At 37.5% G+C, this 144,179-nt stretch overlaps 1 protein-coding gene and 1 long non-coding RNA gene across 4 annotated transcripts; one reads left to right on the plus strand and one right to left on the minus strand.

Moving 5' to 3' along the window:
• Positions 1-17,850: 17,850 nt before the first annotated feature.
• On the plus strand, positions 17,851-18,385 carry LOC135081192 (uncharacterized). Its single transcript, XR_010259146.1, has 3 exons — positions 17,851-18,016; positions 18,100-18,284; positions 18,368-18,385. It is a non-coding gene; the product is annotated as an uncharacterized LOC135081192 (long non-coding RNA).
• Positions 18,386-30,578: 12,193 nt separating this feature from the next.
• LOC135081197 (U8-agatoxin-Ao1a-like) lies at positions 30,579-96,499 on the minus strand. Of its 3 annotated transcripts, none has more exons than XM_063975946.1 (4): positions 96,426-96,499; positions 35,218-35,327; positions 32,230-32,308; positions 30,579-31,681 (listed from the first exon to the last, which is right to left on the minus strand). In XM_063975946.1, exons 2-4 carry the CDS (start codon positions 35,309-35,311, stop codon positions 31,546-31,548), a joined length of 309 nt encoding a protein of 102 aa, XP_063832016.1. In that variant the 5' UTR covers positions 35,312-35,327; positions 96,426-96,499; the 3' UTR covers positions 30,579-31,545. The 3 variants fall into 3 exon arrangements, with proteins under 3 accessions (XP_063832016.1, XP_063832014.1, XP_063832015.1); XM_063975944.1 differs by having other exon boundaries at positions 30,579-31,708; XM_063975945.1 differs by lacking the exon at positions 96,426-96,499 and adding an exon at positions 96,343-96,415 and having other exon boundaries at positions 30,579-31,708.
• Positions 96,500-144,179: the final 47,680 nt, after the last annotated feature.

Genomic DNA, 144,179 nt, shown 5'->3' on the forward strand with positions numbered 1-144,179 from the left:
CCTTACCGCGCGGTAATGTGTGTGGCATTTGGTAGGTACAGCTGATCAAATCAAGCTTAACACTGTAGCATCGTAAGTAGTTGTAATACGAGCGATTTTCAACAAAAATGTATAACCTGATGTGCTGTTGACTGTACATTTAACTCTCCCCCGTGACAAATTAGAGGGATACATCTTTGCCTCATGAAAAGCTTTTTGCATACAATATAAGGAAATCTGTATAAAACGTGTACCTTTTTAAGGATACCACTTTTAGGGGAAAATGTATCAGGTAAATTCGGCTTAATATATCAGAATAAATCAATCTATTTTTGTGTCGTTTTTGTCGACATTTAATACATCGAATATTCGACCTTTTTAAGGGAAGCATTAATATTCCCTCGTAACTTTTGATTTAAACAAAGATACTTAGAGTAAATGAAATTTTCTTTAACGGTAAATATCTATATCAATCATAATTTTTGGAATTCATTAAATTCAATGTATCAGATAGGATTTGAACTCACGATCTAGTCGCTTGTCGGTCGACTGCCTATACCAAGAAACGTTGATATCTGCCGTAAGTGATAATGATGTCTACAACTGTTAGGCTGGGTTGCACCATCTTACTTTAACAAAATTCTGTCAAACTCCATACAAAATACACCGGTTAACGTTAAAGTTACGGTCGAAGTTAGGTGGTGAAACTCAGCCTTAGCGCTCCTGCACACGACGTCGTCAACGGGCCGCCGTCGCCGCGCCGCTACACTGAGGCAGCGAGCTTCACGCGGCGCGTATGAACAGTGTAGCGGCGCGGCGACGGCGCGGCGGCGATGCGGTGGCGGCGTCGTGTCCGGGAGCGCTTAGTGTATTTTATCTTAACGGACTGTTAGTTAGTAAGCACATTACACCAATTTGGTATCAGCCTAGATTCCTCATGGTAACTAAAAAACTACAGGTTTTTTTCGGGGACTAAAACGTCCAAGAACGTTTACTATTCATTTGAAGGAAAAATACGTGAGAAACTATAAAGTGTACAACTTCTTCATAGAACGGGACGATCAGCGCTTCTGTTAAATATTTATATGGGGATGTTACATCCGCAATAAATAAAGTGGGACAAGTGGGACACGCCACGTCACCCCAATAAAGGCGAATTATACGGCTCCTAAGGACCAGCTGAATTGGTAAGTTATAGCGGTATTTTTGGTAAAATTGTATTTTTTTGGGGCGAAAGATGACGCGTTAATCTGTATGGTTAAATAATTTCAATTAAATAAGTTAGTAATAATGTCACGTTCGAAAACCTCTTTATGTCATCATAATGTGTAATATAATAAGAGTTTTCTATGAAAGTTATAAAAGTATCATAATAAAGTGAATAAAACGACCGAATAACTTTGGGTTTTGTTATGACTCTTAGGTCGTACTAGAAAACTTATTTCTTCTTTTGTCTAATTAGAAAACTTAGGTACTTCTTTTCTTATCTTTAAGAATAAGAAGAAAGCTCTACTTTACGGAAGTCATTTTTAGAGAGTTCTCCCCAAAATCAAGGATATTTTCTTAGTTTGGCAACACTACAATCGAAAAAGTAAATCCAGCCAAGCGGGGTGACGGCACGTAACTACTTGAAATAATATCGTTACTATTGACTGTTTGCAGTGGTAATATTGGGAATATCTCAGTGATAACATCTTATCAATACTTATTCTAAGTTCTGCCAAATGTTGGTCTCGAAGCGCTGGTAGGGTAAAAAGATTATGAGACATGTAGAGGCTCCTTAAGAGCATATTTTATGACGATTTGTAAGAACTATTTATTAGTCTAAACAAATAAAGAAATTTTGACTTTGACTTTGACTTTGACTCTGGCATAGAATAATAATAAGTACTACTTTTTTATGCATTACAAGGCAGGTATTTGACCACCTGATGTTACTTAAGTGGGATGCAGTCTAAGGATGGATCTACGTTTTGGGTTTTAGGATTTTCCCTTTAAAAACTTAACCACCTAGCTGACCCGGTGAACTTCGTATCGCACATACAACATTCGTATAAACATTTGCCTTGACTCATCTGTCTATCTATAGTATGTTCATCGGGGATAATCTAGGATTGTACAGTAAAATATTTTTTAAAATCGGTCCAGTATTTTCGGAGCTTATTCAATACAAATAATCAAATCTTTCCTCTTATATTATTAGTGTAGAGAAAAGCATTTTATCGAGACAAAACACTCCTGAACTCTCAAGAAAATAGCTGAGAAAAATAAAAACCTTAGAGCTCATTAGAGGTTCATAATGATGGCATTTACAGACTTTTCTAACACCCTGTACCGAGTTCAAAAGTTAGAAGTTGAAGCTTAAATATTTTTGTTAACAGGCCACACTTTTGTTACTTTAGTTAGGCTTTCAAGGATTCTGAAACAAACTTTGCCCTAAACAAACCGCAACTTCGTAATTAATTTGATGAGCTCAGCCATTTTCTAAAATATTTGCACAACAAAATATCGCCTGTATAGAATCCTTATCACGGCTGCCTCTTAATTGATACTACGTGGCGAACTTTGACACCAAATTAATCCTGTAAGACAGCGGTTCTCAACCTTCTTTAAAGGTCACAAACTGTACAGTCTAAATAAGAATTGTTTTATATCAAAAACAAACTTTTACCAATATGTTGTTTTAAACTTTCATGGTCACTAATCTGACCCGCAAGTTTCCTCAGTTACTCCGTGACCATGGCGCTTGAAACCGTGCCGAAATATCGGAAACTCAAAATTAAGGTACATGGTAGCAATCCCGTCAGTAATAATAACTTTTACCACCTCTATGTAAAAGTTAGCATGTCCCAAACTCGTTAAAACTCCAAAATACTGTCTCATTATTCTAATGTACCTAATCATATTGGTAGATTCTAATAATAATATTTACTAGTAAAACCTAAGATTTACTAGTTTATAAGTAGGCATTAACAGTAGGTAACTTAGGCGGGTTGCACCATCTTACTTTAACTTTAAAAAACGTCAAAAATATGTCTAAGTCCCAGAACAGACGGTGAAATGCAACTGCAACGAAACTGCAACTGCTAGTTACTTTTGAGTTGCATCTAAGTTTCTGCCATAGCGTCCGTTGAGAGACCACACATGACGCGACCAGTTTGAAACTTTCAGTTTCAGTTTCATTCATCAGAATCATCAGAAAGTTGCAGTTTCGTTGCAGTTGCGTTTCACCTTCTGTTCTGGGCCTAACTCCGTAAAAAAGCACCGGTTATCGTTATACACGTAGTTACGGTCAAAGTTGTACAACTCAGCTTCAGACATTTTATTGCGAGATAGCCCTTTTAATGATACTTGGGTGGAAGGGCGCTTGGTCAGAGCAGTCCCCCGGCTTCAAGTTATTAGAAATTTAGTTTGAGATGCAACTATTAGCAATGCTAAAAATATAAATTACTCGGACCATAAAATATTCAATTTGGGAACCGCTGCTGTATGGGAAAATTAATATTGGCGTACGTTGATTGGCGGTTCTTGATACTTTGGTTCTCAATTAAGGTCATTGTTCACAGCTCTTTATAAATAGGGAATTGTTATTAAGCAACGGCTCAAGATTTTAACCGTGTTATTTGAGAAATATTGAAAATATAAAATTCATATTATTTTTGCAAGCAGGTTGTTAAAAATCACTTTAACACGTCCCAGTATTAACCCTACCGCTGCTTCGGGCCAAATAATGGGCCAGTAGTGCTGAGAAGAAGCAGCGCAAGAAACTCAGTCACTAATGTCAGCCTCTACACCTTTCAATTTTAAATAAGTATTTTAAAGAAAAGGTCGCGACGTATTTCTTGTTGCAAGTTTCTCACCTTTAATTATTTCAAGGGCAAAACCATTTCAATATACACTATGATAATATAATCCAATTATACCAGCAAACATCTTCCAATCTCCGAGCTGGTACAGACGGCAGTATATCAAGCTAAACACAGAGTTCTATTCAATTGTAATAGGAGCTATTTTGGAATGAAAAGGTATATCATATTGAGTGTGCAAACTAAACTAAATTATTTGGGAACACGGTACGAACAGCTGGGCTTTTGTGTGCGGCTGATATGACAAGCCTAGAAACGAAATGAAGTTTGCTCTGAGACTGTTAGACTGGCCTATTTCACTGTTTGGAAGACGGAGTTTCGGGAGAATTGATGTAAGGCTTTCACGTGGTTGGTTGCGAATATGTATGTATAGGCCTAGAACAAACTTTGGTAATCAGCAATCAGCTACCACCTCTGTGGTCTGTATCCATCTGCCTCAGACCTTAAAGGCTGATTTACACGTATTAAGTTTGTTAAGTAGGTAGCTGAATTATAACTTAATTTTAAGTGATCAAATTGCATGCAGCTTTAAATCTCTAATGCCCGTTTTTACAATCAATCCCTAATTTTTAAGTGACTCCTATGGTAACACATATCACGAATTTAGTTTTCATAGGGGTCACTTAAAAATTAGGGATTGATGGTGAAAACGGGCAAAAAAGGTCCCCGGTTCGAATCTCACTGGGACCAAAATCCACTATCTTGGTGTCATACAATCGACTACGGATTGACTGACTACTTGACATAAAGGCTAAAGAACAGAATTATACCTAGTTATTTTTAGTCAGTCAATCACTTTAGCCCGATGCAACTTAAAATAAGGTTACGTTTGACTATGAAATTATCGAGAAATTATTTTTCTAAATATAGCTTCGCCCACTGCCAATATAGGGGACTTTTCCTCGTCTATTTTCAAAGACGATCCAAGGTGATGCGTCCAATACCTTGTTAATTTTTTATAGGAAAATGAAGGAGCTTTTCCTAGCTGCGCTATTTTGATCCCAGCTTATTCTAGATTTTTAATTTATTTTCCGATGCTTCCACCTATCGCGGGTTACCTACGTGAGTGCGACAAACGTTACATCGAATTTTGTTTCTTCGAAAACCTTTCTGCGAAGTTACTATACTGCGACGCCTTGTTATATCGATGCCTTGTTACTGCGATGTAACGTTACATCGAAAAACTTTACTGCGAAGCCTTCTTTATTTGACTTAACAGATAGATAAAAAAATTAAATTACATACATCAAAAGAATACCTACCTAATATAATGCATTATGTATTTATTTATTTAAAACATACATGCACTATGTGCACAAGGCGAACTTAATGTGATTCAGAACTCTCCTCCAGGTAACAGAATAAAGTGAATAAAGTGGGCGGTACAAAATTAAAGATAAAATAAGATTCTAAATACATTAAATTTTATTTACTTATTACACATATTTAACAGTTGCATCATTGATTAAATAACATGAGAATAGAAACATAAATATAAATAAATTATAAAATATATGCCTACCTATTGATTTGCATTTTTATAATGATACTTACTACTCACTCGTTCATTAAAAATGACTATGTACATAATTTCGCAATAAAATCGTTCGCAGTAAAGTTTTTCGATGTAACGTAACATCGCAGTAACAAGGCATCGATATAACAAGGCGTCGCAGTATAGTAACTTCGCAGAAAGGTTTTCGAAGAAACAAAATTCGATGTAACGTTTGTCGCACTCACGTAGGTAACCCACTTATCGCAGGCTTTACATTGACATTTTTATTTTGCAAGCTCTTTCAGAACGTGGGGGGTATAACTAGTTATAGATGATAGTAAAAGACATTGAAGCCTTCAGTGTGGTATGTTTTTTAAGTGACGACCTGATTGACGCAATTTTCGGTAATTTTTAGAATTGGGCATTGATATATTTTTATAGTGTTACCAGTTTAATGCGATTTTAAGTAATGGTGATGTATGAACTGAACCAATATGTCCTAAACATAGATCCCAGTAAGTAGCCCTTACAATAATGTACCAACGTCCAACGTAGGGTACCCACTCAACAGACTTGCCTGCTAAAAATTACCAATTCCTCAAACGATTTCTTTAATCTAATGCCCGTTTTCACCATCAATCCCTAATTTAAAGTGATCCCTATGAAAACAAAATTCCTTTTACGTGTTACCATAGGGGTCACTTAAAAATTAGGGATTGATGGTGAAAACGGGCCTAAGTACACTAAAAATCTCCTGATTTGCCTGCAATGCGGAACCACGTGCACACGTGGTCACTTATCATTTTTACTTTGTAACTGGGACATTACTAAAAGGGACAGTCCCAGCAATAAATCTTGAGCAATGGCTGGCAATATCCCCAGACGGATCACTAACGTCGTTGCTCATGAGACCGGCTATTAATATTTCTGCCCAGTCGAATCCAGATTACACTAGATTCCTTCCTACACTGTCCGTTCTTAGTAGGGAAGCGATTTGGTACGATTGATTCAATTAACAATAGATTTGCACTGATTAGGTAGTCCCAAACTATCTATACTTCTATACTAATATTATAAATGCGAAAGTAACTCTGTCTGTCTGTCTCGCTTTCACACCTAAACACTGAACCGATTTTGATGAAATTTGGCATAGAGATAGTTTGAGTCCCGGTTTTTGAAACAGGGACGGGCGCGATAAAGTTTTTCTGTGACAGATAAAATTCCACGCGAGCGAAGCCGCGGGCGGAAAGCTAGTTATAAGATAAGCATGTACTGATAACTAGTGAGTAGTGAAATCTTTCTCGAAGACTTTTCAAGGCGAGAGTGACAAGGCACTTACAGGGCAGTTTAATGTTATTACACCCTGTATTCAATACATCATTAAATAAGCCCAATGAGGGCTATCGTTTTTATACTTAACAGTTGGCACCCCTGGCGATTGACAGGACCTTACTCTACAGTGGCGCCATCTTGATGAGTGCAAATGCGATAGTCCTCCTACCACTTTAGCGCTCACCAGTTGGTGCCACTGTCTTCGCGACTAGCAAGTGACAGGACCTTACTCTACAGTGGCGCTAACTGGTGAGCGCTAAAACGATAGCCCTCATTAATTCAACTTCTGGGTACCAATACAATATTAAAGTAATACAAGAAGCATTTGGCCCTATAAATGATACTTGTCGGGAAGTTTTTACACAGCTAGGGTAGACCGGGGACAATAGTACCATTTTTTGGAAATTGTTCAATATTGAGAAATCTAATGAAATGTAACTTATTCTGTTAGGATGCTGTAAAAACTAGACTCTTAAGCTACAAATTTAAGCATGCAGAGTTGAACTATTATTTCGAATACTTAATGAAAAACGAATTTGAACTGTACGATGTCTCATGTTACAATTGACCCCTACAACGGGTCAATTGTACCAATAATATATGAGGCAGTAAAAGTAGTTATGTTTATCTAATCATCACCTTTATTGGTATTCTGTTCTCTTAATCTCCTACAATCATCAGTCTTTATTAATTGAGATCGAAAATATTTAGGAACAAGTATGAAAAATCAACACTTAAGTTTAAAAACTACACAATAACTTTTCTTCCATAAAAACGAAAAAACTAACTGTTTCTACATTATATGCCATCTATTTGGCTCGGATATTGCATCTGAAACAACAATAAGCATAATAACAATGATAGAAATATCAAAACTGAAAAATCTATTTTTGTATGAGGGTACAATTGACCCCTGGTACAATTGACCCTGATTATTTATACCTACTACTGCTTCGACCTTTTAAGATTTTTTCATAAGCCTGTTCATAAAGGAATAAATCCGTTGATCCGCGATCCGTACTTTTGACTCTACGCCGAGGCATCTAAAACAAAATGTTCAAATACTTAGTTACTTACTGAATTAAGCTAAAATGTACATATTCAGAAGGGTTTTAGAAACCTATATTAAAACATTTTAAGTAGGCATTTAGGTACTTATATCACCTTTTTATCTACTTATTTAATAAAACACATTAAGTATGTATCTAATTAATGCTTAATGCATGCAACTATGAATGAGCCTAGACTATATTTTCAGTAGGTAGGTATGCCTGTAATTGTAAAAATATAATTGTAAAAATGTAAAATAACCACGTGAATGTTTTATAATAACTTATCTTATTATAAGTATAGGTACTTTAAAACCAATTTAAAATATTATGTAGTAAGTATAAAATAAGGTTCCGGGGGTTAATTGTACCACGGGGTTGATTGTACCGCTACAATTGACCCCATGGAGACTGGTACAATTGTTCCAAGTAGGTAGTCAAGAGAACTCACCTAAAATTCAGTCATTTTCACAGTGAATGCCAATAATTCGCTGTCGATACAAAGTTTAGAGCCTGGATAAACTATTGACAACAATACTTTGGTAACAAATAGCATATTAAGCAACTTATGGGCTCATATATTTGACATAAAAACTTACTGCGGCTGGGCAAAAAACAAAAATCCTTCCTGTACACCTTCGTTTCTCAGCACAAGCGCCGCCGACTGGTGAGCGGATGGAAACACAAAAAACGCATATTCTGACGCTATGCACACAATCTAACGTCGCTTGTATGAAGAAATATCGCCGATGGTACTATTGACCCGTGGTACTATTGTACCCGGTCTCCCCTACGTCAGAATAAAGGCAATAAAACAAAGAGAGAGTTCCATAAAGTTTACTGTTATCCATAATTTTTCGTATATTTCTTTTGTAACTTTTTTGTAACATCAATAAAAAGATGTTAAATAGTATCTGAAATTCCCACTTATTATGAAGAGCTTCCAAAGATAAACGTACCCAAAGTAATGTTTTATCGTATTATTATAATATTGTGTGTATGTTTTCTAAATAAACTTTTGGCCCCTTCAAGTTTTCCTTCTCAAAGATTTAATCTACCAACCAAAAAAGTTCTCTTAATAAATTTGATTCAACAAAACAGATGAAAAATCTAATTTCTGAATGCATTAGGTCTCAGTTTCAGATGAAATTATTGGTTAAAATTAAATCAACTACCACCTACTATACGTTCGTTTTAAGTTTGCCGCTGGCGATATGACGTCACTCGAAGTGAATCGTCTATAACTATATCAAACTATATTTAAAATATTTTTTAATTATTATTATTGACAAAAATTGTGTACTTGCGTAAAATAAGACACATTAATTGCGTTTAATCACTAACTAATTGCGTTTAATCGCGGTTGGAAGAGAGGACGCGCATTCCACGGACCGGCAAACTTAGCGCGAACGGGTAGTACCAAGTTGGCAAGCTGAAGATCCTGGCTACACAGGAGTTGCAGCGGTGGGAATAGACCCGTTACCACCTACCCAACTTTTCGTGTAAAGAGGAAAGACTTGTATGTTTGTAACGAATAAACTAACAGCTAATGGACCGATTTCCAAAAATCTTTTACCCTAGGATGCTGCTAAATTATCTTTGAATAACATAGGTTTCCACACCCACAAGGTGGACCGACGACCTGATAAAGGTAGCAGGAAGGCGCTGGATGTAGGCCGCTACCAACCGTGCGATGTGGAAGTCATTGGGGGAGGCCTATGTTCAGCAGTGGACGTCATGTGGCTGAAATGATGATGATGATGAACATAGCCTTTATGAGTATGCAGTTCACGTCAAAGGCTAGTTTTGTGGAATTATTAGTATTCTACAACAATACGAGTAGTTTATTCAGTATATTGTGTGACGTCACAAACCCAGTTATTAATTAACAGCAACAGAAACAAGCCTCAAATAGAGCAATTAGTGTGATGCAGCTCACGCCTCCGCGCGCCTGAATGGGCTTAATTAAAAGAATTGAGAATGTTACTAGGTATGCAAAATCACTTGAACCTATGTTACAGTTAGGCTTTTACATTTACAAATACATTAGTTTTTATTTCATTCAAAAATACCCAGTAGTTATGATTTTATAGGCATTCAAAGTTCGCTTAAATATTGAGTGCCGCCGACGGTCACGTGACCCCGCGTGACGTACATTCACAGTGTCCGCTCACTAGAAAACGGATATAAACATACTTAAATACATTTTTTTTTGTAAATACAAACTTTTATACATATTAACACCCAGACCCATCACAGAAATTAAAATTGAACCAAACCCAAACTTGATGCGATTGTGTCGTTTTATTGCGAATTACCTTCCAGCTCCATCATTAGACCCTGATTACTATATAGAATTAAAGTACTCGTCAATACAAAACGAACGAACCCAAACTCGATGGATTTAAGTCGTTTTATTATAGAGTTCCTATGGCCACCTTCCAGCTCCATCATCAGATCAGCTCCATGTCATCATAATATTGCATGGTCATCCAAATCACATGTGTTTGCGAAATTTCAGCTTAATCGGTTGCCTGGAAGTGGGTCTTAATTCAGCTTGCAAGATTCCACCCATACAAATATGAGCCAGCCACTGTAATATGACGTCACGCGCATAATATGGCGGGCCGGCCGCCGCCCGCACTTTTAAAATTCAATATCTTGGAAACTAATTGACGTATCGAAATAATTCTTTCACGTGTATTTTTTATTTTTAACAGAGAATACAGAAAGCTAAAAAACAAAATTAGTGAACATTCTTCATTAACCCCTGTTTCTGCGGGGCAGCTGCACTGGAATAATTAATGCATCCCACGCTCTCAGTTCGGGGTAACCACAAAAGATATTGGGAACAGTAAACCCATCTGTTTGCTATCCTACCTACTTCCTATTAATATTGTCTATCTATCTATCTATCTATCTATAGTAGCCTTTAGAGGGTTCGCCTTCGAACATAGGCCTCCTCTTCAAACCCTCCACCGACTTTTGTCACTGGCCACACGCATCCAGTTCACTTACACAATATTAATCCAGTGAAATGTGATAAAATATAAGTCCATGCTGGTGAATCCGCGGGCAAAAACTTGTTTTATTTTATTGCATTGACTATTACATACTGCTTAAAATAGTCAAATAATAAGTAAAAAATAAAATAAAAGACTAATTAATAAAAAAACTACTTAAAGTTTTGCTCATGGAGGCTTTATGTCTCATAATCTTTTTGCCCTATGCGCTTCGAGACCAACATACAACAAACTCAGTCATCACTGTCTGCCGGTTGAATTAAATAAAAATACGGTAGTAGGTAGGTACTCGTACATATTTGATTCAGGAGCAGTTCTCTGAATCTATTACGCATTTGAAAACAAATGGCTAACATACCTCTTCTCCTTAATGTCTGCCGGGCCCGGCGTATCTTCGAAAATATGCTGTTTTCTTGAGACTAAGGCCTTCAGCACATAATGTATTAGCACGAATTAGAAGGGTGCCCTCTCAGACGCATAACATTTTTCATCATAATTTAGTTTGGCATAACAGTATTTGCATAAAGTTTTTTCGCATAAACTTTGATATGCATAGTTTTCTAAATGCATAATGGTTTCTTAGGCATAATAATAACTTTCTCTAATTTTCAAAACCATAATTTAAGGCTATTTCTCATCGCCACGGTTCTCATCGTCACCTTCGTGGCGAATTTTATTTCTAACTTATTTCAACTTTTTGTAAACAAAAATTGTAGCGCTTGATGTGAAGATTGTATTCTCAGTAAATCAGTCAAATAGTGAGTCTCGTTTGGAAGCTTTAAAGTTTTGAATTTTTTGATGCCACGAAAGTGATTCTGTACTTCACAGCAATAATTTTTTCAAACTTTACTACTGTAAATGACTCTTAAGTGTTTATAAAACATATATTTTGTCTTATTTTCATAACAAATAGCAATAACATAATATAAATAGGTACCTACTTAAATACAAGATAAAATTTTACCGATTACGTCACCTACTAAGTTACAAGATTCTACGCAATTGGTTTTAAGGGTGACACTGGTGGCATTCTGAAATGCTAAAGAAGCAAAAAACGGATTATCAGTACCTCAATAAAAAAGAACTCTTAACTGATTATCAGTCCCTCAACAAAAATATATTTTTTATTCAGGCCAGAGGGCCTCGTATTTTGGTTGTACAACTTTTAACTCAAACTTCAGATTAAATTTATCTTACAAACAGATACACACACAGTCACATATATAGACATACATACAGTCACACAGACAGACAGACAACAAAAATACGAGGCTCTTATTTATTTATTGATGTACTGATCTCTACTTACCACGTATAATTTATTAATTATTAAAATATTGTAAAAAAATAAACACCAGTCACTATATTTTAAAATAAACCAAAGCAAGAAATCACTTTCGTGGCCTAAGATCACCTTCGTGTATAAAACACCACGAAGGTGATGCCACGAAGGTGACAAAAATTTTAGTTTTTTATGAATTATCCTTAAATTTGAATTTAACGGTTCAAGTTGAATACTACACAAATAAGTCTAACATGTTAAGTTTTCAATGGCAAAGTTTCAATTAAATTGTTTAAATTTTAGAGGTAGAAAATATTGTTCAAGCAAGCGACGGTATGTCTATGGATAATCACAAAAAGTTACGTATTTTTTTCGCGGAGCGACGATCGACCTATCTCACCTCCCCAATGGTCGAAGCGCGACTGACGTTAACCGAATAGAACGCTGTGATTGGTTGCTGGTGTTCGGTTTAACGGCAATCTTGTATTATTACTCAAAATTTTAGGTACCTAAAATCGTGTGACCAACGTATTTCGCTTTCTCAATTCAAAATAATTATAAGAAGATATTTTTTTTACTATTGTGTGGAAAGTATATTTAATTACGATGATTTTAGTATATGCTACACACAAATTGAATGAAAATTGTGAATGCAGTAACCAAATGTTTCATTGCAACCGAAGGTGTGACACGATGAGAACGCGCAAAATGACCCCGTTTTTTATCATTTCATGTGATTTTTTCGTATTATTTTTGCTTCTATTACGATAAAATTTATTTTGTATGTAGCTAAATAGATATTTTATCATCTGATTTCAAAGTTATTGTTCTAACTTATACCGTTTATGAACTATTATTGTGTGACCATCAAATTTGAGTGTAAATGAGAAGTACCTTTAAATAATCATAAATGTAAAGAACATAATTTTTATATTCCTAAAGTTTGTTTTTAATAAAATACGATAACATAATGTAATTATTTATAACATTTAAAGTCATAAAATTAAATATTGTCTATAAGAGCAACCAAAATTGAAGAGTAAATAATTATGTATTTGTGATGTTGCGAAAGGGAGGATCCCTCCACCTTTATTTATACTCTTTCGGCCTATAGATTTGTAAAAAGTAAATTCTCTGTGTCATTGTCATTTTTGTTCTTAATTTTTGACCTGTCTCTTAGAAAACTTAAGCTCGTGAAAATACATTCTGTTTGTCTCGAATCCCTCTTATCTATTATAACGCACATATTATACAGTCCACATTTCTTTTACAACATTAAGCTTGCCTGGTCTGGAATTATGTAGATTCCGACTGGCCGTGGTCTCTTCCACGTGGTACTAGTCTGCCCTATACTAGAGTGTAATTTAAAAGCCGGAGGCGCGGAGGGAGTGCGGTCCTCGCTCGCTGTAACATATATCCGGCAGCCGTGCGAGCTGGAGCGGCTGAGGCTGGGCGCCGAAGGCGACCAGCAAGCCGAAGCTGCGGAAGCGAGCATGGCATGCCGGGTATATGTTACGCCAGAGCGGAAGGACCGCACTTCCCGCAGCGCCGGAGATAAGGCAATCCTAATGCTTGCTTGCATGCTCGCATGCTTGCATCCTTGCTTGCATGCTTGCATCCTTGCTTGCATGCATGCTTCCTTGCTGCTTGCTTGCATGCTTGCTTGCTGCTTGCTTGCATGCTTGCTGCTTGATTGCATGCTTGCTGCTTGCTTGCTTGCATGCTTGCTTGCTGCTTGCTTGCATGCTTGCTGCTTGCTTGCAGGCTTGCTTGCTTGCTTGCTGCTTGCTTGCAGGCTTGCTTGTTTGCATCCTTGCTTGCATGCATGTTTACATGCTTCCTTGCAGCTTGCTTGCATGCTTGTTTGCATGCTTGCTTGTCTATTTATATTTGTTAACATTATGGTATTTTGTATATTATGAATGGTAATATTTATGGCATTGGTTTAGATGCCAATAAATGTTATGCTTAGAAATCATTATTAAAAAAACAAGAATACAGAAAAAATATATACTAAAATATTAATATAATAAAAATGGTTATGTCAAAAAAAATTATGCCTTATGATTTATTCTGTATGAATGTTATGCGAAATGATGAGTATGCCAAAAAACTTTATGCACTCTTAAATTATGACAATATTTTTTATGCAACTGAATATGGACCCGAATTAGAACACTATACATTCATATAGGGGCAGCCCTCACTGAATTCACTTGATTTTGAATATTCTTGCAAACACTTTATTGTACACCACACACAAAACAAGAAAAGAAAGAAATTAGTACACAAAGACAGTACAATTAATTTTATTAATTTTTAAAATTAAAACGCTGCCGAAAAGAACACCGCTCGCGCTGTTGCGTACGGACGCACGCGCAGCTAACTTCACACTGTCTGTTTGTCGCTGGTTGCGCTTGCAAGCTCAGCAAACTTCAGATTTAATGACGAATTTCCGTAACACAATTTGAATTTCGAATGTTTTATTGTGTTTAAATAATTATTTAGTTGGAAACCAACAAAGAGGTTTATACTTTTTTATTTATTTTTAATACTTAATTTAAAAAAATTGCTTTACTTTTTTATTTTGACAGAATGTAGTCGTTTTATTACGACATATTGAAAAATTCACAATAACATTTTTAATTTATGTTGTGCTCAACATTTTTGATTCACTTTTTTACTATTGACTTGTTCTACTTATACTATCGCTTATAATATTTTTAATTTTTAACAGGAATTACAACTAATTAAACTTATTATGATATTTTTCTTTAAAAGAAACCTACTGCAGCTAGATAGCTTGTATCGCAAATTGTATTCGGCGTAGATTCGATGGTGCTTTGAATGTCGACAGCCGCTCCAACTACGGACGCTGTAATGCAGATTATTTTGGAGGGAAACAAAGCCGTCGTATCGTAAGTGGATTAATAGGGAGAGTAAGCTCCTAATTGCATTTGCAATCGTAAGTACCTAAGTATCTAGAGCCTACAACACTTTATAGACACAGCAGTCAAAATACAAAAAACTAATTGCTGACAATAGTGACTGAGTTTCTTGCGCCGCTTCTTCTCAGCTCTGGCCCATGTATTGTCCTGAAGCAGTGGTAGGGTTAATACTGGGACGTGTAAGTGCTTTTTAAAAGCCTATTTGCAAAAATAAATGAGTTTGATGAGTAGAGTTTAAATAAAACATCTCAAAAATAGTCTCAGTTTCAGTTTTGTGAATTTACAGTCAACAGCACATGGGACTACAATTTTGTTGCAAAATAGCTCCTATTACAACTATGTAAGATGGCACAGTGTTACTTGATGTGCTGTTATCTGAACTATAAATGTTTCGTATTTACTGGATAGTAAGTGTTGTTTTGTATTCACTGGACAGGTGTTTCGTAACACGTGTTGCTAGATTATTCAAATGAAACTGGAAGATGCCGTGTGGCGTTGCCAGACACTAGTGCCCCGCTTTTAGCAAAGAAAGAATTTACTGGGATTTTTTATTGGCGTAAGGGCACTTGAATTTCGTTATAATTAAAATCAACAATTTTAATTCCCGATATTTTGGCAAATTTCCAAGTTCTATGACTCGCTAAATAATGATTATAATAATATAATATAATATTCGGCCAACAAGTTCCAATGCCATGAAATTTTAATACGGTCCTATCATGTTTGACCAAAATATTTTGTGAAAAACTCAAATACGAACCAAACTACCTCAGCAACTGGCTTGTCTCATGCAAACGGCACGGCCGACATTTTTTCTATAGAAATTAACCCACGATTAGTCAAGAGGCTACTTTTAAAATTGGACCCTGCTAAATCAGCCGGTCCTGATCTCCTTCCAGCTCGTTTACTCATTCAGTGCGCTGAAAGCTTGGCGATTCCAATTTCTATGCTTTTCAAAAGATCTCTTCTTGAAGGTTTAGTGCCCAACTTATGGAAGAAGGCCTTTATTACACCTGTCCATAAAAGTGGATCCAAGATGGAAGTAACTAATTATAGGCCCATATCCAAACTCTGTATAGTTTCGAAGGTCCTGGAAAAGGTTGTCTACGATCAGGTGTATGAGGCTCTAAGAAATTCTTTTAGTGATTTTCAGCATGGTTTTCTGAGAAAGCGCTCGACCGTGTCTGTTTTAACAAGGTTTTAACTTAAAATACTATATTGCACATTTGTGCGTAGTCACCTTGAGTATGCGTCGCAGATCTGGAACCCTAGGTACCAAACATACGTCTCTCGCTTGGAGAATATCCAGAAAAAGTTTATAAGGTTTATTTGTTACCGTACCAGAGGTGGAATTGTGTAAAGCAATCGTAATCATTTGACAGTTCATAACGTACGATAATGTCAGTTAAACAAAGCATTTGACAGAATAATCGTACGTTATGAACTGTCAAATGATTACAATTGCTTTACACAATTCCACCTCAGATCACAGTATAGTTCGTCGGACTACTCTAACATCTGTAAAAGGCACCACATCCTTCCTCTTGCCATTAGGCGTGAAATATCTGATATCACATATCTTATAAAAGTTATCACAGCTGAGATTGACTGCTCTGAACTCCTAGCTAACATTCAATTTAATGCTCCAAAAAGAATTCTGCGCAATAATGATCCACTAAACATCCCCAAGGTAGACTCTAACTACAGGCAAAATAGTTTTCTCTGGCGGGCGAGTAGGAACTTGAACGAATTTGTCAAGGAGACTAACATTGACATCTTTTGTACTAGCATTGCTGTGGCGAGGAGAAAGCTAGGCGACCGTTTTTTTAAGGACAGCTAAATTGTTTTTCTGTTTGGCAATGTTTTCCAATACTTTTTGTTTAGGTATACGTAGTATATTATAGTAGTGTAGTACGTAGTATGTAGTAACCCTGGTGCAAAGGCTCACTAAATTTTTTAAATTGTTTTTACCTGTGGGAACCTATAAGTGGTTTACTCGTTGCCTATCTTATGTCATTAGGTACACACTGTAAAACCCTGGTTTTCCTAAATTAGAATTAGAATTAGAATTAGAAAAACTTTATTTGACACAAAAGAAAACAGAAAAACAGAACAAAGGGACTTAAAACTGTACACGCATATTTTGTGCCAAAAAGGCGCCCGCTCAGCATTAATCGAGCCACGCGTGCATGCACGCGTGCCCCGACGCTGGTTTTCAGCGGGCGCCTCTCCAACCAACATTTTAAATACAAAAAACAAAACATTAAACAAGACATTGACAAGAGGGCGCCACTATCAAATTTTGCCATGTTGAGAAAATACACACAAAAAAAAATAAAAAAAATAAATTAGGAATACAACACTGGAGTCGACTCATGACGCCAGCCCCCCTAGACAAAATGCACCTTTATAAATGAATAAAAAAAAAAATGAATCAAAAATCGAATTTGTCAAAAAATCCATAGAAAAAAAGGCTTAGCGATCGCTTTTGGACTGACTTGCAAATATAATGTGCACCTTGTCCAGACCCACAGGATAAATGTCATGGCCATGGTTATGGCCAACCCAGTGTGCACCAATGCAAGGACAAAAACAAAAAATCACACAATCACAATTCACAGATCGACCAGACAAACATAAAATAAATTATTTCAAACTTAAAAACATTTATAAAAATATTTAATAAATTATACCATTTAAATACCCTTAAGCTATTTCACTTCCCTTGCGAATGCCACAAAACTCAAAGGCGTGAAACGGGAAAAAAAAAATAATAATAAAAGAAAATGGTTGAAGATTTATTGAAGACCACATGCTGCCACGCAACAAAAACGTGATTTCACACTTGGAATTGGACTTCACCACTTTGATTCCTGATTTTGATCTTGAAGAAAGTGTTTTATACCTACACACTACAAAGGTCAAGCCAGAGAACAGAATAAATAAAATAAAGCAGGCCCAAGACGACGCTAAATGGAGTGCCCGGCGTTTTGATTTCCACCCATTGCCTTGGTTTTTTGGCATGAAGTGCGAAGTAACTTGGTGAGAAAGCTAACCATTTACATAAAGTTTAGTTCGTTACATCGAATTTAATAAAAATAATACTAATTAACTTTCCCCCATAGGATGCACTCATGCGCAGGGAGGGCCCCGAGAATGAAAATGGGGAATAGGAATGGGAATGGTGCAACCTTGGAAGAACCCAGCGCTCTATGATCATGATCACGGCCTCTGTCCATCATTTTACTGCGGCTTACCGGCGCCAGGACGCCCTGATAGGTCTCCTACGCTTGCCGCGCATGACCCGTTGGTAAGTAACACATCATTGTCAATCTTTTGCAATTCCATTAAATATTTTCTCAGATGATGTTTAAAAGTGAATTTTGTTTTCAGGGCGCGCAGAGGAGGAGGTAGGTCGTTCCAGCACCGGGACGCCGCAAATCTGAATGATCCGCGAAAAGCTGCTGTGCGATGTTTGGGTGTAGCAAATATGTGAGTGCATAGCCTCTTTGGATATCTACTCTGAGCTTGGGCCCATTCCAGTTTGCTGAACAGATACTTAGGCCTCGCACTGTCCAGTATGCCAAACAACATGGTGGCCAGGTGCAATCTTCGCCGAGAAGCCATCTTTAACATGTTTGATGAGTTCAGGAATGGCGTGATGTGTGATCTCGGAGGCACAGTGAAACAAAAACGGGCGCATGCGTTTTGTACCCTTTGAATGAGACGTGACGATCTACCCAGCAAGCACGGGCCATACACTGTATCACAGTAGTTAAGTTTGCTTAATACAAGTGATTCACATAAAGATATTCTAAGGCTTTCGCTTAAGTAGGGCCTCAAGTTGTATAGAATCTTTAAGCGGTAAAAGCAGTTCTTAGTGCACTCGAGTATATGGCTTTCGAACTTGAGGTTTCCATCAATGACCATTCCCAGGTTTCTCGCCTCAGCCACTCTTTCTAAAGGTTCTCCATTTATTTCAACGTTGAGTTGTATGCTTTTAAGAGTTTCCAAGCCTCTACGTGTTCCGGTTAGCATGAACTTTGATTTTCTTGGGTTGAGAACAAGGCAATTGGCAGTACACCAGTCAAAAATTCTGCCTAGTTGGTTGTTGATCTTCACTATTGCATTTTCATGATCAGATGGAGGGAATGATGTATATAATTGTAGATCATCGGCATATAGGTGGTATTGACAGTCCTTGATACAGTTGATTATGTCAGCACTGTACAAAATGTACAGTATTGGACCCAATATGGATCCCTGAGGAACTCCGCGAGTTACTGATTTTTGTTCTGACAATAATGCCGACCCATCCACCCCTTTCAGCTCCACGTACTGCTGTCTCAGAGAGAGATAGCTATGAAACCATCGAATGGAGGAGTCATCAAGACCATAATAACGCAACTTGGAGAGAAGCAGAGGAATATTAATGGAGTCGAAGGCGCGCGAGAAGTCCAGCAGCACCAGCGTCGAAACCAACCCCCCATCCTGAGCAGCCAGAAGGTCATCAATCACATCCGAGAGAGCAGTAGCCGTCCCAAAACCCTTGCGGAATCCCGATTGACGGCGCGGGAGCAGCCCCTGCTCCTCAAGGTATTTAGTTAATTGATCACAAACTATACGCTCGAGGATTTTGGACAAACATGGTAGGATGCTGATAGGCCTCAAGTCCTGAACTGAAGCAGGATGACCAGTTTTTGGTAGTGGCCTTACGACTGCCACCTTCCAACAGTCTGGAAAGATCCCTTGCAGTATAGAACCATTCACTATGTCGGTGAGTGCTTTGAGTGAGTGTGGCAATGTGAGCATCAGCATATCCAGTGTGATGCCGTCACTTCCCTGAGCATTCGATTTGAGCGCTGTGATAGTTCTTAAGACAACGTCTGAGCTAACAGTATGAAGTGAGAATGATGTAAGATTCCTATGTCTGTGATATTCGTAATAGGTTAATTGAGAGATCGTCACATTGTTTCCCCCTGGCACGTTGAGCAAATGATGATTAATTGAATTAGGGTTGTTAAACATTGGAGGAAGCTCACAAGCGCCTTTCTTGTTCGGTAACACCGTACTTTTCAGATTTTTCCAAAGTTGCTTAGGATTTTTTGAGTTACTATTGATGTGGTTTTTGAAGAAGCAGGTTTTTTCCCTCTCAATTGCGTCAACCACCATCTTTTTCATAATTTTGTAACTATCTCTAAGAGCAGTGGTTGCATTCTTCTTATACTGTTTGTGATAGTCGTCCCTGACATTTATCATTTCCCTGATGGTATCTGTTATCCAGGGGTGAGGAGGATGTTTAAATCTACGTGTCTTGATCGGGGCATGCAGATCCATCAACCCTAGAATACACCGTCCCAGACTCTCAACCCTAGAATTCACATCTACAACTCCCTCGAGTTTGGACCAATCTATTGCACTGAGATCAGCTTCAAGTTGTTCTGGTATAATATTTTTTAATGGTCTATAAGTAACCCAGCGTGGCCGAACTTTCTCCTTCCGGACCTTAAATTCAACCATGAGCATGGCATGGCCACCCAGATCCGGTGAGTGCTTTACGGTGACCTGAACAGCCCCCATATCAGTGCATATAATGTCAATGAGAGTACTGCTGTGATCTGTGTAGTGTGTCGGCTCCGATATCACCTGCTGCAGATTAAGGCTGTCAATGCATTGCATTAGCTCTCTGCAATTATTGTTACTCTTGTCTAGTAAGTTGATATTAAAGTCGCCGAGAAGCACCAATCCGTCACATTCTGCACAGGAGGCAATCGATTCAGCTATGGCGTCCAGGAATACACTAACGTCCTGCCATGGAGGTCTGTATGCTGTACCAACAATTATCTTTTTATTATTTAGATGTAGAGAGATCCACATCTGTTCAACAGTAGTCGGGGTGCCAGGATGAGGACATGCTCTTATGTATAAGCTCTTGCGCACATAAAACCCAACACCACCCCCGCGGCCCCCTCTCACTTGAACAGGTCTTGGAGTATGTTTGAGCCGATAACCTGGCACTTTAGGTGCCCTATCTTCTTCCCCCACCCTGAGCCACGTCTCATTTATGGCCATCACGTCTGGGTTCAGTTCCTCCATCGCCACCATAAACTCGTCATGCCCCGTGCACAGTGAGCCCGCATTGAATAGACCTATTCTAAGATTGTTTAACCCAAGGCCTGTATTAGTGTTGAATTATATAAACACCATTGTATTACAATATTATTTGTAGTATTAATTATGTTAATATCACGTTTTTCAAAGGTAACAATCAATATTATGTGTATCATCATTATCATCATACTATTATTGTAATTCTGTGTGCACATATCAATTTCTATAAATATATTGACACAAAGTGACCAGTCAAAGCATACAATATGAGTTTTATTCAATGAGGACTTCAACAATCCACAACAATAACATAAACTAAAAAAGGGCAGTTTCAGACATTTACAAGGTCTGCATAATATTATATAGGTGAGTAAAACTAAATAAAAAGAAGGCATACACAGATCAAACCCGATAAGGAACATGAAACTATTATATAACATTTCGATATTACAATTCCAGGATCCAAAGAGTCATATGGGCGGAGCTCCTAACACTCTCACGAGATCGTCGGGCGTGCGCAACTGGAAAACCTGCGCGCCATCACTCCTGCGGACGAAGACACGCCCCCGCCTCGTCCAGCAGTACCTCCACTGGCGGGCGCGGCACTCCTCGCGCGCCCGGTGGAACAGCTGGCGGTTGGGGCGCGTCAGGCGCTCGTTCACGAACACCCGGCCGCTCCCCTCCGGCACCCCGCGGCGCGTGCGCGCGGCCCGCAGCAGCTCGTCGCGCAGCTGGCGGCGCGCCAGCCGCACCACCACGCGCCGCGCCCGCGCGCCCTCGGCCGGCGGCGCGCCCACGCGCTCCGCGAACACCACGTCGCGCTCCTCCAGCGGCACGCCCAGGCGCGCGGCGAGCACGGCGACGCTGTGCAGGACGTTCTCGCCCTTCTGCTCCGGGAGCTGGCCGATCTCGAGGTCCGCGAGCAGGGCCTCCTGGTCCCGGTCGTTCAGCTCGAGCCTGAGTCCCGCGACCGTCCGCTCCAGCTCCGCGACCGACGCCGCGCCCTCGCCCGCCGGGCCCGGACGCTCCGCGGCCTCCAGTCGTCGCTCGATCGCGTCCAGACGCGCCGCGTTGGCCTCGTCGCCCTGGTTGGCCTTGAGCTCCAGCGCCTTCATTCGCTCGTCCAGGCCGACGACGTGAGTCCTGCAGCTGTCCACCCTCTCCGACAACTGCAGCAAGCCGTCCCTGAGAGACTTGATCTCGGCTCGCCTGGTTTTCACTTCGTCCCGCATTTCTTCCCTAAATTGGCGAAGCTCGCTCATCATGCTCCGGACGGCCTCGTTTAGCGAAACCAGAGCTGGCTGGACGCCGCCAGTCGCCGGAAGTACCCTCTCCTCGATGCTCTGTTCCTCCGCTGTCTGGGTGTCATCATCCAGAGACATCCCCGTCTCGTCCAGACTCTCCGTGCGGGCCGCCGCGGCCGCCCGACGGGTGGTTACATGGCTGACCTCCGAGGACTTGACCGGCGTCTCGGTGTTGTCACCCCCCTTCCGCTGGCTACAGACGCATTCTGGGCATATCCACCTGCTCTTGTGCTCCGACGTCATAGTGTTGTAGAATCTGCACTCGGGAATATTGACACACTCTATGTGCCAGTACTGCGCGCACCTACAGCATTTCAGGTATCGCCTGTCTGTGATATTGCGGCGGCAACCTGCGCAGGCGGGCATCTCCCCAGTTTTGTTTGTTACGGGTCCCCTTGTTGCCATTTTGAATTTTGTTTCAGAAGTAGGAGCAAACTAATCAACAAAATCACAAAAAAAAGAAACAAAAAAAATAAGTTCGTCTGGATTTGAACCGGGGGAAACACGATACACCAAAGTTGCTCTGTACGAAGTGTCGAAATGTTTGATACTGTGGGGCTGTTGGTAATGCTCAGTTGAGGGTGGTTGTTTATTATTTTTAAAAACTAATTGCAGGTCTGAGAGCTGTGAAGAGGTTATATTATCACTAGGTCCCTTTGATCTTGAAGTAAACGCCGTTTCAGACACTGCAAATGACCACTGTATCAACCTAATGTTATAACACTTATCACTGATAGTCCTTAAGCGAGTTATGTTAAGTTTTTTGAAATGTTTCAGCACAATAAATGTTCACTATTTTTGTCCGTATCTGTTGTTTTTTCGTGAGGCCAACGATATCACAGATGCATTGATGTTTGACACGCCGAAATATTTTACATTTGTACGATTTTGCAACTACTACATATTTTAAAATAAACTCAGAATACGGAACAAACCAGAAACCGTCAACGGGCGTAAATGTGTATTCATATAAATTACTCCGAATCGCACTAATTTGACTTTAGAGCAATTAGTCAATGGCCGGCGCGCGCATTGTTTACATATCCGTCAGATTGACACTTTATAATTAAATTATGCCGTCTTGTGCCGTTCCAACATGTAAGAATGCTACTGGAATTACGAAGAAAGTGCATGGGATCATGTTTTATCCGTAAGTAGCACATTTCCAATTCATTTTAATTAAATAATAATTTTCAAAAAAAATCACGGTTGTATTTTGTAAGTGTTGCCACAGGTCAACGGAATATTTTACCCTACTTTTTTATATTGAATTACATTTGTCTATAAAAAATTCACGCGTTAATTTTGTTAGCGTTACCACAGAATAATGGAATATTTTCCCCATCCTTTTTGTTTTAATTAGTTTTTAGTGTAATTTCATCCATGACATGACAACCTGATTAATTAAATTATAAGTGCCACTTGTGGTCTAAACTGAATAAATATTTTTGATTTTGATTTGATTTTAATATTTGAATTAATTTATAATATTACTCCCTAAATAATGAGGAGATAATAAATTACTATCGTGAATTTCATACTTTCCCATTTATTCAAAAGTAAGGCATTGGTATCAACAGATCAGCAGCAGCAATATTTGTATTATTTAATAATAATTTTAAGTAATTAATTATTGCTTACATACTTACTCTGATTTTCTTTCAGGATACACAGCCAGAGTTGCCTCGCAATCAAATTCAAGTATTGGTGATGTTTTTACATTGGATTCTGTTTTTGACTCCAAGAAAAGTTAAACTAAAAGCACTACTGCGCCGTAAACAAATGTTTTGTTGTCGATATGTTTACATAATAAAGAACCTTAAGTTTCTTTTTTGTTTTACTTGGCATTCTAAAATTTATATTCGACTTTTGTAATTGACTTTTAAATAACATAATTATACCTACATGTAGTATATTACACTATTTAATAGAAATAAATAATCATCTACACTTAGTTACTTCGGAGTAAAAATTAAATTCATAGGTAGGTAGGTACTATCTATGCCTATGGCCAGTCATGTCGTCTCGTTCTATCGCAAAGAATCACCATTTGATGAGAGCGAGAGCAAAAACGGAAATGGATAGTTAACACTGTGGCCGTGTGTACTTATTTCACTTACTTATTTTTACTTGTTTAACATCTCTTTAAAAAATTACATAATTTTACCCCAAAAATGGGGGTGTCACACGGCGCTAGTAACACTAAAGGGGGTAGAGGGGCGCGGGAGGGGAAGTATTTTGGACACAAGTTGCCGCGTAGAAATGTTATCGAACACTCCTTCTGGTTTGTTCTGTATTCTGAGAAAATAAACAATACTACGGAGCCGATGTAAACAGTAGCACAGTGGTGCCCTCTTTCCTTAGTGACCATTTGATGAATAAAGATACCTACATCATCGCACTGAATTAAATAAATAAATAAAAATAAATAAATAAATAAAAAATACGCTGTCCCTGCAAAAAGTCCGCGGTTGGACGGTTCAGCATTTTACTATCCTACCTATATTGCAATGTCAACAACGTAGTTCGAATTCAGTAAATAAACCAGTATCCGTAGCACAGATAAAAAAGCATACAGAACCGCGGGTCATGCAGCCGTAGACGGACAAAATCAATTCTATTGCATTTCATGGATAAAGCCCGGTCTGTGAGCACGTAGAATTTTGTCCAATGACCCCAAGCTACCCATCCTTATCGCTCGCGCGTAAAAATTTTACGTGCTCGCAGACCAGACTATTGTAACGAGATTTCAAACGAAACTTTGAAACGTAGAGAAAATTGACCCGTGTATTCTTAAATCTTAAATCTTAAAATCTTAAAATCTTAAAATCTTTTTATTTACTTTTACAAGCAGGTATTTACATTAATCTGAGGCTGGGGCCTACCTAGTAAGTATATGGATATACCTGTGGCAGGAGGCCCCGCTCTTCTTACACTGGTTACGATAATTTAAGTACATAGGTAATCTTTAACACTAGTATGCAAAATAAAATCATCTTTTTAGATTTCAGTAGAAGTTTTTTACAGAAGCAAATTCTTACAATTTTTAAATATTTAAAATGAACATGTATTGAACATGAACTTAACAGTTTTCTATTTAGGTACCTTAGTATTTGTCTTTAATGTAGAATAGGTATGGCAACAAGGTCACAATTAAGAGCTGTCATGCAATATGTCATAACTAGCGGCCGCCCGCGACTTCGTACGCGTGGATGGCGTTTTACCCTCGTTGGACTTTCGTAAAATCCTTTCTATCTACCTGCATGCCAAATTTCAGCCTGATCCGTCCATTAGTTTGGGCTGTGCGTTGATACATCACTATGTCAGTCAATCAGTCAGTCAGTCACCTTTGAGTCATATAATATTTAAGATACTCATAATACAATATGCCCAAAAACTCACTAGGGAACAAATAAAAAAGAAAGCTCACTCCATTTGTGTGTTCCATAAAGGACTAAAACCCTCGCATCGAGAGAGGCCAACTCATCTCTATCACGGATGTTTGCAATTCGGTGTTTCTAAGTAATTTGGACTTAAATCCCACTGGCTCCGTAGCACAATGGCACTTTTGCATTTAAACATACATAAAGTGTAAACACCTACTTCCTTCGAGTATAGCTCCATACGAAATGTTAATCACACATGTTATGTTAAATTACTTACGCCCCAAAACAATGTAAAGTACCGTTACTTCTAAGAATCATGTCGTGTTTTTAATAACAGATTAAAACTCCTGTAAGAAGCCGAGAAACCGGGACATTCCCATTACCCGCGTCAGCTGTTCACTAACCGAATATAAAGGGCTGTTATTGTTAATTTTGGAGAAAACAGGAATAATTATGGAGCCTTTCAGCTCTAAATGAGTTGCGAGTAGGGTTGCCAGGCGTCCGGATAAAACCGGACATAGGCATCATTGTGTGTCCGATAACGTTGTGCGGCTTGTCCGGATTTTGTTTGTCTTTTTAGGGTCTATGTGCACGGCGTTTTTTTAAGCGCGCCGTCAACACGCTTTCGTAGCGATACACACGAAAGTAGGACCCAATCTATAGACGTTTGTAGAAAAAAACTAAGCTATCGAGCTTTACTTAAATGCGTCGTCTCAGCGCGTTTAAAAAACACTGTGCATAAGACCTTTCATTTCCGCAAAAGAGCGAGTTTTATGGCAATAATAATTAAAGCTTGGTATTACTTACATTTTTTATCCTCCCTAATACGGAGACAAAATCCTGAATGATGTAGGGCGTCCGGCCTTTTTACCCAAATGTCCGGCCAAACTCGTCTGTCCGGCTATTAGTGGCGGCCTGGTAACCCTAGTGGCACGCATTAGCGCTAAAATGAGACGTTTAAAAATTTCACGGGAATCCTTTAATCGCCTGACCGAAATTAATTCAATGGTGACACCGAAGGAGCTTTTGGATAGGTGATTTTGCGACTTTGGGTGTCATACAAAGATAATAAATGTAGTGAGTTAGGCTAAGTTTAAACACGTTGGACGCCACACGGCTCACCGGTGAGCCTCGAACAATACAATTTCCATTGTGTCTAGCGTCTCGGCGTTCAATGACTTAACTTTTTTCTGCTTCAGTTTTCGGATTTTCATTTAAAAAGTGTTTGTCACACGTTCGAAGATTTAAAACATTTATTTCTTAACAAATGCACAAGTAATAAAATTCTCTTCATGTCATTCAATATTTTCATCTTCTATTAACTTAAGTGTTTTTTCTGGCAAAAGTTAAATTAACTATTTCCGTCTGACTTTCTCGATATAGCTTATTTATTAACCAAAAATGAATGTACTATTTTTAACATGAAAAATATATTTACATAACAGCTACTTATTTCCCTTTACTTAATAAGTAAAGAACAGAAACTAGCCTAGACTTAAATTCATTGCTCTAATACACATAATGAAAAAGCGCTTCTCTCCATGAACATAGCAGATTTCATGTAACTTTCCAGCTGACTGGGCTCTAGGATTAGGTGTATTTTTGGCTGCAGCTCTTGGCAGCTTTCCAATACTTAGCTGCAGCAGTCGAGGATTGTTTGTCAAGCAATTCTGAGCCTAATGACTCGCATTGTACGATAATTTTACGTTATCCTAACTTTGAACATGAATGTGAAGTGGATTTTATTACAGCATGAGCTTACTAACTAGGAAGATACATACTTTACCTAAATATATGTAACTCAAAGGTGACTGACTGACTGACTGACTGACTGATTGATATTAAATTTGTGATCTATCAACGCACAGCCCAAACCACTGGACGGATCGGGCTGAAATTTTGCATGCAGGTAAATGTTATGACGTAGGCATCCGCTAAGAAAGGATTTTACGAAATAGGGTGTAAAACGGAAAACGGGATCCACGCGTAGGAAGTCGCGGGCGGCCGCTAGTTATCATACAATTATGCTAATTATTTCGCAATAAAAATGTACAGTCTAATGCAGGGTTTTCCAAACTATGGGTCGCGACCCTATGGTGGGTCGCGAGCGAACATTGAGTGGGCCCTGCCTGTAGAACGACACACCACCCTACCGATCCAACCGCTGAATAGCGGGCAAAATTTCCTATTACTAAAGCCTGGTCCGTGAGCACGTAGAATTTTGTCCAATGACCCCAAGCTACCCATCCTTATCGCTCGCGCGTAATTATATTGCTGTCGCGACTGTGCGACGGGCGCCCGCAGTGAGTGTGCGAGCGCGACAGCAACATTCGTGCTCACGGACCAGGCTTTAGGTGGGTCGCAAATTTGGGAACTTGTATTAGATGAGTCGTAGCCCAGACAACTTTGGGAACCACTGGTCTAATGTGTACGTCCTTGGTCCTATCTACACTAGCCTATTGACGTCCTCAGTGACTACGGGCCTTCCCCTAATTTTCTATTTCGGGTCATTGCCTCTCAATGCTGACCTATATTACCCCAGTAATGTGGTGTGGAACTTGTTTCATAGTGCGAAAATGTTATGTCATGGAGCATTAAGACCCACCTTATGAGACTGAATAATTTAATTATTGTGTAGGTAGTAATTATAAAGCTGAGTATACACTAGGCATTTACTTGTAACAGAAAAACGAGCCGATCTATGAAATGTTCTTGTATCAGTGTTCTTTCACAAACCAAACGTCGTTCATTTTACCTGTTATTGTACCATTTGTAAGAACGTTACATTACATAGAAATACTCTAGTCTGTCATCATCATCGTCATTATTATCATCATTTCAGCCACAGGACGTCCACAGCTGAACATAGGCCTCTTCCAATGATTTTTATGTTGACCGATTGGTAGCGGCCTGCATACAGCGCCTTCCTGCTACCTTTAAGAAGATGTATGTCCACCTTGTGGACGTCCCACGCTGCGCTTTCCGGTACGTGGCCTCCACTCCAGAACCTTGCTGCCCCATCGGTTACTGATTTACTTATAGATAAAGATATTCTAAAGATAGAGTCACATGTCAGATCTCATTACTCTCTTTCAAAGAACTTCTAGATTAAAATTTAACCTTTTTAAGACTTTATGAGAACTACGAGTAAAACTAATTACGCTGGAGGAAAACTTAATAATACGTAGATGTTAATGCCTTGTTACAAACCAGAAATGAACTGGGCGAAGTTTAATAATCCGTTTTACCTACTATATTGTAGAATTGCGGCTCTCAACTTTTTTATGTCAGACCCCTTAGAGAAAAAGTCTGATCCCTTAACTAGTGCTTTTTCATAGTTCGCTCGTTTAAGTCAAATAAGTCCACTGCTGGACAAATAAGTCCCCCCCCCCCCCCCTTTTTGCTTGTTTTTGCATTATCATAATATTTTATTAGCTTGTCAGCTTGTGTAGCTTGTAGCTTGTCAGCTGTTTTTCGAGAAACCATTTTTTGAAGGTTTTATTTGTAGTGTATTGTATCAGTTCTTTTTTCAGGAAAATCATGTTTTAAAGAAAGTACCTTCTTCATACCTTTATGAAAAAGTTGTGAATGTCAAAATTGTTTGTTTTAAAACTTTTTTTATTAAATGTAACTCGCAGACCTTCCTAGACTCTAGGGTCAGTATTGGAGTGCTAAGCTAAAATGCTAACTAGCTAAACTAAAGCCCGTATTCACAAACATTACTATGAGGTCTCACACGAGGGTGACTCACAAACCAATCACAGAGCTCTATTCAACGCTATGCGTTTGTTGTTTCACTTAAGCAAGCATCTTTTAAGAAGTTAGGCCTTGAGAGGAGCGCCTTAGAAGGATCGAAACTGAAATTGATGATCCGTAAAAAGTTCCAGTTTAATATTATAAAAGTGGCTAATGCGGGTTTTGATGTATTGCCCTGGACGGTAAACTTCCTTTTAAGTTAGCCAAATCGATTGCCTTCCTCTCGAGTGCTTTTGAATAACTAGCCTTTGCCAGCGACTTTATTTACATAGATTAGTGTATTTAGTTGATGCAGGTACAAAATCGGATTTTTAGGTTGAGTTGCACCAACTTACTTTAAACAATAACCGGGGTTTTTTGTATTGAGTTTGACAGATTTTTGAAGTTTCTTAAAGTAAGATGATGCAACTCAGCCTTAATTTTTTTTTGTTATTTTACTCAACAAAATCATAGTGTAGACTTTTCCTGGTATTAACTTACCTATATTTTATACTTACCATCCAATCCTGAAACATAGACATTGGCAGCATAGAAAAGTTATTATTTTCCTTGTTACTATACACTAGTATTTTAATTTATGTAGTTTTGTTCTACAGATAGTAAGTATATACGAAGACTTTTCGTTTCTTTCCTGCCTGCCCACTTTTATCTTTTCAGCAAGACTGAAATAGTATTTTGAGGTATATTTTGTAACTTTAACTATTTTGGTACAACACAGAGATAATCTTTTAGCTGAAAATGGGTAAAATTGAGATATTCCTTTGACAATCCCACTCAAACGATGTTTACCAATGAAGCCCTTTCAGCGCGATTCAATAAATCGATTTTAAACGATTCGCATTCATCAACGTCAAAAACACAAACGACAAGTACATTACAGAGCAATTCGTATCTTGAAATATTTTTTCTAATACACAGCAATCTATCATCGCCTCAATTTTATTCGCCATAAATAGGACAAGCATTCACCCCATAAAAATCCAAGGGGAAAGAGAGTATAATACTATTTTTTATGATAAATGACAAGGGATATGAAAAAAGTGCAAGTTTTCGTCCATAAACATTTATTAATATAATTTATCATTTTCCATATTTCAATATTAGTAATAATACAATTATTATATTCCGTGATCAGGAACGTACAATGTAAGAAGCTACGTACAGAAGATTCTACTAGGCTGCAATACCATATACCCCCTGTCCGAGAGTCACACAGAGTACATTAAAGATTCGTTTTATTAATTATGAATTATGCATTATGACATGTTAATAGGTATTTAAAAATCTAAGTTGCCAATCGCAAATACAAGTGGCTGTTAATACAAAGGCTTATTACAGCGTCTTTCACCAAGTTTCCTTTACCGTTAGTCTCTTATATGACTAGAACATTTATTTTAAAAGTTACATATGTATTTTTTTCTATTTTGTATTTGCTACTTCCTATTGACATAAGTTTACCATCAATTAGCCGCTACTCTACTACATTAGCTTACTTATCTCTACATACATACATTGCAATAAATAGAACTGTCTCCGTGACGTCGGGTCCGTTGGCAGAAACGAAAATTGAAACTAAGAGGCCAAGGACCGTCGGCCAGGGGCAGTTGGCAGAATCCGATCGGCCGAGCTTGGCGTCGGGGCGTACGGATTGGACAATAAGGCTGGGTGATTGTCCAACCACGTAAGCGGACACTCAGCGCGATCAGAAAAAGAACAACGCAAAACCGAATGAACGCGAAATGCCTAATCCTCAAACGAAAGGTACCATTCCTAAATTTTGTATAATGGTCCAAAAATATTTCCGAACTAAAATCTAGGTCCCTGTTTTTCGATTCGAATCTCTCTAAGCGATAGCTCTTAAGAAATACTACTGAAGGTGTGGGAAGTGGAAACGAATAAAACGCAACGGGTCCGTGTTAATAGCTGTGGTTGTGGCATCCAATGGAACGGCGGTCAAGTCGGCTGGCTGGAGTTGGTCGCCGCTTCAGGGGAGCTGGTGGTGGGTGAGGGGCTTTTACCCCCACTTTTGGAAGAGCCCCATGCGCTGGCAGCGACAGTTGGAGCCCCAGAGGTTGCAGCGGCAGGAGGAGGAGTGGCAACAGTCCCCAGGGCGATGGTCGCAATTGCCACCTCTCCGGATACAGGCGCGCCTGAAAACGTAGATCAGCGACGATCGTCTGAAACCACATCATCACATCCTAGCCTAAGTTCGTGTTCGTGCTCTAACGTAAGTGCGGGCATGCAGACTATTTGGGAAGGACTTAGTACACAAGCACTTCACTCGGGGATAAATCTGAACTGAGGCAAAATTTACAAAGGGAACATCCAACTGAAGGTTCTAATTTTTAAACCATTTACTCGATATGAAAAGAGATTATTTAAAAACGATGATCTTATTACAAAATTCTGAAATCTAGTACCTAAGTTGGATTGTTCGGAACAAACAAACAAACAAGTGACCCACAGTCAACAGATATTTTACGCTTTCGCCTGTCCTTTTACGAATAATAATTCAATTAGTCACATACTTCCATTCTGTTGCCATAAAACTTCTGAGAATTTAGTAAAAATAAATACTTTTCTGTAATAAGACCATGGCATGCCATCTATACAAATATGAATTGAGAACACCATCAATATATCACGAAACTCCATCGTCTAAATTGGATTTTTGGAATGTTCTGGAAAAAGAACTCACTTTCCTACATCCTGAAGAAGCTGCAGGTCTGCTGGGTCCTCCCCGTAGTCCGGCAAGTTCACCTCTACGTCTTCGTCACCTGGAGAGAGAAAATACTTTGCGAGTTCTTCATCATCATCATCATCATTTTAGCCTATGTCTGTGTTTCTCCCTAAGTACTGAAATTCGTATTATGTAAACTAGAGGGACGTAAAGCTTAAGGAGTTGTATCGATTTATTAAATTTAATACTACTATCGATACTCAAAGCATCGATACATCAGCATCACTATGACAAGTAAAATATGCCATGTGGTCCTAATAAGAAACAAATATGCGAACATCAGGACTCACTAAATGACAGTTAAAATGACGTCCACTACTAGACAAATGCCTCCCCCAAACGTGGTATGAATTTATTATGAGAAGAATAAGCAGAAATAGAACATTATTTTGCTATTAGACAAGTCAAGAAATAAGTAAAACTAAAGCTCCCGTATAAAAATCTTCAGCGTAACACGGGTCCAAATGTGTTATTTACATGCTAATTCGAAAACCCACACAAAATTGGAAGGTGGCAAACGTAAATGTCACGCGCGTTAAATATTCAAGCCGAAAGATGGCCGAAACCCAAATACTTTCGGCACCTGATTGTGGAATTAGATTATATGCCGTATTCACACCCTAATTACAAAGAATCCGACCCTCGTTAGTGAGTCGAGTGTGAAAGCGTGAGTTTTCAGAGATTTTCATGTAATTATCACAATGAGGACGCGTTAGATCTCCAAACTAGTGTTGTGAAGAGTAAGCAACTTTTCAGCTGGTATATTTTATTCAGCCATTTTAAAATGAAAGGGTTCTGTGAACTTAAGTGATAGATAGCCTCTTTTACCATCTCCGAGTAAAGACGCCTCTAACTAACCGTCAGAAATGGAAGCACAACGCCAGGAGAGCTACCCTCGGAGATGACAACACCCCACCACCACCATGTACCTCGTCAGCGCAACCACGACCACTCTGACAAGCGTGCCCGACTAAGAAGAAGAAGCAAGTAAAACAAGAAGTATTTTACGTTATTCAGAGATGGTGAAATTTTATAAGTTGCTACTCGTGACTATAGCGACGAATAGCCTACTTGACACTTTACTCGGAGTAGGTGAACGAGGCCTTTACTCTGCCATTTTTCTCAACTGACAGCTCACATTCTTCTTGTTGTCGTGTCGACAACAACCTACATCTAACCTTGGCGTTAATTGCCAGCTATTTTTATAAAATAATTCATGTACCTACCTAAATCTTGTGGCTACCAACTCGGATAAGAGTTTTTCGATATATCTGGCAAAATGACACGTTTAAGACTAAGGTTAGCCGATATAACCAAAGAATAATGTGATATAACACACATCACTACCGTCTATGGCATATTCACAAAATGGCTTTGCTAATCAGAGTGTGGCGGCTCGGCGACGAATTTGGCATTAGACGCGGCTCACCTAACATTTAGACCTTAATTAATGCTTAAAGTTAATAGGGCCCCCCGAATCTCTTGCAACTTACGCAATTGTATTTTATGAGTGGTGATTTTGCTTTATTGTAGAAGCTGTGCATGCCGCGTGTTTACGATTTTAACAAAATTTAGTTACAAGGTCAGGCAGATTTATTCAAGGAACACTTCCACTCTAGCAATGGATGTTATAAAAGGTGACTAACGTCCGTATTCACAAACATTACTATGAGGTCTCACAGTGCGCGTGGACACACAAGGTGACACATGAACCATGCACAGAGCTCTATTCAACGATGTGCGTTCGATTTGCTACTTCACTTAAGCAAGCATCGTTTGTGAATACGGGCGAGACTTTGGCCGAGCATTTAGTATACACCACTAAATTTTAATCACCGAAAAAAAAATTCTGGGTAATGAGTTATTGATACTGATCCCATTTGTGCAAAAAAAAAGTAAAATAAAGTGACTCAAAATATCCTCCTAAAATTGGTAGTTTATTGACACACGCGTCGCTAGCACTATTTACATACGATAATGTAACACTTATTAGAATTGAAAATGGTCTAAGTTAGCTAAGTATGTAATAATAACACTGGAAGCGTGTTCGAGGCGTGAGCGAGACAGACAGATCGATGCAACGTGCGAGCGCGTACGACTACTCTAGCGAGCAGCGGAGTGACCCAGCTGTGACGCGTAAAATACGGACTAAAGAAAATTTAATAAAAAAATTAACTTTATGAAAAACATTTCTTTTTCTTTTGCTTTAAATTTTTCACACGTTTCTACATAACCTGTTAAAATTTTTTCGGTGATAAAAATTTAGTGGTGTAGAGTGTAGTGTAGGCCAAATCCGCCATTTGCATTTGGTAAATTTGGGAGGCTCATGCTCCTGCAGTGGAGACAAAAATACTTAATGATGATGGTGATGATGATGACGACGTTAATACTGATGATTACGACGATGATAAAGATGACGATGATGTCTAAGATGAAGATGAGAAAAAAGAGAAAAAGATGTTGATGATGATGTACCTGGATCAATTGTAAGACACGTGCGTCCATTTCGCGGCCAGCCAGTAAGAGCGCGCTGGTGAGCGGTATGATGATGATGATGATGACGACAATGATGATGATGATGATGTACCTGGATCAATGTAGGACGCGTGCGCCCATTCGCGGCGATCAGCACCGCCGCTATGGCGCTAGCAACAGGAGTGCGCCAGTGAGCGATATTCTATTATGATGATGATGATGAAGAAGATGATGATGATATACCTGGATCAATGTAGGACGCGTGCGCCCATTCCGCAAGCTATTATGATGATGATGATGATGATGAAGAAGAAAATGATGATGTTGTACCTGGATCAATGTAGGACGCGTGCGCCCATTCCGCAGCGAGCAGCACCGCTGCTATGGCACTAGCAAGAGGAGGACGCCGGTGAGCGATATTCTATTATGATGATGATGATGAAGAAGAAAATGATGATGATGATGATATACCTGGATCAATATAAGACGCGTGCGCCCATTCCGCAGCGAGCAGCACCGCCGCTAGCGCCACTAAGAGCGCGCCGGCGCGCGGCATTCTGCCCATACCAACCGCTGCTTGCCTGCAACACACTTACTGTGAGCCCTAAGGCCTCAGCCTCGAATTTAGCGGGCAGCGGGGCCGCGGCGGTAGCGGCGCGGGAGCGGCAGGATCTTATGCGTAAAATCAAATAGACCGGTTCTCGAAAACAGCGGCGCGGGAGCGGGCAGCGGCGCGAGAGCGGGCAACGAGCGGGCAGCGCACTCCTTCTTTTGCCCACAATAAATCGAGCGTTAGGAATAAATTTGAATCGAAATAAAATTGTCGGCGTTGTTCAAACATTTCGTTTGCGAATAAAAACAAATATCTCGACAACACAACCCCGAACACAACACTTCGCCGCTAAAGCGCCGCGCGAGCTGCCCGCTTGTTTCGAGAACGGGTCTGCGTTGCTCGCCCCGCTCCCTCGCCGCTGCCCGCTAAATTCGAGGCTGAGGCCTAAAGGTCTAGGGTATGGTTCCCAAAGGAGCCAAAGTATTAGAGCGCTTTCACATTTAGGCGATTGAACAGCGCGACAAACGCGCGACAGACGCGCTGCCGAAAATTTTATACTATTTGACAGCGGATGCATGCCTTCACATTATAAAAACGCCGCTGCCGCGCTGCTGTCGCGCTTCTAACGCCCTAATGTGAAAGCGCTCTTAGTGAAAAAAGTATGAACTGATTTTCTGATTCAAATGGTTTTTGAATTCGAAAGTCATTGAAAACTACAATTATTTTATACCTGTGTATACCGTGTGCGTGTATTTCAGTTATTTACAGCTCTGTTTAATCACTTACTGATACCTAAGTACCCTTTTAGGAACTTATCAAATTTACTTGTGATGATAAATACACCATATCATTTTACAAGTCTAAGATACACGTAGATTTAGTAGGCAGCTAGACACCGCTATAACTCAACCTTCATTAGATATTGTTCAGTAGATACTACTGTTTTTCTTTCTTTTGAAGTAGGTACGACGTCTATTTGTTCTCAGAAAGAAGACCGAAATAGCCATCACAGTCAAATGATAGTTTTATAAAAGGTTATTGTTCCAAGCCTATCTTCTTTTGTACTACCCAAATAATACACTTCTCTAGCTTCGATATCAAACAAAAGGTTTCTTTGATATCAAATACAACTGTTTGTTCAAGAAGATACATTTTTATGTAAGAAGGAATTGATATCTTATTTTAGGTAAAAATAAATAAATAAATAAATAAAATAAATAAATAAATCTTTGGACAATTTCACACAGCGCCAGCTAGCCCCAAAGTAAGCAACTTAATGCTAAAAATAGCTAAGCTTTATTAATATCTGGAGCTTAAATATCATAATTAAAAACCTATAATTAATAATTCCCCGTCGTAACCTTATCTTAACCAACCTAAAGATATTAATTCGATTAAGCTATTAAGAAAATTAATTAGCTAATAGCGGATACTTTAACAGGGCCATATAATCTTGTTTATGTACAGAAATAGACGTTATCCAATTAACAATATCTTGGTCGAGTCAATGAACATGAGACTCTTGAAATAATTAATTGAGCGTAAGAAGCCTGGCTATATCGGATTATCAAACCAAGCTAAAGCAAAGTGAAGAATAATTGTTGTTTTTATCCTTGATAGAAAACACCACGACTAAAAATTTGAATTTGAATTTGAAAGAGATAAATGTTCATACATAAATGCTTAATGTTTGTTTCTAATCGAAACCACGACGTGACCATAGTTGCAAGCCCGATACACACACATCGTTAGTCAAACTACCTAGATAAAACTACATCAAAAACAAAACAGGTTTTGTGTTCCAAATTCCCCGGCTTCATTAAAACCAAACATCATGTTACACGCCTTTATGTAATCGATACTGTCAAGGCTCAAAGGAATATTGGGCACACCCGCCGCTTCCCACCGGTCATTATCAGCCCAAACAGTTTGCCTTCAAACAGTCTGTACGCGTTGCTAACCATCCTTTAAACTATAATAGTAAAAGTTGAAAAACTTGTTTGTTTCTTTACTTGAACTCTCAGGAACTACTAAGTCCGATTTGAAAAAATATTATTTGGTGTTGAATAGCATATTTTATTGAGGAATGATTTATGCTATAAGACATCCACCCTACAGCCAATAGGGGCGGAGCAGTAAAGAAAAATGTTGCAAAAGCGCAGTCCGGCTGTCGACGAGCTTGGTGGGTTCGCTGTTTTTAAGGGCCCTTGCCCACGGCGACTTTTTGTAGCGATACTGTCGCGCTGCTGTAGCGCGTTGGCATCACTTTTGTAGTACAGTCGCGGAATGAAAAGGTTCGTCATCTTAGTGTCGGTTTTCGCTTGCACTAGGTACTGTAAGAATCAAACCTGCCAACATAACCGTGCAAGAAACATTGCTGCTAACATTTAAATAAATATGACGTTTGCTAACGAATAAGGTTTTGCTTGTTTATTTTTCTATCCCATCAGTGCAATGTTACAAAATGTAGTTTTTTATTTATTTAATAGATAATGGCAGGTTGAACCAACAAGAAGGTTTTAGTTTATCAATCACAATAATCTTCTTGACAAGTTAAATCGTCAAACAACTTTGATCTGAATAATTTTGAACTTTACTGACGAACAGTTAAAGATTATTTTCTCTAACTCGAGATTATTCTGTAACATAGTTTCAAAAGGTAATATGTGATCGCGATTCGTTGAAGGAATCAATTTGAAATCTGACGAACCTTTTCATTCCGTGACTGTACATTGCAAATGCGACTAACGCGCGTTAGTAGCGATGCTGCCGCGCGTTTACGAAAAAGTCGCCGTGGGCGAGAGCCCTAAAAGAGATTTCTAGCGATGAGACAGACTAAATTGTGGAATATCAATTGTTGTTTTACTTGTAATTTACTTGTAATTGACAGTTTTTGTGTGGTATTTGGTGTAATAAGAAGTTAAATATGTAGCTATCTTATCTTCGCTATATCCAGACGGCTGTTTTTTTTGATATGGGCAAGTTGCCAGTGTTGTTTCTAGGTAGTTGAACCATTCCTTTTAACTGCTTAGTTGGCGCTGAAAACCAACCTGTTTTGGAACCGGAGAAAGATGCTGATTCCAAGATTTGATTCATCAATTCTATGTTTCAAAACTTCATGTATGTTTAAAAACTTGCATGTATGTATTCTATTCGTAGTAAATAAATGATTGAATTTGAATTTCACCGTAATTTTAATCGTGTTATGAGTATGAGCCGCAACCGCGCGATTATGCCATAGTTGCGACCGCGTACTTAAACACGAAAACCTAAACTAGATAATTACTTGTATTAATTTAATTTAAGATTTTAAACTTTCGCGTTCCATTTCAACTAAAATAGAAAGACATGTATGTAGGTAGTTTATGTTACTCAATAATCAATTAACGATCACTCTCGATCGGAGAATTGAAAAAGAAAGTTTAGCTCATATAAAAAACAAATATTCATCATTTAGGGATACTAATCATTACAACTCAGTTTAATGTACCTAATATCCCAAAATGAAGATTCTATCGCCGAGAAAGCCCAACTTCAACCACTAAACTAAGTAGGCGTTGACAATTTCAGTGCCAAATATTGAAGACCGATCGAACTCCCCAAGTTGCGTTTATAACGACAAACCGCCGACTATACTGACAATCAAAGTTTCTACTTTGCCTCTTACACTTTAGTCACACTCCAAACAAATCAGTTAGCACACTCATTATCGTATTACCCAATAATCATTTTACTTTTTTTTATATGCATAACAAGGCAGATATTTGAACACAATCGCACCTGATGTTAAGTGGGATGCAGTCTAGGATGGTACTTTTTTCACTATTGGGCACTCCAACACTTAAAACACTTTAATTGATTTCAAAATCGTGTTGCTTTGTCACTTTTTTGAACGAATGCTAATATTGTTACTGCGAACACTGTAAAAACTGTCAAACGGTTTACTCACATACTCGCAATAGAATCACATTCGAAGCAGCCGCTCAGATGAGTATTGGATAAACTTACAAACCTGTGTAGGCACACATTGCACTAGGCGACACCCGACAGCGAGCTTTGGACAAAATAAATGAAATTCTCGTCCAGCCTGTCGTAGCGTCTAAGTCGCCGAGCTGCCGCTGTCACGTGTCACCTAACGTGCGCCTACACAAATATAAAAAATTAAAAAATATTTGGTTGGACAGCCTGCCTGCCGGTTTTACTCTTGATTTCACTCCTTTTCATGTAACAAAAAAAAATTTAAAAAGTAAATAAAAATATTCAAATTAAACTAAACTTAAATGACATAACTGATCAATTTGCGTATCTCCACATTGTTCAAAGGAACTAGTTAGTGCGACTTTGATTACTTCTGCCTCTGACCGAGGACGAGGCGTGATACCTCGGAGGTCACTTCATCCAGTAATTGCCAAACTATTAATAGAATGTCCTCTCAGACCTTACACTCCGGAGGGGACAACACAAAAGGCTAGAGGACCCTCTTGTCAGTGAAGACGTTGATGATCATATCATTTTTGGGGCGAAAGTAAGAGGGTGTGTTTATTAGATATCTTGGAGATAGTGTGTCAACTTTTATTACAGTTTGTAGTAAAGAAAATTATTTATTTAGGAGGTGACTTCGAGACATTAAAATAAACTAGCAATAAATGTCATGTTTTAAAACATTTTTACTGTTAACATTGAGTACTGATCTAATTTTAGACACTTCCATTTTATGTTTTTATCAATTATGTAAATAAAAGTACCTCTAGCTACCAACCAGTAAATTATTTACGTTTAGCTCGATTTATTGAATTTTTGGAGATAATCGCGATCGTCAGCTGTCATTTATAATTCAATAAAATGTAAAGCAACGAATCGACATGAAATTACTTCTTATTTTGGGCATTTCCTAAATATTGATTAGAATCTTCTTCAAATATACACCAATTTAATATGCAGTAAAGGAAACCTTTGACCGAACCTTTTCCCTAAAAAATCCGTGAAAGATCAAGAGGTGCCATTTTGTTTTATCGTATCGAAAACCTTCTTTGGTTTCCCGATATTGTCTTCTTATTGTGAAACGATACCCGTTTATGTAGGTTTTCAGTTCTATAGAGGTGATTGTTACATTTCTTTTTGTAACAAATATAATGATAAAAATCGAATCGTGTTTTGTTTAAATATTTATTATTACTAGAATCCAATTGGTGTCGTATTTCGTTCAGACAAAGAAATGAAGATTCTCTAAAAGTGTTCACGAAATTATAATACAACTAGCTTTCCGCCCGCGGCTTCGCCCGCGTGGAATTTTGTCTGTCACAGAAAAACTTTATCGCGCGCGTCCCTGTTTCAAAAACCGGGATAAAAACTATCCTATGTTCTTTCCCGGGACTCAAACTATCTCTATGCCAAATTTCATCAAAATCGGTTGCGAGGTTTAAGCGGGAAAGCGTAACAGACAGACAGACAGACAGACAGACAGACAGAGTTACTTTCGCATTTATAATATTAGTTGGGATAGTTGGGATACTTTTTTTGCTTATTCAAACTGATGTTGGTTGACATGACATACCTAATATCCCCTTTCGTAATAAGTACCAACTAAAAGTATAGACTACCATATTTTATTATGTTTGTCTTGATGTACCTACCTACTATGGCCTAAAATATATTTTGACGTTCATAAGTGCTATATATTGGTGTAAATTGAATATAGATTTTTCCTTTTCACTAAAAACCTTCACACCAAGCTTCCCTCATCACGTTAATGTTATCAGCCTTTCAAGAGTACGTTCCTCTTTGTCCCTCACTCATTGTGGGACCTCACGGAGGGCAGTACGTGCCTCATACGAGAGAGGGCGATTGCGATCGTCAAAGCAACTTCTAGGAAAGTGGGTTGAGATTGAGTGATAATGGAAAGTTTTAGGGGGTGCTAAAGGGATGGTTGTCTTAGTGCTTAGTATTGAAGATAATTTGATAAGATGAATAGAATGTGGCACTATTTTGAGCATGCCCATGTGGGTAGTGGGATATTAAGAGAGGTTAATGATGATGAAAATATTAGGGTCCGTAGATATAGCCTGTGTCCTGAACGCGTAGAATTAAGTTGGTCGTAGATAGAATGACCTAGGGAACTGTATTTACCGGCATAGAGTATATACGAGCTTTTGAGGCTTATATATTATAAAATGGTTAACTAAATATCTTTGCAATGCGTATAAAAGTATGACTACTTTAAATGAAAGCAACCAAAATCGTACTAATATTATAAATATGCGAAAGTCTGGATGTCTGGATGTTTGTTACTCTTTCACGGAAAAATTACTTTACGGATTTTGATGAAACTTTACAGTATTATTGTTTACTATAATTTATGACGATCTGTGACAAACTAAATTTCACGCGGGTGAAGCCGCGGGCAAAGCTAGTATAATAACAAAATAATGTACAATTAAAACAATAACATTTCACTTACTTAAAAAAAACCCTTAACCCTATCTCGTTTCAAAATACATAAGTAGGCATAGGCAGAGTAGGTACATGTGTACTGAAATACTTTTTATCGTTAATACCTAATATGTGAATAGCTAATTCCAAGTATACGCTTTCAATTAATTAAAATCCTCCAACATAAATAACGAATCGTCTCATTTCAATACCCTACTAATTAAGATCCCGAAATAAAGCAGCGTAATTTACGCATTATCATTTTACGTTCGCGATAATCCCTTAGGGTTTGTATAATTTATAAAGGGACGCTGTATATTATTTCGCTAGTGGATTATACTGATCGCACTTTTCATAATGTCGTAAAGCCATGAGACATAAAGAAGAGATAAGCCATAGTTACCTAAATGTTCGATAATTTAAAAAAATCTTGTAAAATAACCTAATAGTTTTTTAAAAACGAAATATTAATTGTATATTTGGGTAGAGAGTACCTTATATCTATAGCGTAGGTAAAAGGATACACAGATCTCCTTATTTGACCTTAGACGGGTTCCAAGACAGTAAGCTGTCCCATGGGACGACTCAACCTTCACTCGTAGTTTCATTTCAGGCCAAACTATAGGATGTGTCATAAAATAATATCAAGCCAAAACCCAGAGTAAACGAGTTGTAAAAGAGTAAGTAATAAAGGTAGCAGGAAGGCGCTGGATGCAGGTGCTACCAACCGTGAGATGTGGAAGTCATTGGGGAGGTCGACGTTCAGCAGTGAACGCCCTGTGGCTGAAATGATGATGATAATGATGATGAATGCCCAGAGGTAGAGCATCACTAGGGCTAACCCGAAACACCCTTTTTTTACAGTTCTACCTCTGGGCTTCGGCTTGATACAATTTTTGGGACAACCTGTATATCCGGGCCATACCCAATATTAAAGCCTTGATCACACGTACCGAATAAACGGTCGAGACAGTAAAATGTTTACTCGGTCGAGACAATGATGTAAGCGAGTAGCTGTTCACACGTGTTTTGAAATTAGCACAGTCAGTTCAGTTCTATTGAGACTTTTCTTTTTCTCTAATCTGTGGACGTGACGTCAATCATTTGGCCGAGTGGCGAGACAGTGCACGTTCAGACCGGCCGAGCGAGCGAGCGAGCGAGCGAGCGAGACAGTGTGGGGAAGCGGGAGGGTGGACACTCGGCCTAATAAGTAGAACGGGAGTCGAGCTACTGTCTCGCCGCTTTGCTCGGCCGAGCACTCGGCCGATTACTCGGCGCTATGTTCATTCGCACCGAGTACTCGGTCGAGAGCACTTTCTCGCCCGATTACTCGGTACGTTTGATCAAGACTTTATCCTACAGCTATCCTACTGACAGTAGTCCTGACAGGAGTTGCAGTGGTGGGATTAGACCTAAGACACACAATTTAAAAAAAAACACCTGTCGTATCGATATATTTCGAAAAGTATATCGATATTAGATGTACATCACTATATTCGAATGAGTAAAGGATTAAGGTTTAGATTTATTAACACGCCCAGGAGGCCCGGCCGCCATTGCCATTTGTTGAACATAATTTATGTGGATGAGTGTGGATTTTATCACAATTGAATTTGTATCGGGCTTGTTTCGTTTGTTTAACCTGGATTCCTGGGAAGGGAAGAATAGAATAACAGATACACGTGTTTGAGATTTGTTTTGACCCGAATGGATTGCTTGTACATAATTAAGTTAAAATTTTGTACGCTTTCTACTTATTTTATACTGAACGAAGACTATTATATAAAAACACCGGACATCTCTATTTGTCACAGTATATCAATTGCTAAAAAGTTAGTAAGTATAATATGTGCAATGAAGAAAAACTGCGGATGGTGGAGGGATGGCGGTATGAGGGAGCCGCGAATGCTTGCGAATGAACGGAATTTTCGGTTCGCCGGTGAACATTAGCACTAGCACTCCCTTTAATAATTCAATAAAAAAACCAACCGAGTTGAGAACCTCCTCCTTTTGTTAAAGTCGGTTAAAATTGACATTCACATCTATTGTAACATTTACCTATTAAAGGTAGGTACTTAACGTTTTGAGTAACTCAATTTAGTACAGTCATAACGCTTCTTGATATCCTCTCTACTCTAATACTCGTAGTACACGAGGTTCCAATTAGTGAAAAATCTTCGACATCTAGAACTTCAAGCACTGCAATTATCTGAATAACTGTCTGATAGCATTTGTGAACTTTTAAATTGGTCTCTTTTATTAGAAAACATGTTTCTTATAGTAATTGGGTTCATTATGCTTGAAAAAACTCAATAAGCTATCGTATATCCGCTCCATAGCCTTTCTATTGCATTAGCGTACCTACACTAGCTACTAGCGAATGATAGCACAGACAACGGCTGGCCAAGCTTAACACTATAGCACTTATCTAGTTGCAATAAGTTCTAAATTCCAACAAAACTAGTCTGACTATAAACAGAGAGATAGCACATCAAGGCAAACATCGGGGATCTTATACAGTTGTTATAAGTTCCATTTCACAACAAAAGAGTATAATCTGATAATCTGTTGATTGTACCAGGGATGTTATGGATATCCGTAACTAACCGAAACTTTCGGATATCCGAAATAAAAAAATATCCGTAACCCGTAACCGATTCAAAAGTTTCGGATAGTTTCGAATGTAGGCAGTTTAAATTGTTTTTTGTATAGCATTGTATGTAAAGTCATAACAGCCTGATTCGTATCTTTATAATGCCATCTATGTAGTACCTATCCATTTTTTTTTTACTTTTTATTCGATGTAAAGTGTGCGGCCATGAATGAACCGTGTTGGACAACTATTGCAAATTGCATTCTAAAGCACAGATATCCGTAACCGTAACTTTCGGATATCCCAAACAAAAAAATATCCGTAACCGAAACCGGTATAATATTTTTCCTATATCCGTAACCGTATCCATAACCGAAACTACATATCCATGACATCCCTAGACTGTACTATACAGTGGCGACGTCTATTGCGCGCAAACACGATAGCCTCATTAACGGGACAATGGACAATCTTCTTAGGTCGTAAGACCGTATAGCTTCTACTGTATTGTAAGTAATTGACCAGTCAAAGATAATACGGCGAGGGCTGGAGAAACTGGACATGATCCGGTGAATGACCGACAGTTAATTGGGCTTAAGTAAGTAGATGTAAATAGATTATTTTAGATTTTAGAAAAACTTACAGCGAATGGGGAGTTTTTACTCATAAGAGAATCAATAAATAGATAGCAATAAGCAATGTTTATTACAAAAATATTGCATCTGGTTATTGACGTAACAAGTGGGTTAACCCACTTGTTACGGAATTCACTTTTTCTATCACTTACCTTAAAATCAGTCATGATAAATTTATCTCAAAACAATCGCTCCAAAACTTTATAGTTATTTACGTCAGTGTACTAATAAGACTTGGACAGTACTGCGACACACCTCATCTTTCAAATGTTGCATATAAAAATTGTTTAAACTACCCACATTAGTAAAAATATTTATGTAAAAACTAGCGTTCTTTTAAAAGAACGCTAGTAACAAGTGGGTTAATTTAGCACTATTTTAAATACGTTGGCTAAGAACTACTTTGGAGGCGTTAGAAGCCTGTAGGCCTAAGATGCACGCCGTGATAACTTTTATCGACGTCAAAATGTATGGGGAAAATCGATAAAATGGTGTGATAACCGCTTATCGCGGCGCGCATACTGGTAAGACTAACTTTTTAGCGAATGACTAGCTGACCCGGCGAACTTTGTTCCGCCTTAATGGCAATAAATAAGCAGACTTTTTTTTATTTCGAACGGGATAAAAAGTATCCTATGTCCTTCTCCTGGCTCTAAACTACCTCCCTGACAATTTTCAGCTAAATCGGTTCAGCCGTTCTTGAGTTATAAGTGGAGTAACTAACACGACTTTCTTTTATATAATAGATACTAGCTGACCCGGCGAACTTTGTTCCGCCTTAATGGCAATAAATAAGCAGACTTTTTTTTTCATTTCGAACAGGATAAAAAGTATCCTATGTCCTTCTCCTGGCTCTAAACTACCTCCCTGACAATTTTCAGCTAAATCGGTTCAGCCGTTCTTGAGTTATAAGTGGAGTAACTAACACGACTTTCTTTTATATATATAGATAGATAAAGTTGAAGCAATGTACATTATCTTTGTTATTCACTTGTTAGTATCATGTAGTTATGTCAATAAAGAATTTTTTAAAACAAACTCGTAAGAGAATCAAAAGTCCATCGTTGGACGTACAAATGTTAAACATGAATGAAAAATAAGTAGTTGTGAAGAACAAATAAATGAATATTTCTGTCAAGATCTAAGTATACGTAAGTACATGACGATAAGATATAGAATTAAATAAGATTAAAAAAATATATTATACACTTTTGTAGCTATTACGAAACAACTTTATTCATTTTATTCCTATTTTCGTCCCTCCACTATGATTAATAAATAACTTATCCGTGTTAGTGGCCATTTATTTTAATACTTTTCTCCAGGACATAGTACCCAGTATAGTTTTATGGTGTTAATATCAGATTTAATGTGAGGTTCACTGGCATTATATCTCTTAACTAGGTTTTCCCGCGGGTTCTCTCGCTTTAGACTTTGGGCCCCCATTTTATTTTTAGGGCTGAATTTTGGTAAATCCAAATAAAGTTCCAAATTTCGCCGCAATTAATTCAGGATAGTGGTAAAGCTGTGTTTTGATAGATCAGGTAGTACCGGTTGCCTTTCAAATACAGGGTGACAAAAATGGTTGATTCTGCTACTTAAATAAGTCGACAACAATTTTTCTACTACATAACCAATGTGCAAGTTCTCATAAATGAATTGTTTGTAGACTTTAATGACTGATTGCTGATGACTATTTGTATTTAATTCAGGTGTTTTTTTTTTAATTTGAACTTAATTCTCTTGGGGAAAGTTGCATTGGAGCAGCATCAATATCAATCCTTTTCACTTTTCACCTTTAAATAAAAAGCAACCGCTACCAACTGCATAATGGATGGTTTAGTCTAAACATGACTGTTATTTATGGTTCACCCTGTATACGAGTGTATTCACGTCCTGACGACACTTTAAGCCTTTCGCTATGCCCTGTATTAGCTTAGCACCTTAAGTCCACTTTGCAGAACACTAATCTCGTTTATTCATGCAAATTTAGAAACTGTTAAAGGACTAATGTATGACTAAAGTTGGTCATGCTATTACAAAGTTGGTATGTATGTTTTGAAGGTGATTAAAGTTAAAAAAATATTACGTTTATCGCACATCCCAAAATAGTGGCAAGATTTTTTTTCTTTTCAATTTTCATCAGTTTTTTCCGTCATCGAATCCAAACTAAAACGATTTTTATTTTTATTGTACTACTAGCGGCCGCCCGCGACTTCGTACGCATGGACCCCGTTTTACCCCTTTATATGGTTTGAATTTTGGAAAATCCCGTCTAAGCACCTACGTTCTAATATAGACTTACATTGTCAGCTAAAACATTTGAAACATGAGATGCAGTTTTAAGTCGATTGTTAAATCCTGATAACTAGCGCAACCTCTCTAATTACTGCAATCCTATAGGATCAAAAAGTTCTTTACTGGAAAAAGATTTCTACGCGTACGAAGTCGCAGATACCTACTACCTTTAAATTGTAGCGTAGAAATAGAGCAGAAACTTTTTCTTTTCGACGGTAATTGAACGTGGAAAGAAAGTTAGATTGACGGGCACTTATAGCAATATATGGAGTGTTCCTCTATTTACAGTTCAACAATTTAATCGAAACAAAAAAGTTAACATAATCTACAGTCAGCGTCAAATAGATCGTGACACCCAAAGTGGGTAAAAAGTAGACAACACCACCTTATTCTTATCGTAACAAAGACGTGTTGCGAAGTTTTTGGCAAAATATACAATTCTAAATTCATTTCAAATTAATATGTGCTGAAATAATTTGGTCATACTACGAAAATTAGCTCGTAGCTACGTAAGTGAATTCGTAGTACGAAGACATCGCAATCACGCGTGTCGTAGCAACGCATCTTCGTAGCGACTACGGTGTAGCACAATATTAGCGTGTCGTAGAAAAACATCTTAGAAGTGACTACGACGTAGTATGAATAAAATTCTGTAGCCTCAACACTTTTAGAGCATTCAAGGTACCTAATAAAACTAACAAAGGACATTGGGAACTTTAATATGAGAAAATGCCCCACGGCGGACAAAGATGAAACGTATTTTATTTCAAAGCTTTATACTTGTAGGTATATTCACTTAAAGCGCTATGTTGTGAGATATGGGAATTCTGAGATATGACGAGTCTAAGTTGAAAATATATTTGTCTAAAATGATTTGATATTTTTACATGTTATGTTGTTTGGCATTGCAGAGTAACCAATAAAAGTAAATAAAATAATATAAATAAATAAAAAATATAAATAAAATAATATAAATAAATAAAATATTATAAATACTTAAATTAATATTAGACAACATCTCATATATTACTCCAACCCAAAATAAGTAGCTAAGGCATTTGTGTTATGGAAATCGGGAACGACGAACCACAAGTACCACAACACACCCAAACCAGAGACAATGTGAAAAGATCGTTTTCTATATTGTCCCGGCCGGGAATCGAACCCGGGACCTCAGGATTGGCTCGGCACACCTTGAAAACCGGTGTGTGCGCCTCTCCGCCACGGTGGTCGTCAAAAATGTTACCTAAATGTAAAATAAAATAAAATATTAAAACTTCATTTTCTCAATATTCCCATATAAGAGAGAAAAAAAAATGCACGGAAATTCATTGGATATTAGTATGTATCATCTGTGATAGGTTTCGTTTGTGTCCGCTACTTTTCGAAAAGTGGGGCAAAAAGTTCCCAATGTCATTTACCTTGTGTTTCAATTTTCGGCCTAAAAACAAGTATTTAATTTAAATTCGGTTATTATTTGTGAGTTATACAAATACTGGCGTAAATTGTATTGACAATTACTAAGTGTAAACATTCCTCCGCTTAGTATTTCAGTTATTCGCCGCGTATGATGCGTGAGCGAGTAGCAATAACGAAATTCCTTTGGAATTATGTTCAAACTATTCTGAATCAAAATTTCGTATACGCAAACTACACAATCATAGTTTTAAACCACGCTCAGACTTTATTATTTTAAGGTATTATAACTGAAAAAGAATATTTTGAGCAAAAGGCAAATTAAATACAAAATGTGCTAGTAAATCCTTTTCATTTTCGGTTCGTTGTAAACTGTAATCTATTTTTGATACCTAAATGTAATGTATCTTTGAAAAATAATAATGATAAGATCAACATAAATTGGAAAAGTTAGATGCCTTTACAAATATATCCAAAACATGGGGCTTACCGCAAACCAAATTTTCACAGATTTTCTCAGAATACCTACTCGATTTATATTGATATTTTCAACACTGGAATTACATAAAAATGGTTCCCCGAATCCAATTATACAGGGTGTTAGGTAAATGGGTATATGAGCCGACACTAGCCCATGTTAACATGGGCATATAAATGGTATGGTGAAGTCAGAAATTTGATATCATCGTTTTAATTTTTTTAATTTTCATACAAAATAAATTTTATAAAATCCGATTTGTATGATAATTAAAATAATTAAAATGAAGATATCAATTTTCTGACTTCACCATACCATTTATATGCCCATGTTAACATGGGCTAGTGTCGGCTCATATACCTATTTACCTAACACCCTGTATTTGGAGCGAGGAGAACATTATATTTTCACTTCATAAATCACCAAGATAAGTCTCTTCTTACATAATGGTAATATCGTTAGAATTAGTCCTCTCTTCCATGATCTAATAAAGTAAGAATTATAACTATTTTTCGTGCCTAAAGTACACGAATAGTTTTGTCGTGCTCGTATCAGAAATAGAGTAACTAAGTTAACAGACTGAGGGTTTAATAATGTTTGATATAATTTTGTTAGGACCTTGTAACAAACTAGACACCTCAAGGAGATAATACTGATATAATTATTATTACAAGAATATTATAATAGCTAACATTAGTTTTTGTTGTTGTATCTAAGCACTTAAGTTATTAGGCATAGTTGTGTGCAGTTGTAATTGGTCCATAGATTTGTAAGTGATTTGTAGCTGTATTTTACTGAATAAGTAGTATTCTATGTACTGTAACTGTACCTATTAATAAATAAAGAAGATAGAAGACCTAAGATGGTTGAGTCATGATGAAAATTACAGAATCACAGAGGCAGAATATTACATAAGTAGTTGCTGGTTCAATTTGCACTGGGAGCAAAATTCGAAGTTTCAAAGATCTACTTTGAACTATGAGAGTGAGATAGATAAACAAAATACACATCATCGTCGTCGTTTCAGCCAAATGACGTCCGCTGCTGGACAAAAGCCTCCCCCAAGGTTTTAATAATGAACGGTCCTGCGCTGCCCGCATCCAGGTTCTTCCCGCGACCTTTACCAGATCGTCTGTCCACCTAGTAGGAGACCTGCCCACGCTACGTCTTCCAGAACGTGGTCGCCACTCGAGAAATTCAACTCCTAACGGGGTAAATCGGGATCCACGCGTACGAAGTCGCGGGCGGCTGCTATCCCAATCCCAACTAATCCCAACTAATATTATAAATGCGAAAGTAACTCTGTCTGTCTGTCTGTCTGTTACGCTTTCCCGCTTAAACCTCGCAACCGATTTCGATGAAATTTGGCAGGGACATAGTTTGAGTCCCGGGAATGGACATAGGATAGTTTTTATCCCGGTTTTTGAAACAGGGACGCGCGCGATAAAGTTTTTCTGTGACAGACAAAATTCCACGCGGGCGAAGCCGCGGGCAGAAAGCTAGTTTACTATAAAAACATATAAACCGCTAGGCCCGGCGGCGGCGGTATAATGTAATGACTCTTGATAAAGCGCCTGTACGGCCATAAACGGACTATACATGTATGTATATAACATACATACAGAGAAATACCTAGCAGAGAGAGTATATAAATTATCTCACCCTGTGTTTTACGATTCGTCTGGCCGGAATGTAATGTGTTTACATAAATGAAAGTTTAAGGAACGCCGAAGGAAAATTTCTAGAGAGAAAAGAGGATCAAAGATTCCAGTTTGTTTTATTTAGCAACATGTATTTCGGAGATATTTTTCTACACTTAACAAAGTGACAAAAGTAAATCGGGACACACAATAGTGCTCTTCAAAAGCACACTTATAAAAAAATACGCATATTTTTAACTATTCAAGTACCAGCGAATCGAGATTTAATAGAAATCAATTGTTACCGCGGTCTCATGCGACCGCTTAGGGTTCCACGAGTTAAGATTTGGGTATGTTTTGTAACTCGTATGTGGTAATAAATTAGCGTGGCGCAGAGTAAACTTATTTATTTTGTTAGTTTGAGATATAAGTTAGGTAGTTAGTTTCGCCGATTCCAGGAATTTCTATATTAACATTACTAACCCAAACAGTTACAAGAAAACTTCAATATGGTGCGACTATCACGCGCCACCGATTAAGCTGTCAGATCCATCATTTTGATATATTAGCTGTGCTTTCAAGAAAACATCGAAAAATACGCCGGCAAAACAATCTTGTTATTCGTTGATTGAATCGACATCAAAGTGTTACTTTGCGCGTTACAAATCAGAAATTGCTAATACAGGAATGACGTTCGGTACTTCACTCGTTTTTTTATTCAATTTTATTCGTCGTCGATATCTCGAATCCCCAATTACAGGCGAATGAGGAAAATTTGATCGTTCCTTGAAGAACGTCTCCCGAGTGTTATTTTAGGCAAGGTGCAGACGGTTCTTCTGATGTTTTCGGAATGTAAACAACTTTTATCGATACGATGGAATTGAAATTGGACTTGTCTATGTATGTTTTTGACCGAGGCCTTATTAATCGAAAGTTAAAAGACACAATTAATTTTAAATTAAATAACTTATTACAAAGATTCAGCGATTTTAAGTAGGTTTAATTCACTCTGTCCTTAATATTAGCGGTATCTATCTCAAGTAGGTACCTGTTTAGAAAACCCGTTATCCCACCGTTTGACCACTTTTTTGTTCTCTAATACTTTTTAAAATAATATTCTTCTAGGTTATTCATATTACAAATCCTGAACAGATTAAGAGTACAATCCTTTTTTCTGATAATTCTTTTTGTAACTGGATTGGCTTTACATCCCTTTTACTCATACCATGGTTCAGACCTGGACGATTGACAATTTGATTCTGAAGTAAAAAATAAAGGCTGACAATACGAAAAAATACAATGAGATTGTACTCTGCCTTCTCCGAAATGGCAATAATCATATTTACGTTTCACATTCAGGTAGATTTCAGTCTGGATAATTGGGAATGTCTGGAATCCAGGCGAACTGAATAGTCATATAACAGCCAGAAGTTTTGCCTTTTATATTCGTGCCTTTGTTATGATTTTCCTCAATTTTCGGAAAGTTTTTTCCGTTCCATATACGAGTACTTTCTTCTTTGACAAAAGCCAAAGCGTTCTATTGTGGTGACAATGTCCTGGATATCGATGCCACGAGTTTTATGAGGTTATTGAAGCATACTGATATTGTGAATACCCGATACGGAATTTTATGGAATTTATATTTATATCTTTTCTAAGATATTCTATTAAAGAGCCGAATGTTACATTGACCAGTAAAGTGTGTCAACGACAAATTGACGCAAAAAATATAAATACACACATTTATGTCGAACTAAAATCTTTCCCCCTTACTAATAAAAAGTTACACAGTCGTTGATCACTGTTTTAAAATGACATTTCCATACTAACCGTCACTTTAAAACACTGATCACCGAGCGTGTAAGTTTTATTAGTAAGGGAGTTGGTCTTTAATTTTTTTTGCTGAAGAAGGCAGGTAAACAAGTACCAGACTGCAAACGCACCGTCCTATTGATAAGTGAGAGGCAGTCTAACTATGATGGTACCTACTCAATAAATATCTATTCTCTCTCATGCCTTGCTATTATATTTCTTCTTTATTAACTTCATTATAAAAGTGCTAATATTGTTTTCAAAACAATTGCGTCTACAGAAAAATAATATGATTATTATCGCCGTTTTATCGGTACTTTAAATCGCAAAAGTTAATTCAAGGTGAATAATACTTCCAATGGGTGTATTTAGTACCCATTACGTTTTAGTGCGGCGCTATAAAGGCTGAATTGGGCCGTCTTAAAGGAAAACAAACAATTTAACGGTTCGAAGAGTAAGATCCACCCATTTGCAGGCTGATTGTGGTCCGGGATCCATCGCAGGGAGAACAGCCAGCCCATTATGAACTAATCAACTAACTTTCTCAGTCCATTCCATTACCAACCAACCCATTATTTACAAGGCAAACAAATGAATACCTATTTTCTCAATACGTCGTACGTATTGTCAGTGTAATAAAACAGGCCAGAAGATAAAACAAAAATTAATAATTACTTATTAAAATGTGGAATACTTATAATAACGTAACTAAAAAAAGTGTAATTTATCAGTAATAAACACACATATAAAGAAGATACTAAGATTTTGTGGAGAAACACAATATTAATGTCAACTGTAATTTTCGGAGTCTTTTGGACATTTTAATTCAATTTATAGCCTTAGATTCTGATCAAAATAACAATAAATGTAGATTAATTAATGGTACAGAAATCGGCCCGTCAAACTAAAAACTGTGGAGTCGTGTAGTCGAGTTAGTCGAGAGCGATTTTGCAACAAAAAAAAAATAGTCTGCTGTCGACTGTACCTTGAAATGTACTGACTGTATTCCTTACGCTGTGTCCATCACCAGTTCGATTGATTGGTACATTCTGTGGAATGGGATCCGTTATTAGCTGTTCGTCAATATCTGTTTCAGGAAATAATCATGAAATCAAGTGGAGATGTTACTTCGGGATTAGTCTTTTATATTGAGTGTGATAGTTCGGGCTATTTAGTCTCATATTAATCATCAAGTTGCTATTACTTATCAGGCATTTTACTCTTTAGAAAATAGAAAAATGTTTTATTGACACGTAGTAGGTTTGTAATAAGTTGTTGGAGAATTCTTCTCTTATGTTTATGTCACCTGTATTGAGAGGAATTCACTCTTTCGTCATTACATAGATATTTTACCACTCTTTAGGTTAAAAGTGTGTAATTTTTTTAAACAAAAAAGTGGAGTAGAAATTGCTTTGGAGGACATATCAAAAAACACACCTATTTTTTTTATTACATCTATGTTTTTAAATAACGCAAACAGACGAATAACACAGATCATTATTATACATTCTTTTACTAAAGTCGCACATTTACTGCTCCTCTTTCAATTTCTTTACGAGATATGAATATAAAACCTTATCGCATGACCTCATAGTTCATAGAGTTCGGGGAGTTACCACAAATAAAGTACGTACAGTATATTGTCTTACAATACGTACAATTACTTAATTTAGTTATTCATTAGCTCAGTCAATTAGTGCTAGTGCATGTTAATTGTATCACAAATCACGATTAATTGTCCAATTAAGATGAAGCTGAAGTACGAGTAAAGTAGAAAAAATATGGCCGCTATTCGAAGAAACTAATATCAGTCGTTTAGCATGATCACGAAGGAGTCTAATACTATCTATCAAGAATGCTCTAACATTTCTATGTAAGGTAACGTTCTTACAAATGGTACAATAGAGGTTAAATGTATGACATTTTGTTCGTGACAGTTAATACACTATACTCGTATTACAATTTCATAGAGCGGCTCGTAGTTCTGTTACAAGTAAATTATGATCTCATCTATAGTCACCTTTAGGTATTCATAGTTCTTGTTTTAATAAAAGTAAATGACACTAAAGTAATCAATATTTTGTGTCCTTTTTACACCTTCTTCTAAAACTTTTTTTGTGCCAGACTCGGCAATTGATTTGTAAATATCTTAAACCTCAGCAGTATTAGTCATGTAAAGCTTTGTTTTAGCAAACACCTAATCACGAGTCACTTTATGTAAATATTGGCTAAAGCCTGAAACGGTGTGTAGTTACATCGTACCAAATTTTTAAAGCTTTTCCTCGGTAAGCCAGAAAGCCGAATTTAAATAAGATAAAATAAATAAACATTCTTGGACATTATAAACTGCGCCATCCAGTCCCAAACTAAGTAGATCTTGTACTATTTTTATGCAGAACAAGGCAGGTGTTTGACCGCAATCGCACCTGATGTTAAGTGAGATGCTGTCTAGGATGGTACATATCTGCCCTGTAAGTGCCTATTTACTCTCGCCTTGAACAGACCCATATTATGGGTACCAGACAACGAATATAAACATACTTAAATACTTTCTTTGTGAATATACTCGTACTAGCGGCCGCCCACGACTTCGTACACGTGAACCCCGTTTTACCTCCTTAGGGGTTGAATTTAGCAAAATTCCGTCTTAGTGAACACCTACTTTCTAAAAGGAACCCCCATGCAAAATTTGAGACTCCTCCAGTCAGTCAATCAATCAGTAATATTTCGCTTTTATAGATATAAGACTATACATAGAAAAGAAACACCGTATTCCAAGGTTCGCAATGATTAGATAAGTTTTTGTTGAATGAGAACCAAGAATAGAAGATAATCCGTAAGTCGATCAAATGGCTAAACTTATGGCAGTCACGTTTCCACCATCCCGCATCGCGGATTCTTCCCGCAAACTGGAGGATTTCTCGCTAACGACTATGAGATATTTTCCTTGTGCTCTTTCTTTCCTTAAAGTGGAGATAGTTGAAATTGGGAAGCTTTGTGTTTAGTTAGTTATGTATGATTGAGAAAAATCGCACTTAAACGCAATTCCATACTTATAAACATACTCAAAATTTTAATCAATCATGTGTTTAACCTTCGGCAGGCAACACTTTTTTTGTATAAGTAAAAGGCAACAGGGGTGACCAGTCACCCCACAAATTCAATTTGAAATAAATAGGTTTGTGATGAAAAATCAAACTAATTAATGATAAGATCTATTACTTTGTTTCATTATAAATCTAAAAATGCTTTCATTTAACAGTTTATATATTTTTAATAAATATTTTTTTAACATTAAGCACAGTTAAAGCAAATATCTTTACGATGTTGATAGAATGAGGGTAGTTGACATTTTATACGAGATGTCTTAATCCCGAAAAATTCGCTTGTAGGTATAATCAAAATTATTTTTCCCCTCCCAATCTCCCATCCTACCCTCCTTCTTCCAACTATTTTAATCCCTGTATTATGTATATATTTGTGTTGTCTCAATCTGTGATGTCTTTTTTGTTTTGTTTTAGGTACTCACACAAATAATTTCGCTTATTGTTTAAAAAATTAAATATTGTAAATTTTTTTTTTCTCTTAAAACCCTGTAACTGTGTCAAAGCTGTTTACGTGACATTGGCGAAATCATGGTTCTCAAAACCAAGCCGTCGCCAAAATAAAAGAAGAAGAAGAAGAACTTTTTTGTCCAGTTTTCTTTGACACAGCACTCACCTTGCCTGCTTCTGTAACTTTGCTAAAGGTGCACCCTCAGGAGGTCCCTAGTTCATATTTAGAATGTCATGTGTAATTGCTCTATAATTCTCGTATCTCTCGCAACAGTTACTATATTTCGTCGTGATGTTTGACTCCAAGGTGATGGAACCAAGAAGACCAAACATGTCCGTTCTTACATAATAGCACGTTATGTTCGAATTGTGCTAGTAGAACGTCATCGTCGTAACAATTTTTCGATATTGGAAATAAAGTCTTCCTCCTCCGACTGAACTGAGATATTATCTTCAATTTTGGAAATCTTATTATCATCTGATCAGCGTTTATCATAGGAATTGACATCAACAAGTCTATAAATGTATTTTTCGATTTGACCATCCGAAAACAAAGCCATTTTTACTCCAAAACCAATCATTTACTTTAGCAACATGAAAAAATAAAGTATACGTAAAAGGCAACAGGGGTGATGAGTCACCCCAGCAGTGTCAAAATATCAAAAACAGGAACCTAACGCTATATGTTGACGAATGCGACTGATAGCTTTCCCTCCAATCAGAAAATAGACCAAACGACAGAAAGACACAACATCAGCAACTAAGCGTATCAAGACTTTTTTGAACTGGTGGGGTGACCAGTCACCCCTGTTGCCTTCCGAAGGTTAAGTATATTATGTAGGTATTTTAGACTTTCAGGCTTACTGAAGCTAGTACTGACTGCAGGTCTAAAAAAACGCAAGCTAATTGCCGTTTTTCTTGAGTATAAAACGAGTTATGAGAAGGAGTACCGACTGTACTAGAAACAAGGTTATATTTTTGATACATATTTTAAAACTAGCGGCCGCCCGCGACTTCGTACGCGTGGATCCCGTTTAACCCCCTTCATTTCTTCATTTCGCGGTTTAGATTTTTTCATACAAATGTTTTTTCCCGCTAACTCCCGCTCTCGTGGGAATTTTGCAATATCCTGTTGTAACTAAGCTTTAAATTTACTAAGATACCGCATGCCAAATTTTGAGCGTCTTACTTAAGCGGTTTTGATTTTTTCATACAAATGTTTTTTCCCACTAACTCCCGTTCCCGTGGGAATTTTGCAATATCCTGTTGCCAAAATACCTGCATGCCAAATTTCAAGCGTCTAACTTAAGCGGTTTAGATTTTTCATACAAAAGGATTTTCCCCCTAATTCCCGTTCCCGTGGGAATTTCGCAATATCCTGTTGCAAGTAAGCTTTAAATCTACTAAGATACCTGCATGCCAAATTTCAAGCGTCTAACTTAAGTGGTTTAGATTTTTCATACAAAAGGATTTTCCCGCTAATTCCCGTTCCCGTTGGAATTCCTAAGTATCCTATAACCTGCCCAGGAGTACGAAGAATAATTGTGCCAAGTTTCGTTAAAATCCGTCGAGTAGTTTTTGTTTCTATAAGGAACATACAGACGGACAGACAGACAGACAGACAGACAGACAAAAATTTTACTGATTGCATTTTTGGCATCAGTATCGATCACTAATCACCCCCTGATAGTTATTTTGAAAATATATTTCATGTACAGAATTGACCTCTCTACAGATTTATTATAAGTATAGATGTCCATATTTTGTGAAATCTACTCGTCTTTTTGTTACATCTTACTACACGTGTGTTGCTTTTAAACCTAAGCATTATTCATAAATTTACTTCTTATAACTATAAAATACCTATATGATCGTTTAAAGGTAATCATTGCATAAAATCAGTGGTTTGTAAATTAACACTTACTATCACGAAATAAAACCTTATACCCATTCTTATTCCTATCACCATAAAACTAAAGAAAACAACCCAACCGTCGAATTCGGCCCAATAAAAGCATTATACCATCTGCACCAAAAGTTAAGCTAACTCTGACCATACGTTATAAGTTTGGGGGACCAAAAACTTATACCTACAATGGGCACTTAGGCCCACATTGGCCTTGGACGAAAACACAACAAAATACTCTAAAAGCCTTGGGTTATTTAGGGCACGGAAAAATACGTTAGGGAAAGATATACAGGGTGAACGTGATATTATAGTTTCAGCCTAGAGATTAGCTATTGTATACACAAAGCACAATGAAAAGATTTATGCTGAAAGAACTAAAAGTGCGATCTTGTATGTGTCACACTTTTAACTTGTTCTAAAAAAACTCTCCTGCTTTTTTCTTCAAGCTACTGTCAGTTATCTTGTTGAGATCATCTATGCCTCGGGCATACATACACTCCATTGAACGAGACGTGATTGATATTTGAGAACCCGTTTACTATTACGTTGTTTCTGCGACAAATATGGCTGCCTCTTTATTTCAGCCTATGTCAACTACTTTGGTTTTCTGCCTTTCTGGTACGTTCTATCGGCCACAGTTCGAGCTACCCATTTCGCTCTCATTAAATGGTGATTCTTTGCGATAGAACGAGATGACATGACGGGAATTATGGGTAGCTGGAACTGTGACTGATAGCTTAGGTACGTGGATAAAGATAAAAATAAAACGTTTAAATAAAATCAAACCTAAACCAGTTCTTATCCCCTAATTCATTGGGTACCTACTATTTTTAAATGTTGTTACTAAAGGATTCGTAAGTCACGATGACATAATTGAAATGAGATATCTCATGCTCAGATATTAGAATATCGCACAAATTCCACAAGTTTCATTATCGTTTTTATCATCAAAGCTCGTAATATCTTTTATATTACCAGTAAAACTACATAATAACAATTTGATAAAGTGCTTTAGTTACTGTTATTATGACAGCTATAATCTCACGGGCTCGCGATCACGGGTTTTCCCGAAACTTTGTACTTATGAAGTGATTTTTGGTATAATATTATTTACTTAGAAATATGTATAAATTGTATTTATTATAAAAATCTTTTAAGAAACAATACGAGTATAAATTCTTAAATAAATTATTTAACTCTACAGGTTTTTTACGGGACAAATGGGATGTTCGTTTAAAACACGTATATCACTAAAAGATATCCTGCAAAAAACAGTTCCTGCTAGAAACAAGATGTCTCCGTGCGAACAATCCCTTCCTATGTGAAAAGCCTCATTGAAACAGCTGTATGCTAGTGTGTGTACAAAGGCTCTTAACTGTCACTTACACACACCCTTGTAAAAGGTAGCAATAATAATAAATTCTCGCAAACATTACAGCAACTCATAAATCTAAAATCTCCCCTAAACTTCGCATCAATCAAACAAACGTACTCGTTATTTAAATGATTCTGGGAAAAGCGTATATGACATTTTGTAATTAAGGAACCACCTCTAAAGGTGTATTCAGTAAAACATTCAGGGACTAATTACTTATTTAGGATGAAGGTAGGGATTACATGATTTGGTTAATAACGTTTTTGGGGGAGATAAGAAGCGTTAACTTAACCAGAAATATGAAGGAATAAGTAATGGATACGGGCTTATTATCTTTGCTGTAGGGGCAATGTGGCCCTGTAAAGATAGCTCCCTTAACGCTTTAATAGAATGAGCAACTGATTAAAATTAAAAAGGAAATAGCTACATACTTTATTAGCCTTTAAGGCAGAGAGAGTGAGAACTTTCTGGTGTCTATTTACTTGTGTATAATGTTTTCACACTTTGGAACACCAAAAAACCTATTTAAATTTTGGAGAAAAGACGGAGTAGAAGGGCAAAGACTTTTTTTGTTTATGAAATTGGTAAATGGAATAAATTAAGGGATGTCATTTATGGGGAAACAATATCTCCAAAACATAATCTTTAGGTACTTCTACCTGAAGTTAATTGTTTTAAATTGACAGACCGAATAATAAGCAACTCAAGCCGCTGGCAACAGGTAGTTAATGTTATTAATTAATCCATAACCGACACGTGGACATAATCAATCAACACAAGACACGCAATCATAATGAAACACTAGCACAATAATAACTAAAATTAACATTTAATTTGCTAAGTGCGAACAGCGGCGACTGGAATTCGCTGCCTGCTGCGGTCTTTCCCGAACTTATACGCGGGCCTTTTCAAGGCGAGAGTGAATAGGCACTTACAGGGCAGATATGTACCATCCTAAACTGCATCTCACTTAACACCAGGTGCGATTGCGATCAAATACCTGCCTTGTTATGCATAAAAAAGTGCTTAATGGCATGTACTTAATAATACATATATGCTAGTTATATTGCACGTTTTAATTTCGTTATAGCATTTGCGAAAATATAATAAAAACTACAGTAAAGTCTGATGTTGCAAAAGTATATTTAAGTTGAAAAATAAAACCGAAGCACTATAAGTTACATACCTAGTTCAGTTTATGTAAAAGTAAACTTTATATTTGTTAGCTTTCATTTCAGTGTTCTTTCAGTATGATCTTTGCTTTTACAAAAATAAACTTTTTATTTAAATTAACCAAGTTTTTCTTTATGAGTACTGAATAGAACTGTAGTATAATACAACAATACTCATTATTCGTAATAAATTAAAATATATGGATTTAATATAAGGCAATCTGGTCTTAGGTTTTCTTGAACTTTATATTGTCTTATAACAGTATTTGTAAATACACGCTTTGTAACAAGCTAAGTTTGGGACTAAATCGCGCTGTATAAAAATATTGATATAGTAATAGAATAGAATAGGTAAAGGTAATAACATTTAATTGACACACAGAAAATTTTCAAAATTAACACATCACAAAACTAATTAAAAAGTAAATAATACTATGAACTTTACTGAAAAAGGTTGTATGTTTCTAACACATTTGCATTTCATATTGATCACTAAAAGAAAAGCAGTAGGCAGTTAAAGCATTTTGTTCAAAAAGTACCAAAAATATTTTTATTACCATAAGTGAATTGGATCCATTTACGAGCGTTTACAATATTGTGGCTCTTTTGTACAGACATCTGCGAAATTACATTTCATTTTATATTTCCAATGCTTTAGAAGTCATAAAAATTAGAGATGAAACGGATAGTTGTTTGGCCGGATACCGGATACCGGATATCCGGCCAACTGCTAGGCCGGATAGCCGGATATCCGGCGGCCGGATAGTTGGCCAATTGTCTCGTTGCATGTCGTGACGAGTTTAGCTCCGCACAGGTGCTTCGAACGCGATCAGTGGGTCTATTAGTAGACTAGACTAGTCACACTTTTCGAAAATCGAATCAGTCCGAATAGAATGTCAGATTTTGCCACTTGTCTAGGGGCAGATCAATTCGGGCGATTTCGGTTGCCATCGTGAATGTGGTGTAATCTGACTGAACTGCATCATAACATCAGACCTCAGATCATAGAAAGAGAATAGATATGAAGTCGCGCGTAACTACAATGAGAACCAGTGCACAAAATATAACAGAAGACAAACTCCATACTAAACGCGCTTGAGCCACGCACACATAGACACCGCTCTAGCAAGACTGTCTTGGACGAATGCGAGCGCGACGTGGCGCGACAGACGTTCGCCACACGTTCGCTGTGGTTCGCTTGAGTCACGCGCCGGTCAACCGCCTGTGATATTTACATATTTTGTTTTGCGAAATTGACGAAAATGAGTGAACAGAAAAAGTCGTATTATAATTGTTCGGTATTTGGTTGCTTAAACTCATCATTAAATACCGAATTTTCATTTTTTAAATTACCAGTTGATTCGGGGAGGTAAGTAAGTTATTTATTTGAATTTCAATTGAAATTGAAAGCCAACTCATTTATTAGGAATATCGAATTGTTTTAGAGAGGTTTTAGGAATTTTATTTTGTCACAGATCGTCATAAATTATAGCCTATATGTTATTCAGGGTTATAAACAATAATACTGTAAAGTTACATCAAAATCCGTTCAGTAGTTTTTGCGTGAAAGAGCAACAAACATCCAGACATCCAAACTTTCGCATTTATAATATTAGTTGGATAATAGTGTCAACCACTCAACTAAATACTACTTCCTTCTCGTGTATTTGTTTGCAAACTATTACTATAATAACGTACTAAATATAAATAAGTATACGTGGATATCTGTTATTGTCTTTCTTGCATAGTATTAAGAGTAACATTTTTCTATCATAACGAAATAAACGCAACACATGACAAGACAACCCTAGCGCGACGGCCGAGCGTGCGAGCGAGAGAGGTATGCAAAGCGAGGTACATACATGAGTTTACCTTCTGTTATATTTTGTGACCAGTGTCCCCACATTTCCCCCACCACAGCTCCCACACACACATTCAACTCTGTAAAAACAAAGCGACTGTGAGTCTACGACAACATGTGCAACCGGCTTAAAAGTGCTGTGATTGGCCAGAAGGCGTGCCTTATGGCCAATCAATGGCCGCGTTACGTGACGCACACTAAGAAAATGCTAGTGAGAGAACAAAGATAAAATGGAGTCGACAAGATATCGATACTTTAAATCGCTAGGGGCAAGGCTCGAAACTGGTTTCACAAAATGCTTATGTATGAAAACCTTTTTATTATTATACGTTATTATTAACTACTATCACGCATTTACTTTTTAATTATGGAGATCTGCGTACCGCATATGTTTATCAAAAATAATGCCTATATTAGGCTTTCAACTAGCTCTTATAGTAATTACATAGTTGACAGTTACTAATTACTTCTACTGTTATTATTTTTTTGTAAAATCTTATAATCGCAAGTAACACATCATTTTTTTATTTAAAATTACAAAATAGAAAATTATAATTTACTTCTATTTATCGATAATAGGAAACCGCATTAGAACACGAGCACGGCACTATGTTACGACCGGCACATGCGGCCGTACTGTGTATTTTCACACGACAGTGGATATCGGAAGAAATTAAATACATTGCGCAGTAGTTGAGCATGACATAAAGTGGTTGCTAACTAAATCGTCAATGTACAAGTGTGTTAGAATTTTTATCACCACTAATTTCGATATCGCAGTAACTGTTACGGCACTGAATTCGTTCGTAAAAATGTTTAGTTTTTTTTATTTATAAGCAAAATACCAATGGATTTGCAATACTTACATGTAGTAAATGACTCCATTGTTCCTGTAGTTCTTCGTTTCACTTGTTTTATTGCACGCATTATCCAAAATATCGGAGAACATTTCCTTAGTACGACTGAATCGCGACTAACCTAGCTACGCGGCCGATGTTCGTTTCTGGGCATATCGCGGAGACACGCGCCACGCCCCCGTTTCACATCTATTCCCTTCTATGATCTGAGCATCAGACCATCAGTGAAAAAAAGATCGCCTATTTTATTTGGCAATATTTCAACTTATCAGATATTTACTATTTATGTATTCGACATTAGAGTGAATAGTCCAGAAAAAGAATATTTTTTTAAAGGCCTTAATATGACTTTTTGTAACTTTTTGGACTTTAAATAAAAGCAGTCATTATTATAAGCCATTTTATCGATGTTTAGCTTAAAGATTAATGTATTTCATTTTATTAATTAGGAAATTGTTGTAGTTTTTTAATATCCGGTATCCGGCCGGATAGTGAGTTACTATCCGGTATCCGGCCGGATAGTAAATTTAGGCCGGATATCCGGCCTACCGGATAGTTACCGGATATCCGTTTCATCTCTAATAAAAATCATTGAACAGTTTCGTTAGAGATAAGTAGGTAATATAACGAAGATATCGCACACCTAGATAAAAGGTGGTAGGTAGAAACAACTCAAAAATTTCTTTTTACCTGAAAATCTTGCCGTTTTGACGTAGATTCCAATCTTTCTTTACTTTTTAACAAATATCAAGTCTGTCAAACTCCATTCAAAAACACCGTATAAAGTTGTACTTACCTACCTACAGTTAGGTGGTTCAATTGAGGCTAAGTGCGCTTTCACACAGTTGTTAATACTATGTAGTCACTCAACGACTGTAATCCAGATTCAGTAAAGTACAGTCGTAATAACGCAATTCCAAACCCTGTGTAACGCAATGTAAAATAAAAATAACTATAGTAATTCAATGAATTTGATCCTAAACGTCACCTCGTTTGTGCCCACTCTATCACCTCAACAGATTGACATAAAAATCATATTCTATTCGGTTGCGTAATATTTGAACGAGAACAATCAATGTCGTATTTGTTTTGCAGACCGTAGTTGGTTTTGGACTATTCATTCGCTCAATTTTCGTTATCAAAAGGTGGGTTTATACTTTTGTTAGTTTTTAAGACCTCATAATAATAGGAAAAATATTACCTCCTCAAAGCTCAACACAAAAACATAACTTCGTGCTTCTCACTTATCATTAAAAAAGCAAGTTATATTTTGAAGACACCTCTAAAACAAAACTTGGTATAATCAGAATGGATAGACATTATTTTACTTGTTACTTAGTGAGAAGAACGTTAGAGTTACGGGCTGGAAGACGTAGCGCGGGCAGGCCTCCTACTAGGTGGACCGACGATCTGGTAAATGTCGCGGGAAGAGCCTGGATGCGGGCAGCGCAGGACCGTTCATTGTGAAAAACCTTGGGGGAGGCCTTTGTCCAGCAGTGGACGTCATTGGCTGAAACTAACGAACGAACGAACTTAGTTAGAAAGGCTATATAAATCTCCAAAGTGATCCAAACTTTCCTATCACTGTATTTCTATCATCGGGTTACAACACTGCCATCAGCCATTTATCAGGCATCATGACCCAATCAGACTGAGTAAATGAAGGTAGACAAGGTAGAAGTACACCTAATGATTAGTACATTATGTCCTAATCTATTCTAACAATCAGATTAGTTCAAGTCTGTAGGAAAATAGTTTACGGGACTATTCCCACCTCTCGTTCCCACCACTGCAACTCCTATGTAGCCAGATCTACAGCTTGACCGCCATAAAAACCCAACCAATAAAGGTCAAGTTTGTCCCGGGGGAAAGTTAAAACTGTCATTGGACCCGCAACGAAATTAATCAGAAGAACATAGGAGGAGTTCGAAATTAAGGTTCGACTACCCTCCATTGCAAAGCGGATGACAGGTGACAAACAAAGGTTTAAAAATAGTTTGACAACACCAATTTCCTTCATTTACCCATGCCCTTTCCATTTCATGACGTAAGCATCCTATACATATCCGGTAAGTCAATGTCCTTCCTACCTTAATCTTATACTTGGTTCTAAACATATAACATAGCTGTCATATACCAACAATAGCTTTACAGACAATAACCTAAGTGGCCGCTCTACGTCATAAGGTCACTCCTTCATAGTCAATGTCCCCAAGTGTAATTTGCCCTAAATGCTTTTTTGCGATGGCAACACTCATGCGAACGTTATTTGTGGGAAGCTATCATATTCCCTTTGTTGGTTTAGTGGATAAATGGGAAACAATTAGTGTTTTGTTTGTGTTACATTTAAACGAGTTGGAGAGAGCCAACTCCGAAATGTTTGCTAATCTCATGTTAGTCCAGTCAATGAATGCTTTAACGACGGTGTAGAGAGAAATCCGTGGAACACAATTTCTGACCTCGGGATTTTATTTAGACTAGTTAGGAGGTGAACATAGCAAAAGTCCCCGCTCTTAGCCCTTGAGCCGGCGAGGAAAGAAAGGTACCACTTTTCGGTTTTCCGCTTAATCCTCGGAAACTATGCGTCCTAGTGACATGACTACTATGAACTACTTTTGCTATGTTCACCTCCTAACTAGTCTAAATAAAGTCCCGAAGTCAGAAATTGTGTTCCACGGATTTCCATCTAAAATGCTTTATTGACTGGACTATGTACGAAATTGAATTAGACATAGAAGCCAAACTCTCCATTCCCTCTTGAAAATTAAAGAGTCGTCCTGTGGAGACTAAATGACCTGATGATGAGACGTCATCTAATGATAGTGTATTTAAACATAGTAAGTGGTTAATATCTATCTGAGTAAAAAAACTTGAAATGCAACAGAGAGCAGATAATACTTTTTTACATTCAGTTCGCCTTAAAGGTAGCCTTTCGAACTAAGCGTCACAGACGCAGCGTCTTTAGCTTTGGTCTTAAAGGTAGCCTTTCGAAGCGAGTTAGTGACGCGGCGTAGGTGGCACAAGACCAAAGCTAAAGACGCGGCGTCTGTGACGCTTAGTTCGAAAGGCTACCTTTATGTACCTATCAATTTATATGGCATTTTTAATAACAAAAAAATAAGTGAAAGTTTGGTATTAAAGCCTTAATAAATAAAATACTCGTTTACGCAAAGTTAATTACACTATGTGTGTCTCACACGCAAAGTAAGTACATAATATACTTTAAAAACCTAATTGTTTCTCGCTGCCGACCTTGTTAAGTTCCTAAAATACATGTAATATTAAACTAAGCGAATATCTGGCTTCTTTTGTTACAAAACAGCTCAAAAATAAAGCATCATTAGGAGCGTTCACTGAAGCCACTCTAAGTTCAAAGTGTCAAATAACACAGTTAGCGAGCACTTTGTAATCGACCTTGGGTCGACCGGACCTAGATGACCTAGTGCTAGGTCAGCGGAGGTAAGTTTTGTTTCGATGTAGACAGGTACTACATTAAAATACAGATCTTCTATACTTATAATAAATCTGTAGAGAGGTCAATTCTGTACATGAAATATATTTTCAAAATAACTATCAGGGGGTGATTAGTGATCGATACTGATGCCAAAAATGCAATCAGTAAAATTTTTGTCTGTCTGTCTGTCTGTCTGTCTGTCTGTATGTTCCTTATAGAAACAAAAACTACTCGACGGATTTTAACAAAACTTGGTACAATTATTCTTCATACTCCTGGGCAGGTTATAGGATACTTAGGAATTCCCACGGGAACGGGAATTAGCGGGAAAATTCTTTTGTATGAAAAATGTAAACCGCTTAAGTTAGACGCTTGAAATTTTGGCATGCAGGTACCTTAGTAAACTTAAAGCTTAGTTACAACAGGATATTGCAAAATTCCCACGGGAACGGGAGTTAGCGGGAAAAAACATTTGTATGAAAAATCTAAACCGCTTAAGTTGACGCTTGAAATTTGGCATGCAGGTACCTTAGTAAACTTAAAGCTTAGTTACAACAGGATATTGCAAAATTCCCACGGGAACGGGAGTTAGTGGGAAAAAACATTTGTATGAAAAAATGTAAACCGCGTAAGATAGACCCTTGAAATTTGGCATGCAGGTACCTTAGTAAACTTAAAGCTTAGTTACAACAGAATATTGCAAAATTCCAACGGGAACGGGAGTTAGCGGGAAAAACATTTGTATGTAAAAATCTAAACCGCGTAAGATAGACTCTTGAAATTTGGCATGCAGGTATCTTAGTAAACTTAAAGCTTAGTTACAACAGGATATTGCCAAATTCCCACGGGAACGGGAGTTAGCGGGAAAAACATTTGTATGAAAAATCTAAACCGCGTAAGATAGACTTTTGAAATTTGGCATGCAAGTACCTTAGTAAACTTAAAGCTTAGTTACAACAGGATATTGCAAAATTCCCACGGGAACGGGAGTTAGCGGGAAAAAACATTTGTATGAAAAAATCTAAACCGTGTAAGATAGACGCTTGAAATTTGGCATGCAGGTACCTTAGTAAACTTAAAGCTTAGTTAGAACAGGATATTGCAAAATTCCCACGGGAACGGGAGTTAGCGGGAAAAAAAATTGTATGAAAAAATCTGAACCGCGTAAGATAGATGAAGGGGGGGTAAAACGAGATCCACGCGTACGAAGTCGCGGGCGGGCGGCCGCTAGTTTTTAATAAAAGTTGATTTAGACATTGCTTACAACAATCAGTACAGCAGTAATTATTTCGCAAATTGTTTTTCTTGCTTTTTAATGTTATTTTGTCAGGGAAAGATTTTTATTGAAGAAAATGTTTGGAGAATTATAACGTATTAAAATGGGTTAAAAGTTATCATGTACCTATGTACGAGTAAAGTTATTGATGGATACCGATTCCAGGAGGGATTTTAACAGAATTAGCAGACTGACATTGTCAATTGTTCTTTCCGACATAATACGAGTATATCTATTGTTATTTTGTTTTTCGTCGTAAGGGGAAAAATTGGATTCATTTACTTCAATTAGTACGCGAAAAGCTAGGCCAGGCTAATAATATTAATGAAAGTAGGTCATAACTAGAATTTTTCACAATTCAATAATTAAATTCAATGTGCTGCTGAACCACTATTTCCCATCCCTATCCACTTGTACTGATTCTAGACATTGTAACTTGACGTGACACACAAACTAGAACACTACGGTCTCACAAAAACAGTGCGGCAGTTCTAGACGAAAATGTACCAGGAAATGTAAGTCTGACTGTTACGGACAAACTCCGTAGTTAACGCGGACTTTGCCCGGGAAACGTCGGCTATTCCGGACAATGTCCGGTTTTACTGCGCGCTGTAATATGTAACAGATCTTGATGCTGTTTATAGTGCTTTGTTTGTTCTGTAAGTTAGTAAAGTTTTATACTGTCTTGATAAATAACAGGCGAAACTTTTACCTAATTAGTTCAAAACAAGCTTCAACTTATTCGATAAGAAATTAAACATACTAAGTTGTATGTTGTTGTTGAGTCAGTGCTTTGATCTCTGAAATGCTAATCAGACATAGTTAATTTAAACGATGACCATTTACGGAATGAGGTTTAGTTCAAGATGCTTAGTCGATACTTTATTAATTTGACTATTACCCGTTATCACCCTCAATCCCTAATTTTTAAGTGACCGCTATGAAACCATATTTATGTTATGTGTTACTATAGGGGTCACTTAAAAATTAGGGATTGATGATGAAAACGGGTATAACATTCTCATTATAAAATAAAACCTATTACAACAGGGTACTAGGTAATATAGCAATTAGCGCTCCTGCACACGATGCCGCCACCGCGCCCCTACACTGTTCATACGCGCCGCGTAAAGCCCGCCGCCGAGCCGCCACCGCGCCGCCCACCGCGCCATCAAAGCATAATTTCGCTAGCGGCGCGGCAGCGGACTTAACGCGGCACGTATAAACAGTGCAAAGTACATAGTTAGATACATAAGTACTTTTTTTTCTCTTTTACGTAGTATCATAGATATACAGGGTGGCCAAAACAGTGAGGTCTAAAAGAAAAATTTAGATTCCTTACATCAAGGTGTACCTAAATCACCCCCATGTATGTAATACGATTGTGCTTAGTTTAGGAGATAGAGTTGATTTTGTGATATTTTAAAATTTTGTGACCTAGTAGGTTTTAAACATTTTTATCTTTTTTTTGGGGTGACTTTTCTCAGATTTCTTTTTTTCGACAGATTTGTTATTAATTGCAGATGTTTGAAAAAAATAATCACCTTCCTATCTTTGATTCAAGATACAAAAGTTTTGCTAGAAACATTAAAATTATGCTTTTATCAGAACACTATCAAATTTTCAACTTAAAAGTTTAAGTAAAAAAAAGAACTTCCATAGGTCCAAAACCATTTTAAAAACTGCGCCGTTTCCTGAACATTCATAATAATACAGAAAAACATGTACTTAATGGGCCATTATTTCCTGTAATCGGTCCACTAAAGTGGTAAGTCGGAGATTCCGTTACATGTTTTTGACTTTCTTAGAGTGAATTAATATTGGGAATCTTCTAAGTTTACATTACGTAGAACAGATTTAGAGCAGTAACTGGAAAGAACATGTTTTTATTCTCAACAATGAAGCTCTTGCCTTTCATCACACCTGGTGGAAACTGATGATTAGGCTGAAGGTGGAAGGGAACTTCAACTACAGAGGAACTATGACTTCCTACCTCCAAATTCTGGAACACATTGTTATTTTAAGTAAGTTTTAATGAACATAAACCAAATATCCCTAATTCTTCTTCTCACTGTAGTAGGTATTTCAAGGGTAACAGTAAAATGTAACAACTGCCTCTGTCTTCAAGTGGTAAGAGGTAAGTTTTAGAGGTCCCGGGTTTGATTCCCAGTGGAGGTGAAATTTCCTGCTCGGTTTGGTTGGCGGTAGGGTTTGATCTGAGTCTGCCTGGCTAGAAACTTTATTTTCCTAAGTCTGTCACTATAACAATAATGTTAATAGCATTACTGTATTCCGGCATTTGGAGGTAGGAAGCTATAGTTCCTCTGTAGTTGAAGTTCCCTTCCACCTTCAGCCTAATCATCAGTTTCCGCCAGGTGTGATGAAGGGCAAGAGCTTCCTCGTTGAGAATAAAAACATGTTCTGTCCAGTTACTGCCCTAAATCTGTTCTACGTAATGTAAACTTAGAGAATTCCCAATATTAATTCACTCTAAGAAAGTCAAAAACAGGTAACGGAATCTCCGACTTACCACTTTAGTGGGCCGATTACAGGAAATAGTGGCCCATTAAGTACATGTTTTTTTGTATTATTATTACAGGAAATAGTGGCCCATTAAGTACATGTTTTTTTGTATTATTATGAATATTCAGGAAACGGCGCAGTTTTTAAAATGGTTTTGGACCTATAGAAGTTCTTTTTTTTACTTAAATTTTTAAGTTGAAAATTTGATTGTGTTCTGATAAAAGCATAATTTTAATGTTTCTAGCAAAACTTTTGTATCGTGAATTAAAGATAGGAAGGTGATTATTTTTTTCAAACATCTGTAATTAATAACAAATCTGTCGAAAAAAAGAAATCTGAAAAAAGTCAACCCAAAAAAAAGATAAAAATGTTTAAAGCCTACTAGGTCATAAAATTTTAAAATATCACAAAATTAACTATATCTCCTAAACTAAACACAATCGTATTATATACATGGGGGTGATTTAAGTACACCTTGATGTAAGGAATCTAAATTTTTCTTTTAGACCTCACTGTTTTGGCCACCCATAGGGTATTTAAAAAAAAATAGAAACTCATAATACCTAAACCTAATCGACATACAACTAATAATAAATCTTTTTAAATCTAAATAAATCTTTGGACAATTTCACACAGCGCCAGCTAGCCCCAAAGTAAGCAACTTAATGCTTGTGTTATGGGTGCTAGCTTAACGGATTTACTACTTATATACTTTTTTTTTTAAACACATAAATATTATATAATATTATCACACCCAGGCCCGTCACAGAAATTAAAATTCATCATTTCAATTTCTGCCCAGCCGGGAATCGAACCCGGGACCTCTCGGCATAGTAGTCCGTTCTGAACCACTACACCAAACGGCCGACAATGCACACATCGTTAACAGTTAACAGAACGCATTACATCCAAAGCTTCCATACAAGTCATATGCAAGCTAAAACAACGGCTGCAAACGGTCATAATGACGCGACTGCGCTCGCACGGCCGCGTGTCACGACAGCGTGTCACGGCGGCGTGACACGACAGCCGTGACACATAGGAAACTAGAACGCTTCCAGTCCTGTGTGACAAAGAATCCGCGTTGATTTAGAACTGCTGAATGCGAATGTGGAACTGGATAAGCGAGAATTAGGAATATGCCTTTTTTATCAGAAATGCCGCTTGATTCGGTATTTACGTTTTAAAACTGGTTACCTAATGAAACTGAATGCGAAAAGCACAGGATCGGTCGTTATGGAAATCCTTGGGAGAGGCCTTTGTCCAGCAGTGGATGTCATTTGGCAGAAATGAACGAACCAAATGAAAATAATTTTAATTGGTTGAAAAAGCAAGCAAGCAAGTCTGTCTGGCTTAAAAACAAATTGTAAAGTTGATTGATGAGGTTGGCTCTATGATCTATACTTAATTAAGGTGATCATGAATAATGATGATCCCAAAGGAGCGGGAGGAGGGATACAAAACTGTGAAGTTTATGAAGACCTAGGTTACTAAACTTAAGAAGAATAGCTTATTTCGCTTATCAGACCAATCATCATTGAATATTAACCTTTAATCTTAGTAGTAGTGTGATACTTGTTACTCGGTTAGATACAGAACGTAATGGAATTGGATCCGTCAACAGAACTGATAAAGCAATCAGTTAAGACGACAGAGTCGGAACACAATACTCCTACGCTTTGACATATTATTCAAATGTATGTGCTTGTATCGTAATTATAAAGCAGTTATGTAAATCGTCATCGCGATCAACTACTGTATCTAGAAAATTATATGTGTACGTGTATAAGAGTACAATTATTAATTACAATTTTAGAACGTTGTCTGAATTCCTCCATACCTACTATCTAACGTCAAGAGGCCAGCCTGACTAATGCCCGATTTCCACCAAAGAGAAAATAACTATGTGTTTGTATAACCAATCAGATTTCTAAACCGAAGTTAAGCGGAAAAGAGTTGTGGAAATAACTAAATCTGATTGGTTATTCAAACGCGCCTCCTCTCCGCTTTGGTGGGAAAAATTCAGACGCCTATGCATATTTTGTCTTTGTCTCAACTAATGCGATAGATGAATACATTTCAGAAAGTTCATTATACAATCCAAAAAATGACGTCTCTAATAAAAGTGAGTTTAAAATCCTCCCTCCCTTAAAGTAAGCTATTATTTGTATTCCAATCTTACTAATAAAACGTTGTCCAATGTCTTGAAAAACGACTGGCAATAACGATGAAAACATTTTGATATCGAGAGAAAAGTTTAGTTTTCTACAAAACATTGATGGAAAAATGCAGCGCACAATTGCATAGATGATTGTAGCGTCTATTTGAGAGAGAACTTTCATCATAATATCTGGTTTACCACAACAAAAGAGATATTTCAAATGGGAAATGTAGTTAGCCATTTTTTTGCAGAATTGCATGGAATATGTCTGTAGAATTTCAAATGCGAATCGCAGTAACATTTTAAAATAACTAGCTGCTTGTTTGATGTGAAATTGGTTCTAGTTTTTCTCTGAGAACTCTTTGACTGTAACTGTAACTCTTTGTATGCTTTTTAGTTTTGGATTTGTTTTGTTTTATTTGCATTGTTTATTTACCACGTTTTATGCAGATAAGGGTTACCATTGCTTCTGACATACTCGTAATTATATGTATAAAACATTAGAAAATTGTTGTTCTTCTTTATGATCCAATTGATCCATAGTGCGGCGATGGCGATCTGCACGTGTTGGTGTGATTGAAGCTTAAGTAAGTGGTTTATGCCCGTTTTCACCATCAATCCCTAATTTTTAAGTGACCCCTATGAAAACAAATTGTGTTACCAACAATAACTGTACAAAATAACTTTAAAGTAACGCTGAAAATATCAAACAATCGTATTTCCAGCTCTCATATTCACATTTCTTGTTCAACGTTTCGTAATAATGAGATCATTTCTTTCATGAGTTGGAAGGAAATATTTTATGTACAGCCGAGGGAATATCAAACACATCACGGTGGTTCTTATGTAGCTGTAATAGAGTTCACTTTGCAGCGAAAAATTAGACTCTGATGTGCTATCGTCTGTACAATAAAAATGCTTCAAGAAAGACTTGTTATGCCGAATTACGAATTCATTGCGCGTATTTTATTTCGTTGTAGGGCTGTATCTCTACCACGAAAAACTTTCGTCTTCGAATCGTTTTCGTATTAGAAACCTTCTTACAAACGGTGAAACAAAATTTGATACTCAGCTTTCGAATTCAACGGTAACGTGACAATCTCGATTGTCAAAATTAATTTCGTGCTCGCTATCCAATCTCATACTAAGTTCACATTACGTCACGTTCACTATTCGATCTCGATACGAAAACAAATGTTACAATCGTTCGTGCTATTATTTTCAGTTCTCGTTACCAGCGTAGGGGTGCTGCTTAAGTCTCATACTAAATCTTTCGATGGCGATTCGAATAACCAAACGATTTGAGGACGAAAGATTTTCGTGCTGGAGGTACTGATCGATGCTCGATAGAAGGTATCTATTTGTTACGATCTTGTATTGATTTGATTATTCCTGATGAATAGATAGTAATCAGTATCTTCGGTAATCAATGTATTCATGGTCGATTGGTAGCAATTAACTGTTATTAGTTATTATGCGTATAAATATACAGTCGACCACACATCGGACTATACAATATCTATATCTATAAAAGCGAAAAGTCACTGACTGACTGACTCACTCACTCATCACGAAATCTCAGAAACTACAAGTGCTAGGAGTCTCAAATTTTGCATGGGGGTTCCTTTTAGAACATAGGTCCTAGGCTGTGCTTACTAAGACGGGATTTTGCAAAATTCAACCCCTAAGCTGGTAAAACGGGATTCACGCGTACGAAGTCGCGGGCAGCCGCTAGTATTTTATAAAATCAAATCAAAAACGTTTATTTGTAGAACATAGGTAACAATAATATAGGTATTTTTGTTGCAAATTCGATCTTATTGCACTACGCACTACTAGATAGAGAAAGAATCATGACATGGTGTTTACTAGATCAATTTAAAAATCTATGGATTTTAAAATATTTTTGGCCACCAATAATTCACACAATTTAAGTAGATACTGGGCCAAACCACACCAAACTAAAGACATTTCACCGACACTTTTAAAAGTTGTCCACAAAATGTATGATATACTCGTATAAAAAACTGGCGATACGCCACTTTTGTTCAGGTATTTTATTAGGGTTACGAAACGGGAAGGTTTCAAGCCAAAATGAAGGTTCTGTCGAGTAAGAGGCTTGAGGACATAACCGATTTAGAGGACATAACCAATTTAGCGACAAACTTTTTATGATGTATCGAAATCGAAACTATCTATGTTTTTTCATAAATTGGAAATACAGCGATGTGACGCGTAATTTTTAGATCAAACTTCACTAATTTTTAAGACTATTTTCAGAAAAAACACCTTGAAATCTCTGTGACTTTTTTCTAGCATCAGCGGGATTTCCGTTTTTTGGACTTACCTACTTATCGTTAGTTTTTTAACCATTTATTGACTAAATTAATATAATTACAATAAAGAAGAATAATTACTTGATGTTAAGACTCACGAAAGAAACATTCTGAAATACGACTAATCTTGTTTATCAAGTTATTTATTTTCCAAGATGCGAATATCAAACTACCGAAAGTTAAAAATACTTTTATTTCTTTCCCCGTAATTTAACTTAAATGATTAATGGTGGTATCTAAATTAAGATGGATGTAAAGAAAATAAAATAGAAAAGGAGATGTAAACCTGTCTTCCCCTTGCCATATCGTGACTGACCCAATTTGGTTTCTTTACCCGATTTGTTAAGATTAATGTTACTTTCCATTCTTTGGGTTTATTTCCTTATAAGTATTTGGTAGTTTTACGATCTTCGTAGTAAGTTATCACATGATTTATTATGATCATAAATTATACAGTTTCTATGAAAAGTATATTTTTTTTTGTTACGCTTCATTTAACATATAACGCCTTTCAAGAATATCATATACAGTCTTAATTCGGCTACTTCATCAGAGAAACAGGTTATATTCATCGGCATATAACAATAATCATGTTGTTGTCCATGATAAAAATTTGTCTGATTTTTTCGACATAATATATTATTATGTCGCATTTTATAGCCTGAAAATAAAATTGTCGTATAGGTACTTAAGCTAAGAACTTAAACGAAGTTTAGTCAAACATTACCTTTGACCTATCCGAAAGGTGAACTCAACCAACCTTCCTTATATAGACATACCTAATCCTTCTCCAAGAGCAGAAAGAAAAATATTTCATAAAACTTGAGGCAAGAAAGAAACAAGAGATTTATACTCACTAAACGACCGAAGTTTTTAAGTACTTTGAATTTTATAAGTTCTTTTATCTGTTATATTGAAAGGTTTTACCCTTTCGAATGGTTATTCGATTTACGAGCAGTTATGCATTTAACTGCTTATACCATCTTATTTTATGGTTAAGTATAGACATTGTATGCCAATGTGTACCCAATTGAAATAGTCGGCATTCTTGTAAAATAAGACTATAAGTATGCTTATACATAGTACATTATCCAAATAAGACAAATCCATTAAGTTAAAATGGATAGGTACCTACAATTAAAGTCTCGTAAAATAGTTTCGATCTCAACGATTTCAATTTCACTCTGTAAATTACATAATTAAGACAAATAATTCAAATAATAATATTCTAGTGTCTTTAGTCGGTAACAAGACTTCGTTAATCTTTTCGTGTAAAGATTTCAAAAAAAGAGTAATTTATTTTACTTAATATAAGCAATAACTGTAGCAATAATCTCTACAAATAGAGCTTTCCTGTTAAAACGGCTTTATTGACGTTATCGTTAGTTAATGCTGTACCTACACAATACACATGTTAGGCCCACGGTTGACCTGCCACAGTTTTCCATTCAGGTCGGTAACCGGTCGCGTAGCTATTCAGAGGTACAAATTAGAACAAAAACCAATTCATTGAAGGGTTAGATGTAGGTAATATTTTATGCTATTTCACAAAAGTTTTCTACTGAGCTTTTGCACTTCCTACATATTAGAATCCTGTAAAAAACAGTAACTCTGATCGTTGTTAAATAGCTAATTGTGACTGAAGATTATTATACAGTAAACTAAAGATTTACTTATGTATACAGTAAAATTCCTACAGAATCTATAACCTTTTCCACCTCTAACGACACTTCCTGAAACTTCATGATGTTAACTTGCAATAACTCTTCACATAATTGTATCTAGGTACATATTTGAACACATATAAAGTAAAACTCCTTTTACGATAAATTGATGCGTTCGCCGATGTTGAAATGTAAAATTAATCGTCCTTAAAGTCACCAAAAAGTATCCTTGATCATTTGACACATGATATTTCATGAATTAAACATTAATACAACCGGGTAAAGTATCAAAAACCCGCGATCCGACGCCTAATTTGTTATGGAAATGTACCCGCATTATAGCTCATCCGTCAGAGTGCCGGCTTCCAACCAATTTATCAAGTCAGTGAGAAATATGAGTTACATATGACCTAACTAGACATCATAAGGTTGCTAGGGACTGAATACATTTTCTTATCGGCAATATCAAATGATAGCGGACGCTTTTTGCGACGTATCTTCGTAGCAATTGCTAAATGAGATTATTTAATTACGTTTATTTAATTAAGTTTTACCGGTTGCTAAGTTTCATTGTAGAGTTTTTCGGCAAGTGGTAGTTTTTCTTTCTCTCAATAGTGACGATTAATTTGATTGAATTGATAAGTCTAAATAAACCGATGAAGACATTTTTGATTAGATTTTGACTGTAAACATCTATCGTGCAAACTTTTTTTAGTTTCCAGATTAGTATGTTTTTGTGGCAGTACATACCTGCGTGTACGTCACAAGGTTTCAAAAAACAAAAGAATGCGATAAAAAACTTGGTCTTTACTAATAAAGGTTTTTTTTTGGCGATGAAGCTGTAGATAGAGCGACCATTAGATCGTTCTGACACAACATTATGTTCGTATAGTGATCTTAGATACCCTTTGAATTTCAGGTTAACTTAATTCCTCAATAAGTTCAGGTTCAGTAAGGCAAAATTACCCTGAAAAAAATCAAGTTACCCAAGACGATCGTATTAATATAGTAGGTTACGTTAACGCACAGCCCTGGAACTATAAACCACCTCCTCAATTTCCAGCGGCATGAGAAATTGTTCTCAAGTCACTGGAAGGCAAGGCACGCGACCTATATAGAGCAAACAGGTCAACTGGCTAACTTAGGGCGTTAAGTGTTTTATATTGTAGTAAGATACTCGAATAACTTGTAACTTAGACGCAGTAGTAACGCACTGGGTGGGTGTAACAAATGAAGATAGCAAAAACAAGTGACTTTTAAAGGTAGCTAGCGGGCTTTCGCACGAATGCCTAAAAGTTTTTAAAAGAAAGTGAAATTTTTGTCTTTCAGCATTTCAAAGGTACTGGACCAAAAGTGTTATGTTACTGAGTTATAATTAAACGTGGGTGAAACCAGGGCGGGCTGCTATTTATAAATGAAAACAATAAAGTTATTATAACTGTAAGAACAGATCATGTTCAGTAACTAGGGCTTGATTTATGCAAAAAGGTATGAATTGTGTATTTATTTACGATTTCCTATAAGCGCAGCGTTGTACTTCCACCCACAAGGACCGACGACCTAGTAAAGGTAGCGAGAAGGCGCTGAATGCAGGCCGCCACCAACCGGCCATTGTGGAAATCATTGGGGGAGGCCTATGTTCAGCAGTGGACGTCCTATGGCTGAAATGATGATGTCAAAGTCAAAGTCAAAATTTCTTTATTTGTTTAGACTAATAAATAGTTCTTACAAATCGTCATTTTGCTCTTAACCTTCGGAAGGCAACAGGGGTGACCAGTCACCCCACTAGTTCAAAAATGTCTTCATACGTTTAGTTGCAGTTGTTGTGTCTTTCTGTCGTTTGGTCTATTCTCTAATTGGAGGGAGAGCTATCAGTCGCATGCGTCAACATATCGCGTTAGGTTCATGTTTTTGATATTTTGACACTGTTGGGGTGACTCATCACCCCTGTTGCCTTTTACGCATACTTTATTTTTTCGTGTAGCTAAAGTAAATGGTTGGTTTTGGAGTAAAAATGGCTTTGTTTTCGGATGATCAAATCGAAAAATACTTTCATGGACTTGCTGATGTCAATTCCTATGATAAATGCTGCTCAGATGATAATAAGATTTCTAAAATTGAAGACAATAATCTCAGTTCAGTCAGAGGAGGAATACTTTATTTCCAATAGCGAAAATTGTTACGACGATGACGTTCTACTAGCACAATTCAAACAAAATGTGCTACTATGTAAGAACAGACATGTTTGGTCTTCTTGGTTACATCACCTTGGAGTCAAACACCTCGACGAAATATAGTAACTCTTACGAGAGATGCGAGAATTATAGAGCAATTACACATGGCATTCTAAATATGAACTAGGGACCTCCTGAGGGTGCACCTTCAGCAAAGTTATAGAAGCAGGCAAGGTGAGTGCTGTGTCAAAGAAAACTGAACAAAAAAGTTATGACATCTCGTATAAAATGTCAACTACCCTCATGCCCTGAAAATCGAAAAATATATTTGCTTTAACTGTGCTTTATGTTAAAAATTAATTTATTAAAAATATATAAACTGTTAAATGAAAGCATTTTTAGTTTTATAATAAAACAAAGTAATAGATCTAATCATTTATAAGTTTGATTTTTCATTACAAAGCTATTTTATTTCAAATTATATTTGTGGGGTGACTGGTCACCCCTGTTGCCTTTTACGTATACAAAAAAAGTGTTGCCTGCCGAAGGTTAAGGAGCCTCTACATGTCTCATAATCTTTTTACCCTACCAGCGCTTCTAGACCAACATTTGGCAAGTGCTGAGAAGAAGCGCCGCAACAAACTCAGTCACCACTGTCTGCCGGTTAATATAAATAAATAGAAATAGTAGTAGTAGGTACATTCGATTCAGGAGCAGTTCACTGAATTTACCATGCATTCTTGTATGGTGTATCATAAGAATGGGTATACAAGATGGCGTGATATATTAAACAAGGTAGTGACGTGCTAATATCTAGACTTACATATTAAGGTACTAGTAGAAATGACTCGCATACATAAATTTGAATAACGATGATGATGATGATGATGATGATTACACGCTATTATACAACGCCAGTAAGTATTCCATGCGAAAAAGTCCCTACGCAGCTACGGATCAAAAAATATTTTTACATGGCAATCCCAAACGCGGCTAACTTGAAAGCGGGGTAAACTCCAAAAGTAGGGTAAATGCTTTGAGACCGACACTGACATTACAAATGAGCTGTCATGCCTATCGACTTACAAGTCTGCAAACGATTTATGCTAATCCTACTTAACAGCCACGAAATTGCAGTTTTACCAAGTATATAACCCTGAATTAATTTGTTACCCAACTGCAGAGAGATGATTAAAAGTTTTCGCAGAAGTTAAAATTCATCATCATTATTATAAAGAACTAGCGGCCGCCCGCTTTTGATGCGGTTTTTTTTATTAGAATTTGATACCTGTGCGAAGCAGGGGCGGATCGCTAGTTTTTTTACTATAACGATCACAAGACGTGATCATGAGAATGCAAACAAATCACAAATACACCATTATTGACCCTCGTCTACATTTCGAATTGTGTGACTTCACCATTTATACTGAGTTGCGCCACCTAACTTTGACCGTAACTATAACAATAACCGGTGTTTTTTGTATGGAGTTTGACAGATTTTTGACGTTTGTCAAAGTTAAAGTAAAATAGTGCAACCCAACCTTAGTCCCTCGTCCATTGCGAATGTGTACACATGACTTTAGATTGAAGCGTGTAAACATAGTAGTTTGAAACTAATGCAATTACTGTTTTGAACAAACTTGCGTCGCCATTTACTGAGATATTAAGTAAGAGTCTACTCTAAGCCGAAGCAGTTTTCATGCTTTGAGATTAATGTTTATAAAGTAAGCCGGACATCTTTTAACTGGCCTTAATATTAACATAACTAAATACCTAAATGTATTCTTCCAAAAATTACTAAATGTTTTTGAAGATGATCGGGACGTCATGTTCGGTGTGAAAGGATAGTGCCAGGGTCTGGACCAAGTGTTGCCCAGAATCAACCCATAGTGCATTTTATTCCTCAGGCCTATACTAATGTGTAAACCGAAGCGCACTGAAATCTATCCCTGGAGTTAAGAGAAAAAAAGAGTTTTGTTTTGAATTATTTACATACAAAATATCATCGATGTATACATACATACTACGCATAAGATTTCGCGACTGTGGCATTAAATAACATTCGCTATGTTGAACTTAACCATACTGCATCCGTAGACGTTACTTTAGTGTGATTTAGACATTACTTTTAAACGATCTAGCGCTGTTTTAATTGTTTGGTAAGTTGACAGAAATTAACTATTTCCAAAATGTTTTTTCTCTTAACTCCAGGGATAGATTTCAGTGCGCTCCGGTTCACAAATTAGTATTGGCCTGAGGAACAAAATGCACTATGGTTTCATTCTGGGCAGCACTTGGTCCAACTTCCATACGTGGATTGGCACTGTCCTTTGTAGGTAGGTATTGATATTTGTTTTCGCACAAATTCTGCTAAAATTAATCATGATCTCAATATCATGGAAATAATTATCAGATTTAATGATTAATATGGTAGCATTGATCACAATACATTTGCAATTTCCGGGACTCAAACCGCGACCGCTGTTTTAGTCCGTAACAAACCACACCGCCATATACATATTTCATTTCGATAATATGAGTATAATTTTAATATTCCACAATGCACGGTCCTGCGCTGCCCGCATCCAGGCTCTTCCCGCGACCTTTACCAGGACCGTGTTTTGTGGAAAACCTTGGAGGAGGCCTTTGTCCAGCAGTGGATGTCATTTGGCTGAAACGAACGAACGTATTTTAATATTTCATATTCAGTCAAAATTCCCAGTATTATTTAATTTGTACCCGACTGTGCCAGAAGGAGGGTTGTTTACTAACCAAATTAACAATAAATAAAAGTTCTATTATACTGTATACTGTTTTATGTTTCAATCTGTCATCTGATTAGTTTGGGACAAGATGGCGCAGTGTATAATGTCCAAGGATATTTATATTTATGTCAAAAGTCGACGACTCATGTTGACGGGTATTTATTGGTTTTTAGATTTAGGATTTAGATTTTCTATAGATCCTGGCTACACAGGAGTTGCAGCGGTGGGAAAGAGAGGTGGGAATAGTCCCTTCTCGCACTCAGCCTGTCTTGTAGGCTCACGGCAAGCTTGTACAGTCGCGGAATGAAAAGGTTCGTCACCTTAGTGTCGGTTTTCGCTTGCACTAGGTGCTGTGAGAGTCAAACCTGCCAACATAACAGTGCAAGAAACAGTGCTGCTAACATTTAAATAACGTATGACGTTTGCTAACGAATAAGGTTTTGCTTGTTTATTTTTCTATCCCATCAGTGCAATGCAATGATGACATTGACCAATTGACAAAAGTTTTTTTTATTTAAAAGAAATAATAATGGCAGGTTGAACCAACAAGAAGGTTTTAGTTTATCAATCATAATAATCTTCTTGACAAGATAAATCGTCAAACTTTGATCTGAATAATTTTGAAGTTTACTGACGAACAGTTAAAGATTATTTTCTCTAACTCGAGATTATTCTGCAACATAGTTTCAAAAGGTAATATGTGCTCGTGATTCGTTGAAGGAATCAATTTGAAAACTGACGAACCTTTTCATTCCGTGACTGTACTTCCTGCAGAACGTCATATGTCCTTGTGGGTAGACACGTCTAAACAAAGCCTAATTGTATAAGCTAGTTCAATTATTTCGCAGCATTGCCACCTCGAGGCAGCCCTCGACAATTAGGTAGATATCTGTCGCCAATAACAGAAGGGAAATTGGATTTCCCGGATGCAGCGTGACTAATTCAATTCTATTTAGATCTTGGTACAGATACAGGTTCCAAGAAAACTGGATGTAAACAGTTTAAACCTATACTTAATGTTACAGAGCTGAAGAGTTTATTGGGTTGTTTGTTTGGTTGAACGCGCTAATCTCAGAAAATACTAGTTAGATTTTGTTTTTCTTGTGTTAGATAGTCCATTTATAGGGGAAGGCTTGTACCTACTTAGACTATTTTAACATCACTCTACGACCAATAGGGGCGGACCACCAGTAAAAAAAACGGGAAAATTATTCAAAGAAAATTCACACAAAGTCGCGGGCACAGCTAGTTACGTTATGAAACTCTACAGGAGTCCAAATCGTTTTTCTTGGTTATTGTCGTTTCTTTTACTGGTTCCTTATCATATTTTTAACAGTGTTCGTACGTCATTCACAATTTACTTTTTTGTATAAATAAAATCCTAAAAGTCTAGCTAATAAGCACCAAAATGGTGTTTCAGTGTAATCTTATTCAAATGGAAAGCAAGCTTCACATTTATATTAATTTGCGCCTAAATATAAGGTTTCAGACAGTCTCTTAGCCCAGACAAAACAAGACATTACAAAATACTATGTCACGCGAAAGTCGACATAATAAGACTGTTTAGTACATATTTATGTTATATGTGGGAACAGAATGAGAAAAGCTCCATTTTCCTCTGTAGCTCAAGTCTAAATATAGAAAGGTCTATTATTGCGACTTGCATGATGGATTGTTTTCTCTTGAGATCTGTGCCACTTTTTTCAGCGTATTGTAATTGTGCTAAAAAAACGAGAAATACCTACCTAAATGTGACGTCATAATGTCATACAACTACACTTTTTGAAAATAGACAGGTAAGTAAAGGTACATGCTCATGACTAACACGAAAGCATGCCACAACCATTGCTACTTAGTAGCATGTGCCGAAACATTGCTAAATAATAAGCATGCTTATTTCGAGTAGTTCAAGCACTCTTGTTTTAAACATGCTAATAAGCATGACATTTTATGAGCTATAACCGAACTTTTTGTTTACCATGAATGAAATAAAAATACCAACATCGTATTTTACAAATAAAATAATTCTAGACTCAAGTCTCAAGGCAGAATCTTGAAGACGCTGCCATATAATAAATCTTTGACAGCGCCTGTCATTCCGCAAGAAACGAGGCTTTTTAGCTCCGCGGCCCCAGAGACTGAGTTCGGCAAAAACTTTGTAGTGTCAGTTATCCATTTTATGTCAGAACCTACTCAACTTTTAGTCCTCCAGGGAAATGGTGATTTCTTGTGCCGTTGATATTATTTTTTACTTTTGGAAGTTTTGAGAATTCTCGTGACGTCAAATCTAAATAATAATCTTCAACTGGGGATGTCTCCGTGCTCTGGTAGGTATCTATCTGTCGCAGTCGGATTGTATAATCCGCCGTTTTACATTACCACTAGGCATTTTACATTACAGCTCTGTTTTGTAATACGGCGGTTCAACGTTTAGGCGGATTGTCATTGCGATACGTTCTTCAATACGGCGGCCCACGTTTAGCCGCATCGTACTACTATTTAGATTGTAGAGTGACCATACTTACAAAATAAAACTATGTTTAATGAAAATAAATTTTAATAAGACAGATTTTAAGAACTATTATCTTCGTTACTGTATACTAAATAATATATTTGGCTTCAGTATGTTTTTTTACTTATGTATAAATCACAAGGGATAGCCATAAAAAAAAAGTAACTCAAAACAATTAAACTTTTCTAAACATTTTAAGAATTAATTAGATATTTGGCTTTAGTCTTTTTTAGACATTAAAAATGATCACAGGGGACAGGTAACTCAAAACAATAAAGTTTTAGTCATTTTTTCTGGGTTATTTTTCTTTAAGATAAAATAATTATCTTCACCGTCCACAGCCATAATGTCATATTTTTACACTAATAATAATAATATTGTGTAGGATTTCGCCGAACACCAGAATCCATAGCCACTTTAGCTATTTTGATGTGTGTTATAACCTCTAAAACTCGTTCCCTTGTCCACGGTTTTTGTACTGTTCCACATTGAATTATCTAATTGCACATTATAATTATTCTTAAAGCCACTGTCGACAGACATATTATTTATCACGTTTTCTCTGTTAAATTCACAAATAACTGCGCAATTAAGCAATACAATTTCTGTATCCGATGCCATTGTTGTTGTTATGTCAGGCAGCGCCACGGTATTGAAAATAGGAACTAAAAACTGTCAAAGCGGCGGGTAATGACACGCTGTTTTACATTACGGCTAGCCGTATTGAAGAACGTTTGGCGCCGAATACATTCCAGCGGATTTTCGTTCAGCGGTATTCAATCCGGCTAAACGTTAAGCCGCCGTATTACAAAACAGAGCTGTAATGCAAAATGCCTAGCTGTAATGTAAAACGGCGGATTATACAATCTGACTGCGACATATCTAAATAAAGGTGACTGACTGACTGACTGACATAGTGATCTATCAACGCACAGCCCATACCACTGAACGGATCGGGCTGAAATTTGGCATGCAGGTAGATGTTATGACGTAGGCTATCCGCTATGCGTATCCGCTAAGACAGGATTTTGATCATTTCTACCCCTGAGGGGATAAAACGGGATCCACGCGTACGAAGTCGCGGGCGACCGCTAGTTTTTTGATCGCAATCGCAACTGATGTCAAGTGAGATGCAGTCTAGGGTGATACATACATATTTGCTCATATATTTAGTCGGTGAGCCTTAAATCAGTCAATATTTTTAACCTAATTGCCGGGTCTTAGCGTCCGGAAAAAATTAACATTTTAAAGCTACATTTATTACAGGTTTTCAATTTAATTCATAGCCATTTGCACAAAGCATATGATCACCACTTAACTTAATTTTCTTAAAGGTTTTAAACCTTTGTTTGTCACCTGTCATCCGCTTTGCAATGGAGGGAACTCCTCCTATGTTCTTCTGATTAATTTCGTTGCGGGTCCAATGACAGTTTAACTTTCCCCCAGGACAAACTTGACCTTCATTGGTTGGGTTTTTGTGGCGGTCAAGCTGTAGATCCTGGCTACACAGGAGTTGCAGTGGTGGGAACGAGAGGTGGGAATAGTCCCGTCACCACTTAAATTATCTATCCAATAAGCTTCAACCATCTTTAGTTACAAACTTCTAACATCGACTTAGTTATTTCACAGTTCATGCGCAAAGGAAAATTGGGTTTAAACTTGAACTGGAAGGTGGAGGGATTATCCCAACAATATTGCTGTCTAGGTAGGTTATTTACCAGGTGAGTATATGCAAAGTTTATTTTATGTCTAGCTTGAGGCACGTCTCTCGAGAAAAAGGTCACAAATTTAGCAATTTGGGTCTTAGTACTAACACAGACACTGTTTATCATGCCTTCCTTGAATTTACATCTTTATCTACTAACGTAAAAACGTGAGAGTAGCCAAGCGTGTGAATTTTTAAACTTTACATCCTAACCGCTCAGTAAATAAGAAACATTTTTGGTAAACTTTATCTTTGGATAACTTGTACGTAGGCTTTCGAAGGGTTCATAATTTATATTATAAAAAATATACTTGTGTCTCTTTTAAGAAAAGTCTCTCTGCTCTGACACATCGTAATTTAAGCCAATGAAGTTACTGACTTTTATCCCATAAAAGTAGACTTATGCAGCCAGTATTTGATCTGAAAAGCTGACCCTAATTATGTACCTAATGTCTCTCTAAAGATACACGGGTTTCCTAGAAAGCTATTTGCTTTAGGGCCTTGCCGCTCCGCTGTGAAACCGCTTGCAATCCGCCAGTGTGGCAACACACTTAGACTCGAGATAATCCGAGTTCTTTTCTGCTACTTTAGTAATATCGTAAGTCCCGCATAATGTGACTGTGAGCAGCTAGAGACTGAAAATAACTGTCTGCTCATATATTTTCCAAATACTGTGATCTGGGCCTCTTCAAAACGAGAATGAATAGGGCAGGTATTAGAACCCGAAGGTCCGGGCCTCGAGTCTAGATGTCCCGTGACTTTTGCAAAATTTAGCTATCTCGAGTCCCGGGACGTCCCGGGTCTTTCATCGTCGGCTGTCTTGTGTCCCGGGACTTTGTAAATGTTGAGACTTTTCAAACCCTAGCAGGTATAGACCAGCCTAGACTGCATCATACTTAACATCAGGTATGGTTGCAGTGAAATACCTCTGCCTTTTGCTGCTAAAGAATATTTATAGCACGTTCCCGTCGTATTATTTATTCATTTTTATAACTTTTTATAAGATGATCTTTCCCTTTATTAACCTTGATGTCATGAAGCGATCCCCGAAATTTAAACGCTTTTCGCACGACATAAAGCTTTATTGTTTTTTGTAAGCTTATTAAAATTTAAGTAGAGGGCTCGAAGCGACCCCAAGTGCTTGGGATAATTGATTTATGTCCTACATTTTGATAGCCACGGGGTCGCCTCTTCAGTGTTATAGTCTATCCAATATAGCTTGATTAGAATGACAGCTGCCATCAAAAGTAACGACATAACTTTGTAGTAGCGATCAATGAGAGCTAAATATTGGCGGACAAGAAATAATTCACGTCTGACCTACAAACAATATTTTCGACGACAGTGCTTCCAATAAAAATGTTAATTTCGTGTAAATGCAGCGTTAAATTACACCAATAAGTAGTAATTCGAAATTATAAAAATCAAGCTAGAGTATTAACGACGTCTCTACAAGGTTATCTCGAGTTACAAAAATGTTAGTGTTGGGACATATCGACAAATGTCATATTAAATGAAAACTATTTTTTTTACATTTTTATTTTATTTTATTTTTCTTTATTCAGAAAACCACAGCTCTTTATAATAATAATACAAACAGGTATTTTTGTTCTTACAGCCAATAATGGATTCTATATATTATTACAATCTCGTAAAAAACAGTCAAAGGGGCAAAAAAAAGAAACATAGGCTTGCATGCAGGTTGTGTGTGTGTGTGTTATTATATGAACATATTTAACAAATTTTTTTTCTAACTAATTTTTTAACATATTTAAGTCAAGTTATACGTTTTTCTAAATGTTCACTATTAAAAACCAAAAAACATTTCATTCTTAAATAATCATCCATCGGAAATCAATCACCGGTAATTTTTTGGGTATTCATAGCACCGTTGCTCTAGAAGAGATGCCCACCGCCCTCTAGCGAGAGGAAAAACCCACTGAAGAACACTGATGATAATGACTACGACTTAGGTTGTACACCCTTGACATGAATTTTAAATTTTACTGTCTTTAAATTTAAATCATAATTGTAATTTTTATGAATAAAGATATGAAGAAAAATTGGGTGCATTTTTTTATATCATTTTTTCGAAAACTTATCGATACATCTATGTGAACCGTACGAAATACCCAGCACTAGTCACATTCGTTTGACAGCCGTCATTCTAATCAAGCTATATTGGATAGACTATAATGTAGTTTTGGCACATTCCAAATAGAATTTAAAAAAGGTATATTACTGTGATTGTGCGTGTATTTGACTTGAAACTTCTTTAAAATCGTCTAGAACTTGACCGATATTTGTAACATTAAAAAAAACGTTGTATGGTCTCAAGTTTGTTTGCACAAATCTAATTACCCATACAAAAACGGTATCAATAAATTCATGTCACATGTATTCATTCACTTCGTTAAGTAATTCGTTCAATTCAGCCAAATGACGTCCACTGCTGGACAAAATCCATTGACTTATTCCACGAATCCATTGACTATGAATACCTACCACGTATTTCTCCCCACCATTTGTTTTTCCCAACGTTCAAATAACGTAAAAGGCATAGGGATTAACTGATGCAAAACAGGCAGACAAAAGGCGTATTGTCTTTTCACATAAGTTCACAAATGTGACGGTCGACATACAATTTGTTACTCCCCATTCGTGTTTCAATGAAAAACAATAGAAAAAATCGTAACATTTTTTGCTTCGTAAAGAAAACAAACAAAACATCACTTATTCCGTGAACATCTGACGCAAATTCAATTTGTCAAACTGACTGATGTGTCTGAAAAGCCGCAACTTTCCTCGATTTATGGAGAAATTACAAAAGTTAACATAAATATATTTTAAATATCATAACAATCAATTACAGTATTGATAAAGAAGATTAACGAAGAAAAACTAATCTGAAGGAGATGTACTCGTAATGTACGAATTTTTTAAAACTTTAAGATGGAGTTAGGTAGGTTTAAGTACCATTCCCGTGGAGGTCAACCAGCTTGAAGAGTTTTTGGGCTAAATCCTACTTTTTTACCTCTGGTAAACAAACACAACCTAAAGAGGGTTGTGCTCCTGTAGTCTAAATAAATTGATGATGATGACGAATTTTTTTAAATTAAAATTGACTATTAATTCGAGTTTTAACGGCTGGTTGAAAGAGAGCGAATATACAGGGTGTTAGGTAAATGGGTATATGAGCCGACACTAGCCCATGTTAACATGGGCATATAAATGGTATGGTGAAGTCAGAAAATTGATATCTTCATTTTAATTATTTTAATTTTCATACAAATTGGATTTTATAAAATTTAATTTGTATGAAAATTAAAAAAAATAAATAGATATCGAATTTCTGACTTCATCCTAACGTATATACAGGGTGTTAGGTAAATGGGTATATGAGCCGACACTAGCCCATGTTAACATGGGCATATAAATGGTACTACGGTGAAGTCAGAAACTCGATATCATCATTTTATGTTTTTTTAATTTTCATACAAAATAAATTTTATAAAATCCGATTTGTATGAAAATTAAAATAATTTACCTAACACCCTGTATATTCGCTCTCTTTCAACCAGCCGTTAAAACTCGAATTAATAGTCAATTTTAATTTTAAAAAATTCGTCATCATCATCAATTTATTTAGATCGTAATATCAAATTACTTTTTTCATTGGGACATCGATTTGAAGGGTAGAATGTCAGCTTTTCCGAGAGATTTTCAGTGAGCATACATTACCGATACCCGCAAGGAAGGCACCGGCATTATGGAAACATAACAATATATTATGACATGGGTCTCCTCTTCGCAGAAAATGTCGTAAAAACACGGCGTGAACGTAAGTAAAAATAAACACTTGAAGCAATGTTCCTATGTAAATAATTTACCTACAACATTAATAATATAACGGTCGAAATATTATTATGTATATTGTATATCAAAGAAAGTGAATTTTGGGTATGTTAGCCTACTGGCACGTAGTTTAAAATGGTCACGTATAAATGAAAATAAATACAGTAGAACAATATCTTCAAATTCTGTGAATTTAAGAGTCGCAATCGTAGTAACTGCACGACATGTACGATTCATCGGGCATCGGTCGCCAAAATATTATTTATCAATATCATCATCATCATCATCCACACACAGGACGTCCCTTGCTGAACACAGGCCTCCCCCAATGATTTCCACGTCGCCTGGTTGGTAGCGGCCTTCATGCAGCGCCTTCTTGCTACCTTTATGGGGTCTTCAGTCCATCTTGTGGGTTTATCAATGTAAAAACGTTAAAAACGTCACAAAAATAACATTTAATAATCTCCTCAAGCAGCTCGGCCGAACTGATGAGTTTTTAATCGGTTTTCGAGTAATCTTGTTAAAAAATAATTTAGTGAAACGGCAGCGACGCGCACCGGCACTAAAGCGGTTTGAGAGTAGTTTGCCACTTAATCTTAGTTATTTATTGTTGCCATTTCAGCAATTAAGACAGACATTAGGCGCTGGCAGAGAGTGAAGTTACGTTTGTTCATTAATTAAAGGTTTAAAGCAAAAGAGTCAAAAACGAAGGACCATTATTTTCGTAGTTAAGTACTACACAGTTCATAAAATTATCTAAGAATAAAATTATCGCTATATTTTTTTAATTGTGTAATTTAAGTACTGAAAACTTCAATAAGTCAAACTGTTCCGAATTAAATTGTGTGTCGCGTGGACGGATTAACTAAAATGTCAAATTATGTACACAGGGTACATTTTAACCGGTCTCATTAAATGATAAGATTGTATAAACACTTGATATTTTAATATCGATTAAAACCTAGCGAGTTTCTCACCTCTCGCTCGCTTACGATTGAATAAATGAGTTTGTGATAGCAATTACATAGTAAGTGAACATTATCACAAAATTACTAAACGCTATCTCAGTTCCACACGGTTGGTGGTACAGTCAACGTCAAATACTTCGTGACACCCAAAGTGGCCAAAAAGTTGACAACTTTACTCCAAATTTACTTTAAACCTTATTCCAATTGCAACAAAGACGTGGTGGACTTTTTGACTACTTTGGGTGTCACGAACTATTTGACGCTGACTGTATGTGTCTTTGGATGCACTTTATACTCGGCATGAGTGCAATTAATGTTGTGCTTTATACTAATTAACACAGTTTCCTTAAGCGTACCAGCGTGTGAACTAGATAGAGAATGCAATTATATTAACACTACGTTTAGTTCAGTGTAATAATTGTGCAGTGCAGGCTTTCTTAGGGGAGGCAAAAGATTGTTAAAGTAACATGGATTGTTTAGGATTCTGTTTTCAAGTACAGGTTGTTTTATCAGTGCAGAGTTAGTAAATTGTACTCCCAAATAGTTTAAAGGGAGCGAGTAACAATTTTCTTGAAGTTTAAGTTGTAAACTTTCGTTTAGACTTCTAAAGAAACTTTTGGCTGGCTGATTTTGCCTATGGAACCCTTCCTACACACAGCTCTCTCAAAACTTAACACAGAAAAAAACTCTCCTCAATTTATTTACTCGAAGAACACTCGTGACATTCGATTCTGAGCAAATTTTTTGAGATCTAACCTACACGAAACAAAGGTCAATTCTATATCTGACTTAATTATTTTCTATATCTTGTTATATGAAAATATTTCTTTATTTTCTTTGCATTACTGATAATGACATGTATTGAATGTTTTTAAATAAAATGAAGGGTACAGGGGCAAAACAAGGAATGTCCCTAAAATTCAAAAGTATATTTTTGATGGCAATATTTTCGATTTCCCGCGTATTTTTATTTGAAATTATACAAAAAGCGTAAAAACAAGTAATAGTTAGTCATATGTATTCATATTAGTAGTTTATAATTTTAAGTGACACATAAGAATATTTAAACTTTAAATTTAAATGTTCATGTTACGTAACTTTTTGTTTTTGTGACATTTCTTGTTTTGCCCCTGTACCCTTCAACTGAGCTAAGAAGGTGCGTTCTTTGCTTTACATTTATAAAGAAAAACCTCAACCTAACCACTCTTATTAAAATAAAGCAAGAAAATAATCCTGAAACTGAAAACCTCTTCAAAGTCAGCACATTTGAGCCTTATAAATAATGTAGACATGTAGGTTTGTACGTCCGTCCAACTGAACCTGAATCTCTCCCAGAGGAGGTTTCTGGAGCTCAAATCGTAAATACAATAGCTAGAGAGAGTTATGATCCGCAATTCGAGGATCGAGTTGGTTATTGGCTTGTGTGAGTGAACTTTATTTATATCTAGAGATAAGGGTCAGTTTTATATGTCAGATCATTATTATCGCTATATCAATTACCTTTATGGATAGAGTTGAACTCTATTTATTGCTACTACTCAGAACTTCTGGGTTCTTCACTTCGTGTGGACATTGAATGATGTCGTTAAATAATGAATCTGAGCTACTATTACTGTTGGGACGTGTAAAAGCGTTTTTTAAAAGCCTATTTGCAGACAACAAATGACTTACGAAGGTAACTTTCAGCAGTCAATCTTATTGAGCTCATACATATACATAGTTTGACACCAGGTAGATTAGATGGCAGTCACACTACTTACGCCCGTATTCACAAACATTACTATGAGGTCTCATAGTGCGCGTGGACGCACAGGGTGAAGCACGAACCAAAGCTATATTCAACGCTGTGCGTTCGATTTTCTGCTTCACTTAAGCAAGCATCGTTTGTGAATACGGGCGTTAGATTATTGTAATCACGCTACTAACTTTATGGTGCTGCACAGCGTTATCTAGTTGAGTGCAATTTTTATATTCAGCATGCATATAAAAAGCGTGCCAAATGTAATTGTTTTTATCCAATTTTTACCCAATAAAATGCCCCCTGAAGCCTAGTTAAACTTAACGGCCGAGTGTTAAAGCCGTTATTTTGATAAGGGTACGCGGTTACATTCCGCCGATAGATTCAAAGCAAACCACGTTCAATCCGACGCCTCTCCAGCTATCCCAACTATATCACTTATAGCATTCTCGATAAAATTACGTTTCCGTGCGTTTATTCTTTATCACCACCCTTATTTCTTTAGGGATAACGTCGAGAATGCTTGTCGACAGGCCCGTTTAACACATCGGCTTACGGAACCCAATTGAAGATGGTAATCGAATTCCGTATATCTGTTTACGCGTCACGTTCCTCTTCCCCGAATGGGTTCGTATGGTAGATGGTAAACAAAGTACGAGTGTCATGCAAAGTTAAAAGCAATTTTCCCTTTTAGATCTATAATATACAGGGTGGTATAAAGATTGCGGGAAGAACCTGGATGCGGGCAGCGTAGGACCGCAAGGAAAGCCTTAGGGGAGGCATTTGTCCAGCAGTGGACGTAGTTTGGCTGAAACGATACAGGGTGGCCCATTGATGGATGATCAAACAACGGATTAATTCTGCTGCTCGGATACCTACAGATAAGGGTAGATTAAACTATCGCGGAGGTGCCTTTAGTAGGTATAGACAATTTTACATAAAAAGAAAATATGACATGCCTTTAAATAATTTGACATTAGTTTCATTTCGAGGTAGGCGACAAGGAGCTTAAAAATCCCAACCGTTGCTTATGTACCTACATACTTTCCAGATCCCATACGTAAAAGCTTATATATTTTTTAAGTTTTCAGTTTCACTAAAACGCGAGATAAATACTCTTTCAAATTCTTTAATTGCCTATGCTTAGTACAATGCTTAAATCCAAGCGAATCTGTAGTATATTTATACTTTAAGTCAGATAAGCTCCTTTTACGGTTCCCCACCCCCACTATAAATCTAACAAACAGCATTCTCAGAGCTGCTACAAATCCACTATTGATTAAAATAAGGCAAAACAGGGAGAGAAAGTATTCATTTCACTTTGACACTTCTTTTGAAACTTGAAACGAGCCTGAAAGTTTGAAATTCAGAAAAAATCTGAAATGAAATGTCTTTCAAAATTTAATTCAAAGTGGCTTAAGTGACAGATTCAAGCCAATTGATTGGTGTAAATATTCAAATTCAACCAATCAAGCTTGAATGAGTTTTAAAGACTAAAAATGAGCCCAATCCTTTTTTCCTTCACGACAGAGAAAAAGTTAGATCTAAGACCTAAACCCAGCCTAATGAGTTGTATGGTAGCTACAGACTAGTAATTAACATTTGAGAGGAGAACTGCCACATTACATATTTTAATCAAAAAGAAAATGACACTTAACTGCAACGTGTACTTGAGGAAAAATGTGCTACAAAGTTTACCAATTCATGTCAGAGAGCTTGACAATATTCCAAATATGAAGGATCTTTTCGTACCATGTCGCATATTGTTTATGGTTTTTGTTTTCTTTTCAGTACCTTTATTTTATATTGGGAACATACCTTGTATTTGAGCAAAAAGAGATCGTATTCGACAATCCTTTTAGGCCTTATAAAAATAAATACAACAAAAATATTAGGCTATTGTAGCTTTACTCCAAAATATTTAGGGTCGGACCCAAATACTCGTATATAAAAAGGGACAAAATTGATGATACCCTAAAACCTCTGAAACACAACCTACCCGAGCCTAAATTATAATAATGGCTGACCCTGAATTTAAAAAATAAGAATTACAGTCTAAATTTTTGTAGAGGCCTGCTTTTAAAAGTTCGCAAAGCGGAAAGACCCAATTTTCACTAAAAGTTCATCCATCAATCATTTACGAAAGAGCCTTGAAGAGAAAACATACTTTATAACATTTTTTAAAACTAAGAGCAAACTCTACAACCTGTCAAAAGTCTAAAAAGTACGAGTAATTAATTCAATTTATGAATTAGCGCTTTTTCAACGTATTTGAGAAGTGATGATGCTGTAGATTTCATTATCAAATCTGTACTTAATTACAGATAATAATTAATCAATGTTTAGTTAATATTTCTTTTAGAAATAGACTTGATTTACCGATGGTAGGTAATTAAAAGTGTATTTTTCATTCAGCCATACTTTAAATACAGATTCATACAGGTGACATTGTAATTCCCAGAAAACCCAAGATTAAAATATGAAATTGGAAATGCAATTTCTATTTCAAAATTTCCGTAATCAAATTAAATCATTTATTAATTTATAAACATCTTCTTCAGTAATCTTTTTTACAAAACACATGTTCCGTTCAAAAGATAATGAAAATGAAATTACGGTTTTCCTTCAAAGTAAATTATTCAGGCAGGTAGCCAGATAATCAAGTCACGGTATCCCTTTCATTGGATATTCGAAAAGGATAATTCGCCTGTTCATTAATTACGCCTATGAAATTATGAGCAAAACTAGTTTTGAATACGAAATTACTGCATGACTTGAAAATATACTAAAGTAAGTATTCTATGAAGTTTATTCTATACGATTTTAAACTCAGTAACTCAATCTTATATGTCGCGTTAAGACCCGTGTCTGTCTATTTTAGTATTGAAGTTTATTTTGTCTTTATTGGTGGCAAATTTTTTTTGCTTGCCTCTTAATAAGACTTGCCGAAAAGCCGTCTTGTAGCCTATATACCTACCTATTCAATAATTGTGTTTATTAATGTGAAATCACAAGTAATAAAAAAGAAAAAAAAGAATAGATCAGCTGCGTACCGCCACATATACCAAAATTAAAGAAAAAAGTCATATTACAGCCTTCTTATCAATATTATTTATAACTAAACAGGTATACCTAAACTCTTTTCATGCTAACTGTGCATTTATTATTGCTATAAGCTTCTGAGTAAGAGCTAATAAAATGTTTTTATGACAAGTGACGGGTAAACGAAAATCTCATTAGATGAAAGGTCCGAGAACCTTGTGGCTTGCCTCATTTCTTTTAGAAATTCCGTCCCAACAAAATTAAAAATCATCCACAAGATTAAGATCCTTAAGTTAAAAATTCATAAGCACTTAATCGACATTCTAAATTATGCCGTTATCTTTAAAATTTCTTGTAATTATCCGTTTTTGTGGTGGTGTGAAATATATTTAAGACTATCTAATATCTTTCTACATAATTGTCACGGCGCCGGTTTCGAAAACATGCCAAACTACAAAAACATTTTGATTATACTTTACCGGCCAGACATTCATGAGTGACGAAACGCTAAACAATTTCAATATCCATCGAGAACGTTGTTTTCTCAAAAAATGCAAAAACGGGGTTTAAACAAACATCTGGCATAACCTGAACAGACTTTGAAAACACAAAATTGTTTTCTTACATAATTTCGGGTACTCAATGTAAAATTATAAAAATATCTTTCGGATTTTAAATTCATATTTGATAAGGTTATTTTAAATCAATTGAATTAGAAAATGCAATATTTGACATTGAAAATCATTTAAAAACATCGTAGCTGACTCACGAAGTTTAACCCCTAAATACCGGTGTAATAATTACCCAAAACTCCAAAAAAATACACAAAATTCTACATTACCAGAGCCGGCAAATCCAATACACGCACAGGGTAACACAAACCAGGGTACAACAGGGTACAAAAAGGGTACAATACAAACGTACGCGCGGTGTTCGGGAGTTCGCCTACCCGACTGATCGGGCGGCGGCTGGGTCGCGAGTGAGCGCGGCACCGCGGTGCCTGCCCTTATACAGGCGGATGGCCAGTGGGCGGACGTATATAGAGGGGTTAAGTGTATTGTAACTGTAGTGCAACGTGGAACTTTTCAGGTTTTCTCTGGCTGAAATGTGAAAAAAATGGTACCTATGTTTTCAAAGGTGGGGAAGTTTGCATCATGCAGTCCACACAGCTTATGACCGCAGTCAGTGGAGGAACACTATCTGTGGTCGCGATCCTCATCAGTGAGGGACCAAGGAAGAAGAAGAATGTTTTCAAAAACAAACAACTAAACAGAAAATACTGAAACACAGTAATGTATCGTAACATTTTGATATGCCTGTTTTAGTGACTAAAGAAAATGTAAATGTTTAGGTACGAAGGACATGCAGCTTGCCAGTGGGCGGACGTATATGTATAGAGGGGTTAAGTACAATGCAATGTGGAAATTTTCAAGTTTTCTCTGGCTAGGAGAATATATTGGTTTTCAGTGCCAATTACTAAAACGCTGTATTGATGGTACACGGTAGAGAACACTTAGTGCACTAAGTGTTAGTTCAGCGGTGGTTGGAAGCATAGATAACGCTTTCAAATAATACATGGGCTGCTACAGGTGTTTCGTACAGAATGTTTCCCTAAAGAATATTAAACGTGTGTTTTGCAATTCCTACGCTTACCTGCGTGCTAAAAAAATAGTTGTAATGTTTTCAAAGGCAAATTAATTAATTAGAATAAAAGGCATGACGTTGTTTATTATTGTACGATATAAAGAAATGAAGGATCTTTTGGAAAAGTGTTCCTCATCAGTTTTAAATGTTTCGATTGTACGAACTTGAGTTCTATCACAACCTCACCTGAAGAAAACGCGTAATATTATGTGATTTCTATCTGATTTAACGACTCCTACCCGAAGTCCTTACAAAGCGCATACAAATAAAGAGTTAGAATTCTAAACTTTGTCCGTACTAAAAATAGAGCTTGCGGTAATATCAACATGCTGTTTAAATTAAAAATTCAAATTCAATTTTGAATAACTTACCCGTCTCTGGTTATATCACCTCGTTGTATATACCCACAGGCCGCAGTAGTTGTCAACAAAGTGTTATTGGTCGTCACCCGCGCACCCTTAACTGGAAAAATTCTCAAGTGCAACCGTTAGATAAAATACATCCAACAGCTCATGAAGCCACGCTGTAGCACCTTATGCAGTTCTTATAAGTGAGAAAATGTAACTAACCTAGGAAAACTTCTCAAGTGCAGCGGGTTAGATGTTAAGGCTGAGTTGCACCACCTTATTTTAAAGTACGCCGAATAGTCAAAATATGTTTTAATTGCATTAAATACGTTACGTACACTGTGACGACCACAAAAATAACAAAACATAGAATTTACCCTTACGTAGTGCAAGTAAACTCGCGTGGCGAGTCGATTCAATTTATATTGTAGTGCCGGCGACTCGCCTGGCGAGTCTACCGTAAAATGTAGGCGGCATCCGAGAAGACATCATGAAAATCGTACTGGTAATGAACGTGTTAACCGTATCAATAACAATAACCGGTGCTTTTTGTATGGAGTTTGACAGATTTTTCACGTTAAAGTAAGGTGCAACCCAGCCTAAGATATACATACATACATTGACGTATCAAGCTACACTGCGATCTTATGCAGTTCTAATAAGTGCGACTTTACAACAGCAAAGTCCTTACGTGGAAACTGAAACGATATTCTAATTTAATGGGAAACTATAATTAGTTTCGGAACAGCGTCAAAGTGGAATATTTGCATAAGGTAGCTTCTTTGGACAAATCAAATTGACAGCTAACTGACGTTGAGGGTAGGGCTTTGGTTTGACCACTTGAAGATTTAAGTCCAGTAAAGGGTAAATTGTGTACAGATGAATCAAGTTTATTTTACACTTCACCCGTAAAATTTGATTTAATTTGGCTTTGAAAGCTTTTATTGGGTACTAGCGGCCGCCCGCGACTTCGTACGCGTGGATCCCGTTTTACCCCCTTTATCTATCTTATGCGGTTTAGATTTTTTCATACAAATGTTTTTTCCCGCTAACTCCCGTTCCTGTAGGAATTTTGCAATATCCTGTTGTAACTAAGCTTTGCGTTTACTAAGGTACCTACATGACAAATTTCAAGCGTCTAACTTAAGCGGTTTAGATTTTTCATACAAAAGGATTTTCCCGCTAATTCCCGTTCCCGTGGAAATTTCGGGAATTCCTTGTTGTAACTAAGCTTTTAGTTTACTAAGGTACCTACATGCCAAATTCCAAGCGTCTAACTTAAGCGGTTTAGATTTTTCATACAAAAGGATTTTCCCGCTAATTCCTGTTCCCCTGGGAATTCTTAAGTATACTATAACCTGCCCAGAAGTATGAAGAATAATTGTACCAAGTTTCGTTAAAATCCGTCCAGTAGTTTTTGTTTCTATAAGGAACATACAGACGGACAGACAGACAGACAGACAAAAATTTTACTAATTGCATTTTTGGCATCAGTATCGATCACTAATCACCCCCTGATAGTTATTTTGAAAATATATTTCATGTACAGAATTGACCTCTCTACAGATTTATTATAAGTATAGATAGATTTTTTTTGAGAAATACAGATCTTTAGCTATTGTATTTAAAGCCTGCAAGCTTCATATTGGATTTTGATCGATCTGGTATAGAAGTTTAATAATCTATACTAATCTATATCTATGTATACTAATATTATAAATGCGGAAGTAACTCGTCTGTCTGTCTTGCTTTCACGCCTAAACCACTGAACCGATTTTGATGAAATTTGGCATAGATATAGTTTGAGTCCCGGGAAAGGACATTTGATAGCTTTTATCCCGGTTTTTGAAACAACGACACGCGCGATAAAGTTTTTCTGTGACAGACAAAATTTGACGCGGGCGAAGCAGCGGCCGGAAAGCTAGTAATTCATAAAATAATTGGAGAACAATGCTGTCGTTGTAACCAATAATATGTAGTAATACATGGACCCTATAACTAAAAAAAAATCCTAATGAGGGCTATCGTTTTTATACTTAACAGTTGGCACCCCTGGCGATTGACAGGACCTTACTCTACAGTGGCGCCATCTTGATGAGTGCAAATGCGATAGTCCTCCTACCACTTTAGCACTCACCAGTTGGTGCCACTGTCTTCGCTACTAGCAAGTGACAGGACCTTACTCTACAGTGGCGCAAACTGGTGAGCGCTAAAACGATAGCCTCATTATGATAAATGATCAAGGTGAAACTATGTAAATAAGGCAGAAAGGAGGAGGGATAACCGAGCGAGGAAATCATAGGGGGAGGCCTATGTTCAGCAGTGGATTTCTGTGGCTGAAATGATGATGATGAACTAGGTAAACTTCTCTTTTATTTATTTGTTGTATGACGCTGCTTAAAAGGCTCCCACTGAAAATAAGTGTCTTGACAGTCACACTGTCAATATGTTACTGAGTGGGTGACCTTTTTTGGCAGCTTAGTTTTTTTTTGTGTATGTAACTTTGTTGCCTGAATTTGATGTTACCAAAATAAATTGATTTTCTTTCTTTCTAAATTAAATCACAATTCGACCGTGAATCTATAAAAAAGCTATTTTCTACTCGTTAATTTAGTTCAATCTCTATCTGTTGGACAAGGTTTAAAACATTTTGTAAGCAACATTGTTGAACACTATGTAGGTATTAATTACTGTCCACGGTTCGTTCACAGCGTGTTTATTAATTGGATTATCTGGTTCTGCAAAATGGAGGCACCTGTAATGGAGTTTCACACTTTGTATTGTTTATAGTCGCTAACCACTCAGGCTGAGTGTCGGTATAGTCGTTTTTTATAGATCATTACTGATACACACTAATAATAGTTGAATGGGTTTCATGTATAACTCACAAGGATACTATGAAGTGAATGAATTGGATAAAGAAAAAACATTTTTTATGCAGAACAAGCCACGTATTTGACCGCAATCGCACCTTACATAATTATTATCACTTTTTTAATTACATAATTTTAATAATATTTTTTTTGTGCACCTTGAATTGATGGAATTTTTTGACCATGAGTGAGACACCGTGCATTGTCACGTCATCAAACTTTGATATTTAAAAATATGATCCGTTTAAGCTATCATCCATTTCATGAAATAGTAGCCCAAATGATAAAGTGATCAACTGATCTGGCTACGAAAAAAATAGGACCAATCACTATTGCATCAACAATATAGAATTGCCAGTGAAATATGCACGTGCTGGCATTATTTATTTCAAAGTGTTCATAAGCTCAAAACCTCTAATTTTCAGCCTGATTACTTAATATGCACCGTACGCCCCTGAAAATAAGTTTCAAAATGTATCCTAGTGCACCAGTGCATTTCGCCTCGACGTGTCAGCAAGATGGAGGGTGCTTTAAGTTAGCACTAACGTCTGAGACCAAGTACTTAGTCAGTGCCTAATACTTTAGCGTGTACTTTGTCTTATGAACTAAATACTAAGTATTAGTTCAGGCGCAATTCTATAGCTTGTAATACCTTCTTTCCGGGACTTTGTCCGTGTGGATATCAATGAATTATAGCTTGAATGCTATTTTGATGTAGATTCATCAAAATTCGTTCAATAAAGTGCATGAAAAAGTAATAAGTTGCGTGCATATAGTCGTCAAATTATTTATGATATCTAGTCTAGGATAGTGATCAGAACCTCACGTCTAAAGTATTCCCGAATGCAGCTTGTCTTATGTCAATAACAAATCCAATAAACATAGACCCTCCTTTTTAATTTCTTTATTTAAAATGATTTCTGAGTTAATGTTTAAATAGAAATCTTTAAAAAATAATTAATCTCAAAAGTCTGACTATGGGCTATTCATGCACCTACTCGTAGTTAAGAATTACCTTGATCTAAACTTTTTCTTGCTATATTGAAATCTAAACTGAACTTGTTTGAGAGCTAAATTAACAGACGGGAACTTATCAGAGAGATATTCCGATTCCTGTTTCCCATCAATTTCACCACGGACGCCGCATGAGGCACCACCATAGCCAACAGTCTAAAGCCAGTGCAGTTATTTAAAGGCGGAAAGTTCAACATGGCTACACAAAACTTGTGTGGAGTGCAAATCCACAAATTGGACCAATCCAGCGGTTCGATCGCATCCAGCTTGTCGGTCACGTCACGTATTCGTACCGCACAGAGATTTTGTCAGGAACACACAAAATAGGAACGCCCAGAAGGTCCGTCAAAGAATCTAACCACAAAACCAACCTAAAAGACCAGAAACCAAAAGACGACTACTATTGAACAATGGCTTCCCCCAAACATTTCTACAACGACCGGTTCTGCGCTCTCCGCATCCATTCGCTTCCCACGACCTTTACCAGATCGCTGGTCTGGTCCACCTAGTGCATTGTTTCCCAAAGTGGGGGGCGCGCTCCCCAGGGGACGCGCAAAGACCTTTAAAGAGCCATAATTATGTGTACTTAAGTATGAAAAACCTGCGACCGCTGAGAGAATGCATTCCAGACTGCTCGATACGACCTATAAATAATCCTGACTGGAGCAGTGGGGCGCGGAATTTTTAGTATGGTCGAAAGGGGGCCCGTCTCAAATAAGTTTGGGAACCAATGACCTAGTGCCTATACCTACTACATGTCGCCACTCGAGAACTTTCCACCCTAACGGCCATCAAAATTCTACGGGGCATGTGCTCTGCTTACTGCCACTCAAGTTTGTCAATTCTGCGGGCTATATCGGTTTCTATCCTGCAGCTGAAAGACCAACATAAGCTTTACCAGTATCGTCAAAAAATGGTAGAGAAATCATACGAATAGTTCTAAGACTACTCCGCCCCGAATTTTTTATGCAGCACAAATCAAATATTTGACTGCAATCACGGCTAATATTAAGTTGATGATGATGATCCATCCGACCGATTTCGGCCATGGCGACCACTCCGACTCCTAGCTGTCTTGGCGGCGCTGGTGTGCCCGAAGATGGCTTACGTAGCCTATTTTCGCGGTAAAATCCCTCGCGCATTGAGGGCATCTGAGCACGCCGCCAACATCGTTATAGTGAATGGCGGCAGATGGACGGGCCTTCAAGTCATCGCGCTTCGCGTCGAGTTCAGTCGTACGCTGCACCTCGAACTCGTGGACTTGCCTTTTCACAATTTCCCGCCATTCTGGACGCTGTGCTGCCAAACCTTCCCACTGAGAGGGCTCAATGTTGCATCTTTTCATGTGCCGCTTCTGTACATCTTTGTACCTGAGGAGTTGACCGCCATGTTTCCGCTTACCCTCCTCAAGTTCAGAGTAGAAGATGCGCTTCGCCACTCTCTCCTCCGTCATACGTGATACGTGACCACACCATCGAAGTTGGCGACGCATTATATAGGCCTCAATGCCACCCACATGGGCTCGTCGTAGCACCTCGGTATTGCGCACTCGATCAGACCATCTAATCTTCATGATGGTACGAAGGCATTTGAGGTGGAAACGATCCAGTGTGCGTATATGGTGGCGATACACGCACCACGCCTCGGAGGAGTACAGTAGGTTTGGCAGCACAACCGCCATGTATATTGAAATTTTTGTAGCCAGCTTTAGGTCATGCGAGCAGAAAACCTTGGAACGCAGCTTCCCAAATGCTGCAGCTGCAGCACTGATCCTGCTGCTGATCTCGGCATCAAGGTCACATTTGGATGTTATAGTACTCCCCAGATATCGGAACTTATCCACCTGTTTCGGTACATCCTCACCAAGCATAATGCTTAGAGACTCGTGGTCATTTGTGTCCAAAGACATCACTTCTGTCTTCTTGACACTTATCTTCAGGCCGAACTTGCAGCATGCCTGGTGAAAGACGGACATCAGCTGTTGCAGGCCTTCTGAGGATTCTGCTAGAAAGCACAAATCATCAGCATACATGATCTCAGTGATCAGTGCATACGAGACTTTAGTGCGCGCCTTAAGTCTGGCTAAGTTGAACAGGCTGCCATCTGTGCGAAAACGGATGCGGATTCCCTCAGAAACAGTTTGTAGAACCTCTTTGACTACCACCGCAAAGTATAGAGCAAACAGTGTGGGCGCTAGCACACACCCTTGTTTCACCCCACAGGTAACGGGGAAGAAATCTGACTGTTCGCCGTCTACGGCGACGCAGCACTGCATATCGTCGTGAAGGAGTCTCAGAAGTCTCACGAACTTTCCCGTGCACCCTAATTTTCCCAGCACCATCCAGAGAGCTTCACGAGGCACACTATCGAACGCTTTCTCCAAGTCAACAAAGCAGAGATATAGCTGACAACCCTGCTCTCTGCTTTTTTCCTGTAATTGACGCACGGAGAAGATAGCTTCACAGGTACCTCGGTCAGGTCGGAAGCCAAACTGGGTTTCGGGCAGGATCTGTTCTGACTAATCCTTTAGGCGGTTTAAAAGGACTCTGGCAAAGGCCAACGTGTTTTCAATGATACGGACGTAGTGCAAAACCGCTAACATGCGTTGTAGATTTTTATTCGATAACATATCGATACTGTCGCGAATGTTTTATTTCCTAAATGCTTTGATTTTTGGTCCTACTCCTTTAAATTTTTTACTCCCCTGGGACCTGCCCCATATCCTGGTGCATTCCGAATCTTCCGCGTCGGGTGTTCTATTTGGCTAAAAAAGGTATTTCGGGTTTTCCTCTGTGGCTAACTTTTTGCTTGTAACGGTTCCGATAGGCACATGTCAGAAACAAATGACGGATTTTTTTCGCTAGTGATGTTTGTGGATAGCGATAACAAAACAACACAGAAAATATTGAAATCAATTTTTTATTAATAGATTAGATGTAGAATGTGTAATTTAGGTAAAAATAAAAGTATTAAAGCACATTATGTTTAACAATTGGGAGAATATTCTGAACCAAAAATAAAACGACCTAGTTTGCTAAGTACGCTATCGCGCTATTGTTTTCTCGTCTAAAATCAAAACTTTTGAAACCTTCGTGGTATCGGATAAAAATACTGCATTTCAGTTTTCCGCGAAATGTTTTTCTTTACCAAGTAAGCACCGAGTTGGTAACTAGCTTTAGTTTTATATGAACTCATTGCTACGAGCTCTACGCAAACGGAGCTCGTAAATAGTGATGCTCTCGATAGATTTATCGATACTTTGTCGATAAATATCTCTTAGTATTCACAGTAAAACTGTGAATAACGTTATTCAGGTAACTTTGCTATTGACTATTTGTGATACAATAACTGATCTCGCCGAAAAGCCTAACAATCCACACTCAATCTACTCAAGAGCAAAATTATCTAGGTGTAAAAAGTAGGTAGATCTAGAAAAACTTCTACGAGAGTTAGGTTACGTTTCCAGTTCATTTAGTTAAACATTCATACCAAACTGGACACTTGCCAGTGCTTACTGACTGAGAGATAATTTTCATGTCATGCGCCTTTGACGTCATGAGTTGTTTTCTTGCGCCCATAGATGGCGCTAACAATAACAAACATTCCTGGATATTCCATTTCCCAGGATAAAGCATGTATCGATAGTTGTGTACGTAAATCTGTGATACAAAAATATCGATACATTCATCGAGTTAAAACACGCAACACTAGTCTTTCAGTTTCGGTCGCAAACTACTACGCTCGTTTTAGATTTGTTTCCGATAGGACACGTGGAGTTTCCTTTCCAAATAATTCCAGTTTAATACAGTGACCTAAAAACTAATGATTTGGTGGAAAAGTACCTACAAAAAGTTCTGTTTATAAAACAAAAAACGGGAAAATAGACAGAATAGGTGCACATGCGCCCGTATTCACAAACATTACTATGAGGTCTCACAGTGCGCGTGGACGCACAGGGTGACACACGAACCAATCACAAAGCTCTATTCAATGCTGTGTGTTCGATTTGGTGCTTCACTTAAGCAAGCATCGTTTGTGAATACGGGCGATAAACTTGTAACAGTGGTGGACCAACGGCCTCATAAAGGTAGCAGGAAGGCGCTGGATGCAGGCCGCTACCAACCAGTCAATATGAAAATCATTGCGGGAGACTTCTGTTCAGCAGTGGACGTCCTGTAGCTGAAATAAATAAATATCTTTGGACAATCTCACACATCGCCATCTAGCCCCAAAGTGATGATGATGATGAAACTTGTAGACGAGTGTTTTGAGTCTAAAGCAAAAACTATACTCAAAAAACATATTTTACCTACAGATATTATACTTCATGCTTCGTTCTCGAGATTAGCATATTAAACACTTGTAGTAACGTGTAGCACTCACCATTCCACAACACTATTTGAGAATTTTTATTTCACACTTTTTTTTTTTTTTTTTTTTTTTTTTTTGTCGGGTAACTCGATTTTTCCCTTCCCAATAACTTCATTCCGCCATTTTCACCATTCGTGTTCCAGTGCTTTGCCGTTCCACACGCGCTCGTCGTAATAAAAAGTGAAAGTTAAAAGTGAAAGTTATACACGTCACCACTAGTATTAGTTCATTTGTTTATTACGGAAAAATATGCCGAAACGTAAAAGTAATAACGATTGTGATCGCATACAACGAAAAATTAGGAAGTTGGAGAAAAAATTAGCGCGCAAAAGGCGCCGTCGACGTCATAGCCGTTCCGATGAGGAGTTATCGTCATCTTCTTCATCACGTCGATCGTCGTTAAATAAACAAGGTACTTACACTACTATTATTCACGTCGAAACAAGTATGATAGACCTTTGAATTATGCAGTAATATACGTAGTTCTTATAATTATTATCGTAATACAATATTATGATATTTTATATTTTGACTTACCCAATTTACCTACATATAAAAATAATTTATTATTAATGTACATTTACATTAAATGCCTGAAATATTAGTACTGCGGGCAGTACAGTGGGACTGTCTCTTTACTTTTAACAGGTTATTTTCTTACAAGTACATAATATTATGAAATATCAGTTTGCGGACAGTACTTGCTATGCCCTGGGACTGTCTCTTACTGCGAAATAGTAATTGTTAAATATATTAATTGTGGTTTGCGGACAGTACATGTTATAAATAACTAGGGACTGTCTCTTGCCGTGAATTCTACCTACTTAGCTTTACGTGCTCTGCGGACAGTACGTGTTACTTTAACTGGGGACTGTCTCTCAGCACAGTGGCTTAGAAGTGGTATGTCTTTTCAGACTACGACTACATCAGGTTGACTGATGATGAGGATGCGTATGTAGATCTACCCGCGCCACAGTCGGAAACCGATGGAAGGCCACCAGAATCTGGTGATGAGAACAAAACTGAAATGACTTCGTCAATACCCTCTGCCGTAACAGTTCCATCGAATAATGTCGTTCCATCGACTTCGACGACTACGGAACCTTCCACGTCAGCCGAACCAGTGGCAGTTGCAGTCGAAGACTCCTCCAACTTAGACAACGATCTATTGGACATACTGGGGATTGATCCCACCACTGATAAGAAATACGGTAAAGATTTACACAAAGATCTTTCCGTTAGATTACAACATTGGACCACTGTTGGTCTTGACAAGGACCTTAAAAAGGAGTTAAAAGATAGATATTTAACGCCCGGAAATTGCAAATTGATTGATCCACCAATTTTGAATGCAGAAATGAAAGCTGCTATTTCTGACATCAATGTTAAGCGTGATAAGGCTATTGAAGCTAAACAGAAGGTACTTACCTCTGCTATAGTCTGTCTAGGAGAAGCTATTACGCTTCTTTTACCATCTAAAGACAAGGATACCAATCTTATAAAGTTGCTGATGGACGCAATTCGAATAATTTGTGAATGCCAACATAGTGACAGTGTCACGCGAAGAAATTTTGTTATGGGTGGTCTTAAAAAAGAAATCAAAGAGCAGCTGCAAAACACCAATATAGACAAGTTTCTTTTTGGCGAAAATTTAGCCGAAACTTTGAAGTCAGCAAAAACAATTTGCAAAACTGGTACAGATTTAAAACCACCTGCACCTAAGAACCCTATTAAGAAACCAACGACCTCTAATTCCACTAGGAATTTAAACTGGCAGAATCCGGGTCCGAGCCGCAGGCCAACGGGTCCACCAAGGATGAGGCAGCCTGCATCGACCTCGACACACAGTCGGCCCAACAGCTCATCAAAGCCGTCGCAGCATCATCAGCAGCGACCGGGCTACAATCGTCGCTAGACTCGGTAAAAACCGCAGGTAGACTAAGCGCATTTTACGATCAGTGGCAAATGGTTACAAAAGATCCAGTCGTTCTTTCATATATTAATGGCTACGAAATCCCTTTTTCGAGGCCTCCAGTTCAATCTTTCCAACCTATTAATAGGAAATATTCCGAGTCGGAAAGAATTCTTTTTATTGAGGCCATTGATAAGTTATTAATAACAGGAGCAATATCGAAGTGCTGTGCCCATCAGGACCAGTATTTATCAAATATTTTTTTAATACCCAAGCCAAATGGCACAATGCGATTTATTTTGAATCTGAAGTCTTTAAATAAATTTATTGATACGAATCATTTCAAATTGGAGGACTTGAGGACTGTTTTAAAACTTGTGTCAATAGATAGTTATTTATGTAAAATCGACATAAAGGACGCGTACTTTTTAATCAAAATACATGAGGATTATCGCAAGTACCTCAGGTTCCAATTTGAAGATTCTTTATTTGAATTTAATGTTCTTCCATTCGGATTGAACACCGCTCCATATGTATTTACGAAGGTCATGAAACCGGTTGTAAAATTGTTGAGAACCGCTGGACATATGTCAACCATTTACTTAGACGATTTGTGTTTAATAGGACATGACTTTTGGACATGTCTTGAAAATTTGCAAGAAACTAAAAGTCTGCTCACAGCTTTGGGCTTTATCATCAATGATGAAAAAAGTAGCCAAGAACCATCACAGACTTGCACATTTTTAGGATATGTTATAGATACAAAAAAATTCCAGGTCACCTTGCCAAAAGAAAAAGTTTTAAAAATTGAATCGGAATTAACAAAATTTTCAAAGATTAAATGCTGTAAAATTAGAACCTTTGCCAGTTTTGTAGGACTATTGACATCAGCTTGCCCAGCTGTAGAATATGGGTGGCTTTATACGAAACTTTTTGAAAGATGTAAATATCTTAATCTAAAAAATACACTTAATTATGATAAAATTATGTCCATACCAAGGACATTAGATTCGGATATTGACTGGTGGAAATGTTCTATCCACCATGCGAGTTGCAAAATTAAGGTTGACAAGTATGACCTGGAAATTTTTTCGGATGCCTCAACAACGGGGTGGGGTATAGCATGTGGTAATCAGAGAGCTAGCGGTCTTTGGAGTTTAGAAGAAAGCAGGCAGCACATAAATTTCTTAGAAATCATGGCCGCTTTTATTGGCCTAAAAATATTTGCCAAACATCTTTCCAACTGTCAAATCCTCCTTCGCATTGATAATACCACTGCTATTTCCTACATTAACCGTATGGGAGGTATCCAGTTTCCACACTTGACAGAAGTTACAAAACAACTCTGGCAGTGGTGCGAGTCCCATGGTTTGTTTGTGTTTGCTTCATACATTCGCTCATCGGAAAATGTAATCGCCGATGCAGAGTCAAGGCGAATCCATCCCGACATTGAGTGGCAACTTGCAGACTATGCATATAATGAAATAGTTCATAAATTAGGCACCCCAAATATAGATTTATTTGCAAGTCGAGCTAACAAAAAATGTGCCATCTATGCCTCTTGGCATAGAGACCCGGATGCGTACGCCATAAATGCGTTTACAATTTCGTGGTCAAGTTATTATTTTTATGCGTTTCCTCCCTTTACAATGATCTTAAAATCCTTAAGAAAGATCATTTCTGACAAAGCCAGGGGTATAATGGTTGTACCGCAATGGCCTGCGCAACCGTGGTATCCACTTTTTAAACAACTTTTAGTGTCAGAACTTATAGTATTCAAAGCGGCAGAGAATTTAATTATATCAAATGATTGCAGTCGCCGCCGCCCCATGCACACAACGATTACCCTGGTGGCAGGAGTCTTGTCCGGGAGGCGATGATAAGAAGAGGAATCCCACTTGAATCATTGGACATTATATTAAATTCTCTGTCAGAAAACTCGTATAAACAATACGAAGGGTGCTATAAAAAGTGGTTCACTTATTGTAATGAGAATAAGTTGAACATTTATGAAGTATCGATTCCGGATATAATTAAATTTTTCACTGTCGTGTACAATGAGGGAGCTCAATACGGTACATTAAATTCATATAGGTCAGCTTTGGCATTAATAATGCAAAATAACATTTCTGATAATCAATGCATTAAAAGATTTTTCAAAGGGGTTTTCCGCTCTAGGCCATCAAAACCTAAATATAACGAAACTTGGGATACATCTCTGGTATTAAATTATCTTGGTAAATGGTACCCTAACGAAGGACTGAATAATTCACAAATTTCAAAAAAGCTTATTACTCTTTTAGCCCTTGTCACTGCACATAGAGTGCAAACATTTTCTAAAATTAAAATTAGTAACATACATGTAAATGAACAGGAAATCAAAATCAAAATCCCAGATTTGATAAAGACATCCAAGCCTGGATCAGCTCAACCGTTACTGGTCTTACCATTTTTTAATGAACGACCAGAGATTTGTCCCGCAAAAAGTTTGCTTTCTTATATTGAATTAACTAATTGTTATAGAGAGAATCATGATTATCTGTTTTTAAGTCTTCATAGACCTCATAATCCCGTTGGTACACAAACCCTATCTAGATGGATTAAGGATGTCTTATCCTTAAGTGGAATTGATACTTCTACGTTCACTGCGCATAGCACCCGACACGCAGCGACATCAGCGGCAAAAAGGCTTGGAATTAATATTGATCAAATCAGAAAATCTGCGGGTTGGAGCCCTAGCTCCCATACTTTTGCCAAGTTTTATAATAGGCCAATTGTTAATAATATGTCAGATAATTGTATGGCCAGAACTATATTGAATGATTCAACAAATAAGTAAACTAATTGTTTTTTGTTTTCTAAAGTTTCAACATAAATAATGATTATATATAGCCTTTCATTTACATATTTTACGACTATGTCTCTAAATATCTACAAGTGTTTAATATGCTAATCTCGAGAACGAAGCATGAAGTATAATTAGAGATTAAACGAACTTACCTGTAAGTGAAGTTCTATCCTAATTATACGAAGGCTTCGTTCGAAGAGATTAGCAACCCTCCCACCCAATCGCTGTCTCTCTTACCCTTTAAAGTCGTAAAATATAAACGGCATAACTCTAAACTGAATGATGAAAATGGCGGAATGAAGTTATTGGGAAGGGAAAAATCGAGTTACCCGACAAAAAAAAAAAAAAAAAAAAAAAAAAAAAAGTGTGAAATAAAAATTCTCAAATAGTGTTGTGGAATGGTGAGTGCTACACGTTACTACAAGTGTTTAATATGCTAATCTCTTCGAACGAAGCCTTCGTATAATTAGGATAGAACTTCACTTACAGGTAAGTTCGTTTAATCTCTAATTGTTCATTTGGACAGTTCATTCACTACAAAATTGTTCCTAGAAAAAATATTACAGGCTATTTTCATAAAAAGGTCTATTTTGTTATAATAAGATATACTCGTATCAACAAGAAACATTTTTATACAAGATACTTTCATAATAGTCGAGAGCGTCACCTTCAAACGACATCTATACTATCTATATCTATACTAATATTATAAATGCGAAAGTAAATCTGTCTGTCTGTCTCACTTTCACGCCTAAACCACTGAACCGATTTTGATGAAATTTGGCATAGAGATAGTTTGAGTCCCAGGAAAGGACATAGGATAGTTTTCATCCCGGTATTGGAAAAAGGGACGCGCGAGATAAAGTTTTTCTGTGACAAACAAAATTCCACGCGGGCGAAGCCGCGGGCGGAAAGCTAGTTTTCTATAACAATGAGATTTTCAAAAGATAAGTAGGTACATAAAGGTTTAAGTACATAAAGGTATTGGATTAACCTGTTTGAGTGCTACTGTGCTGAACTTCAAAGCATGATCCTTTAGATCTTTAATACTGTTGTGAGAGGCTTTATAAAAGCTTTATAAAAGGAAGATATTTTTACATTCACATATACTCACTTTAGAATGTTTGCTGAGGACATAAATGAAAAGCTGAATGCTCTTTCTGTCTTTGAAAATGAAAAAAAGAAAATGTTTTATTTTATAAATAAACTTCGTTTATTTTAGTAACATTCCTTTTAAGTATAGAAATACCTATATTAGGAAGTTTCTTCTTCTTTCTGAACAGTCTTTCTGTAATAAATACGTCTAAAATTTTACAATTTTATTCCTAATTATTATAATTATGTATAGGTATTGGGGGAGGCCTAAATGATGATGATGATGATGATAGGTATAGGTACTTACAGAGGTTTCCTAGTGTAGGTTATATATTAAATAACACTGGAAGTACTGGAACTGGTCCCAAACAGACAACAGAAATATTGGCGTTTATATTAATTTTAATTTATGTAAAAAAAACTTAAAAATTATAAAGCCATTAAGGGGGTTGTATTATAAGTAAATAAGTTATTATGTAAACCCTGGTCTTCCTATTATAAATAAATAAATAAATAAAATGATTGCGAATCGTGATATAAACTAAGCATATAGATATAATTCGCCATCTGTTCTTTACTAGTTATTTCATAAACCACGCAAACTATCCCGAAAACTTGATACAACTTTTCTATTTCCTGAACACATATTTTCACCTCAACATGTTATGTTTGTTTTCCCATGCTAACTTTTCTACGAAATTCGTTTGTAATCTCACAATACATTTTAGATTCCGAGTTCCGACAGTATACATTTTTAAAAATGCCGCGAACTACCGTTAGCGTCACATAAAAATAATCTTTTTGTAACAATAATTTGCAGCAATTATATTTAACATAGTAGAGAAACCGTCTAAACAAAAAATGGCAGCAAACAACAACAAAAAAATTTTACCTATCAGCTTTGTGACTTCGAACTTCGAACCAACGCTTTTTAGCTTATCCTGAAATTTTGCCGTTAGTGCTTTGTTTCAAACTGTGACGTGGCAGTCCTGTCAACAGCATACGCCGTGCCAACAGGTGCTATCTAAAATAAACGCAGTTTTTGAGGATTAAAAATGGATAGAACGGTTGTTTTTGAACCCTTACTAAAACTGGAAATCTGGTGGAAACTGATCGTTGTGGATACCCTTGGGGAAGGCCTTTGTCCAGCAGTAGACGTCATTTGGCTGAAACAAACGAACGAAATTTAGTGGGAAAATTATGCATTGTTTCACGCAATTTTAGTCACAATCAAGCTCTTCACGAAACAATATCGTGCTTTTTGTGTATAATTTTTTTACTAAGCAACTCCTATGTGACTGTACAACGCGTGTTTAGAACTTAATACAGACAACGCGAGAAATCGCGCGTTTTCGAGAATAAATCGAGTAGGTAATTTGCAAAATTTTTTGTTGTTTCCAAGTCACAATGACACAATGTAAGACAAATTTTGATTTATTAAAACTACAATAAACGTCAAGATAACACATAACCTATGCTTCATTTCAGCGAAACTTAAGCTTAACCGATAATAATTAGGCGATCGCTTTAAATCCGCCTCTATAAGAAGATCGGTAAGCCATCTGACCTTCATCTCTTTTAAGAGATCGTCCTCAACTGACTTAATCCTATGTCCAGACTAATCCCTTTAAAGACCCACCGGTATACGTATAATGTCGAAACCATAATCTTAGATTGGAGAAGATGTCACTTAAATTCTTATAAAGGTTGCTAGATATAGAGCCCTACGTTTTGTTGAAATTTTAATCATGCGCAATATTATGTAAGGAACACCTACTCAAACTAAAATAGACTGGACAAAGTTGTTCCTAAATAACAGTTGCTTTCCGTCGCTTTTTTGCGCGTTTAAACCATTTTAAAGTGTTGTGGTATAAAGATAGAGTGGGCCTTGGAAAAGTGACTTTTTTGTCATCTTTCAAACCTCTTGCGACTGCAACTGCAAAAAGTTCGCTTATCCTGAAAATTTGCGACAGTCCTTTGTTTGTCTAAAACAATCGAATTCGATGATGCATTGTGAAACGAGTTATACTCGTAGCTAAGAACGTATAATAATACAACATTATTAGCCCAGTTTACCACATAAATAATTGTGGATTGCAAAATCTTACACCCCCGACCATTACCGCCGCTATTAGTAACCGGAGAAGCTTTTTGCAGTAATGGAAACGCTCAGTTCGATATCAGGCTGAGATAAATGTCACTATTATTTTGGTATTAGCAAAACAAAGCTTGGACTATGGCCTTACTTATTATATCATCATTCGCACCAGTTACTCCCATAATTCAGTTTTAATCTACTACTATATCGTCACGTGATACTGGTTGCATCAAAATCAAAAATCAAAATCAAAATTATCTTTATTTGTTTAGACTAATTAAATTAGTACTTACAAATCGTCAAATGATTTTAAGGAGCCTATATATATATGTCTCATTATTTTTTCGCCCTACCAGCGCTTCGAGACAAACATTTGGCAAGTGCTGAGAAGAAGCGCCGCAACAAACTCAGTCACCACTGCGAACTGTCTGCCGGCAAATACCTTACTGAAGGATCTACCACAGATAAGGGATCATAATAATATCAAAGTTAATAGGGAGATAAGGGATATCGAAACAATTATTCATTGTCTTTAATGACAAAATTAGCAGCCAGCACCAGGCTGCTGTGTTGTAGGTAGGTGCTTTAAGTGTGCTGCTATGTTGTTGGAATATGTCGTCATAATGAATTTAATTCCACTTAGAGCACCTGTCCAAAATATTGATAGGTGCTCTAAGTGGAATATGCCAAGTGCAATTCGTGCAGGTGCTATTTGAACGGGTGCTCAAAGTGGAATACGTCATTATATCGTAATCTGTAACATCCCACTTCAAAATTGGAATAAAAAGCTTTCTTACGCACCTTTTAGATTAGCTACTAGACTTCAGCCGTAACTCCGCCCAAGTTAATTAATCCTTCACAGAACTCGCATTCCTTTGAAAACTTTGTATTTTTCCAAACAACAACACGCTGAAACCACCCTTACGTAATTGACATAACTGCTACCTACACCAAAACCCACGCCATTATTTTTAATGCGCACAGTCAAAAATTCCAGCTTTACCAAGACCCATCAATCAATTTTGCGCCGAAACATTTTTAGGACAAGGTTGAAGTTTCCCGGGAATTCAAGGAATTGAGACGAGTTATGATAAGAAGCTACACGTAGGGTTGCCAGATGTCCGGCTTTTTAAGGCCTTGTCCGGCCAAATATTATCTTGTCCGGCTTCTGTTAGGCTTTTTATGTGGCTGGCGCGCCAGTCGAAACTCGAGCCACAAAATAATGTTAATTCAAAGATGATAGTACTCACTCATAAGCTATGACGCTAATTGCCAATTGACATGGTATGTTAGCTATTAAAAAGTTATGTCCGGCTAGGGCAAAATGTCCGGCCAAATAAGCACAGAGTCCGACTTTTGTGTATTTGGATCTGGCAACCCTAGACACGGGATTAACATCTTTAAGACATCGGCTCGTTAATATATCAATATCTCAAATTCGCAACACATCACTTCCCTGGCTTGTCTGTAATTAATTTACTCCACAATCTTAACTTATTATGACATCCAATTATCGATTTTAAGTCTAATGCTGCTGAAGTTTGAGTTGGTTATGGCGTAAAGTTTGCGAGTTGGACGTTTGTGAGGTCGTTCTGACACATTATCGCTAGTTTTGACATGGGACTTAGCTGACGAGTTGAATACTCCATCCCACGTATCCCTGTAAGATATTGTTCCCTTATGTATTGTACGTACATTATATTATGTGTGTTGTTGACCGGCGAGCGAGTGGTCTGTGTTTGGGCTGGATAGGGCCTGGTGGTATTTTTAAGGAAACTCAGGAATAACGGCCAAACAGAGTGTATCGCAAGACAATAAAAGGTAAACTTCAAAACCAAAACAATATTAATAAAAAGGTAAAAATACCATCAAAACGATATCAAAAAGGATTGCTGGCAAAATTGCCAGCAAAAATGTGTATTATTAAGTACCTACAATGGATAATTAGGTGATCATCAGGTGATCCGTCTGCTCGTTTGCCTCTTGTCACAAAAAAAAAATTAGGACGTTTGCAGATGACAGACATACTTATACCCCCGACTCACAAAACATTTATGTACTCGTTACTGTACTGTTATACGTAGGTAATACCTAAGTAATACTTACCTACCATTAAGAAAGTACAGTGATTGCAAAATAAAACAGAACTTTGCTGTGTTTAAAAATATGTTTAGTAAATCAAGGATTTTTAAAATGTTTCATGTCGTTTAAAAGTTTCCTTTCATTCTTTTTAAATCACATAAAGACTGAAAAATAAAGCTCTTAGAAGCTTCTTTTTATGTTTAAAAACTTGCACGGGTGCGACGTCATTAGATTTTTTTTGCCAACTGGCCAAAAAGCACCTCTCAATTCTAGTTCTATCAACAAGTTGTAGATTGTACATAATATTGTATAGCTATATTATAGCAAACCATGTATGTAAATGGTAAACCTGCTCTCCATCCTCCAACTGTTGCTTAAACTTAACAAGCGATATATCACGAGTGACGTCATCGGCGACGGATATTTATGGCTACGGATACACGTCATTACAGGCCTCTACGTATTACTGAACCCGAACTAGATTGATGGGAGGAAATCTCAATTAAATCTGAGAATATTGGGAGAAATCCCGAGTTTCCTGTTACTTCTCATAATTGCACTTGAATATTCGAGAATATTGGATGTTCCTCTTTTTCGAGATCCTTCGAAGGATTCTGTATAAGCGATGGAAGAATCAATTATTACATTAATGTTAGAGGATTTATTGAACATCATTCGTAAAGATGTAGTTTCTCTAGACGAATCTAATCGATCGACAAATTGAAGTCATAGGCAGCTCAAGTCATTGGATTATAAAGCGTTTAACTCGAAAACTATCAAAATCGCGAAACATACATGGGGATGATTCGGGTAGCCATGTTAGTCCACTCGGTCCTATAAAATCCATACCAATTTCTTTTGAATATCAAATTAATTTGACAAATCTGACGGTGTCTTATTAGAAAATTCTCATCTTTTCCAGAAAATGTTAAATACAAATAAGTCCGATAGCAGTATTACCTTTCAGGTGTGATAATTGAAATACTAATAAATGAGCATTCACGGTTTGTAGCTCAAAATAATGGCAAGAGTTTCATTGTTAAAATAAATTCGAATTTGAACTAAACGAGTCTTAAGCCGGTTAAAACAATATTTGACGATTTAAGCTCGTAATTTGAATTTGAATTCGAATTCAAAATTTGTCGGATGAGTCTTCAATTGTTTAACGATGTATTATTTGCGAAGTATTCCTGAAAGTTATTCTCTGACAGTAAATAATCAAAATACAATATTTTACAATATCCGTTCCCGTTTCTGATAACCATTAAACATGCTGTCTTAAGGACGTAGCACATTTATCAACCCGGAAAGGGATCGTAACCGTATCAACTCGAGGCCGTCAGTATTCTTTGTATGAAACACCATACTGCAACGCACACTTTATCCGCACCGTATGTAACGTAAATGCCTCGCCTCGCGGTTGACAGCGCGCGAAAGATGATGACAGCTCGCGAAAGACGATGACACCTCGCGAAAGGCGATACGGTGTTGATCCCTTTCCGAGTTGATAAGTCTGCTATGACCTTTAAAAGTAATGGATCTTGGATTTAAGACGAATGTCGCCTCTTAACCAAGCTTTCTTCCCTTTTCTATGATTCCAAAGAAAAATTCAAATCAATCTTCTTCTTCTTCTTCTTACACTTTTGACAACTCTGTTACGATCACTCGGTCTTGGTCGTGTGGGCGGATGTATTTTGACTTTAGATATCTCGAAATCTTTCCCTATTGGTCCCTATGGTCAACTCGGTGCACCAAATCCACCAGCAAATGACTGACTGACATTTTTTTAAAATTTAAAACCAAAACTGGTTTTTGTGATATCTACAATGGTCCTTGTTAATGTTTGGAAATACTATGTAAGTAACTTGTTTTAAATAAATAAAATAAAGATGAAAATATTTTTCGATTCAATTTCGTAATTTGATTGTGTAAAACCCTCTTTCAAACGACCGTTTTGAAATTGGTAAAAAGTTTTTCATTGGTTTCACTCTTTTTAGTTTGTTGGTATTTTTGTAAGGTTTCTCAGAAATTGCTTCATTCCTAATTTTCCTTTTTAGGGTTCCAAAAGTAGAATGCCACGTGACTCATTGTAAAGCTATTTGAGCAATACGCTCTAATAAAAAGTGTTTTTCCTGGAATCAGTTTTTGGATGAAAACAAATGGACTTCTAGAGTGAAAAGGGAATCTGAATGTCTGATATTTGAAAAGTGTATTTCTTAGAGAGCTCTGACGCAAAGAGGAATGTATAGTAGTTCGCTTTAAATTTGCCGCTGGCGATATGACGTCACTCGAAGGGAAGCGTCTATAACTATAACAAACTATATTTAAATTATTTTTTATTAATTATTATTGATAAAAATTGTGTATTTGCGTAAAATCAATCAACGCAGTTGACGCAGTCAATTGCTCTTAATATTATTGTGTGTTGTTGACTTTTTGCTTTTACCGGCTAGCTCTCGAATGAGAGACTTCATTGTCTTACTAATAATAATAAATGTGAAAGTTTTAATGGATGTCTGGATGTTTGTTACTCTTTCACGCAAAAACTACTGAACGGATTTTGATGAAACTTTACAGTATTATTGTTTATAACCCAGAATAACATAGGCTATAATTTATGACGATCTGTGACAAACTAAATTTCACGCGGGTGAAGCCGCAGGCAAAAGCTAGTTGAAAATAAACTGGGACAATAAAGTTATCCTCACAGGCTTTTAGTTAACTAGAGTTACACAGATGGAAGGTGGACCGACGGTCTGGTGAAGGTCGCGGGAAGAGCCTGGATGCGGGCAGAGCAGGACCGTTCATTGTGGAAAACCTTGGAGGAGGCCTTTGTCCAGCAGTGGATGTCATTCGGCTAAAACGAACGAACGAACACAGGTGGAAGAAACGAGAATTAAATCTAAAGTCCTTTTGAAGTGATATAATGCAGCTATATCCTTGGATACAAACGTACAACGAATGGGATTCTAAAACTCAATGTAGGCAGGTCTCCGGGGTACTGAAGACCTGTTGAAGGTAGCAGGCAACACAGGGTCGTTGAGTGTCTGTTGGAAGACCTTTGTCCAGCTGTGAATGACATTTGGCTGAAATGAACGACATTTGGCACTGATGTGTCACTACACAAAGGGAACCGTCGAACCTTAATTTCGAACTCCTCCTATGTTCTTCTGATTAATTTCGTTGCGGGTCCAATGACAGTTTAACTTTCCCCCGGGACAAACTTGACGGTTTTTATGGCGGCTAAGCTGTAGATCCTGGCTACACAGAAGTTGCAGTGGTGGGAATAGTCCCGTACACAAATGAAATTGAAAAAAAAAACTGTGAATATTGCAAACTCTATTGATGGGATCAAGATGATTTATGTACTTATTATGCTATTGTGGTTCTGAATTATTTCATTTTATGTTCACTTAAACAAACCAATATTTAGGTAAATACTAAATTGTCTACGTCTATAAATACTAAGATAGCATAGCGGTCTGATGCAGTCCCAAAATACATTATCAAGCGCATTCCATATTTAGCACAGAATGCAGCCGGAGGCTTTTGACGTAACTTACCTATATTTATACAGTAGGGTGACCAAGGACTAGTTAATTTGAGGACAATTACTGTTATAAAATAAACGTTTGATTTTTAAATGCTTGTAAATCTGAATAGGAGATAACGAACAGCAAAAGTTATCGGGTCTCCATGTAAACTAATTGTTTAGATAGAGTTTTGGAGTAAAATCAAGTTATTCCAAAATACATTATCAAGTGCATTCCGTATTTATGCAAGAATGCAGTCGGAGGCTTTCGACGTAACTTACCTATATTTATACAGTAGGGTGGCCAAGAACTAGTTAATTTGAGGTCAATTACTTTTATAAAGTAAAAATATGATTTTTAAATGCATTTAAATCTGAATAGGAGATAACGGACAGCAAAACTTATTATTCCTCAAGTAAACAAATAGTTAAATGTAAAATTAACTATATTCGAAGAATACATAAAGACAACATCAGTAGTAATTTCAGAAATAACAATGAAATCGCGAGTTGTGATTTTTCATCGCTCCGCTAAATCTTTTTAATTTTGACTCTCCTTTGATGATGATGACTAGACTAATGTCCTTAAGAAAAATACACTTTTATAAATAAATACTTAATTGCTCATGATTTAAAGACACCCGCGTTATAGAAGTGTAAACAGAACAGATGCTGGAAGGGAATCCCACTCCGCTGCAGTACGCATGTTAATTTATTAAATGAATAAAACATTTGCGGCTTACAATATTAATTGGTGGTAAAGTTTTATCATTAATTAGCATAATGTAAACTTTAAGGTCTGAATTCGCTTACAAACAAACACTCAATTAATTATTTATATGAATTTATAGATACCTACTATATCTTAAGTCAACAAAACTTCGAACAGGATTTTAAAATTGGGTGCAATATTTTTCAGTCTAAATTATAGCCATAAATCGATTTTAATGGGCCTTAAGTCTATATTTATGAGGCACTCTACAACAAATTTTCACAAAATAGGCACTGCATTTAATAGACAGTAAATAAGTCTTAGGATGTAAAAGAATTACTTTTATAGCAAAAGGGACCATTAGTTTATTGGAAAAATAAAAGATTAGCTTATAAAAGAATCGTTAGATACTTCGTCTGTTTATTAGCCTGATTGGTGCTTGTCAAAATAAATTAATATGTAATTAACTTTCATACTTCCCTTTATCACTATGCTGCAGTTCTAAAATTCTGATCATAGCAATTAAGGTGAAAACAAATAACTGCTAGAGGTAAGTACTTACTCAAAGAAAAAAAACATACTACGTATAAATTATAAAGTTCAATCAGTAGCAATGACAGTTTCTATAGTGGCGTAGCAATCAAATTGGATGACTATACATGCATTATTTGAACACATAGGCTGAGTTGCACCACCTAACCTTGACGGTAACTATGACGATAACCGGTGCTTTTTGTATGGAGTTTGACAGATTTTTAACGTTTGTCAAAGTTAAAGTAAGATGGTGCTGTTGGAGTTTGGAGCGTAAGAAGGAAAAGACCACGAAGATTACCACGGATTTATTTTAGAACATACAGCACACAGAGACTACATGAGATCGAGTGATTGATCCAGAAGTCTGGAAACCTTACATTGACAGCGGAGTGCCAAATTCAAATATTCAAATATGCTTGCGTTTAACCAAAAAGTTTCTAACTTTCCAACAGGTGCAACCCAGCCTAATTGTTGCATTGCTAACTAAATACCTAATTCCCACCATTCCTGTGGCATTGTGTTATTTGCGGTGAGAGCAGCCTTTGACATCTCGCGCTATGTGACCACAAACGCCGGCCTGGCGCGGACGTCCGCGGGAGTAATTAATCAGCCTTTGTGCTCGCACATTGCGATAATACATAATTAACAAGCATTTTGGACTGCGATATTTGATGTCCAAAAATTTTGCAAGCGCTTAGTTTGAAAATATACATATAGCAGAACCAATGGAATAGTCCCAGAATTCAGAGTAACGGATTTTTCAGACGGCTTGATGGACCGACTATCTCAAAATCAAAATCAAATCAAAATCAAAATCATAGATGTACACAAATACAGTAATAACTACAGATAAAATACTCTAACAATAATATTACATACAGTGGTGGCGTAGCATGGGTTGGCACCCGGGGCGATCACCCCCCCCCCCCCTCTCCCCCCCCCCCCCCGTCACAAGTCCTATGGCACCCCCTGGTACCCCCCCAGGATTTTTGGGGTTTCCTACCGATTCAAAGACAACCGCACCCCCCACCCCCCCGTATCATGACATAGACCGCAGATTTGCCATGCAGATGTGCCAGGGAGTACTAATCTGCGCGACTTGTGTCACCCCCTGATGCTTGGCACCCGGGGCGGACCGCCCCCACCGCCCCCCCCCCCCTTCCGCCGCTACTGATTACATATAATACTAGCTGCCCGCCCCGGCTTCGCCCGTGGTACTTACATGTATTATACATATAAACCTTTCTTAAGAATCACTCTATCTATTAAAAAAAAAAAAAGGTGATTCTACAAGTGTTTTAATTTTGTCAAACTGGTAATGACGTCAATTTTGGGAGAAGGGGGGGGGGTCATTAAGAAATGACGCTAGGATGATTGTAGGGGGGGGGGGGTCTAAAATCTGAAAAAATCGATGACGTAATTTATGGACGGCCCCATAAGTCTAGATATGGTATGATACGGTAACTTTTTTTGTCTAATCATCAAAGGAAATACGAATATGGCATAAGACTTTAAACGCAATTGAAAACATGCAATTATACGATGCCTCCTACATAAGTTGCTTCGTTTTTAGCTTCATATACCGGTCGCGAAAGTAAAGTCATAAAAATAAACGCAATGAAAATGTTTCATTCATTTTATCGGCAACTGAAGTAGCAAAGCAATCATATTGATCTACAGCGCACCGCGTAATTTTCCATTCCACCTTTAAGCATAGCGTGGGCCTTTAAGTACACTACGCAACGTCTATTTATAGAAAGTCTCAATATTTGATGAAGGCATGGTCGCCCCACGATCGATAGCGTCGAACACTATTAATAAGCTCTCACTTATAAATTGTGTCATGCTTTCAGGCTATTTTCACGCTTCGGCGCCTGAAAATACCACGCTCGAGACAATGAAATCGCTTAGTTTACAAAGGTGTTAGGTAATAATTATCTACATAAAATTAGTTAATGGCCACAGCGCTGTTAGGGTAAAAAGATTATGAGACATGTAGAGGCTCCTTAAGAGCAAAATGAAGATTTGTAAGAACTATTTATTAGTCTAAACAAATAAAGAAATTTTGACTTTGACTTTGACTTTGACAACCATGGTAGGAAATTGAGAGTAGTTTTGATAATATTCCTATTATCTTTTACCTTACCTTATATTATGTAACATGTTTGAATCCTGTGACAAAAAACTGAATCAACCCCATCAGGCAATCTAAATATTGAGTAGGTACTAGGTTGTGACAGTGGCCTTATTATTTAGTCCAGCGGTTGACGGGGATCGAACCAAACTTTCCAATCGGCTTGAGTGCTTTTTGGGCTATTGTCGCCTTAAAATCACGGTTTATTTATAAATAAAACAGACTAAAAATTAACTAAGTAAGCATGCAAAAGATAATGGAGCAGATAGCTCGTAGACCGTTAGAGCAGAAAAGTTCTTGATTGGCTACCACGGAACGAAAGACGTACTGCCCGTTCGCGCTAAGTTTGCCGGTCCGTGGAATGCGCGTCACCTCCTCCAACCGCGATTAAACGCAATTAATGTGTCTTATTTTACTTAATAAAAATAATTTAAATATTTTAAATAAAGTTTGTTATAGTTAGAGACGCTTCCCTTCGAGTGACGTCATATCGCCAGCGGCAAACTTAAAGCGATCGGATAGTAGTGTAGGCAAGCCCAGTTGACTACTCCCATTCTGTGGGCTGACGAGGACCTTCCCCAGGGTCGCAAGAAGCGCCTGGATGTAGACAGCGCAGGACCAATCGTTGTGGAAGTATAGTGACTGAGTTTCTTGCGCTGCTTCTTCTCAGCACTGGCCCATTTATTCTCCCGAAGCAGCGGTAGGGTTAATACTGGGACGTGTTAAAGTGCTTTTTAAAAGCCTATTTGCAGAAATAAATGAGTAATATGAGTTTTATTATGAGTACTTAAGACGTTTTTTGCTTGAAACAAACTGAAGTTAAAACATCAAGTAGGTTTATCATAGTCAATCTTTCCAATAACAATTAAAACAGGAGCAAATCAAATGCTCGCGAGCACTCTCGCAGATTCAATATCAGTCTGATTGAACTGTTATGAAGCTTCGGGCAGTATCGAATTGATTTGTGTTATTTCTTTTCGCCCTTGACTCGTATCGTGAAGATAATAAGAGCGAGAATCGACTGCAGCTATGCATTTTTCAATCCAATACCATTCGGTAGCACTTGCATTTCCATAATTTTATTGTTGTGTTCAGTAGATAGAGCTGGTTGATTTTTTGTTGGTTTGTTTTTAAGTTTTTTTATTGGAATATAGCAATATCAAAAGTTTACGTTACTTACTTAATCATTTATCTTTTGCAAATAGGTGGCAAATAATAATAAAAAATATTAAAGTTCTTGCAGTACTGCAGTACTTACTTATTCCACTATTTGATTGATTTACGTGCCAATACTTAAAGGCCGGTGAGCTAGTGCTGAGAAAAAACAGCACCATAAAATTACTACAATATCGTTGTTCTTTGCACTATATAAAATACCATGAACTAAGCGATATAACATTAAACTGCTTACAGCTTGAAGTAAACTTCATTCTCTCTATTAAGAACAACTTTTCATTAGTCTCGGTCACATTAGAAAAAAATGGTTTTGTCATTTTCCCCAAATAAAAGTTATGCCTAATGGAAACACATAAATAAGCCGTACTTTGTATCGAGCGGAAAGGGGCGTGGAGTAATAAATACACAACATGAAGCCCAAACTCTGAAGAAAATGTTTCATAACGAACGGAAAAATACTCGTATTTCGTGTTTACTAACGCACATAAAATATTTTTGTGAAAAATCTAATATTAACTGAGTAGGTAGCTATCAGAGTGTATTTTAATTTACCGGTCCGTGTCTAAATGGTGTTTTTAAATTGCAATTTAAAATTAATTAACAAAAATGATATCTTTTAATACGGGCGCGGTTTAATCTTAATGCCACCTTTTTTTCTGACCTGAACTGGCCATCAAGAAACTATGTTTCTTAATCGTAAACTATAATACCAACTACGTATTTTTTCTGACCACTGGCCATTAGACACTGTCCATTAAGAAACTATGTTTCTTAATCGACGACCAATATTGTTATTCTTTTGTTTTTTCTCGCTCGATAATCGATTCCTCAGATGCAATTTCGACTCGAATTTGTAAATATTTTATGTATGGTATTTTCATCTTTTTTTTTACGTTTTTATTATCGAGTATTAATTATAACTGCGTTACCCCGAAGCACTCACGAAACACAACATTAATGCCCATCGAGCCATTAAACTACCATCATATACCTACTTTAAAAATAAAAGTTAACAAGATTTTCAATTTCAATCGCCAGCCAGTATTATAATTTTCCGAGAATTTTCTCGTTTAATAACCAATAAAAACTTTCAGCTCGCAAACTATTAGCTGGGTATCAATAAACACGGCATGAATATCATGAATAAAAAGCGGCCCGAACAAATCCGGGCGAGATGAGAAAAGTTTGGATACTAAACTAACACCTCATGTAAGTAGGTGCAAATTGAAGACTAACATTTTTCACACGTACGCCTTTATAAAGAAGAAAATATAGGAATAGGGATGATGACTGAGTAATGAAATCGAAATTTTATTTAGTCCGTCAGACAGATAATAAAAAAATTTTGGACTCATATTTTTGAATTTTTTTCATAATCGAATAATCACAGTATTATATTGAGTTGAAATGTCGCGTGACGTCACTTTTGAGTAAAAAATCTACTCAAGCGTGACATAACGCGCCATTTCAACTGAATGTAACACTGTTATTATTTAATTATGAAAGAAAATAAAAAATATGAGTCTAATAAGTATTTTCTAATAATCTGTCTGACGGATAAATAATTGAAATTTTGTCATCTAGCCTATTGTTCTAACGCACGTACTCACAAACATTACTATAAAATCTCACAGTGCGCATGGACGCACAGGGTGATACACAAACCAATCACAGAGCTCTATTCAACGCTGTGCGTTCGATTTTCTGCTTCACTCAAGCAAGTATCGTTTGTGAATGCGGGCGTAAGTGCGTGTAAAACAAGGCTGGGTTGCACCATTTTATTTTAACTTGGACAAACGTCAAAAATCTGTCAAACTCCATACAAAAACGCCGGTTATCTTTATGGTTACGGTCAAAGTTAGGTGGTGCAAGTCAGCGTAACATTTTTTTCACGTACGCCTTTATAAAGAAGAAAAGATAGAAATTGTTCTAAGTTCACAGACTATACTCATTATTGACATTTGGAAAGGAATTCTGTCATTGTAAAGGACTCTACACACCAAGTCCGCGCACAGCCCAGCTTGTGTCGGCGACTTTATTTCAAAAGAAACATGTCGTCGACTATACTTTCTATGACTTTTGACAACATGTCTGACTATGTGGGCGGGTTGGGGGTTTGGTGTGTAGACTGTATTAAGAAGGTATTTTCTGAAAACGTACCTACTTTTAGGCTAACTTGAGAGTTTTTACATTCTATTGTTATTTTTTCCTTACCAAACAGAGTTTTTCAGCGAAGTTATTAACAGGTTAATGCAAACTCTGTTTTTAAACTAGCCCATTTATTATTCCGAAGTTGTGTTAATACTGGGACGTGTAAAACTTCTTTTGCCTATAAAAAGCCTATTTGCAAAAATAAATGAGTTTAGGAGAGTATTTCTAATATGAATTTTAAAATTCATAACACTACTTACCATTTATATTCTCTTTGTGTTTTGTATAAAACGTGAAGCACTACATGAAAATAGAAGAAAAGGTCTATTTGATGTCGTACCAGTTAAATCATCATCATCATCATCATCTCAGCCATAGGACGTCTACTGCTGAACATAGGCCTCCCCCAATGCTTTCCATGTTACCCACAAGGTGGACCGACGACATCATAAAGGTAGCAAGAAGGCGCTACCAACCAGTTAAATATCAGTGTAAATTCAGTTTCATAAAATATTATTTTCATGCGACCTGTTAGCGGTCACGAACTTCATCTTAGATCTAGATAAGACGATCTTAACTTAATCAGATAAGCTATAACCCGAAACCTATCTAACGGTAGATTTGTGCCGACTGAATACCAAATGCAGAAATGTCTCGATATAAATTAGGTTTACCTTACTATTTCTATCTTCTCGTTTAGAAAGGCATGATCGAAATAATGTAGGAGTTGGAATAAGTCTGGTCTTATAATAGGTTTTATCGCAATTGAATTTAAAATTAACCCACTGTGGAAAATCTCAGTCAAAGAGGGAGACAATCTTTTTATTAGTAATCCCATTTTAGAATCGTGCGTTTGCAAGAATGCCACTTTTTTTTTTATCCACAACGAGGAAGCTTTTGGCCTGTATCTCACCTGATAGTAAGTGACGATCAGGCCGAAAGTGGAAGCGAGCTTCACCCGGAATCCTCAACCACGGAGGAACTGGCTATCTTACCTCTAACTGCCGGAACACAACAATGCTGTTAACATTATTGTTATGGCGACAGACTCAGGTAAGATGGTGGTAGGTAGCTAGCCAGGCGGACTTAGAACAAGCCCTACCACCAACCAAACCGAACAGAAAAATCTGCACCCACTGGGAATCGAACCCGGGACCTCTGCGTCTGAAGCAGGTGGTCTTACCACTAGACCACAATGTACTCTGTTTTATGCAACTACTCGTACCTAAGTGGCCGCCCCGGGCTTCTAAAAAGGAGATGATACATGGATGTGGATGTTGTAGTATAATGATGTTAGAAGAATACCACTATAGCCAAAAAGTATCAAAGAGAAGTATTATAGAATCAATATTACATAATATTGAGTATTGAGAAAGTTTCGTACAAAGCTAAGGTAAGATTCCCCTGTAAGGTTTCGAAGCTAATTGTACAGGGGAAAAATCGCTTTGAAACTCGATGCACTTTTAAATTGAATACAGTACATTATTCTTTTAAATGTTGATATGCAGTTTAGGTTAGTGTCTGTGACTTCCACTCGGCTTGGGGCCCACTGAAAACCAGCGTCGTGGCCTTCCCCACCGTGGGCCACGGCATATGCTGAGTGGAGTCCCATTGCGATGGGCATCGCTGTTGCGACAGGATAGCACTGCTCACTGCTCAGTTCACTTTTTATTTCCTTGTAATATTTATGTGCTATTTCTGTCTTTTTTTCTGTATACGTTCTCTGTCCTTTACCAAGTGATGTACATCGTAATAAATGTTTATTTCTTTCTTTCTTTCTTTAATAATAAAATACCTACTTACGTCTAAGCAAAGTTTACTGAATCATTAAAACTAATATGTTATTATACACAGTATTCAATATTTAGTTCTGTGTTTATACAATCAAAGTTTCATTTCAAAGTTCATACAGCTGTGTTTATGTTGAGGTGCGCCCACACCGGTTCAGGAGCAGTTTGTTAAAGTAACTACGCATTTTGTTGTCTTACAAGTATCCAGAGAACTTCAAAGTATACAAGATCGCTCGATACTTTATTAGTGAAGCGATATTATCGAGACATTGTTGACATTCCACCAGCTCACACTAACGTTTTCGATGACTCTTTTGTGAACAGCTAGTGACTGGAATTCATTACCTGCTGCTGTCTTTCCCGAAGACTAAATCCGGGCCTTTTCAAAGCGAGAGTTAAGGTTCAGCCAAACCAACGCGATCACACGCGATGAGCCGGCGTGCAGCGATGGCGACCAGACTAAGGGTTCGGACAAACCAACGCGATCACACCGCGATCAGCCAGCTTGCAGCGATGGCGACCAGACCTAAATGCATTGATCGCCATCGCTGCACGCCGGTTGATCGCGTTGGTTTGGCCGAACCTTTAAATGCATTGATCGCCATCGCTGCACGCCGGCTGATCGCGTGTGATTCGCGCCCACTTAACACCAGGTGCGATTGTGGTCAAATACCTGCCTTGTTATGCATAAAAAAAGATATGGTACGATTTAATTCTGAGCTTGAAAAGTAGCCTCACGCCACAATCTACTACTACTACTACCATTCCTACAACCATACGTAACTCAATACTTACCAAATAAAAATAAAGTTAAATTATTATAATTTAAACTCGATCAAAATCAGACAAAAAATGCCAGCTTTAACCAAAGAAATTCAAGATTTTTTCTGTACACTTAAGCTGAGTTGCACTACTTAACTTTGACCGTAACTATAACGATAACCGGTGTTTTTTTGTATGTCAAAGTTAAAGTAAGTAAGATGGTGCAACCCAGCCTTAACCTAATATTTACAGTGTTAGTTATTACCGACTGTCCCCTTTTAACAACATAATTAATTTATACTTCTTGTTATACATTTGAACGCACCTTTACAGTAAAGTAACACACAACTTTGTTTTAATTAATTCCGTAATAACGTTATAATTTATCATCGGATAGCTGTTGAATGACAAGTTAGATAAGTTTATTAATGTGTTAAATTATAATGTTGTACATAAATTAATAAGTTATTACTGTCAGTAGTTGACAGGTTTTAGTAACTTTAATTAGGTAAACTAAAGAACAAGGGGAAAAGAATACAGAATCGTAACATTATACATTATATTCTTAACTAGCTTTCCGCCCGCGGCTTCGCCCGCGTGGACTCCGAAAAACCCAAAAAATATTTTACGGAACCCTATTTTTCCAAAATAAAATGTAGCCTATGTTACTCATAGATAATGTAGCTTTCAAATGGTGAAAGAATTTTAAAAAATGGTCCAGTAGTTTTTGAGCCTATTCATTACAACCAAACAAACAAAGTTTTCCGCTTTATAATATTAGTGTAGATGAATCTGTAATTTTTATAACTTAATTTATTAAGTACATAGACACGAGTCACCTAATTAATGCCATATCGTATTGTATTCCTGTCAAATACCCAAGTCTAACTTTTTATTATACTTCAAAATATTACTTACTTTATAGGGTGTAAAAAATACTCCAATCAGAAAAATCGTGCTTGTGATTGTGGTGTTCAAATACAACATTGTTTTGTATGGTGTCAAATTGAAATCACGAAAAAAGAAATTCGTAGCTGATTAGTCAATTATAACTCCCCTTTTGAAGATACATTTTTTTTACACACTGAACATTTTCGTTACGCGGCCGCCCGCGACTTCGTACGTGTTTTACCCCCTTAGGGCTGGAGTTTCGTACACGGATTTCTACACTCTATAAGGAAATTACCTGCTTTTCAAGTTTGTATTATTAGTTTCTGAGATAATTTAGCTTCGAATCCCACCGGGTGTTTTTCCTTCACAATATAATATTAGATTCGTCTTCAAGTCACCTGTAGCATTACTGTCTTATACATGTGACGTACATGTAAATCCACCTACGTGACATTCAGTTCAAAGTACTGTACATCAGAATATAAATTTTTGTTGCAAAATAGATCCTGTTACAACTACACAAGATCCTACAGTGTAAGCTTGACGTGCTCTCGTGTCTGTACGAGACACGCAACAAATTATCATATAGAGTGCAAATCTTTAGAAAGCTATACACGAAGGACTATTTATGTAATGTTTTATGGCTTCGCGATACCATGGCAGCGAAACTATTTTAACACGCATCTCTGAGTTTACTTCCCCACATTAGCAACGAGGTAAAGTTAACGCAGAGATGTCTGTGTTAAATAGGTTTGCTGTCGTGTCTATATCCCACCGATGTATCCCTTCAAGCTTATGAGATTAGCGTACCTTTACCAATAAAATTGACGCATGATTATACATGTTGCTGAAAAAAAAAGAATATGGAGTATGGACTAAGGAGGAATGATGCAGTGGCTTAGAATTTGGCTGCTATGTCAAAGGCCGCGGTTGGTCTTCGTAACTAATAACGAGACGAACGTTAGTCAAAATTGTCAACATTGAATAATGCGACTTATCGTTAGACCGACAAACGTAAAAAGAATACTACGAATCTATCTTATTTAGTTTTCTGATACCTACTAAGGCTGGGTTGCACCATCTTACTTTAACTATGTCAAAAATCTATCAAACTCCATACAAAAAACACCGGTTATCGTAATAGTTACTGTTAACGTTAGGTGGTGCAACTCAGCCTAAGTTAACGCTAATACATTACGAGTAACGCCAAGTCCAGACGTTGGCCCAACATTGGTCCCACAGCCACTTGTCTACGTTTGGATCTAAAAAAATCAAGCTATTTTTCAAGCCCAACGTAGGTGGCAATATTAAATTCTAGAGCCGAACTAAAACTCAATGTCTAACTCTATAACTGTCTGAAGACCTAGCACTTCAAGAATATGAAATATACTTTCAAGATCTCTTTGAAAATTCATCTATTCAATCATAGAAATGGCTGAAGCACTCCAGTGGGATATTAAAGATTAAAATCGAGCGCTACAGACTTAATTGCTGTCTCTTCTTAATATTAAATATTCAGGACTTTGAAGAGCACTACTAAAACATCTTTCTACCATTATAATAATAATAATAATAATTATAGCGAAGAGTTTCGACCAACATCTAAAGAAGCTCTCGCTAGATGGTTGGCTCAAGGGTCAGATTCAAAAGGCGGTGATCCTCAGCACGGCACGCATTGTCCGGAGGTTCCTCAGCCTGTGACCCTGACCACCGGTAGCTTGGGCCCTGCTCCGCTACCAGCGGATTAACTATTTTTAAGTTTTTTTTTTTTTATAATGTATTTTTAGTTTTTTTATAATTTACATTGTAAAAAAAATATTAAAAATAAGAAGGAAAATGAATAAAGAGATAATAATAATAATAATAAATACACTTTATTGCACACCAAAGATAAGAACAGAAAGAAAAGGAACACACAAGGTACAACTAGGCGGTCTTATCGCTATGAAGCGATCTCTTCCAGACAACCTATGGTGAGGACAGTTACTTAAAAAAAAAATATGAAGGGGAAGGCGGTGTCGACACTAAAGAAATAAATGTAAACAAAAGGCATAAAATTTAAACCAAAATAATACATACAAATAATACACAAAAATATATTAATATATACATAATTATATAAAATATAATATATACCTACATACATAAAATATAATATATACCTACATACATAAAATATAATATACAGGGTCCTTCTAAACTAGCTACATTCCTTTTAATGGGGGCATCTATACGGTACACTGAACAAGTTCACCAAATTTGAGTATGTGTTTTATAATGATTTTACAAAGTTACATTTTCTAACAAAAATAAAAATTCATTTCGTCTTACATAATGGAACATGCTGTATTTTTTACTCACACAACAAAGCTGTAGTGTATTCATTCTGCACAGGAACACGAGACACAACACACACAACGCTCACTACCACTGCACACTTTTTTGTTGTTTACACTCACGTCATAACAACTCACAGCAGTCGTCACAGCTGATAGCCGATTAGCTGATCGACTGATTGGGCGAGCTATCACTTTAATGTTGCAGGCCTACTCTCATATCGTTGTCTATCCTTATTATCTTATGTTAATCACAGTAAAACGGACTCACGATACCATCGAAAAATCAACCAGCAAAGGCCATGATTTTTAAGGCGCGTCTTAGTAAATTTATTTGCATTTGTACATCTGTGCGTCATAGTTCACTTCACGAGCACTACAAAACGCACCTTCACACAAGAAAGCTAATCAAAAACTGAATTAAATCAAAGCGCACGCGCCGACAAATGCCGACAAGCCGCACGCCTTTTGTTGATACAAAGACGCCGACGCCGCCAAAGCAAAAGCCGAAAAGTTGGCATAAGCGTACAGTCGACGACAAAAAAGAAACTTATTTGTTTATTATTTTATCTGCTTGCTTTCGATTTCAATTGATTCGAATCTAAATTATGATGTTGAGTATTTCATGGTAAAATATCCTATAACAGATAATAATTAAAAATTAATCGAACTTATTGTTTTGTGAAGGTAATTCAATGGCCTAGTCAATTATTTAGAAACATTAAATTAGACTATTGAAGCAAATAAAACTCTTCAATTTGTTTGTATTGATATTCCATTTATCCTAAATCAAAGTCCATTCTTAAATTAATCGTTAATGTCATCATTTCTATTACAATAGAAAAGTAGATGAGGTAGGTAGGTACCTAATTAGTTAAATAAAATTTCCGAATCATTTCCGTTCCAACTTGGTATTTATTTATGACCTATCTTATGTACCTGTGATTTAACAATAAACACAATTTTAATTTGAATAGTAAAAAAAAGTTTGTTGCATTTCTTAATTTTATTTTGGTGAGTGTACATTGCGCTAGCCGGCGGCCGGCGGCACGTGTCTAAAGGCGGCGGCACGTGTCTAAAAGTTCGTTTGCTGCGCGCCGGCTAGTGTTGTACGATACGACACTCGAGTCTTGGAATCTTACTTATTAAAAGTTTGAAGAAAATAAAATAGCTATGAATTAAGACTGTGTGTTTATTATTTTATTGGACCGTTTTAACTTTTTGATTACGAAAATCGTCAGTCTTTAGATGGATACTTCTGATTCGATTATTTGCGTTTAATGGAATTTTATTGATATTACATTTGTATTGTGCGATTTATTTTATTTTCAATTAGGATATAACATACGGATGATGATATGAAATCACTCATTATTGCCTATTAGTATACACCAACTCAAGTTCATGTCATGATTCAGTCTAGCTCAAAGAACTTAAAATACTCGAAAGGACTCGGAAGACTCAATTATTCCCTTATTCATGTGACTAACGAGTCCTAGTCTTAAAAATAAACTCAAGTCTCAAAATAAAGACTTTAAAGACTCGAGGTTCTTACAACACTAGCGCGGTCGGCTATTGTGAGGGACGGCTGTCTTTGATACCACCGACTCCGCCACGCATAAATAAGGATGTCAACTCCAAAATTCTTTCTAATCTTAATAATAATAAAACTATCATTATTTACTTTTATAATTTTTTTTTGTTTCTACGATGATTTTAATGATTATTATTTCAGTTTAAAATTGATAGTTGGGAACAATTATTTACTTATTTACTTCGGAATACTAAAGACTGCCGATAATCACAGGTAGATAATTCGATAGTAGCGTTTAGTTTCTGCTATGATCGAGTCAATTACGAATCACATTTTTATTTAATTTGCTAAGGGGATATTAAGCGATTAAAATTAACATGAAAAATGTGCCTGCTTTATCGTAATAATAACCGTAATTCTAAATTTCATAGTCATGGTAACTATCCCATTTGTGTATGGCATAAAAATAAGTCATTGATTTCGGCAACTAACTTTTTGCTTCGTTTCGTTGCTACGTTTGAAATGAAAGATTTTTACAAGCGCAAAAGTATTTTAACGAACTTTTGAATAAACATCATTCCATTAAGGCCACTAAATAAGTACTTACCACATAAGATTTTTTTATGTTACCAAAAATAAATAAACTTTAATTTTCTGCTTAATTTAATTCCTCAAATAACTAGTAGTAGCCCTAGAATAGCTTGTGTGGCGCCCGGTCCGTCGTCCGGCGGCACTCTTGTGTTCGCGGCCAGTGGCCCAACGGCAGCACAAGCGCAATGGCGGCCATTACGTAAGCTCGTGTGCGTGCGTTTTTGTCGGTGTAGTAGTGAATCAGCTGAACAGGGTGTTGTATTGGGTTGATAAGAAATGAAGTTGTTTTCTTAATTATCTCGGAAACTAGCCTGAATTTTTGGCTCAAACTTTGGGAACGTATTCAGTGTGACGTATACATGCTCCCATTAAACGGAACGTAGCTGATTTAGAAGGACCCTATATACCTACATACACATACAATTTTTGATACGAACCAAAGATAGAACTAGATAGCCAGCAGAAAATAGGTGGGAATTTTAAGAAGCTAAAAGGAATACAGATGTTGGGAAATTAAGGTAGTAGCGTGAGGAAGTGAGATTTGAGTCTTTATTATTTTCATTAATTGCCAGTTTCGGGTAATTAAATAATAATTTAGATTGTTTGAATACATCTTTAAGAAAGATGAAAGAGTTAAATCTGTCCTACCTCTAGTAACATTAAGTATTTAAATATTTTATAGTCCGTATCCGTAACCCTCACTCGTTATGGGGCACACTAAAAACAAGCGTCTGGCCTCCGTCACCGCAGGCCACGATACTGATACGTCTCAGGCCCCATTGCAATGGACATCACTATTGCAACAAGTCAGTACATTTTTTTTTCATCTTAATGTTTTTTTGAGCTACTTTTATGTCTTTTAATGTACCTTTTTGTATTTGTGTGATGTTCATTGTAATATTTCTTGAAGATAAAACACTGTTCATTAAAATTCATTCCAAAACCTACGCGTTTTCCAATACTGATTTCAGAACTTCAGAAGTGAAAGTTTAAATAGTTCGAGTGTGGTTTGAGCTACATCAAGATATTACTTCAACATTTCAGCCGTTTCATTGTTCGTCTCATTAATAATTTCAGTTTCGTGGGAATTTGAAAGATCTATATTTGTACCCTTTCGAAGAGATTGTCAACTGTTATATTACCTACTTTAGGCACATCATTATGATGCAGAAGTTATTTATTAGGTATGTAGATTGTATAAATGTATAGGTACTTTTAAAAGATGTATTCCACTTCAGAGGTCCACTTTAATCACCTAGGTGATTTTATCCATGAGTGATCAAAGGTCACCAAAGTGTCGCCTGGAATTCACTTTGATCACCTGGGTGATCAACTCCAGGTGATCAAAGTGGAACCTTTTGAAAGCAAGTTAGCTTCAAAAACCACAATTTTACCGCAGTAATATGTATAAAATGCGTCACGACGGTGTCCATATTGATTGATCGTAATTTTTTCTCGCATTTTATTCTACAAAAGAAAGTGTACCATCAAATTATTTATTTATTTATTTATTATACAATGTAGCCCCTAATAATACCTAATGTATTTGTGATAGGTGCGATTTAGCAACTATTTTTGTTTGTATTTGTACGAGTATAAGTAGTGATGTGCTTTTGACAGTAAATTGGTATGTTCAATGTATTTGAATTTAGCCCATTTTCGAGTTGTCACCATAAAAATGTCGTCTTTCGTTTACAATAAAATTCTTTCTTCTTTTCTTTCTTTTCAGCCAAATGACGTCCACTGCTGGACAAAGGCCTCCCCCAAGGTTTTCCACAATGAACGGTCCTGCGCTGCCCGCATCCAGGCTCTTCCCACGACCTTTACCAGATCGTCGGTCCACCTAGTAGGAGGCCTGCCCACGCTACGTCTTCCAGCCCGACAATAAAATTACATAATTTAAATTGTTGTGTCGGCGGCTATTTAAAAAGAATATCGACGATTTGTACTTTTGACAACTTGTCTTGTCATCTCGGCGGGTCGGGGTTTGATGATTAAACTGCGTGGTTGTCGAGGTAATCAAAAAGCTCTCTTTCTCTCTCTGACTAGACTCAATGATAGAGAGAGCCTACTAATAAACCGCTGTAATGTACCCCAAAAAATTCCGCCATCTTTAATTCAACACGGCGGAGTTTAACGAGTCCAAAGTATCGTGAAAGTAATTAATGAGAATAAATTGAGATTGGTTTAACTGATGTTGAAGGGTCCTGTTACGGTAATCGGGAGTCAACCTGCGACTTTATAATACCGATTACCGTGTCTCGACCCTTCAGATTTCATAATTGACTTCTGTGACCGACTGTGTTACACCCGTATTCACAAACGATACTTGCTTAAGTGAAGCAAATGGAACACACAGCGTTGAATAGAACTCTGTGATTGGTTCGTGTGAGACCCTGTGCGTCCACGCGCACTGTGAGATCTCATTGTAATGTTTGTGAATACGGGAGTTACTTTTTTATTTGGAACGAAATATAATATTTGATTGCCGGTAGAAGTTGGCGCTGAGTTTTAAAGGAACATGGCTTATTTTATAGCAAGTTGCTCTTGGGAAGCCGCTACCAACCATGCGATGTGGAAGTCATTGGGGGAGGCCTATGTTCAGCAGTGGACGTCCTATGGCAGAAATGATGATGATGATGAGACAAATAAAAGTTTCTTTGGAAATTCAATCAAACCACTTAACGCATTTCACGGAAGCGTTGTAACGGCCTTCCGAAGGGATTAAATTGATAAAAATGCAAATCCCCATGCATAAAAAAGGGATAAGGGCTTCTATTACCATCGATTTTATTAAAAAGGAGTCTAATCCGATTTAAATTGACAATCGGGGTGTGGACCAATCATTTCACCCAGTGAGCAGTATCCAAGCTTTTGTTTGGCTCTTTAATATCGGTTAAACGAATCCCACCAAAAACATTCTGTAAAAAACTAGCCAAGTCTCGATGGAGCTGCTTGTTTATCTCTAAAAAGTAATGAAATCTATACAAAGTCGTGCCAAGTCTATGGTTCTTTACTGCGATTTCTTTTTTATTATAGTTAATGTTGTGTGACTTGGCCGTTGAAGGGTACAAAACCAGGTGCTCCATGACACCATTGCACCAATCTGTTGCCAGAACCACTACCCATTGACGATGGAAAATTGCCACTTGGAAAACGTTGATTTAATAACCAGTGAATTGTAGGCTTAATAAAGCTGCGTATTTCAATAATACTTATGCATAATTATTGATTATCTTAATAAAGATTGTTCAACGGCCAAGTCACACAACATTAACTATAATAAAAAAGAAATCGCAGTAAAGAACCATAGACTTGGCACGACTTTGTATAGATTTCATTACTTTTTAGAGATAAACAAGCAGCTCCATCGAGACTTGGCTAGTTTTTTACAGAATGTTTTTGGTGGGATTTCACTTCTTTTTGTAGAATGTGGCATAATTATTTAACGTCGTCGTCCTTTAATATAATCGTCATTTTTTTTACGATATACCTTTAAAATGGACAACGAATCAGAATTATAACTAGAGAGGAAAAAAAATCTGGACACCGCGGTGCAGAAAATCGACGCTCAAAGTGCTAGCGCCATCTAGCGGTGAGCGGTACAGGCGAACACCACGGTGCCGGTGTGGCGCTAGTAGTATTGATTATTATGAATGTGGTGTTACTCCAGATCTTCGATTTTCCTAGTTTTGATAGTTTTCCCTTTATGTGGCCATTAAACCCTAACTCTGTACCAAATTTCAGCTCTCTGAGTTAATGGGAAGTACTAGTTCTATTTTGATGATCATCAGTGAGTGAGTGTCATAAATGCGAAACTTTGCTTTCGCTTAACTTCGGAACTAATTGACCTACAGACTTGAAATTTTGGATTTTAAGTGTGTGATTATAGCTTACTAGATGACGAAAATTTCTGCGTTCTGGTCTTATCTAAAGGTTCTCAAATAGAGGCCTGAAAATGCGGCGAAATGGTTCCAGTAAAGGATGGTACGGCAGTGTTTGCTTCGCGCTCGACTTGGCGGGGGCACTGCCGTGCCCCCAGATTACACGCTCCCCTGAATCCAGCTGGAGGTTCAGTTACAATTGGTACGTTTTTGGGTAACGATTTAATTTGATTTTACAACAAACTTTGGCGAAACTCAGTAAAGAGACCTAGGAAACGGGACTATTCCCACCTCTCGTTCCCACCACTGCAACTCCTGTGTAGCCAGGATCTACAGCTTGACTGCCATAAAAACCCAACCAATGAAGTTTAAGTTAGTCCCGGGGGAAAGTTAAACTGTCATTGGACCTGCAACGAAATTAATCAGAAGAACATAGGAGGAGTTCGAAAAAGTGACATAAATATACAAAGGTTATACGCATGTCTCACTCATCGGTAAATCCCGATTGAAGGATCAACGACGTCAAGAAATCAATGCGTTGATGAAAAAGCAAGAAAAAGCACTAATTGTTAATGATGATTGACAAGTAAATTATGCGTGCTTCATCCGCCTGAAATTCAGTTTGTCACTGAAAAACCGGCTTACTTGACGCTTGGTAATTTGGCCAATAAACTCAATGTTATAAAATGCGGCCTATATGTTATTCAGTACAGTTTGTTTCAGTAGTTTTTGCGTGGAAAAGTAACAAGTATTTTTCCATCCTCACCAATTTTCATTTTAGTAGGATTAGTAAGATAAGATAGGAAGAAAAATAGCATACACCAGTAAGTATTACTTTCTCATAGCACTGGCGTAATATACAGTAATAATACAGAAAATTCTTACAAAAATGGTGACTGCTTGCTCTATGCCCGGAGCTAACTGGATAAATTCCGCCAAAGCTTATGTGCGAATAATGAGTTGGAGCTTACAAAAAGCTTCCCGGAACAAAACGACGGCAAATCGTCTGCGGATAAAGCTGCAGTCTTATTCATGGTATGTAGCGGTTTGATTCCGTTAAGCCTTTATGGGACTTTTGTGCAACAGCGACGTCAATTGCTCTTTTGTTAAAAAATCTAAGGAGAGTACACATTTTCTTACTTTCTGAAATTAGGCAATGAAAAATATAGACAAATTTCCCTAAAAAAAGCCGCTGGCTGAGGCCTAAACCCTTCTATCAGGGTAATCTATAAATCGTGAATTTTTTATCTATGGAAGAATCACGTTTGGTCAGCTCACACAAACTCCTTAATTTGAGTACCTAACCCTAAAGTGTCGAATACACACGTTATCGCTACAGCAACAGGCATCGCTACAATGCCTGTCGCTGCGGCGTCATTCAACCACGTGTAACCTTCTGTAACCTTTCGCTCCAGCGTGTCAGGCTGAAAGTTTTTCGTCACAGCGTCATTCGTCGCTAAAGCCCGGTCTGTGAGCACGTAGAATTGTGTCCAATGACCCCAAGCTACCCATCCTTATCGCTCGCGCGTAATTATATTGCTGTCGCGACTGTGCGACGGGCGCCCGCAGTGAGTGTGCGAGTGCAACAGCGTACATAATTCTGCGCGAGCGATAAGGACAGGGCCGGATTAACCATCTAGGGGCCCCTAGGCACAGCTCGTTTCGGGCCCCCCTTTTTTTGTCGCTTTGGAGGAAATGCTTTGCGCACCGTCACCACTGCCGGGGGACAAGGTGGTGCGTGGGACTCCCGGTGCCCTAAAAAGGGCGCAGCTCCGTCCTGAAAAGGACGGGGTATACCCACTAAAAGTACCTCCGCGGCGTTCCGTGATCGCCCAAGTGGGGGTGTCGCGAGTATCCGGCCGTAGCCTTAGACTTCCGCGATACCACCGGCGACAGCTCGCCTACACGGCGGACCCTACACGCCCCCTTTGTGGGGGTCCGACGGGAATAGCCCGAAACGCCAAGCCGTTCCCGTCAGACGGATGTGACAAGGGTGCCCCCGCACCTCCGGCCTACTGGCCGCCACCTGGGGGCAGAGTAGAACTGTCGTACAACCGCCTTCTCCACCATTTTCTCCGCCTACGGAGCGATGAGGCGAAAGGATCGTTCTCCCGCTCGCGCTCTGCTGCCTCCTTCTGAAGGATGACCTCTTCGCAAAAGGAGGCGACCGCCTTCCAGCATCCTTCACTTCCCAGCATGGCGTTGACCAGGCTCGGAAGCGAAAGATCCCGGCCCACGACTGCAGTGAGGACTGCTGCTCCTCCCAGCCTGTGCAGACCGCGAGGGTGCTGCACCGTGTCATCCGCCGCGCCGCATTTGTGGCACAGCGGGGATTCCACTCGCCCGATTCTATGCAGGTACGAACCGAAGCAGCCATGCCCGGTCAGCTCCTGCGCCAGACGGAACGTGAGGAACCCGTGCGGTCGTACCAACCATTGGTCCAGAACAGGACCAATGGCGTCCAGAGTGCGGCGGCCAAACTTTGCGCGAGTCATATCTTCTCGATCATGATCTCGCGGTCTTCCAGCCTGACGGCACCGCACCGCTCCGGGGCCGGGCGCTTTCCACGCGCCTTCTGGTCTGCCATCCAATGATAGATGACAGACAAGACCCCAGCTTCTAGCTCCCAAGGAGAAGTATCAGCGAGGACGCACGCCGCAGCGTGCCCTACCGTGCGATAGGTCCTTGTGACCCTCTGCGCTATGGCCCGCTGGAGCCTGCGCAGAAGGGCAGCATTCTCCCTCTTGTGGAGTGCGTCCGCCCAGATTGGGGCGCCATACAGCGCCATGCTCCTCAGAACGCCGGCATAAAGTCGACGACACCTCGTTTGTGGCCCTCCCAAATTCGGGAGGAGCCAACTCAGTGCGCCGGCTGCCTTGAGGAGGCGTGGCGCTAGCCCGCTGAAGTGCGGGCTAAAATGCCACCTCCCGTCAAGCGTGGCCCCGATATTTCATCTGGCCTTTGACGTCGATCCTAACGTCCTCAACCACAATGTGGGCGTCGGGAGGGGCGCGCTGGCGAGGCCCCGGAAAGAAGAGGGCCTCAGTTTTCTCCAGCGCGACTTTCAGGCCGAGGTGGCGTATTCTGCGAGCGACTAATGTGTCATCCGCATAGCATATGACACTCATGCCCGCGAGAAGGACGCCCCGGAGGAGCCAGTTGAAGCCTAGGTTCCACAAGAGTGGACCGAGCACCGAACCTTGCGGAACCCCGCTGGCTACGCCGCGCCGTTTGAGCTGGCCGTCTCTGTTAACATATAGGACTTCGCGGTCCCATAAGTAATCGGCCAGCAGCGCTCGAAGGTACTGAGGCACTCTGTGATGTTGAAGTGCCTAGAGTATGGTGGAATGAGGGATGGTATTGAAGGTCCCGGCTAATCCTGTCGGCCCCCCATTAAGTGGGGGCGTGTTGGGTCCCGCCGTGTAGGGCGGGACGTCCGCGGAAGGCGCCTTGGTCGTTTCTAGTACCCAAGGCGCCGACCACTATGCGGCAGAGGGAACACCCCAGGTTTTTAGTGGGTTCGAGCCCCACATAACCTGCCGTCCCCCGGCGGTAGGTATGGATAGGCCATTTTCCTGGGTAAAAAAAAAAAAAAAAAAAAAAAGCGATGGTATTGAAAGCGTTGGCTATATCGAATGACACACCCTCACCCCTCTACCTAGCCTCCGCAGTCTTTTAAACCTCAGAATTGCGTCGACTGTCCATCTGTCATGTAAACCAAAGCAGTAATGCCAACGCGGAAAATGATTTAGGTTCCACAATATCGAAATATGACGATTTAATGTGTAAACCAAAATAAGGAGAAGTTTAGAGGTGGTTTGAATTTTGTTGCATAAAAATAATCTTTGACTTTTTTTTCATTTTTTAATCGGAAGTGCTGGGCCCCTGGTCATAGTGGGCCCCTAGGCACTGGCCTAAAGTGCCTTATGGATAATACGGCACTGGATAAGGATGGGTAGCTTGGGGTCATTGGACAAAATTCTTCGTGCTCACAGACCAGACTATAGTTATATCTCCGCTTCGCCCCTCACAGTATTCTCACCCTGTTCATATTGGCGCAATAACAAAAAACATTCCGTGCCTATTAGGATTACCGGGAGACGTATTGTGTATAAATAGCTGGGCGTTTATTAAAAACAGTGATAAATATGGTCTAGGAACCGTAATTTTGACGGCTGTGTTCCCGCGAAAAGATTACGGCAACCTTTCATGATATTATTACAATATTCATCTGCATAAATATGTTTCATAATGTAATAATTATGCATACTCTTTGGTACGCACCGTGGCAGCCATTAAAGAATGAATCTAACATTGTCTGCGTTTGCTTCTGGTAAATTAGAGAGGGTCATGCTCCTGCAGTGGAGACCCTCCTCTTCTTCTTTTCGTGTGGACAACAAACCTACACAGTGTCAGCCCAAAACTCCACCACAAGAGTGGCGTTGTCAGCAGCATTCATCAAATCCTCCTGAGTGCAGTTGCTCAGGCACACAGGGCACTCAGGCACTCAGTGGAGATGCTGTTTAGTAAGGACATTTCAGACACCTATAGAGACTGATAGCACAACATTTTTTTAAATAATATTAGTAATTTATGTTTACAATCCTGTTAACCCCTCGTAGTAAGCTAAATATGCTTGCGTATACGAGTGGGAGTGGGTTAACCACTCAAGATAGACAAAGTAATCAATTACTTATTAAAGATATAAATTACCAAACAAATTAAAATCATGATATTTTATTAAGAATGATCCAAGATAAAAGCCAAAATCCATGAGCCAAACAAAATACAAAATTAAACATACGGAATAATCTCTCAGCCTAATTGTTTTCTCCGCAAGAAATTTGTACGCTTCTCTAAGAATAAGTAATGTGGACAAATGAAGACGGAGATCCTCCGCTAACGGCTTGTTACTCATGTATGTGCTCATCCGACCAGAACGGAGTTTCGATAATTGCCTGCTGGGGGTATAGAAGCATTTCCATAAGAATACATGTTTGTTGAAAAATACGAAGTCTTCTAAGAAATATACAGGGTGGACCAATATTTTTTGCAAATAGCAAACCTTGGTTTCTCGATAACGGTTCGAGGGTAATACAAAACTGTCGTATAATATTCATGAATTTTTAATCACTAAAGAGCGCTGAGATAACTCATCATCGCTGAGATCACTGAGTTGATGAATTACAATATATGTAAAATCGTTCAAAAAATTCTGCATCTCTTAGTAGGAAACTCAAAATGAAAATGAATGAAATGATTTTCAAAAGGCGTTCGATAGAGTCAGCCACAGGGTGCTATTTCACAAGCTGGAGTTCATGGGCATACATGGTTGTCTTCTCCGCTGGTTAAGGTCCTACTTATCAAACCGTAGCCAACTTGTTGCTTTAAAGGGTTACCACTCGCAACCGGTCCCGATTACGTCTGGGGTTCCACAAGGATCACACTTGGGTCCTTTATTTTTCATCTTGTACATCAATGACTTGGTTCCGAGACTTAAAAATCTCAAGTTGCTTTACGCTGATGACTTAAAGATTTATGCACAGGTATCCACTTTACAAGATTGCCAGATCTTACAAATGGACCTGGACATATTACAGGAATGGTGCGGTCAAAACGGTATGTCACTGAATGTCGGGAAGTGTTCGGTGCTGACCTTCACGCGCACTAAAAGTCCTCTGATTTTCCAGTATAGTGTCAAGGGCGTCCCTCTAGAGCGGAAGCAATCGGTCCGGGACCTCGGCGTTATCTTCGACTCGGAACTGAGCTTCAGGGACCATTATGATGCGTTATGCAGAAAGTGCAATCAACTACTGGGTTTCATATGTCGCATGTCTAGGGAATTCAAGTCGCACAAAAGCGCGGTCTGCTTGTTTCGTTCTCTGTTACTGAGTCGCCTTGAGTATGCGTCCATTATCTGGTCACCTCAGTACCAAACGCACATTGATAGGATAGAGGCAATACAGAGGCGTTTTCTCAGGGTATTAACGTACAGACATGGATATAAGGGCAAACTACTTACCTATAGCGATCGACTGGATCATTTTAAACTGGTCAACCTCGAGACGCGTCGCAAAGCTCATGGAATATTCTGCTTATTCAAGATCCTCAATGGGTCGGTTTCTACAGCGACCTTGTCTCGAGTCCAAATTAAAATACCAAAACGTTCCCTTAGAGTCCCCCGAACATTCGAAGTGCCACTATGTACCAGTAACGCGTCCTCTCACAGCGCCATGCATAGAATCTGCCGAGACTTTAACAAGCTCACACCCGATATAGAGGAGGTGCCTGACATCTACAGCCTTACCCTAAACAAATTCAAAAAAGCTGTTAATGAATTGTTACTTAAATAATTCCTCTCTCATCT

This window comes from Ostrinia nubilalis, chromosome 19 (genome assembly GCF_963855985.1).
Source record: "Ostrinia nubilalis chromosome 19, ilOstNubi1.1, whole genome shotgun sequence".
NCBI lineage: Eukaryota > Metazoa > Arthropoda > Insecta > Lepidoptera > Crambidae > Ostrinia > Ostrinia nubilalis.

What these genes read in the sequence shown, in the direction of transcription:
- LOC135081197 (XM_063975944.1), bottom strand. Translation starts at nt 35,311, where the DNA reads ATGGGCAGAATGCCGCGCGCCGGCGCGCTCTTAGTGGCGCTAGCGGCG. An exon ending in CGCGTCTTATATTGATCCAG is followed by an intron (nt 32,309 to 35,217) that starts GTATATCATCAT and finishes TTCTCTCTCCAG; the next exon opens with GTGACGAAGACGTAGAGGTG. An exon ending in CTTCTTCAGGATGTAGGAAA is followed by an intron (nt 31,709 to 32,229) that starts GTGAGTTCTTTT and finishes ATGTGGTTTCAG; the next exon opens with ACGATCGTCGCTGATCTACG.